The sequence below is a fragment of the Barbus barbus genome (assembly GCF_936440315.1).
Source record: "Barbus barbus genome assembly, chromosome: 24".
Classification (NCBI taxonomy): Eukaryota; Metazoa; Chordata; class Actinopteri; order Cypriniformes; family Cyprinidae; genus Barbus; species Barbus barbus.
The window spans coordinates 28,798,468-28,918,179 of NC_136752.1; the positions used below are offsets into that span (position 1 = coordinate 28,798,468).

The 119,712-nt window shown below is 38.0% G+C and overlaps 5 protein-coding genes across 11 annotated transcripts; all 5 read left to right on the forward strand.

Moving 5' to 3' along the window:
* Positions 1-27,289: 27,289 nt before the first annotated feature.
* Positions 27,290-40,178, forward strand: LOC306844095 (GDP-L-fucose synthase-like). 3 transcript variants are annotated; one of them, XM_079376006.1, is made up of 11 exons: positions 27,290-27,462; positions 27,687-27,722; positions 28,595-28,743; positions 30,592-30,706; positions 30,805-30,933; positions 31,483-31,556; positions 35,775-35,908; positions 35,993-36,124; positions 37,775-37,854; positions 37,978-38,077; positions 38,168-40,178. In XM_079376006.1, exons 2-11 carry the CDS (start codon positions 27,708-27,710, stop codon positions 38,221-38,223), a joined length of 984 nt encoding a protein of 327 aa, XP_079232132.1. In that variant the 5' UTR covers positions 27,290-27,462; positions 27,687-27,707; the 3' UTR covers positions 38,224-40,178. The 3 variants fall into 3 exon arrangements, with proteins under 3 accessions (XP_079232132.1, XP_079232133.1, XP_079232131.1); XM_079376005.1 differs by having other exon boundaries at positions 27,315-27,462; positions 27,687-27,799; XM_079376007.1 differs by lacking the exon at positions 27,687-27,722 and having other exon boundaries at positions 27,293-27,462.
* A 16,619-nt stretch (positions 40,179-56,797) lies between these two features.
* Positions 56,798-72,807, forward strand: LOC306844096 (GDP-L-fucose synthase-like). Of its 2 annotated transcripts, none has more exons than XM_079376009.1 (10): positions 56,798-56,954; positions 62,112-62,260; positions 62,744-62,858; positions 66,252-66,380; positions 68,047-68,120; positions 70,015-70,148; positions 70,228-70,359; positions 70,466-70,545; positions 71,970-72,069; positions 72,197-72,807. In XM_079376009.1, the coding sequence occupies exons 2-10, from the start codon at positions 62,112-62,114 to the stop codon at positions 72,250-72,252; spliced, it is 969 nt and encodes a 322-aa protein (XP_079232135.1). In that variant the 5' UTR covers positions 56,798-56,954; the 3' UTR covers positions 72,253-72,807. The 2 variants fall into 2 exon arrangements, with proteins under 2 accessions (XP_079232135.1, XP_079232134.1); XM_079376008.1 differs by lacking the exon at positions 56,798-56,954 and adding an exon at positions 59,937-60,058.
* A 3,743-nt stretch (positions 72,808-76,550) lies between these two features.
* On the forward strand, positions 76,551-83,972 carry pycr3 (pyrroline-5-carboxylate reductase 3). 2 transcript variants are annotated; one of them, XM_079376483.1, is made up of 7 exons: positions 76,551-76,656; positions 76,740-76,818; positions 77,317-77,381; positions 78,060-78,239; positions 80,069-80,281; positions 82,105-82,197; positions 83,003-83,972. In XM_079376483.1, the coding sequence occupies exons 1-7, from the start codon at positions 76,588-76,590 to the stop codon at positions 83,183-83,185; spliced, it is 882 nt and encodes a 293-aa protein (XP_079232609.1). In that variant the 5' UTR covers positions 76,551-76,587; the 3' UTR covers positions 83,186-83,972. The 2 variants fall into 2 exon arrangements, with proteins under 2 accessions (XP_079232609.1, XP_079232610.1); XM_079376484.1 differs by having other exon boundaries at positions 76,559-76,656; positions 76,735-76,818; positions 83,003-83,954.
* A 484-nt stretch (positions 83,973-84,456) lies between these two features.
* On the forward strand, positions 84,457-97,943 carry eef1db (eukaryotic translation elongation factor 1 delta b (guanine nucleotide exchange protein)). 3 transcript variants are annotated; one of them, XM_079376482.1, is made up of 8 exons: positions 84,500-84,564; positions 89,265-89,379; positions 89,689-89,760; positions 90,734-90,805; positions 93,278-93,362; positions 94,306-94,610; positions 96,699-96,893; positions 96,974-97,088. In XM_079376482.1, exons 2-8 carry the CDS (start codon positions 89,266-89,268, stop codon positions 97,010-97,012), a joined length of 882 nt encoding a protein of 293 aa, XP_079232608.1. In that variant the 5' UTR covers positions 84,500-84,564; position 89,265; the 3' UTR covers positions 97,013-97,088. The 3 variants fall into 3 exon arrangements, with proteins under 3 accessions (XP_079232607.1, XP_079232608.1, XP_079232606.1); XM_079376481.1 differs by lacking the exon at positions 90,734-90,805 and having other exon boundaries at positions 84,457-84,564; positions 96,974-97,943; XM_079376480.1 differs by lacking the exons at positions 84,500-84,564; positions 90,734-90,805 and adding an exon at positions 86,771-87,760.
* A 680-nt stretch (positions 97,944-98,623) lies between these two features.
* LOC306843808 (uncharacterized protein) lies at positions 98,624-111,123 on the forward strand. Its single transcript, XM_079375482.1, has 21 exons — positions 98,624-98,687; positions 99,091-99,205; positions 99,667-99,727; positions 99,895-100,020; positions 100,865-101,005; positions 101,687-101,812; positions 102,367-102,489; positions 103,057-103,179; positions 103,269-103,391; positions 105,330-105,452; positions 105,554-105,676; positions 106,131-106,256; positions 107,069-107,194; positions 107,280-107,372; positions 108,115-108,210; positions 108,295-108,390; positions 108,462-108,557; positions 109,536-109,637; positions 109,867-109,972; positions 110,045-110,161; positions 110,908-111,123. Exons 2-21 carry the CDS (start codon positions 99,092-99,094, stop codon positions 110,981-110,983), a joined length of 2,217 nt encoding a protein of 738 aa, XP_079231608.1. The 5' UTR covers positions 98,624-98,687; position 99,091; the 3' UTR covers positions 110,984-111,123.
* The last annotated feature ends 8,589 nt before the right edge of the window (positions 111,124-119,712 follow it).

Sequence of the window (119,712 nt, forward strand, 5' to 3'; positions counted from 1 at the left end):
CCTCTTGTGGCCGAGTATTCTATTACGGGGCTGACGAGACGTGAGACATGCGGATCCATATGCAAAGCTTTATTATAAACCATGGTCAGTAAACAGGCAGGGTCAGATAGTGGCAAACAGGTATGGCAAGAACAAGACAAAGCAGTCCGTGGAGCAAGCGTGGGTCGACGATCAGCGAACAGTAATCCAAAGGGGCAAGGCAGAGAGATAATCCAGAGTCGAGAGCAATAATCCAAACGGGGAGCGAACAGAGTCCAAACGGCAGAGGCGAAGGGTAAATCTAGGTAACATGAGCAGGGTCAAACACGGCAGGAAAACAAGGCAAGACTACAACTAGAACAATGGCTCTGTAAAGTTGCTATCGCTAGGTGAGTGATAAACGCTAACAATACTCGGCCGAGAGCAAGAGGAAATCCAAAGCTTAAATAGTGTGTGTGATAATGAGAATCAGATGTGTGTGATGTGTGAATGGTGACAGCTGTGATCTGTGCAATGGATTGTGGGAACTGTAGTCCAGTGTGCTGTAAGAGTCAATGTGGTGAACGGGTGACCTCTGGTGGTGACTGTCCAGAAGAGCATGGACCAGATTCGTGACATAATGTGTTATAAAATCTCATGAATAATCATAACAACATTTATAATACATTATAGGGTAACACTTTATAAATTGTAGATAAAGCAGTTCTGCAAAAAATACAGCAACTTCTTTTTACATTTTATGTTGTGTAGTATTGAAAGGTGCAAAATTTAGAGGTAAATATTTTTCAGTATCCTGAAATGCCCTTAAAACACAAAATTTGAAAGAGAAATAGCATTGAATTAAAATATAGTAGAGTCATTTAACAAAAGTAAACAAGACATGCTCAAAGTGTGGGAATTATACATAACATTCATATGCTATGATGTTTTAGTCGCATTTAGTTTTGTGTAAAATTTGATATTTTATTAGCAGTATAACTAATAATAACAAGCAAGTACACCGCAGGGACTTGAACCCCATCCAGGTGAGTAACCTGGAGTACCATTACCAGTGTATTTTTGCTTTTTCTTATTTAAATTATAGGAAAAGCAAAAAACTTGTATTAGCAACAGCATGTTTATTTATAAACACATTATTTAGCATTTATTGTGAATCAAAATGACGTCAAAAATGGCTGGCAAGCTATATATAAATTTGCATTAATATATATTAAAACACAACCTTTTAATTTAAGAATCACAGTAACCATATTGCTTAAAATTAAAATGCATTTATGCCTAATTGTAAAAGTAAATTTCATACAATATATTTAAAATTTTTTACCTGTAATTGCTGCTTTTGAGTGTTACTTTATTTATGTTTTACATGTTTATTTATTTTTAACACATGCTGTTGCAATGCAAGAAAAACAAAACCTTTTTTGTTGTTGTGTTAGTAATGTATTTAAGAAAATATGATATTTATTAAGAAGTTGTTTATTTTACATGATTGCAAAACAGTAGGTTTTTTGTGTATGTATAAATTATGGTTATTCATATTAAAATGAACAGAACAATGTTTTTCTTTTTTAAATTCTGATACTGGCTTAACAAGGATCCAGAAGATAAGAGATAAGCTCTTTCAACATGGTCCTTGTTTCTTTCACCAAGTAACCAGAACTGCATTTAATCAAAACATGAATTAATTAACTAATTAGATTAAATAACCAATCTAAATTGTCATTTAAGTTATAAGCCATTATCATTTAACAAGTTTTTCAACAAATTCAAATATGTATGTCTTCAAAAGTACAAAAAACAGCCTCATGTGTGCTAACGTAAACTGGCACAACATTTGCGTGCACTGAAAAATGTTCAATGTTTTTTACATACACATGATCAATTAAAGTGCCTTTCTCGGTTGTTGGTTCTTTAACGTGTTGAATATATCCCTTGTTTGCCATGAAAGAACAGAGGGATTGGGACTTTAATATGTCATTATTAAAATCACCAACAAGCACAACTTTATTGCAAATTGTTGATACCAAATGAATCAACTTGTCTAAGTTTTGTTTAAAAACAGACAATGGTATGTTGGAGGTCTGTAAATAACACCAAGCAATATGTCCTTTTCAATGAAGTGTGTTAACATGCATTCCAAATTAAGATTTGGGATTGTTATAGTATTATTTGCTACACCACATGCTGTATATAACCCAACTCCACCATGTTGTTGTGCTTTCAAATCCTTGAAAGGGGGAAATTGCTTGTGTAAGCAGCACAACGAGAAAGACCCACAAATGTGTAGTTTTCTAAGGGCACATTTTCAGACAGATACGATTCAGGCAGCCATGTTTCAGTTAAAGCAATACATGCTGGTTTGAACTGTTGAACACAAACATTCAAATCTTGTTTATGACAATGTAAACTCTGTACATTCAGCAAAAACAGTGAAAAAGAATTCTGTTGTGCTGTCAAATATAACTCATCATGTACCATAAAACATGGCATTTCTTGTACAGCCTCAAAAACTTTTTTATTACAATAAATACTTTTTTCTTTAAAATCTAACCAGACAAACTTCTTACTCGACTCAGTGCAACATAAGACTGGCCAGTGGCAAAAACTGTTTTTAAACTAACAACAGCACAATCCACAGTTAAACCCTGTACTTTATGGACTGTGCACGCCCAAGCCAATTTCAAAGGAAACTGTCGGCGAAAACCACCATTCCTGCATGCATTTTCCTCTTCTACGTGTATAGGAGTTGAGTTAAACCACTCACCACTCGCAAGCGGATTTCCTTCACTCGCACAAAATTGGACGTGTGCTTTTAAATCTACATTGTTCTTTTATGAATTGGCTCGGGTCTCACTCAGATATTGTGAGTATGCTCAAACGTTATCCTCGTATCACTGAAGACCAGAAAAGCTTTTTTTTTTTCTAATTCAAGTGAAGACTAGGCTTTTCTCACTAAATGGAAGCAAGCTGAATATAGTTAGCCTTCTCTAGTTATTAATTTTATTAATACTTATTTTAGTTAAGTGCTCAAATTGTAAATATGCATTTATTAAATTATTTTATGGAGTACATTTGTATTTTGTTGTTTTTGTATATAGTTATAGAAGCAAATCAACCAGGTTCCAGAAATAATCACTAAGGCTGCTTCTGAAATAAGTGGGGGTGCTCTCTTAATGCACATTTTCAAACAAAGTTCTACATTTCAAATGGATTGCTTAGAAAGCTCGCAAAGAGTGCTCATAACCAATAAAGCTGTCACTCTTTGTTCATCGCGATCCCACAAAGTTCTGAGAGGACCAATGAATCTCACACTGTGCAATTAATAGCCTATTAACATTGTGTATCCAACCCCCCCTGGCCACCCTCTTTTAAGGCAGTGCCCCAGACTGCCCCCCCCCCATTTAAAATGCTCTAGACACGCCCCTGTTTCTGTCTTTTAATGACCTGGAGAAAGTCATTCATGCTTTTATTACCTCCCGTCTCGATTATTGTAATTCATTATATTTGGGTATTCCTCAGTCATCCATTGCACGTTTACAGATGGTACAGAATGCTGCTGCAAGGCTGTTGACTAGGACTAAGAAAACTGATCATGTTACACCAATTTTAGCCTCTCTTCACTGGCTTCCTGTCCATTTTAGAATTCAGTTTAAAATTTTATTGTTTGTTTTTAAAGCACTTAATGGTCAAGCCCCATCTTATCTCACAGATCATCTTACTCTACATTCATCCTCCAGATCTCTAAGATCTTCTGTCAGGGCTCTTTTAGTTGTCCCGCGTTCACGTTTAAAAACACGTTAACCTTCGCCCCCATTGTGGGCCTCACAGGTGAAAATAACCTACCTAAATTAAAATGGTAACAGTTTGTGACAAAGTGTGCTTACACAAACAAATGAGGTATCTTTGGAAAGAAGACACTCTCGGCTTTACTATCCATCATCCAGAGTTGATAATGCTCAAAAAGATAAAAAGTTATACACACTCTCTCATGAGTTTATATTTCAAATTTGAAGAAGATATCATGAAAAATGAGATTCCTGCTATATTTTTTCTGAAACTATTTATAGTCCTCCCACCCCCCTGTTTGAGGAAAAATAACCACCACTATTGCAGAATTATACAAGCTATTTTAGTCATTATACATGTTCCTGCATAGTTTTTCAATTATAAAATAATAGACAGATTTATTTGAGCACTAAAAAATACAAAAATAATTATTTGAGTAATAAAAAAGGAAAAAAAATAGAAAAAAAATGCTTTGTATATAGTATGTATACTGAAGTATTCTGATTGCCAGACATGAAGTGATATTGCCAGACATGGTCATAGAGTCAGTAATCACACGCTGATGTGCTTCCATTCAGATGATAATCATACAGATGGGCCATATAATCAATAATAGCTGATCAATGAATCACAATGATAGCCGTCATAGAGTCGTAATAAACACGCTGATGTCCGTCCATACAGATTATAATCATGCAGATACGGACACATTCCCCACACAATACACACACACACATATAAAAAAATGTAGAAGAAAAAAAAAAGTTTTTTATGGATAAAGCAGATCGCTAAGTTACGCCCCGCTCAGATGACAGCGTGCGTCACAGAAGCGTCACTGCCGGCAGGAGGGAGCGCCAAATTCAAATAATCTATATTCCGCTTTTCTGAGACTTTTTTTTTTCCGTGGAAGGTCTCATTCTGTTTGTAAAACCGTATGCTGCAACACCGTGTTGTTTTTTACCACCAAGACGCTGTTTTTGTGCGTAATTTATTCCATAACGGACGCGAACAATAACTCTCCCGAAGAAATGAAACGTAAACAAAGGAATATTCATCCTTATTACAACGTTATTGTTTCGCTGGACTAAAAGTGTTCGCTGGGATGTTGTTCTGTGGACCCTTACCTCTCTAACTAAACTGGGATTTCAGCAGTGGACGCGTTTGTGGCTCGTTATTACAGTGTTAAAGGTACGTACTGCTTTTTTATTCTGCGTGTTTGGATGTGTACTGCTTACACAAATGTAGCAAATACATTCCTTATAAGCTTTCCATCGAAAAACAGCGATCTGTCGTCGATGCTTGAGGCTTAGACCTTCAGAAGGATATATAGTTTGTCAAGATTAACTTTGTCCCGTTTCATTTATTCTATTAGAAAACAATGACACATGCAAATAAAGATCGTTCAGTGCGACGTCGCTCTGGTGAACGTTAACAGAAGTTGAAAACATATCTTTATTCCCAGGCATTTTAATTTGATTTATCTATGTTGTATTGTTTTACTGTATCATCTGTTTTATTTTATGTTTATCTTTGACTTTGTTCAGCACTTTGGTCAGCTCTGCTGAGATAAATGTGCTATATAAATAAACTTTACTTACTTACGTGCATTTATGCCTAAAAGCAACTTTTCTGGCAAGCACGTGTTGCAAACCTTTACATGATGACCAGCAATTAACTCTACTTTTCCAGACTTTTTACTACGGGCAAAATCTTCTGCCTCTATGGTTTCAACCTCTGAGCAGATATTAATTAACTGCTTTAAGTTGTGCTCATCTACTTCATCATTAGTAGCAAAAATGTGTAAAGCATCATTATCACTCTCACCTGTGTCACATTTTGCTAACATGTTCTTTGCTCAGCGGAGATTTTTTACTTCGTTTCCTTAAACGGTTTAATAATTAAGCAAATTTGCTGTCTTTTTGTCTTACTACCTGTGTTAATTCCACAACAGTAAAACAATTAGTCCACAGTCCGAGTCCTGGTACTTCCGTAAATAATGGTTTCCCCTTCACAGGTGGCAACTGGTAAAAATCCCCAACTGCTATAACACAAACATTACCAAAAGGAGAAAAGTCTCCAGTTTGTTTAATTTAACGTAATCTTCCATGAATGTATGCCAACAGTTTATGATCTACCATTGAGATCTCATCTATGATTAAAATCTGAAGGCCATGGAATTTCGCACGCAAAGAATTTAACTGCTCTGTATGGGAACTTCAGATGTGTATGGGAACTTCACATCTGTGCCAATACAAAATGTATTATGACTTGTTGAAGCTTGCAAATTAAATGCTGCAATTCCTGTAGGACCAGTTAATACAACACACATCATCTGTGTGTAGAGCAATTTGCGACAATTATCTTGTTGCTTCATAATTTATTGCTTTAATTAAATGGGTTTTGCCAGTTCCTGCTCCACCAGTAACAAAAACATGAAAAGGTTTAGTGTTTTCACCTCGAATTTTACTTAAACACCATTGTCTAATTTTATAGAAAACAGAAATCTGTGTTTTTTTTAAAGAGCGAATTAAGCTTAACCCATCTGAGTGACTCAGACAATTGTCCTTTTTGTCTATTTGAGACATTGGTGCATCATCAGTTGCTAAATCTGGTATAGAACTTTCATATTCTTCGCTTTGCTGGCCAATCTCCTGTCTAATCTGTTTACATTCCATACGGTCTAATTGTTGTTCAGGACAAAGTGCACACCATGCATCTTCTAATATGCCCTCATTATCAACAGCCGTTTGTGCAGTATCTAAAACATCTGCATCCTTTTCAAAAAGTGCTCTATTCATATCCACTATATTTTTAACCAAGTGAACAGATCCATCACTAAAACAAACATTACCTTCCTTATAAAATTGTTGATAATTACTATACAGCTCTGGTTTTAACTGATTATCTAGACGATAAGGAAGAAACAATTGTAATACACTGAGATACAAATTTTCAGGATTCTTTGTTACTGAAAATCGAGCAAATCGTACAACAGCAGGCTGAGTACGAGTTCTTTTTACAATAAAACCAAAATTGTTTTCCAACCTAATTTTATTAGTGCAAGACTGACCTTTGTATACAATGCGATATTCAGACGCAAATGTAGCCAAACACATATCATCAAAAATGCTCTGATTTGGCCTGTTCTTATAGCGATCAACAAAACTTGTCATCCACATCTCTTCAATTTTCAGATTCTGAGATTCTAACTTGTTTTGTATAACACTCAGAGGCAAACTCATACGTACAGTATCTTCACCTGTAGGAATAAATTGAACATGTCTCGAACACTCTTTTAAATGCATATTTGTTAACCTATAAACTGCTTCTCGTGCACTAACCTCACGATTATGTAAGTACACACTGCCTAATTTCCTCAAAGCCTGTCTTGCATCTACATTACCCTGAGTTGCTGATTCTCGCTGTGCATTAGCTAACAATAAACCCATTTCCCGTTCAGACTTTGAAATATATGAAATGATGTAAACAATACAGGCATAAGCATCTGTTACATACTGAATGTCCATATTAGCATTCCAACACTTAAGGCTAAACTTGTTATATTGATTAACCCATACTTCATGCAATTGTCGTTTCAAGACAATGTGTGTGCTATTATTAATGCATCTATATGCCATTTCAAATAATTCCTGAAAATTTGTCAGAAAACACGATGTAAAACTGTGAAGGGAATATTGATACCTAAAACGATGTTGCCATGGCAACGTGTCAAAGTTGAAAATTCGTTTCTGGTGATTTTGAGGCAGATAACATGTTTAGAATGTCATGAAACTCAACACACATATCAGTATTAATGATAGTTAGACACTGGAAAAAGCTCATAAACGGGTGTGGAAGAGGCACTCTATAGCGCCACCTTTTGTCAAAAATGGGGGGGTTAGTTTTAGCTACAGACACCAAACTTAGTACATAAATTGTTCATATTAAGCCGGACAACTTTCTAATTTACAGTCATTAGCTACGACCAACAAGAAGTCGGCTATATTTTTTTTAATGTGGGTTTTGTTTTAAAACGGGCTGTAAACAAATTCATACTCCTACACGGAAACACGGAAATCACACCAAACATTTTTTCTCATGATGCCAAGATACTGAAGATGCTAAATTGCGGATGGATTTAGGATATCTTGAACAATGATTTAATCGCAATTGATTAAAGTTACAGTAAAAAAGAGTTTTTTTATCTTTTAAGAGCAGCTTCCAAACACTTCATAAAAAATTACATACACAGAACAAGACAGTCTGAGGATATGTGATTAATTTCATGAATTTACAATACACTATGGCAAGAAGAAAATTTAAAAACTTATCAGAGATCTCCTGTCACTGTGCTTCTAACGTGTGCGGTGGGTGACTGACTGTGTGAGTTCAGTGAGTGTGGAGGGGGAGAGAGAGAGAGAGAGAAAGAGAGAGACTTTTGACTTTTAAAACTCTTTTAATCAACCAACTGATTTAAAAACATTCTTTACAATTTACCAATTAAACAATAACTCTCCAGACTCATCTCTTATCACAAGAGCATTTCTCACACTCCACCTGACATCAAAAAAGTGCATATTATTAGTTAATTTACAGTATGCATATTCCATAACAACCCGACCCTCTACAAGAGATTTAAACATTCCAAGCAAATCAGCATCTTCTCCTTCATTCTTACATTTATGGGATTTTAAAATGGCCAACTTTGCCTGTCCCACTAGAAAATTACCAAGTGTACATTGCACATTCCATTCTTTCTTATACTTCACACCCAAAATGAACATGTTTTTTGTAAACATAAAACCAAGCTTAGTAAATATTTTATCCAACAATTCAAACAAAGGAATTAATCTTGAACAATCACAAAAGAAATTAAAAACAGTATCAAGAATATTGTAAAAAGGGCATGCAGATAAAACCATCTCATTAAATTTTGATACAAAGCTATTTGTTGCCACAGCACAATGAAGTACTCTCCATTGGAGGTCCCCAGACCTCTTAGGAATAGGGGGCTTATACAAACAACTCCATGATGGAGTTATTTCTGAAGAAATTGATAGATATTCTCTCCATTTAGTATCAACGCGTCTTTTCAATTGAGTATAAAACAGGGATTTCACACACATACAATACAGTATCTTTTTATCAACATTGTGAAACAATACATCTTCAAATCCTTTCAATAAAGTATCATTCAGATCTTCATCCAAATCAAAAATTACGTTAACTCGAAAACATGGAAAAATCAAAGGCCTTTCACCATTCTCAATAAAATTGTTTACATGGGTCAAGAAAGACTGAGGAAAAGATTTTTTAAGATCTCCAATTATCCCTTCAACATATCTTTCCGATCTAAGCCCAACTCTATTAGCTATTGATTTAGCCGCATACCACTGACCCTTTGAAAAATCAATTAAATCTTTTACAGTAGCTATTCCTGTGTTTAAAAACCTGTCGATTACTGAACTCAGAATGGAAGAATTAATTTTAAAGAGAGAATTAAAAAACAATGGTTCTAAAACACCATAATGTTCATCATCATCCCTCAATTTTTTAAACATTTGCCAAGCCTTTAATACAGTTACATAAAAGTTAGAAGAAACACTTACTTTTGAAACAAAATATTTTTCAATTAAGAACAACTGCATAGCTAATCCGACTCCCCCAAGACTTTGTAAAACAGACAAACCTAATGCAATCCAGGGTATCTTATCTGAACAATATAGTAGCCTTTGTAATGTTTGAAACCTCATTGTCTTAACTCTTGCCTCCAGATTTATAAGTCCTTGACCACCTTCTTCAACTGGGAGATACAAAACTCCAGGAGGAAGCCAATGATAACCATCCCAAAAGAATTTAACAAAGGCTTTTTGAATACCAATCATTAACTCTTCAGGGGGGTTCAACACTGTAAATCTGTGCCACAACATTGAGGCTGCCAAATTATTAACGATTAAACATCTCCCTCTAAAAGATAACTTTGGGAGAATCCGTCTCCACTTCTGTAGTTTCCCCACAATTTTGTCAACTAACCCTTCCCAATTATTTTTCATATAAGTATCAGATCCTAGATACACCCCAAGAACTTTAAAACCATATTTAATCCATTCACACTGTTGTGGGATTTGGGGAGGATCTATATTCTTCCACTCACCTAACAGAAGGGATGTACACTTATCCCAATTAATTCTAGCAGATGTAGCTTTTTGAAAAATTTTCAAACTAGAAGTCAAAGCAACCATATCATCAGTGTTCCTTATAAAAACAGTTATGTCATCAGCATAAGCTGTGAGTTTTACAGGTGGGATCTCTGGAAAACCAGGAATACAAAATCCATACAGTCGTTTCCTCAAATGTGACAACAAAGGCTCAATGGAAATTTAATATAAAAGTCCTGAAAGAGGGCATCCTTGTCGTATGCCTCTTGTTACTGCAAAAGGTCTAGTTAAACAACCATTAATCTTAAGCATACTAGATGTTTCACTGTAAAGCAGTTTAATGCAAGAGACAAATTGTGGTCCAAAGCCAAAGGCCTTCAGAGTCTTTAGTAAATAGAAATGATCCACTCTGTCAAAAGCTTTTTCTTGATCTAAAGATAAGAGTCCAATATCAATTTGATGTTTTTTGGCAACTGCAATAATGTCTCTTAGCAAGAATAAGTTGTCGAAAATTGTCCGTTTAGGGATACAGTATGACTGATCCTCTTGAATTATAGTTGCCATACATTTCTTCAACTTATTAGTTATAGCTTTTGACAGTATTTTAAAATCAGTACACAGCAACGACACAGGGCGCCAATTCTTTAAAAGTCCAAGATCTCCTTTCTTAGGGATTAATGTCAACATTGCTCTTCGACAGCTTAGGGGTAAACCACCTTGGTTAAAGGACTCCAAAACAACATCATACAAATCATGTCCAATCACATTCCAAAAGCTTTTAAAAAACTCAGCAGAGAGACCATCCACACCCGAAGATTTGCCACTGTTCAGCCCTTGCACAGCACTTGAAAGCTCAGAAAAAGTCAAGAAATCCTCCAATTCCATCTTTTCTTCTTTAGACAACTGTGGAAGATCTAGAAGTTGTTCTTCAACTGCTGCTTCATCACAAAGTTCGGACTGATAAAGTTTTTCATAAAAAGAAATAGCAGAAACTATAATCTCTCGTTGATTGGTTATTTCTTTGCCATTTGGAAGTTTCAGTTTGTGAAAATATTTCTGCTCTTTTAATTTTTTCTCCAGTCCGAAAAAAAAAGCAGTTGGAGCATCCATTTCATTGCACTTCACATATCTTGTTCTGACAAGTGTCTCCTTCTCCTGCTCCTCCAATAAATCCTTCAAAAGACCTTTGTTCTCTTTAATGATATCACCTCCTCCCTGATTACGGAGGCTTTGTTGAAGAATTTCTTGCTCTATCATCTTCATCTTCACTTTCAAGTTCTCAGTATGATTTGCTGTGTATTGTTGACAAAAGACCTTTATCTGCACCTTTCCCAGATCCCACCATTGACTTAGAGATGAATAACTACCTCTCTCTTCTCGCCAAAACTTCCAAAAAAAGACCAAAGGAGTGCACAAAGATGTGATCTTGAAGTAATATATTATTAAAGTGCCACTGTGACTTATCGGATTTAGGTGACAAGACAGACATAGACATAGAAATATAATGATGATCTGATATAGATGTAGGAGAGATACAATTATTAAAAAATCTTCCTTTATTGCATACGATTCAATCTCGCAGCAGAAACCCTATTTGAATTAATTTTCAGCCAAGTATACTGTTTAACTTGAGGATAAGCATCCCTCCACAAATCTACAAGACTATGTCTATTAATTAAAGATATAAAAATATCTGTTGAACCAAAATGAGGTTCTTCATGGTTCCTGTCCAATTTATGATCTACAGTACAATTAAAATCACCACCTATAACAACGATCTTATCATCGGAACACTTCAACAATTCTTCAGAAAGTTTCAGAAAAAAATCACAGCGCTCGCTTCCTATATTAGGAGCATAGATATTATAAAAATAAAAACTATTATTGCCTATCGTTATATCAGCTCGAAGAAGGCGTCCAGGTATTATTTCTAAGAAAACAGGATTATCTTTAACACGCTTTGAAAATAAAAACGCAACACCAAGACTAGACTAATACTGCCCTCCCATTCATTTATCCAATCTGTCTCATTACAGGCATCAGTATGAGTCTCTTGCAAAAAAATTACATCTGCTTTTTTAAATTGTAAATACTTAAATAAAGTCACTCTCTTTCGTACATCCCTACATCCATTTATATTTAAGGATCCAATATTAAAGGATACCATCAGGATGAAAAAAGAGAAAATAAATAAATGCCAATAAAGATGTAATTTCCAATACATAATACCTCTTTAAGGACTTTTCTTTACTCTTTTTCTGACAGCACTTACAAACTTTTTTAAACGATAACGCTTGGGCTGATCTAATTCCTCAAGTGTTGCTTTCTTCATAGCAGTTACAGAGGAATCAATAAAAAGCTTTAAATCAGAAAAGTACTTTTCAATCTGATTTTTTTGTAGCATTCAAGAAGTCATCCAGCTGTTCTAAACTATAATACCAAGGCCTCTTTAATCTCCCAACAGTACTTTCCTGAGAATTGAATTCATCCAATTCATCAGTGATTAAGTCTGAGCACTCGCTATCCAAATCACTGTCAACAACTTGCGATGTTGGCTTTTCAATGAACAGATCAGCATCATTTTGAGACATATTCCTGCTTGATGCCTGTCCCTCATCCAAGACATCACTCACTTCAGACCCATCTTGTTCTCCAGATTATTCTAACTCCTCAACAGTTTCTACAGGATCATTCGTTCCACTCTGTCTCAGGAATGGTCGCATCTGTCTCTGTAATCTCAATATTACCACCCTGAGACAACTGCTCTCTCAGTTCAGTAGACGCGTCAGTGTCCGCATTCAAATCAACTGCAGCGCTTTCTGTAGTCGGTTTAACCAAATCATTATTCTCCAAAACAATCTTGCACTGAATTAGATTCTGAATCATTCTTTGCGCTTTGAACCTCTTTAACCACAGGACAACCCGTTTTAATGTGGCCATATTTTCCACAAACAAAGCATTTCATGGTCTCAGTAGTGATAAAGATCGTATAGTCTCTACCAAACACTGTCAATTTAACAGACACTTCAAGCGTTTCAAATGCAGCACTTAATATCATCAGAGCCTGCCGTCTTCAAGACATGACATGTTTCAACTCTGGGGTTTTTAGTCCCAGAGGAATCATTTTAATCTGCCCAACCAATTTTCCATAACGAGCTAAAATGGACTCAAGCGCTTTATCAGAAATAAACGGAGGTACATTTGACAACATCACTTTTTTAGAAAGATTAGACAGCGGTAAAATTGGAACAAACACATCCTGAACAGTCAAACCACACTCCACCAACTGACTAACCATTTCGATTTCCTTCAGAAATATGACGATTGCTTTATTCATTCTTGAAGCGGAAATTATGTTTTGTGCACCTATTTCTCGACCAATAGCGACCAAAACACTCTCAATAGAAATGGACTCATCTGACGGCATGCACTTGCACGCGTGCCGAGCAGACAAACAGGAAAAACCATCAGAATTTAAGCCCATCTTTATCAGATAAGCTGACAAAAAAAAAAAAAACACTAACACCTTCTCCTCTAACCTACAGCAATATTCGAAAAAGTAAATAAACTCAGAAAGGAAACGTTAGAGACTCACTCAGTAACTCCACTCGCTCCTCACAACCACGCCGCACATGCGCAGAGAGAGCGAGAGAGAGAGAGAGAGAGAGAGAGAGAGAGAGAGAGAGAGAGTGAGAGAGAGAGAGAATTCTGAACAGACGCACTAGATATGAGCTCCTATTAAATCACATAAAGTACTGCTGTTAATTGAGGTAAAAGCTCATAAAAACCTGTGTTTAACACTTATGGAAATATAAGAGTATAAGAGTACAGAAAACAAAGTGATAACTTTCAGTTACTTCGCTGGAGGAGACGCGACTGCAGCAGAGAGAGAGATCAGAGCGACTACATCCAGCTGAACATTCATCAGTACGGTACAGCAGCGCAAACTCAAGAAGAGAACAGACAAATATAGCCTTCATCAACACAGGACGGCACTAAGAAGATTTATATATAATAGAAATATATTATATATAATATTTTTATTATGAACGATTACCAGCATCATATAAATCTCAACTGTCACTAACGAATGCATTCAGCGGTTGCCATGGAGATCGTTTATCCTGCAGACATTAAAGGAGACAAAAGAAAGGCATTTAAACAAACACTGTTACATGAACATCCTGAATCTCTTTATGTTGATATGACATCTCAAGAAAAGAGGGCAAACTTGATCTTCTATACAGAGAGGAACCTCATATGGAAAAGTGTTATTAATGAATATTTCCCCTACACTAAGAAGAAGGGAATCTGTAAAGGAAGTCAGATCTGCATTTTTGAATCAGCCGACCACTCTTCCCATTTCCAAACCATCAATCTTTACAACAGTGGAACGGTCTTAATTCAAGGCAATGAAGCTAGTCTCCAAGCTTTCGAAAAATCATTTCCTCTTTTAAAGCAGACAGTTGAAGAGGAAACACCTTGCAGTGTTAAAGAGGAATCTGAAGATGAGAATGAACTGCTGCTCTTCTCTCCAGTCAGCACATCTCCGGTCCCATCTGATGAACCCATGACTGAGCAGGCCACACATGCGTCCAGTTATCTCCGGTGTCTTCCTGAGAAAATGGCTCTTCTAGAGATGGAGGTGTCAGAATTAAAGCAGCTAATCCTGAGCCGCCCAGATCAATTTACCATCAATAATCTTAAAACTGAAATTAAGGATTTGCACAACGTCAACATGAAACTGAAGGCTGAAATGTCAAAAATAAAAGAGGACTCAATACAGAGAGAAAGAAAGTTCATGGAAAAAAGCTGAAAGAACAGACTGCAATGTGTTTACAGCCGAAAAACAAGGAAAGTGAATCTCCCAACAACAACTGCACTGAGAGTAGTTCCCAACTCCATCATGAAGTGACGTCCCACAGCTCCAGAGCTCCAGACACAGTGAATGGCCATGAGAAGAAGCGCACTCACACACCGCCACCGTCCCACAGCTCCACAGCTCCAGACACAGTGAATGGCCATGAGAAGAAGCGCACTCACACACCGCCACCGTCCCACAGCTCCAGAGCTCCAGACACAGTGAATGGCCATGTGAAGAAGCGCACTCACACACCGCCACCGTCCCACAGCTCCACAGCTCCAGACACAGTGAATGGCCATGTGAAGAAGCGCACTCACACACCGCCACCATCCCACAGCTCCAGACACAGTGAATGGCCATGAGAAGAAGCGCACTCACACACCGCCACCATCCCACAGCTCCAGACACAGTGAATGGCCATGAGAAGAAGCGCACTCACACACCGCCACCATCCCACAGAACACCAGCGACTCAGGCCTCAGTAGTTCTTCTGATGGACTCAATAGGAAAGAACATCGAACCCAAGAAACTCTTCCCCAGACAGCGGGTTCTAGCGCTCCACTGCAGAAACACAAAACGTGTTCATGAACTGCTCACTAGTGATCATCTCGGCAGCCCGCAATGTATTATCATTCATACAGGTACGAATGACCTCCATAGTTTAAATGAAGGTACAGCCAAGGCAATGCATGAGATGGCAGAGAAAGCCTCACAGACATTCCCCAGTTCACGTGTACTGATCTCCAGCTTGCTCCCACGGCTCGACGTCCCACCCTCTGTGATTGATAAGATCAACGAAGAGGTCCGTCTCTCCTGTTCCAGTCTGCCCAACGTGCACCTAGTCCATCACAGCTCTATAAGACCGTGGCACCTGTATGACGGGCTCCACCTGAATCAGGATGGAGTCAGGATTTTTGCCAAAGCTATCAAAGATGTTGCCCTTGGACGCTTCCCAACAACCGGCTATAAAGGAGCAAAAAGAAATATGAGCCATCTGGACCTTCATCTCGCTCAGGACCACCACAAGACCTTCACAGACAATCCATGACTTCAGGCTGGTCTCACAGAGAGCAAGAGAGGCAGCCGTCCCAGCAGAGAGCAAGCTACGCCCAGGTACTATCACAGCAGACCCCCTCAGCAGCAGCGGCTCAGGAACTCTCCATTAGTGATGTGGGAGAAATCAAACGACTGCTAAGCCTTCTCTGCAACAAAATGCTCAATTGAAATCTACAATGATTGATCACAACACATTGATTATTATCATTGTGATTATTTTTATTATCGATAGTTGTTATTGTTATTTTTACTATATTATTATTATTATTACTAATTTTATGTATTGTATTCACAATGATTTATTTTAATCGGTTTGACTACCTTTTTACTTGTTCTGTTATTACTATTACTTTGTTATTTTGTTTTGTTTAAATATTTATTTTATTTATGTATATATGTATGTATATGTATATATATGTATATTTATTTATTTATTTATTTATTTATTTTTATTATTTCTTTTGGGGGGGTTGGGTTTTGCCTCCAGATAAACAGCAGTACTACTCCATCGCGATCATATAAAAATGTTAAATATTCAGGGTTTGTGCTCTAAAACATTTGGATTAAAAAGCACAAACACAGATTTTTTAAATAGCATCACAAATGTTGACATCCTAATTCTAACAGAAGCATGGTGTAGATCAGATGTGTCCACTCAGTGTCCTGCAAGTTACTCTGAAATCATAGTGCCCTCCTGGAAACTCAACTCAATACATCGTGGTAGAGATTCTGGAGGTTTAGTCATATGGATAAAAAATTACATTGCCCCTTTTACATCACCAGTACAGCAAGGCAAAAATCATATTTGGTTAAAATTGGATAAAAGCTTTGTAATTCTAGATAAAGACCTTTTTATCTGTGGAATTTATATTCCTCCATTAGATTCCCCATACTACGACAATGAAGTGTTTTACACCTTACAGGAAGAAATTAATCAGTATCAATCTCTGGGGAAAATTTTACTATGTGGAGATCTAAATGCTCGAACCGGTTCAGAATTAGACTATATTGATAACTCGGGAGATAAACATCTGTTCACACATTTACCCCGAGATCTCTTCAGTACTCTACCTGGAAGAAATAACCAGGATACTGGAGTCAATAGGCACGGCAAAGAGGTAGCCCACCTTTGTCAAACTTTAGGACTTTATATCCTCAATGGTAGAATCAAAGGAGATTCCTGTGGACTATAGCTCAAACCTCGGCAACAGTGTTGTAGATTATGCCATATCAAATATAAGACCCTCCCATTTCAGTGCACTTACCGTCAAAGCTCAGTCCCCCCTGTCTGATCACAGCCAGATCAATCTCTTCAGGTGAAAACATCCAATCAAGAGAGATCCAGAAAAAGCCAATTCATCTACATAAGCTCAAAACACCATATAGATGGACTCTTAATGCTGCTGAAACATATATTAAAGTATTGAAGTCAAATGAAATAGTCAATTCCATAACACTGTTTAACAATTCAACATATGATAATAACTGGAAAGGAATACATTTAGCAATTAAACATATTAATGATATTTTTGAACATATAGCAAAAAAGGCTAATTTAAATAAAACTACCACATATAAACACAAAAACAGAGCTAAACAAAAACCTTCTGAAAAGTGGTTTGACCGTGATTGTAAAACAATAAGACAAGCGCTACGATTAATCTCAAATCAAAAACACAAAGATCCAGTCAACTCAGAATTACGCTTAAAGCACTCAGAACTTCTGAAACAATACAAAAACACACTGAGACAGAAGAAATTAGATTATTATAACAACACACTTCAGAAGATGGAAAACACAATTGATCAGGGTCAGTTCTGGAGCACTTGGAACAGTCTAAACAATACAAAGCCACAAGAACTAGCCATACAAGATGGTCAAATTTGGAAAGATTATTTTGAGAAGCTCTATACACATCAAACTGACCCTCTGAATAATCCCAACCAGTTAAAAGTCCTTGAAAAACTGAACGCTCTTGAATCATGTATCAAAAACAACCAAAATCCTCTTGATTATCCAATAACCCAACAAGAACTTAGTGGAAAACTGAAATCCCTCAAATGTAAGAAATCCTGTGGCCCTGACAACATAAACAATGAGATGCTTAAACACATCTCTCCTGAACTTCAGATTGCATTACTCAAACTCTTCAATCTGACTCTGAGTTCAGGCGTTTTTCCTGAGTTCTGGAACACAGGACTCATCTCTCCTATCTTTAAAAGTGGAGACAAAACCGATCCTAATAACTACAGAGGGATATGTGTAACCAGTAATTTGGCAAAAGTATTTTGCTCTATAATCAACTCTCGGATTTCATCTTTCTTAAAGCAGCACAATGTCATCAGCAAATCTCAAATTGGCTTCCTCCCTAAACATCGAACCACTGACCATATTCACACACTACACACATGAATAAATCAACATGTTCACCTAAAGAAAGAGGGAAAAATATTTGCATGCTTCATAGATTTTAAGAAGGCTTTTGACTCCATTTGGCATAATGGATTGTTTTATAAAATCATTCAAAGTGGCATAGGGGGTAAAATTTATGACTTAATTAAAAACATGTATAACCAAAATAAATGTGCAGTAAAAATTGGACAGCAAAGGACAGACTATTTTTCTCAACAGCGAGGAGTGAGACAGGGCTGCTGCCTCAGCCCCACTTTATTCAACATATATATCAATGAACTGGCCGATCTACTGGACCAATCAGACAGTCCAGGACTACAATTATTCGACACAGAAGTCAAATATTTACTGTATGCAGACGACTTGCTAATTCTATCTAAAACACCAGAAGGTCTCCAGAACAACCTTGACATTTTAACTAAATACTGCCTTGATTGGAACTTAGAAGTCAACATCCAAAAAACTAAGATAATGATATTTCAGAAAAAACCCAGAAATCTAGAACATAAACATATATTTACTTTAAACAACACCACACTTCAGCATGCTTCACAATATAATTATCTTGGTCTGGTTTTAACTCCCACTGGAAATTTCAATTTGGCAATAAAAGCATTACTTGTAAAAGCCCGCAGGGCACTGCATGCCATACGAACAAAATTATTCAAAACAGACATCCCCATCAGAATCTGGACAAAGATTTTCGATAGTGTCATACTGCCTATTGCCCTGTATGGAAGCGAGATCTGGGGCCCAACGAGTAACTACAGCCATAAAGATTGGCACAAACACCCTTTAGAAGCTCTGCATGTAGAGTTCTGCAGAAGCATCCTTCATGTGCACAGAAACACACCTAATAACGCCTGCAGAGCGGAGTTAGGCCGTCTCCCCCTAAATCTAATCATTAAAAAAATTGTTTTAAAGTTCTGGATCCACTTAAACTCTAGTTCTGAAGATTCTCTTCATTTTAAAGCACTACAAACACAAAAAATGAGTGCCCAAAAAAGTCATCTTTGTGTACTGGTGTCAGATCTGACTAACAAAGCACTCAATATCACCAACCCTGAAAAACCTGGAAGAATCAAAGAAGTGATGAATGAAGAGAAGGAGACATACATACAGCACTGGAAAGATGCTATCTGAAACTCAACAGAGAGTACAGTCTGGCTGATTATCTGATCTCAGTCAGGAATGTAACTCACAGACATTTACTGACGAAGTACAGACTGAGTGACCACCAGCTGGCCATAGAAAGAGGACGACATAAAAAGACGTGGTTACCTAAAGAAGAGCGAATCTGTAACGAATGTAGATCTGGATCAGTTGAGACGGAGGAACCCTTTCTCCTCCACTGTGACAAATACACGTCCTTAAGAGACGCACTGTACAGTCAAATACAGCAGATTATTCCTGAGTTCCAGTCACTTCATGAAAATGACAAATTAAGAATATTACTCGCTGAAGGACCTGCTTCCTCTTTGGTAGCACAACATATTTATAAATGCCACAAACTAAGAAGTAAAGAGTGAACACATCTGCATTAGTAGAACCATTAATGTTTATATAAATATATATATATATGGATGTATTTTACATTTGTTTTGCTTTGTTTATTTATGGATTTATATTATATATTTTTGTTTTTATTCTGCTATGTACAATGCTTTGGCAATATGTATCTAAGTATGTCATGCCAATAAAGCAAATGAATTGAATTGAATTTAATTGAATTGAGAGAGAGAGAGAGAGAGCGAGAGAGAGAGAGAGGGTCTGTTTAAACTTCTCAATAAAAATCCTTAAAAAATGCTTATAAAGCATTAAAGGTTTTGATAACACTTTATAATGAAGTCTCATTTGTTAACAGTAGGGAATGCATTCATATTTTTTTACAGCATGTTAATTCTTCATTGATAGTATGAGCTTACAATGAACTAACAATGAACAAAATATTTTTAATATTAGAAAAATAGTCATGTTCAAAAGATAAAACTTTAAAATTTAATAATATATTAACACATTTTGGAATTAATTTTGATCAACATTAAATGGTATATAATTATTGTTGATGTTAACTAACAACAGTTAAATAATATAGGTTTTTAAGATTGGTTAATTCACAAATAACATTAAGTATGAAAAATATATTTTTTACTTTATTCATTTGTGTTATTAAAAATTATTCATGTTAGTTAATGGAAAAATAAATCATTAAAAAATGCTTATAAATCATTAAAAGCTTTGGTAACTATAATAATTTCTCATTTGTTAGAATTGCTAAATGCATTAACTAACATCAACTACCAATGAAAAATATACTTTCACAGAATTTAAAGTTTTATATGTTGTTCTGTGTGTGTGTGTGTTTCACAGAGTTGATGGTTTGGATTAACCCTTTAATTGCCGTATCCCTTAAAACCAAACTGCCAGAGGGTTACTGTGATGCTTGTGCTCGCTGGGCACCGTTTTATCGATGCCACCGGGGTGGCGTATGCTGACGGCTTGGGCCCGTCATTGCTGCTTGCAGCTATATTCAGTTTTGATTTTTATTAAATCATTCAACTGTTCTCTTATTTCAGTTCCAATTACATTTAGAAGTCTTCTGTTCATTCAGATTTGAGTCACTCTTATCCACAGCAAAAATTGGAGAGTTGAAGTTTCGGTGTTAAACATTTCCGAGTTGATTTCAACACCCAAAGAGTAATTTTAACACATTCAGAGTAAAATGGTGTTTGGTGTTGGAGTTATTTCACAGAGTTGATTATCAGTGTTAAACCAACTCCATAGAGATGTAATTAGAATCATACTTAAACATTTATGATTGGTGGTAATAGCAGAATGTACAATATTACGTGCTGTGGAGCACTGAACATAAGCCTTAAGAACTTAACTGGAGAAAACGTACGGTGCAGTTTACTGTCACGTCTGCAACGGAAACGATGTGACGTGCATCCATCCATACAGTATTCTGCATTTACCCCGATTTACAATGCCAAACGCTTTTGCTTGTTCCAGGTAAAATGTTGGTCCAGATCAAGTACAACGAGCAGCAGAAGTATGTGAAACTGGATTGCATTGAAGGGAGGTTTGACTTTATGCAATTTCACCTAAAAGGTTGTCCCCCCCCCCCCCCCACTCAGTTAAAATAACTAAGAATTTGATTACCATCTGATAAATTCTGTGTATTGTCCTAGCTCTCATGTTGTTGACTCATTTCTGTACATGACTTTATCATAGAATGTTTTATAGAAGGGGATACATTGGGAAAAAAAATCCATATTTACATTCTGCTTGCATCATAAAGATATATGTATTTAAATCAATAATTTGTTGTGAAGCAAGAAAGGGTGTCAACTTAAATAAAAAAATAGTTTTTTATCTTTTTATTTTTTCAGTCATTGAGAGATTTTGCTTGCCACCAGATGCAAAAGTTACATACAAGGATGCAACAGGGACAGAAGTCGATGCAGAAATATTCAGCGACCTCATTGGACAAGGCAATGTGGTGCTGACTGTTTTCTCAGATAATGGTCAGTTTTATTGAATTTGAAAGAAGTCTAGTGTTATCTAGCAACTCAGGATAAATTAGCTATTTCTTATTTCTGATTCTTGTGCTGGTCATCACAATATTTGTAATATTGTAATACTTTGTCATTCTTTAGAATTTTCAGACTCTTTGTCTTCCATATCTGAGAAGTCTGACACTAGCAACAGCTCAAGTGCATCGACTGTAATCTTAGATGAGGTCCCTAACAAGAGACAAAGAAAAGAGGACACATCTGCACTGTCTGCAAAACCGGTTACAACAAAGCTTTTTACTTGAGTCTCCTTAAGGTTCTGTTCACCCAGAAATGAAAATGATGCAAATGCTGACACACTATTTTTTTATTTTTTTACCCCTCTGAGTCTGTAGTAATTTGTGAATTACCAAGGTCATTTTTTTTTTTTTTTTTTTAGTTGGTCGAAGATGTTCTGAAATTGAAGTCTGGCGGTGAAGCAGTACTACAGGAGTATCAAGAAACAGAAACCCTTACAGATGCCACAAGAAGACAAATGATTAACACACTAGTGGCTCACATGATTGATACACATGGGTAGTTTTTTTTTTTTTTTTTTTTTTTTTTTTTTTTTTTTACGAATAACTGCATGACCACTGTGTAAATTAAGATGACCAATTTTATATCTTCCCTTAGGCAACTCCCTACTAAAGCTATCAGAGAACAGTATGCTCTTGTTCCCTTCCCTCAGAGATCCATATTCCAAGAAAGGCTACGTAAGTCATTGTCTGCATGACCCTTTCATGTTATACTTGCAATGTTATAATATCTGACATAGAAATTTGATTCTTTTAAGGAACACTTTTATGATGCTGCAAGCAACACAGGATACATTGCTTGGCGTATGAAAACTGTCCACAGGAAGATACGACGAGGATCTTTGCTACTAGACAGCCCTCATGATATTTCTCAAGGAGGCCCAAAATGCCAAAGGGCTACTAATTGTGAAGGGCAACTTGATGGGGATGCTTGCAGAGAGGCCATGTCTTTGCTCAGCCATACCACAGACAAGTCCCTAATATTCCAAAAGATGAGAGAGACCTTTCAGCATCGCCAGAAGCTTGTTAAAGATCCAGGCTCTAGTGCTGATATCCTCTCCACCTTCCCAAGATTCCTAGATGCAAAAGGGCTGGTAAGTTTGGAATAATATGTTTTCAAAGGCATGCAATTTGAGAATATTATTTATAGTTTAATATCTTCTTAAAGGTGGATCAAGACTTCACTCTCCTGTTTGACGCTGAGACATCCTCCAGGCTGCTTCAGAAGTGGGACACGTTCTTCAGGCCAAATGTCATTAAAGAGGCCAAGCAACTTACTTCAACAGCAGAGCTGAGTCAGTTGTTGCTCTCAGCAGAATGTCCTGAAGGAAGTGACCTTCATGAAACAAGTATGTTGTATTTCATTCACTTGTTTTTACGCATTTGCTATGTTTGCAGTTACTGTATGTTTTGTTTTGATGACAGAAACATTAAAATGAGCAAACTTAACCTATTTAGATTGGATGCTTTCCGTATTAATAAAAAAAAAAATTAGACCACACAAAAGTCTTAAGACTATATAAACACATCAGGTGAATGTTTAAAATGCTCTCTATTCTTAAACTTGAAGTTTTACATTAATGCAAATTTTTCATATGAATTTCGTCTCCAGTCTACGACCAGGAAATGGCATCCCTTCTTCTACTGATACATCTCCTTCCACCACCACCAGGAGGACTGAAGTCTCCAAAAATCAGTGCATGTGATGCTGCTGAAAGACTTGTAGTCTTTCATAAGGTATTGACATTTTAATATTGTTTTGGGTTGCTCAAACATGGGGATTAAAATCAAGTCTTCATATGCATTGACATATTTTGCTAGCCATTGAGCTGTTTGTACAATCACTTTTATAATGTTGTTTTCACTGTGACTGGACATCATGTTTGTCTAATATTCAATGTTACTTTCAACTTTAGTCATGCTGCAGTTTGGAGGAACACCTCAAGAACAACCAGCGTCAGCATCCGTACCTCCTTACTGTTGGACGCCAGAAAAGCAAGATTGACCACTTCTACATCACCTTGGATAAGCATCTCATCCCATGCCAGGCAAACCGCTCCCTTGGAGCATTCGATGAACTTTTCAAGGCTCATTTTGTGTTCAATTTGTGCTATGATAGTGCACTTGTGAACTTTTACACATTCCTGCAGACAACAGTGTATAACATTGATGTAGGGAAAATGAAGGAATCTCCCAGGGTTAGAGATTTGAGAGCCAGAGTGCTCAACCAGACAGTAACCTTAACTTAATGTCGGGCAGTATGATGTTGACAGAATGCTGATCTGTTTTATTTGTCAAAAACAGCACCCAGACAGTCAACAGTTGATTTCACATTTAAGAGGTGAACATAGTTACTATCCTGGATCTAAGTTCAAATTAATTTGTTCTCAGCAAGGTTGTAGGCATCAGTTCCAAACATATGCAGGTTTTCGTAAGCACCTTAACAGTGTTCATAGCAATGTTCAGCTGATTGCTCAAACTTCAACTGTTGGATGTTCCTCAAGTGAGCCAGTTGCAAGCTCATCTCAAGTAGATGCTTTGGAGGAACTTATGAATCCCCAGCATCAATCTCCTTGTTCCAGTGCTTCATCTAATAACCATGATTCAGGGCTTACTAAAAATTCAACTAAAGAATTGTGTGAATCCATTGTGGCCAAAATACAAGCAAGTGGGATTCCAAACAGTTTGGTGTCCTCAATTGTGGGAGATTTAGAGGAGCTAACGGATGAGCTTCACTCGCAAGCAAAGCAAAACGTACTTTCTGCTTTGCCTACAAATGACCCCTACAAAACTGTAATAAATGAATCTTTTGAAAAATTAGAAAACCCATTCACAAATCTTAATACAGAATGGAAAAGGACTAAATACTTTAAAGAAAAATGGGGAGTTGTAGAGCCCGTTGAGATAACACTAGGTGTGCGGTATAACAACAGATTAAATCAGAAATCTGGTACTTATGACCAATGATACTTTTATATATGTGCCAATTTTAGAAACATTGAAATTCATGTGCAGAAATCCAGACATTTGTGAACTCCTAAGGAAAGATTGTAGATCAGAGCCTGACACTTTTACAGATTTTAGCGATGGAAGTTATTTTAAATCCCACCCTTTATATACAACAAAGAGACATGCATTACAAATCCAAATATACTACGATGACTTTGAAACGGCTAACCCCCTTGGCTCCAAACGTAGTATCCACAAAATTGGCTGTCTTTATTTTATTGTAAGAAACTTGCCCCCAAAATTTAACTCTGTTCTGATGAACATTCATTTATTGGCACTTTTTCACACACAAGATGTAAGCAAGTACAGTTTTGATGTTATACTGGAACCATTGATAAACGATATAAAGATACTTGAAAGCCAAGGATTAAGTCTTCCATTCTCAGATGAGCACATATATGGCACCATCGCACAAATCACTGGTGATAATCTAGGGATGCACTCAATTCTTGGTTTTAATGAGTCATTTAGTAGCCGTCATTTCTGTCGCCTTTGTTTAATTGAAAAGAATGATTCTCAAACCGTATACAGTAGAGATGATCCTAAGGTGGTCCTTCGTGGAAAAGAAATCTTTGAAATACATTGCAAATCTCTCCAGGAAAACCCACAATTGAGGTCACTGTATGGTTTGAAAAAAAATTCCACAATTAACACACTGAAGTACTTTCATGTTAGCAATAACTACTCATTCGATATAATGCATGACCTTCTTGAGGGCGTGGCTCAATATGAAATCAAATTGCTTTTTGGACATCTCACACAACATTTGAATTTACTTTCAAGGATTTATTCTTTTGATTATGGATTTTTAGAAAGTAAAAATCGTCCCACAAAGGTTATTTTGGATAGTGCTGGTAATAGCATTGGTTTAAATTCCATTCAGACATTATGTCTTGTAAAAAATCTCCCACTTTTGTTAGGAGACATTGTTCCTCCAGGACACAAGCACTGGAGTTTGTTGCTTATGTTACTGCAAATAATGAACATTGTGTTTTCACCTTGTCTCACTTCAGGCTTGACCGTGTATTTGAAGCACTTGATTGCTGACCACCACAAACTATTTAAGTATTTGTATCCACATAAAAATTTGATTCCCAAACATCATTACATGATACATTACCCCTCTTCTATAAGGAAAATTGGCCCCTTATTATATATGTGGTCAATGAGGTTTGAAGCCAAACATAAGATGTTCAAAGGCTTTTTTAAAAATTTCAAAAACATAATCTTTAGCTAAAAAGCATCAGATGGCCATTGCATACCATTGGGAAAAATTCACCCTCAAACATAATGAGTTTGGGCCAATTAAATCATTTTCCATAGGGGATGAGAATGTGGTCAGCAGTCAAATGCTTGAAATTGTCCTATCAAAAGAGGTTTTCTCAACCAGCTGGGTTAAAGTTGATGGTGTAGAATATAGAGCTGGACTTGTGGTGTGCAGTGCAATAGAAAAGGAAATGCCAGTGTTCTGTCAAATAAGCGATGTACTTTTGGTTGACAGTCACATTTATCTGTTGGTAAACAAACTATTCACAGAGAATTTTGATGAGCATCTTCATGCATTCAGAGTACTACGAAGTGAGGAAAGGTATATTATAAAAATGTCAGAGATTCAATTTTATAAGCCATTTGATATTCAAAGCAGATGAAAGTTTGTATATCATACCTTCTTTTGTAATGTTTTAATTTGAATTCAAATTGCACTGCAAGTGAGAATTAAAAATAAACAAGTTAATGGAAATTATTTTGTGTGCTGTAGTTTATTTAACATTCTTTTGAGACTAATTCTAACCACCTAAAGCATGCAACTATGAACAGTGTTGTTTTTCTGTATCCCTTTTAGTGTTATTTTAACATTTTTTTTGGAGTCAAATTAGGAACTCTGGCATAGTGTTAAATATTTAACTATTCCGAAAGTGTTCATTTCACTCCAGAGAGTGTGGAGCATATATAAACTCTGAAAAAGTGTTGAAATCAACTCTGTGAGAGTTAATTTAACACTGGACTTTTTGCTGTACTCTTTATCGTGTATATTTAGGTCACTTTGCCATCGCAATCACTTAAATAAAATGACTGAATGAATAAAGCTGCACATTTAAATCTTGCCCTTTATAAAACCCCGTCGCTCAAGATTCATCACATCTCACCAACATAAAAGATGGTAAATTGTTTGACAAGTCTCTGTTAAACTGAACCAATTAGAGTTGCGTTAGGCTATGGAAAAATGAGTTGATGACATTATTTTACTGTGATGCTTTGAGTTTGAACATATTAAAATAATATGATTAAAGATAAAAGCGAAGAAAAAAGCATCTTGGGTGGGTTTTAATTTTTTAAAAGCAGCCCAAATTTTGTCAACCCGCCCATTGCGTAATTCTCCGGTCCAATCCGATCAAAACAAACCCAATTGGGCGTCAACCCGATCTGGCAACACTGTTCAGAGCCCGCTCACTACACAGTGACATCACGAATACAGAGAGAGCGCGCGGAAGACGGAGTTAGATTAAGGATTAAGGACACTTTCAAGTGAATTTAGTCACTGTTTGTTTTGCAGTATTTTGTTTTTGACTTTGTTGTTTGGCACCTGGTTGGAAAGGAGAACAAGGTAGTCAAGAACATTTATGCACTTATATACACGTATATATATTTAGTGCATCGTGTCTCTATACCTGTTTCATGTGTTTGTTTTATTTATAAGTAATTTGTTGTTTAGGGGAATGTTAGTATTAATTTCATAATTTTGATGCTATAAGGTCGATTGCTTGTTTTATTTTTTATGAATGTGTGAATTCATTACAATTTCCAATATTGTTTATTCATCTGTTCTAGCTCTGAAATCAGACTCATCAGATGACAATATTAATGGTAATAACATGTTTTTAGGACACTACATGTGTGAATACAGTAAGAGTGTATAGATGGATGAATGGTTGCATACAGTCGTGGTCAAAATGATTAAACACTAGTATTCTCAGCAGCTAAAATTGGTTTTAAGTCAGTTATTTGTATCTTTTGCTGTAGTGTGTCAGTAGGAAATATCAGTTTACATTTCCAAACATTAATTTTGCCATTAATTGTAATAATCCAGTGAGAGTTTTGTGCTCCACACAGAGATCTGATCATCATCCAGTCTATTTATCACATTATTTTTGACAGCATCCTCATTTTACAGCGTTTTTACACAAGTGCCTAAAACTTTTAACAGCACTGTAGCTTTGCAGGTAGCTTTCTTGAAGCATCTTGGAGACACAGTTCTTCTGGATTGAGTCTGTTTCTTCATGTCATTCCAGACAGACTGGATGATGATCAGATCAGATCTCAAAACTCTCACTGGATTATTACAATTAATGGCAAAATTAATGTTTGGAAATGTAAATTGATATTTCCTACTGACACACTACAGCAAAATAACTGACTTAAAACCATTTTTATCTGCTGAGAATACTAGTGTTTAATCATGTGGTGATGGCGCAGTGGATAAGACACATGCCTTTGGTGTGAGAGACCCGGGTTCGAATCCACTGTGAGACACCAATGTGACCCTGAGCAAGACACTTAACCCCTAGTTGCTCCAGAGGCGTGCGACCTCTGACATATATAGCAATTGTAAGTCGCTTTGGATAAAAGCGTCAGATAAATGTAATCATTTTGGCCACCACTGTAGATAGATTCACATATGCACATGTGTTAACCCCTGAAATGCTCATCAGACATTTCTCTCTCTCTCTCTCTGTCAGATGAACAGGTCAGTCGGGCCGATGCGTGTGTTGGTGACGGGCGGCAGTGGGCTGGTGGGGCGAGCCATAGAGCGGGTGGTGAAAGAGGAGAGTGAAGGGAGAGAAGGAGAAACATGGATATTCCTGTCATCCAAAGATGCCAATCTTATGTAAGAGCTGCTGGTCAAACACTCATCAGACGTCACACAGTTATACAACACAATCATTAAACTATTATCACATATTATAAAGCATGTAGTTTACATTTTACAAGTGCATGTTATGTAAGTAATAACAATAATGACTTGTTGATACCAAGAATGATAACTGTAACTTTACACCAACTTCCTGTATATCTCTGTATATCTCTAAACTGCCCCAATAGTATAAAACTGTCCTGATTATTACAAAGTAATAATATAAAGCATATTTTGTTACCTGTTGGAAGCGTTTTGATCAACTGCTTCACCATCTCTCTCACTCATATTGGGGATCTGATACTGTCGATACGTTAATCTCATTTTCATCATCTTCAAAATCAATATTTTGATTACCAACAGCTTTAGATCCACCATTAAATGACACTAACATTTGTGACCCTGGACCACAATACCAGTCTTAAGTGTCAATTTTCCGAAATAGTTGAATAAATAAGCTTTCCATTGATGTATGGTTTGTTAGAACAATATTTAGCTGAGATACAACTATTTGAAAATCTGGAATCTGAGGGAGCAAAAAAATCAAAATATTGAGAAAATCACCTTTAAAGTTGTCCAAATGAAGTTCTTAGCAATGCATATGTCACGGGTGGGGAGAGACGAAGACTCAAATGCTGGCAAATGGTGTTTCTTTTATTTATAAATCACAAAATAAACAAAAACACAAATGAAATGGAATTTAGTCCAGAAGCAAGGGAGACGGCGACCTCTGGTGGCGAGAGGGAGAAACACAGGGCCCGGACCCCTGACAGCATATTACTAATCAAAAATGAAGTTTTGATATATTTATGGTAAGAAATTTACTAAATATCTTCATGGAACATGATCTTTACTTAATATCCTAATGAATTTTGGCATAAAAGAAAAATGGATAATTTTGACCCATATTTTTGGCTATTGCTACAAATATACCCCAGCGACTTAAGACTGCTTTTGTGCTCCAGGGTCACATTTGATTACGAACTTGGTGCTGGTGACCCTATAGGCTATAGCCTTTTTACAAAAAAAAAAAAAAAAGAAGAAAATGGACATTCTTTTACAATTTTACTTCTTTTTTTTTTTTGACATATTGTTGATAATATTATTACTAAGAAGATGGAAGTCTGTGGGATAGTATCCCGGGTCACTAAAAACCCAAGATATGCATTTAAGGGTTAAAGCAGGATAGATTCTGATTGGCTGTTAATGTTTTTATCATTAATCAGATTGAAAAAAAAAAAGGCTCTCAAAGTGATTGCACCAATATCATTGTGATATATCATTCAAATAGAAGTAGAAACTTCAGTTAGTTATCCTCCTTGGTATGAATAGGCCGTAACAGTAGCATTCAAGCAGGAAATATTACATAATCAATTGCATAGTCTTTTCTGTATGAAATATATATACACTGTTTCTTATTAAAGCTATTCAGTCAAGAACAGTGATTTTATCCTTTTCTTTGGTTAAGTAAGTTGCAAAAATGACCCCTTTCGGTTCCCTTGCGCGGACTAGCTTTTAAAATCGACCACATCCCACGCTTTATTTATTTAAATAAATCACTTTAACGTGCCAAAATGTTAAAAAGTCCTGCGCTGCATGGAGATAGATAGATAGATATTGACGAAATAGAAAAGTCCCTTATTTTATACAATTGTAACGACATATATCACCATACTGTCATGTAAATATAGCCATTACTCCAAAGATTGGACACACTTGACTGAATTTCTGTTTCTTAGGATTACAGAAATCTTTTATTTTATTGCTTGTTGTCCATTTGTGTCACATGCATGGTAAATATATCAAGATGTGCTGCTTTAGGAGCGCTGAAGAGACGAGAGCAGCCTTCGAGAGACATCGTCCAACACACGTCATTCATTTGGCCGCCATGGTGGGAGGACTCTTCAGAAACATGAGACAGAACCTGGACTTCTGGGTAATTATTAGCATTAAAAAAACAATGGAGCTATAAAATTAATATCATATTAGTGTTGAAAAATTAAACTGTATATTAACCATATTTGTTGTTTTCAGAGGAATAATGTGTTTATTAATGACAACGTGATGCAGGCAGCTCATGAGTTCGGCGTGGTGAAGGTTGTTTCTTGCCTTTCCACATGCATCTTTCCAGATAAAACCACCTACCCTATTGATGAGACCATGGTAAATTCACACACACACACACACACACACACACACACACATGTTGGTTTTTGTGGTTTATGGGGACTCTCCATAGGCGTAATGGTTTTTATACTGAACAAACTGTGTGTGCTATTGCCCTACACCAACCCTACACCTAAACTTAGCCCTCACAGGAGACTTTGTGCATTTTTAGATTTTCAAAAAAACACCATTTAGTATGTTTTTTAAGCCTTTTGAATTACTGGGACATAGACAGTGTCCTCATAAACCACCTTCATATTGTAATACCTCTGTCATACCCATGTCATTATACACATTTGTGTCCTCATAAACCACATAAACACACACACACACTTTAATAGGCAGATATTGGGATGGTTTTGTATGTAGCATTCTTTAAAGGCAAATTTTCCTTGATCATGTACGATTCATTCTCTTGTGAAAAGATACTGTAACATTCAAAAAACATTAGAAACCAGTATATCAAGTTTATTTTAACTAGATCATCAATTTCAATTGTTTTATGATTTGAGAGATGAGTCGTGTTTTTCTCTCACTCTGTTTTAGATCCACAACGGTCCGCCTCATGAGTCTAATTTCGGCTATGCTTACGCCAAACGCATGATTGACGTCCAGAACAGGTCAGTGTCAAAGTTCATTGGTCATGAGCTTTATTTGGGTGTATCCCATTAAAGCTGTCAGGAATATTGGACTTCCTGTGTGTGTTTGTTTCCCCATGTGTGATTGATCATTTGTTTCACCTGCTTCCTGTTGATTATCCCCTCGTTTATTTAAAGTGTTGTCTGCTCCTCGTTTGCTGTCTGGTGTTAAACATCTATTCCCTGTGCTACGTGTGTGTTCCTGCCTACCCTATGTCTTTGTTTAGATCAGGGGTGTCAAACTCAGTTCCTGGAGAGCCGCAGCCCAGCAGAGTTTAGTTCCAACCCTGCTGCAACACACAAACAATGTAGTTTTCAAATTAGCCTGCCGGACGTGATTAATTGGATCAGATATATTTAATTAGGGTTGGAACTAAACTCTGCAGGGGTGTGGCCGTCCAGTAGAGTTTGACACCCTTGGTTTAGATTAAAGTCTCCTACGTCTCCGCGCTCCTTCGCTCCTACACAGTAGGCACTTGTGACAAAAGCATGTCTGGATCACATTTCAAAAGAGAAAAAATTACTTAGTTTTATGGGATTGAAACAAATTTTCAATTCATAATTGAATTACCGCAGTGCATCCAGGCTATTTATTTATTTATTTGTGAGATTCTCATTATTCTCAATGGTGAATTTCTTTAAAGGTGGTTATGAAATGCATTTTTTTTTTTATTATTTTGTTTCCTGAAGTGCGTTTATAATTGCGCTTAATAATATTGTTTTTTTTTATCAAAAACGGTTATAATATAGATATAAACATTAATTTTCTCTGATTTGTAAGCTCTGTTGGAATGGGGCGTGTCTTCTGTGAGACTCAATGTAACGCCCACTGCTGTGATTGGCCAACATCTTTGCATATGAAATTGTCACGAATCCTGGCCATGCTCTTCCGTTAACTCGCCACCAGATGTCACTCACTCACCACATGGACTCGTACACCACACAGCACACTGGACTACAGTTCCCACAATCCATTGCACTGACGACACGCAGCTGATTACACGGATCACACAGCTGAATTCACTGATCACCCCATCACACACACTATTTAACCTGGGACTTCCTCTTGCTCTCGGCCGAGTATTGTTTAGCGTTTATCACTCACCCAGCGATAGCTACTTTTCAGAGCCATTGTTATAGTCTTAGCCAGGGCTCCAAACTGCGACTAAAATGGTCGCATTTACGACCAAAAATATTAATTTGCGAGTGAAGTTCTTGCTGAGGTCGCCACTGGCGACTATATATAATTTGCATGAAAGGACTTTTTTCCCGATTGTTTTGCGCTCACATCTTTTGATATGTTCACGTATTAAACTTACATAAGACGATGCGCATCAAAGTTTTACTGAAAAGAGTTTCAAACAGTCCTCGTCTCTGCCGCACACAGTCTGCTGAACGCAGTGAGAGAGACCTGAAAGGGCCTGTTTAGGCTACACCTGGTCACTTCATGCATTTTCTCTGATCGGATATCTATATGATTTGTTAAAACGTTTCCCCATTTGGCCACATAAATGTGTCTTCGCAAAACGGATATAAATCCGTTCTTCAATTCCCGCTTCATATGCAAATATAACGGAGTTCACGTCAATGAAAGCAATGGATAATTTTATTAATTATCAGCTAATTTCAATATCACAGATCTTCTTATCGAGATCTTAGTCTATATGCTGTGTTCTGTTAATGCATGGACTTCCTGTTATTTGAAGCGCACTTGCCATCCAGTAATCGCAAAAAGCTTTGTGCTGTCTTACTTTTTAATAAAAAAAGTATCAGCTTTAAAATGCTAGGAAATTCAAATGATGCGGTTTGGGTGCTCTTTAATGCGGACCACAAGCGCACACTTTGGGTAATATAAACACCAGTACCCCGCGTCCACACGGTCCGTGTATGCGTCCGGATCGCGCGAGCGGAGAGTATCGCACTTAATGCTCAGGCGCGATCTCTTTAGCACCTCAGTTAAAGCAGCAAGTGAACCCATTATATATTTCCATTTACTACTATAGTATGAAATGAACATGATCAAAAGGTAGGCAATAAGAAAGCCTATAGTACAACTTACTGTTGTACTCATTCAGTGTTTCAAACTGAGGAAATGTATAAAGCTTGTAAACATTGCATTGTAATACATTTACCTCAGAATAACCACTCAGTGTCCATAAACTCATCAGTCAGCTAGAAAAATAACTATAAAGAGGAGCGTTTTGCTATATTCATGCGCTGTTGCATATTAATATTTTTACTTATTCTGTTGTACATGATTCAACTCCTCCTATAAAATTGCATTTTACTAATGAAGAAAAACAGACTGAATGTGTGAAAGACGTGACAACATTTATAGGATGCACTGCACTCAGTTGCCAAGTGATGCTTATGGTCCATGATATTGGTACAGATTCTGTGTAACGAACAATTCTTTGTGACAGTATATTTCAAGTTGTAAAAGACATTTAATTCACACTTTAAGTGAACCTTAGTCCCCCGGTCGACCTGATCATCTACAAGATGGATTAAAATGCTGATAAAGCCTAGAAAAGATAAGACATAAACACATGACAAAATGATTGAAATGTTAAAATAGAGGGGAAAAATAAAAAGATAATAATAACATAAACCACTTTTATTCTGTGGCACCTAAAAAAATAATTTGGCGCCTAAGTTTTTCTTTTATAGGAGCCAATGGCTCCTTACTCGATTTTTTTGTCTGGAGCCCTGGTCTTAGCCTTAGTCTTGCCTTGTTTTCCTGCCGTGTCTGACCCTGCCCGTGTTTCCTGGATTTACCCTTCGCCTCTGCCGTTTGGACTCTGTTTGCTCCCCGTTTGGATTATTGCTCTCGACTCTGGATTATCTCTCTGCCTTGCCCCTTTGGATACTGTTCGCTGATCGTCGACCCACGCTCGCTCCACGGATTGCTCTGTCTTGCCTCCACCATACCTGTTTGCCGATCTCTGACCCTGCCTGTCTTGACCATGTTGTTTAATAAAGCTTTGCAAATGGATCCGCACGTCTCACGTCTCGTCAGCCCCGTAACAGAAATAAGCATTACTTGTGGAGCTCTCTTCAAAACTTTTAGTGCATTTTTAATATAACAGCTGCCAAGATGAACTAATGGTGAAAAGTGTTGATTATATAATTACGAGTTTCGAACTGCTCTCATTGCATCAAAGGTTGCAGCATTGCACAGGAGCTGAACACAGCACACAATGCATGATCTCTTTATTGCAACATGATTTCTGCATTTTCTTTAACACAGGAAAAACAGTGCAAATAAGAGACTTGTTGAGCATTGTCAACTTTGACATTGATTATAATGGAAGCTTTGGCCAAAAAACAGAAATCATATCAGAATCAGAATAAGAATGAGCTTTATTGGCCAGGTATGTTTACACATACAAGGAATTTGTTATAGTGACAGAAGCTCCACAGTGCAACAGAGAGACAGTAACAGGACACAGATAATAAAAGAACAACAACAAATAACCAAATAGGCAATGTACAAAGCAGCAAAAACACAATATATAATATAAACAACTAGATAATATAACTGATTGACTCGTGCTGCTCCAGTGAAGATGAATAGAACGATCTTTGATCGCTTTCAGTATATAATATGTAGTAACAGATTTTTACACTAATAACAGGAACAGTGCCAAGTTGATCGTTTAGTCTCTTGCTTGATTCACTCATTCATAAACGGTAGTAAACTACAAAGAGCGTCTGTACACGAGCCCTTACATATTACACTCATCACAGGGAATGATGCTCATAAAATGCAGTTTCATATTTTTATGTTTCTCAAGGTTAGTTTAGAAAGGTTGCAAAGAGAAAACGGTAATTCATATTTTAAAATTGGGAGTTAGTTGTAGTAAGTTAGTACGTTCTAAAACTTGCAGTATTTTTATTTTCATTTTCATGAGCCCTATAAATTCTCATGGCTGTGATACAGAAAAAATACTGAAATAACTGCTATATTTAAATCATCATAAACCACATGCAGCACAACAAACACCACGATAAATAATATTTAGCCATTTAAATAATGCTTCATTTTTAATGTAATTATTATTTTACTAACATAATGAGAATTTTTGATGATTTGTGCGTAATTGTCATGAAAATAATATATTCATTATTATTCGAAATGTTTGTTTACATCTTTCATAAGTTTAAAAACCAGTCTCTGTGTGTGTGTTTGTCCATTAGGGCGTATTTTCAGCAGTACGGTCGGCGATACACAGCCGTCATCCCTACAAATGTGTTTGGGCCCCATGACAACTTTAACATTGAGGACGGTCACGTCCTGCCAGGGTTGATCCACAAGACGTACCTGGCGAAGAGTGAGACACGTTTAACGTTCTGGGGGATCTAAAGCCTCATTTAAGTTCTGTTCACGGGGTAAATGATGGGTGTTTGTGTTGTAGAGGAAGGTAAACCTCTGCAGGTCTGGGGTTCAGGTCGCGCTCTGCGGCAGTTCATCTATTCTCTGGATCTGGCTCGTCTGTTTCTGTGGGTTTTGAGGGAGTACGACGAGGTGGAGCCCATCATTCTGTCAGGTACTCCAGCTGTGTTTGACACCGTGTTCCCACAGGTCCTTAAATATTCCGTTTGATTTAAGGTCATAAAAAGATCTTAAATGACATCGCTAACGCTTAAATATCATTTTTAAAGGTCTTAAATTTGAGTACAGAAAACAGGAATCATTATGGCCTAATGTAAATATGAAAGCTTGTTTCTGCCAAGGAATGAAAAAAAAAAACTTTTTATCTCACTATTCTGACATTTTTCCTGCCCCCCCCCCCCCCCCCCAAGAATTGCTAGATATAAATATAAAGAAGAAAATAATTGACATATAAAGTCGCAAATGCGATGAAAAAGATGAAATTTAGTTAAAAAGTCACAACTACCTTTATATTTAATTTCATAATAAAAAACAATTGCAAGATGTAAACTCAGAATTTGAGGAAACAAAGTCAAAATTGTGAGAGTTGTAAACTCTAATAATATTTTTTATTATCGGTATTTTTTGCTTTACTTTACCAAAGAGTGTTGTTTAGATGGTTTGAATGCTTCATCAGTATGCATGAGTTATTTTGATGTGCTAAAAGACCAACTGTGTGTGTGTGTGTGTGTGTGTGTGTGTGTGTGTGGTGAGACAAGAAGTGCTTACTTCTAAGAAAATGAGTTGCATTAAATACAATGCATGAAATTCATCCAGGAGACATAGTTAGATTCCTGAAATGGACACATACAGTATGTTGAATATGTCTTATGATTGGATGAGATGGAAGTATCCTGGTTTTATTAGGGTATAAATACGGAGTTAAAGTGTTCTCTTATTTGTCACACCCTGCAGCCGACTTGAATGACTGTTATGACTGAAGACATTTTCTAGCGAGAAAATAAATCTTCAAAAGCCTTTCGTCTCATATCTTCACTGAAATAGAAAACATAAACTCAGAATTCTGAGGGAAAAAAATAGTCAAAATTGTGAGATGTAAGCTCAGAATTCAGAGAATAAAAATAGTTGCAAGATGTAAACTTAGAATTCTAAGAAAAAAAGTCAAATTATTTAAATTGATTTTATTCAGTCGTGGAACCGAGTCTGTGGTAGATTATTACATTTCAAAAGGCAATGATTTAATGTCAGGCATTTATGCCAAGCGATTGCTTCTGATTTACTGTTGATGAATAATGACTGTTTAATTGATGCTGTTTCTATTGTAATATGTTGTAGATGATGGTAAGAGTGCTTGTTTTAGTTCCTTCGTCTTTTTAAATGAATAGCTGGATGTAGAAAGCATATACATTTCAAAATAAAAGTCCTGGTGTATTCCAGTCTTTTTTAATAATTAAAAGTCCTGCATTATGCATACAATCTTTTTTCTGGATACTATTAATATTTAGCCTAGGTTAGACAATTAACCGTATCTAGCATTTAAACTTGTGTAAGAGAAGACAAAGAACATTTAATAAATTTGACACATCAATATATAGATTTTACTAGTATTGGCAGAGTAATGTTTATTGAACACATTATTGTCATATCAGTAGATTTTTTTCCCCTATATTGATATAAACCAATTTCAATACATATGCATAATATATCGAATAAAATGTCTTTAAATGTGCTGTTACTTAAATGTGTGCTCCTGAGAATCCGAGATACCTCATTTGTTTCTCTCTGTCTGTTTGTTTCTCTCTAGTGGGAGAGGAAGATGAATTATCCATCAAGTTTGCTGCGGATGCTGTGGTTGAAGCGTTGGGCTTTGAAGGTGATGTGATTGTATCCTTTCACACATAAACAAACAAAAAAATAAGCATCATAACAGCAGACCTTGAATGACAGAATTTTAATTTTGGGGTGACAAACTCTCTAAACAGATGAACCTTAACTAAGCTCTCTCAGTATGACTCTAGTAAATCAGACGGACAGATCAAGAAAACCGCCAGTAATGCCAAACTACTCAAATACCTGCCAGACTTCAAGTTCACGCCGTTCAGAGCTGGTGATCATTCTCACACATGCAATTACTAAATGCTTTTCCAATAGTAGTAAAAAAAAAAGAATCTTTATAGAAGCTTTGCTTTTTTTTCAGCCATCAAGGAGACGTGTGATTGGTTTGTGGCCAATTATGACTCCGCCCGTAAATGAAGATTTTCACATCTGATTGGCTGTGGAGAGTTTGAACACTGTTCAATGCTGGAAACCAAACAATAACTGTTCAAACAACACTTAATCATTTTTATGAAGACAAACTCATGGAACACTGCCGTCTAACCCCTCTTTTCATGCTTATTTAAAGTTTTTCTTAAAATATGTTCCAGGGATGCAGTTACTAAAACTGCACAATGCTGGGTTTTCAAATGCATTTATTAATGCATAAACTGCTTCAGACAGAAGTGCACGAGCTAGCGGCTATGTGCGGGACACCCTTAGTATCTCAACCAAGTTTTAAAGGTGCTGTATGTAGGATTTTGACTCTACTAAAGCATAAAAATACCACAATATGTTAGCAGATATATCAGGAGGGGCTGGGTGAAAAAACCCTCTCCAATATTTTGAATTTGGACTGCAATACCTAGTGTCAATCCTACATCTTTAAGATTAATACTAGCTAAACGAAAGTAAAAACCCACATTGGTGAGTATTTGAAAATGTGTCAAATTTTATTTTATGGTTGTTTTATGGTTAATGCATGGTTGTAAGAAAGTAGTGCAGTTATCCAATCGCAAAAGCTGCAGTTTAAATATATAATAGTCTGATGCGATACATGTTTGTAGCGAGAGTATATAAATTTGTTTTCAGCAAAACTGCTTCGTGAGGCTTGAATCAAACTCACCAAGTGGCTTGGTTTCAGCAAACGAGGCTTCGTTACATCATACTGTTTCAAGCCTTTGTTTCGAAATATTACAAAATTCCCTGCTAGATGGTGATCTCGTGAACCAATAAAGGTGTTTCTAATAGTTGACCATGGGTCAATTTTATGATGTAGGTTAATTTCTATTTAATCAATTGTCGTGGCCTAATGGAAATTAAGGAGAATTAAAGGTAATTATAAGGTAGGGTAGGTGATTTCAGGAAGGCTAGCAATAGCAAGCTAGCTTTGAAAGCATAATATCCCACCCTCCCTGCATAATCACTCTCCAAAGCCACGCCTTTAAGAGGCTAACCAGCGACAGGATGAGAGACGGCGTTGGTGGAGGGTTGAATACATTCTCGCTCGCTCTGCAATAGCGTAGTGTAAGCCACTGAAGACGTCTCATGTCTGCGCATAACAAAAAATATTTTTGCACCAAATCACCTAACCAGCCTTTAAATAGTTTTTAATTGACCAAGCTGTAACGGCCACTAGAGCATTTACGGTAGTTTTTGTGGCAGATTGACAACTGCGCATGTGCATACAATATGACATACTATATGATACTGTCTGTACTATATGAAAAGGTGAAGAGATTATCTTGCTCTACCGACATCTTTATTTTCTGTCTATCTTTATTTCATTTCATTCATTTCTGTTTGTGACCTGAGTTGGATGCTTATGTACATTTTTCCTCACTCATTCCTCATGTATGTGGATGAGTGTGTTGGTGCTTGAGGTGCTTTATTAAACTCGGGGAAAACACGCCATCTTCTCGTCTCCCGTGCATTATTAGCACCACACAGTTTTCCCATCCGGGCTGTTTAACATTTCAATTCGGTGTTACAAAGTGGCGCCCGAAGAGTGTGGATCTACCAAGGTTATCTCTTTTATGCGTCTCTCCTGGCGGCTACTGATTATCGACGGACGTCTTCGTGGTATGGCGGGGAATTTTGTGTTTCATCTAGTTTGGACAGATTTTTTGTTTTTCTTTCGACGAGGGAGACGGTTCGTTCTTCTATAGTTACGGACCTTTGATTGAAAAGACATAAAGAAGGAAGGGACACTTGGAAGATTTTCCATTTTTTTTATCTTTGGATGATAAACAGATATTTATTTAGTTTTTTTCCAGATGGACAAGTTTGAAGTAACCATATAATATTTTGCTGGTTTCAGTCACGTTTTTTTTTTTCACTCACTTCACGTGGCCTGACACGTGGAACAAGGAACGCTGATTCTGAAGGACTGGAAAAAAAAAAAAAAAAAGGTTGCATTTCAGGTTGCATTTGTTTTGGTGCACATTCTCTGAGGTAAATTGTTTATTGTGCTTTAGCATACAGGCTAGATATTTCTACTAGGGAACAAGTAGGTTCATTGTACTGTTTATTCTTATTTTGTAGTTAACTCATTGTGAATTGTGTGCATCTGCATGTAATATTTTGTTTTACTTTTCTTTTGATATTTCTAAAATTTGCTGTTATACTACGGGGTGTATAAAATGGCCACAAACCGTGAACTATTCGACTTGCTGACATGCTCTGACTATTTGCCAGGACAGGGTACATCTCCGAGTGGGGATGGAGACATACGGTCTCAGGTGCAGCTCCTGCGGGACGAGGTTGCTGTCTCCATGACTCGCTGGACCTGCAAAAGAGTATGATTGATTGTATGAGTCCTGATGATGGTACGGTTCCTGTTGAGCCACGTCCACAGTCTAACCCCTTGGCCGCTTCTACACCGTTTGTTCGAGGGTATCCTCCACTAGGCGTTTCAAGGTCAGTTTCTGCTAATGTGCCTCATGTATGTGTGCCTGTGGTGGCTCATATGAGCTAATATGTAAGCACGCTGTCGAAAAATACAGGGTAGCACTCTATGGCACATCGTTGACATCTGTGATGGACCTTCTCTTGCGTGCGCATGAGCTGCATGCAGTCTTGGGTCCATGTGGTCAATATGTGCCCGAGGTTCCACAGTCGGTTCCGGTCGCAAGAGAACTTCATTGTTTTAAGTGTCTGACACCGGGGTTTACTTCCCGTAACTGCCCAAACTGTAGGCCGCAAAACAGCCAAAATGTGCACTCGGGAGGTTCACCCAATTGTCAGACTGGACAGACTATAGAGACATCGGGTTCTGAAGTCCCAAGTAACATGTCTCAAACAACGGTTGCAGGTCTGGATCCTTCAGTTAGGCCCAGGTCGGGAAACTTCAGGGGGGGGGGGGGACTTTTCGGAGAGGCAATCCTTCCCCCCCGAGACAGTAATTGAGCCTCACTCACCTGACTCATCCCAGGCCACTCAGCTTGGTCTTGGTCACGTGGAAGACATTGCATCCTCATCTTACTGGAACACACCTTTTCGTGTTCAGGTCAATTTTCATGGCCAGGCACTTGAAGCTACTCTGGATACGGGGGCTTCTGTTTCAGCCGTGCGTGCAGATGTTTCTAGATTTGTTCCAGGTGGGACTTTTAAAACAAGAGCATGGTCTGCATCTCCTTTGCAGCTTGCTGATGGGGGAATGTGTTGTCCATCAGGTTTAGCTTGGTTACAGTTTGGGTTTATGGGTCAACGTTTTTACCATCACTTTGCAGTTATCCAAACTCTTTCAAACCCACTTGTTTCAGGTATTGATTTTATGATGAGAGCTTCTGTTGTGATCCAGGTTCCTTCTAGAACTGTTATTCTGCGTGATGTGCCAGAGGCTGAGGCTGAACTGGAGGGCGTTGATGTCATGTTGCCGAATCACAGTCTGCTTGGCTTACAAGATGGTTCTTCTTGTCTGGACATGAAAGTTGATGGGGCTGCTTTAAATGAGGGTGAAAAAGTCAAGCTGGCTGAGTTGTTGAGATCTTTTGCTGAATTGTTTGATGGACATCTAGGCCATACATCCATAGTTGAGCATACAGTTGACACTGGACAGGCCCGACCTATCCATCTTGCTCCATACCGTACTTCACCTGCAAAGAAAGAATTGATTGAGCGGCAGATTGACATGATGTTGTCAGAAGGCATTATTGAACCGGCATCGGGGCCGTGGGCCGCGCCGATCGTTATCGTTCAAAAACCTTCTGGTGAACCAAGGTTTTGCGTTGACTATCGAGGATTGAATAGACTTACTGTAAAAGACTCGTACCCACTTCCAAGGATAGACGAGTCCCTCGATTTTCTAGCAAGAGGTAATTTTGTGTCCACAGTTGACTTGGCTAGGGGTTATTGGCAGGTTGCCATGGAAGAATCTTCTAGGCCAAAGACCGCTTTCATTTCTCACCGTGGGCTGTACCAGTTCCGTGTTCTACCCTTTGGCCTGTGCAATGCCCCAGCCACTTTTCAGAGTCCGGTTGATTGCGTTGATCAAGGGTATAACCTGCGACCTAGATTTGCACCCAGGATTACCTCAGGTTAGGCGACCAATAAGTGGACCAATCCATTCCACACAGACCGGTTGGATTTAAAATGAATCTGTTAATGGAGTGTGGGGTCTGCATATTTCTCTTAGTCACCATAATATTATAACAATATACCGTACTGTTATTGGTTTTTGTAGACTGTTTTTAGGTTTACCAACACTGTTGTGTTTTGTTCTTATAAAAGTAAAACCTACCCTGTAAAATGTGTTTTGCCATGGGTTTTTGAAATGCCTATGTATTTTCTTTTCTGTTTGCTTGTCACATTTTCTTGATGTATTCTAGGACAAAGTGGTTTGGTGAGTTTAAAAACTGTCATGTATGGTGGTATTTCTCATCATGTACCATTGTTTTTCTTTTTGAGGGGAGTATTTACAACTATTCATGTTTGGAGTTGTTTATGTCCTGTATTTTCACAGTGCTGTTGGCTGAGAGCAGCCAATTTGTTCCAGGGGGGACTCTGTAACGGCCACTAGAGCATTTACGGTAGTTTTTGTGGCAGATTGACAACTGCGCATGTGCATAGTAGGGGTGTGCGATACTGCAAATTTTGGTATCGATCCGATACCAAGTAAATACAGGGCTAGTATTGCTGATACCAATACCGTTTCCGATACTTGTCATTTAAAAAAACAAATAAAAAAAAAACAACAATAAAAAAAAAACAATACTAATGTTGATATGACTAATATTATGTTCACCTTAAAGCAACGTGGATATTATTTGGGGTGGTGATGGCGCAGTGGATAAGACACATGCCTTTGGTGTGAGAGACCCGGGTTCGAATCCACTGTGAGACACCAATGTGTCCCTGAGCAAGACACTTAACCCCTAGTTGCTCCAGAGGCATGCAACCTCTGACATATATAGCAATTGTAAGTCGCTTTGGATAAAAGCGTCAGCTAAATGAATAAATGTAATGTAAATGTAAATTTGCCTTTCTAAAAGGACTTTGCAGACAGAGGAGCCCAGAACATGAAAGCAATAAACAGTTTCATGTTAAGTATTTTCCTCCCATAGAAAAGAGTTATAAAAAATAATTAACATGGCTTAATAAATTAAAAACTTAATATTAAAAGACAAAACTCAGTATACACCTTATTAAAAAAAAATAAGAAAAAAAAAGTGGTGTGTGGCCAAGTATGGTGATCCATACTCGTCGAATTTGTGCTCTGCATTTAACCCATCCAAGTGTACACACAGTAGTGAACATGCACCTGGAGAAGTGGGCAGCCATTGCTGCAGTGCCCGGGGAGCAGTTGGGGGTTCGGTGCCTTGCTCAAGGGCACCTCAGTCGTGGTACTAAAAGGCCAAATTTGGTGTAGTTTATAAAAATATATAGGCCTACTATGTATGTAAAGGTAATCAGATGAACCCAGAACATGAATGCAACATGCTGAATTTCATTTTCTCTAATTGCAATATAAAAACAATTAATATGGTGCAATTAATGGAGGAAGACAGTGATAAAGACCACATAAATAAATAAAGACTAAATTCGGTATACAGCTTGTTAATAAAATATGTTGCAAGCAGCTGAGCCCAGAATATACAGTCAGGTCCATAAATATTGGGACATCGACACAATTCTAACATTTTTGGCTCTATACACCACCACAATGGATTTCAAATTAAACGAACAAGATGTGCTTTAACTGCAGACTGTCAGCTTTAATTTGAGGGTATTTACAAATCAGGTGAACGGTGTAGGAAATACAACAGTTTGCATACGTGCCTGCCACTTGTTAAGGGACCAAAAGTAATGGGACAATTGGCTTCTCAGCTGTTCCATGGCCAGGTGTGTGTTATTCCCTCATTATCCCAATTACAATGAGCAGATAAAAGGTCCAGAGTTAATTTCAAGTGTGCTATTTGCATTTGGAATCTGTTGCTGTCAACTGTCAAGATGAGATCCAAAGAGCTGTCACTATCAGTGAAGCAAGCCATCATTAGGCTGAAAAAACAAAACAAACCCATCAGAGAGAGATAGCAAAAACATTAGGTGTGGCCAAAACAACTGTTTGGAACATTCTTAAAAAGAAGGAACGCACCGGTGAGCTCAGCAACACCAAAAGACCCGGAAGACCACGGAAAACAACTGTGGTGGATGACCGAAGAATTCTTTCCCTGGTGAAGAAAACAACCTTCACAACAGTTGGCCAGATCAAGAACACTCTCCAGGAGGTAGGTGTATGTGTGTCAAAGTCAACAATCAAGAGAAGACTTCACCAGAGTGAATACAGAGGGTTCACCACAAGATGTAAACCATTGGTGAGCCTCAAAAACAGGAAGGCCAGATTAGAGTTTGCCAAACGACATCTAAAAAAGCCTTCACAGTTCTGGAACAACATCCTATGGACAGATGAGACCAAGATCAACTTGTACCAGAGTGATGGGAAGAGAAGAGTATGGAGAAGGAAAGGAACTGCTCATGATCCTAAGCATACCACCTCATCAGTGAAGCATGGTGGTGGTAGTGTCATGGCGTGGGCATGTATGGCTGCCAGTGGAACTGGTTCTCTTGTATTTATTGATGATGTGACTGCTGACAAAAGCAGCAGGATGAATTCTGAAGTGTTTCGGGCAATATTATCTGCTCATATTCAGCCAAATGCTTCAGAACTCATTGGACGGCGCTTCACAGTGCAGATGGACAATGACCCAAAGCATACTGCAAAAGCAACCAAAGAGTTTTTGAAGGGAAAGAAGTGGACTGTTATGCAATGGCCAAGTCAATCACCTGACCTGAATCCGATTGAGCATGCATTTCACTTGCTGAAGACAAAACTGAAGGGAAAATGCCCCAAGAACAAGCAGGAACTGAAGACGGTTGCAGTAGAGGCCTGGCAGAGCATCACCAGGGATGAAACTCAGCGTCTGGTGATGTCTATGCGTTCCAGACTTCAGGCTGTAATTGACTGCAAAGGATTTGCAACCAAGTATTAAAAAGTGAAAGTTTGATTTATGATTATTATTCTGTCCCATTACTTTTGGTCCCTTAACAAGTGGGAGGCACATATGCAAACTGTTGTAATTCCTACACCGTTCACCTGATTTGGATGTAAATACCCTCAAATTAAAGCTGACAATCTGCAGTTAAAGCAAATCGTGTTCGTTTCATTTGAAATCCATTGTGGTGGTGTATAGAGCCAAAAATGTTCGAATTGTGACGATGTCCCAATATTTATGGACCTGACTGTGTATGCAAACATGCTAAACAACATAAGCATTTTACTCCCATAGAAAACCGTTATAATGAACATTTTAAGTGTCAATGCATTAAGAAATCATTTTAAAAAGCTAAACTCAGTACACACCTTACAGTGATACTGTATAAAAAGGACAAATTCGGTATACAGGTATATACAATATGCACTATGTGAAAGATTTCCTTCCTCCCCTTTTCATTTCTTTTGTAGCTCGGAGTTCCGTTCCACTCTCACTGTAGACAAAAATATCCGTTTGCCGCTTGTCATGTGATGGCATGACAACCAAACACAGCAAAGCATGGTGACTGTATGAAATACTGATTATAGGCTACAGGATGGGAGGAAAAAAAAAAAATTGCTAATTTTTTATCACTAAACTACTGTCATAAAAAGTTATAGTTTTGTATATATGTAGGGCAGTGTTTTGGGTTGACCACAAGATGTCGCTATGACACTGTTGTGTTAGGGCAATTTCAAGTACTTTTAGCACTGTTTGAGCCTTTTGATGTACCGTAGTGTTGATAGGCGTGATCTTTTCTTCAGTTCATGTTATCAACACTATAGGTAAGATGTGTTAGTAGTGGAAATTTCAATTTAAAGTATCTTTGTTGTTATCGCTCTAAAGTTCTATCTATTGAGATATTTTGTGTTCTAAACTGCTAAAGACCTAAATGCAGAGTAATATGGAGAGTTAAAATGTTTTTTTTTGTTCTCTCTTTGGAGTGTGATTAATACAGGGTGGCTGATGCAAAGCTATGCATGATTATATAAGCAGCGAGAGATTGTTATTGAATTAAATGTGCATTGAAATGTGCTTTACTAGATAAACCTTAAGTGAGTTCATGTTATCAACACTATAGATGCCGTGCTGTGGAATAAACGGTCAAGCCACGATCCCGAACCCCTCTGTGACCGCTTCTCCTCTCTACCACCACCCACGAACACACACAACACAACGCAGAGAAGCAGCGGCGGTGCTAGAGGCCAGCAAGCACGCAGAGAGCGAGAGGGCTACATATACATAATTGGTTTGTCGATAGTGCGCGCAAATGCAGGTGATAAGCGGTTTCATTAAGCGAGTCATTGAGTCGTTCATTCAAACGATTCGTTCAAACGGTCGATTCATCAAGAATGAGACAATTTTTTTTTAAAGCGATTTTGAATTTTTTGAGATAGGAATTTTGGGTTTTCATGAGCTGTATGCCAAAATCATCAATATTAAAACAATAAAAGGCTTGAACTACTTCAGTTGTGTTGTAATGAATCTAAAATATATGAAAGTCTAATATTTATCAGTACATTACAGAAAATAATGAACTTTATCACAATATGCTAATTTTTTGAGAAGGACCTGTATATAAGTGAAGTGACATTCAGCCAAGTAGGGTGACCCATACTCGGAATTCGTGCTCTGCATTTAACCCATCCAACGTGCACACACACACACACACACACACACCGTGAACACACACCCGGAGCAGTGGGCAGCATTTATGCTGCAGCACCCGGGGAGCAGTTGGGGGTTCGGTGCCTTGCTCAAGGGCACCTCAGTCGTGGTATTGAGGGTGGAGAGAGCGCTGGACATTCACTCCCCCCACCTACAATCCCTGCCGGCCCGAGACTCGAACCCACAACCTTTGGATTACGAGTCCAACTCTCTAACCATTAGGCCACGACTTCCCCTATATATATATAAAACGAATAAACTAGTCAGAATATAGGCTACAGTTAAAGCTTTCCTTTAGTTTTTGTGAAATACACGCACGCACGCAGCCACGCACACACAAACATGTTTAAATACATTTATGTTGTTAATAAATAAATAACAATAAATTGTTGTAACAGCAATATCTCCAAGTTTTGTTTTTCACTGTAAAAATGTAATGATTTGCCAATGCAAAGAGAGTACCGCCACCTTTTTCCCCCACTTCAAATTTTGCCTTTACTACAAAACCCCAACAGTCTTTTTAAAGACTAAACCCACAAACATTCTTGTTAAAGTTTAGATCAAATCTCAGCCCTAGCCAGTAATTTTTTTTAACTGCTAGGCAGTAGCTACACTTCGCTAAAACTACCCACGCGACTAAGACACACACACACACACACACACACTACAATCGTTAAGTATTAAAATAAAATCTGAATTGTCTGCAAAATAATTATTTTGTTGGTTTAATTAAAGATCATGCCTAAGTCCCTACTGATTAGCCCCTGATACGTCTCTCAACATAGCCACACACACAGTTACATATTGCCTAAACTTTATTGAAAACACATAACAAAAATGGAGAAATTTCTTGTGAGGACCAACAAGCCAACCGACGCACCACCAGCTGCAAAAAAGCTTCGAAGGTACGATGAAGCATACCTGCAGTTTGGGTTTACAGTCACGGCTGATCTGAGACCTCAGTGTGTCGTGTGTGCTGAGGTGCTGGCAAACGACAGTATGAAGCCCTGCAAATTAAAAAGGCACCTCGAAACAAAGCATGCTGGCATTAAAAATAAACCGGCTGAATATTTTAAAAGAAAGCTTGATGGCCTCCATCAGCAACAGGCAACCATTTCAGTGCACAGCACTGTGTCTAAACAGTGTTTGGAGGCATCGTATGTAGTGGCCAAAAGAATCGGTAAACTGGGTAAACCGCATACAATCGCCGAGACTCTCATTTTGCCGGCAGCGCAAGACATGTGCAGAACAATGATAGGTGATAGTGCAGCAGCCAAACTCGGTGCAGTACCGCTGTCCAATGACACAGTCTCTAGGAGAATTATAGACATGTCCAATGATATCAGAGAGCAACTGATAGAGTTCGTAAAAGAGTCCTTACTACGCGCTGCAGCTGGACGAATCCACTGATATTGCTGGGCAGGCACAGCTCCTCACCTATGTCAGGTATCTGCGTGACAAGGCGATTGAGGAGGATGACCTGTTTTTCCGGCCTCTTCAGTCGCACACTACAGGAGAAGCCATTTTCAATGTCCTTGATATTTTTATCCGTGAAAATGGTTTGGCTTGGGACCAATGCGTTGGCCTATGCACGGATGGTGCGCAGGCAATGACGGGGCGTGAGCTTGGCCTAGCTGCTCGCGTTCAGCAAGTAGCTCCACCTGTGAAATGGACACATTGCATGGTTCATCGCGAAGCACTAGGTGCTAAAAAAAAATGCCGGTTCTTTTTGACTCCGTGCTGAACCAATCCGTGAAAATGATAAATCTCATCAAATCACGGCCGCTAAACACTCGCTTGTTTGGGGTCCTCTGCCAGGAGATGGGGTCAGGGCACGAACAGCTGCTTCTGCACACTGAAGTTCGCTGGCTCTCCAGGGGGCGGGTGTTACAGTGGTCGTATGAGCTGCGAGAGGAGGTGAAGTGGTTTTTGACAGAAATCAAATCAGATCTGGCGAAGCATCTGGATGACACTATGTGCCTTGCGTCTCTGTCCTATTTGGTCGATATATTTGACCGCTTGAACGGCCTCAACCTGTCTTTGCAAGGCCGCAAAACTCATATTTTGCTCCTTGCAGACAAAGTGCACGCCTTCACACAAAAACTAGACCTCTGGCATGGCCGCATCAGTCGAGGGAACTGCGACATGTTCCCCAGCCTTGCAGACTTTATCACTGATGCAGGCACGTCACACGATTTCTCCTCCCTATTTCAATCAGCGTCTGAGCACCTGTCAGCAATGAGAAAACAATTTGCGACGTACTTTAAAGAGGATTATCGCTCTTTTGCGTGGGTTCGAGATCCGTTTGTGTGCACAGCAAACGAGCTATCAATTGATATGCAGGAACAGCTTATTGAGCTGAAGAATGACAGTAGACTGAAGGAACTCTTTAGCACCTGCCCTCTTTCGTCATTCTGGGCAGCATTGATGCAGGAATATCCTGAACTCTGTGACGTCGCCTTTAAGATTCTCCTTCCTTTCGCGTCGACATATTTGTGTGAGGCAGGATTCTCAAAAATGACTGCACTCAAAACAAAATACCGCAATCGTGCACAAATCGAGGATGATTTGAGGCTATGTTTATCAAACATTGAGCCAAGAATTGAGGATTTTTGCAAGGCAAAGCAGGCTCAGGTCTCACATTAACATCACCTACCTGCAAGCTTCTGTAAAAAATGCAGATGATGCCTACTATTAGGCATAGTAATAATAACAATAATAAAGCATAAATTAATATCAGAGGTCTGGTGCCAATTCCCAATTATAGCAATAGCCTAGTAATGATAATAGGCCTATACTGATGATGATAATAATAATAATAATAACAACAACTACAACAATAAAGCATGTAACCTCATATAATTATATAGCAATAGCCTAGTAATGATGATAGGCCTACTACTACTCATAATAATAATTATGTCTGCAAGCTCACATTATGTTACGAATCCTGGCCATGCACTTCAGTTTACTCACCACCAGAGGTCACCCGTTCACCACAGTGACTATTTTCACTCACAAGCACATTGGACTCCATTTCCCACCATCCATTGCACTCCCTAATCACGCACAGCTGTTCTCAATTATCACACCCACACCTGATCACCACTTCACAATCACCACCACTCTCTACTTAAGCCTGGGACTTGCTCTTGCTCACCGCTGAGTATTGTTAGCCTGCTACCTTACAAAGCGTTCCTAGTTTTCATAGCCTTGCCTTGTTTTCCTTTCCGTGTCTGACCCTGCCCGTGTTTTCTGGATTTACCCCTTTGCCTTGCCGTTTGGACTGTGTTCGCTCCCCGTTTGGATTATTGCTTTTGTTTCTGGATTATCTCTCTGCCTTGCCCCTTTGGATACTGTTCGCCGATCGTTGACCCACGCTTGCTCCACGGATTGCTGTGTCTTGCCCTTGCCATACCTGTTTGCCACTGTCTGACCCTGCCTGTTTCTGACCATGTTTAATAATAAAGCTTTGCATATGGATCCGCATGTCTCACGTCTCGTCAGCCCCGTAACAGAATACTCGGCCAGACAAGGATCCAGCAGCTTCTCAAATGGACATTGGCCAGGTATGGACACAACTAAAATGTTATTTGCCCTTAAACAAGGTCCACGATCTCTGGAGAATCATATTCAAGCGTTTTTAGCCATTTCTCAGTATTCAGAGTTACCGGACATTGTTTTGATGGACATTTTCTGCGATGGCATAAACCCACCTCTCAAATCTAATTTTAGACGCGAGGGTCCGCGTTCATCCCTCTGTCACTTTATGGACTATGCTTTGTTGTGTGTTGGCTCACCATTCACTGTGGGTGTCGCAGAGGAGGAGCGCGACACCGTGTTTTTGACTGAAATGGTGACGGCACCTGACTACGCTCACAAAATGGCAGCAACACCAGAACCTGATCGCAAAATGGCGGACACAACAACACCCCGTCATGTCATTGCTGCCAAGCCAGAGTCTGCTCACGTCATGCCTGCCAAGCCAGAGTCTGCTCACGTCATGCCTGCCAAGCCAGAGTCTGCTCACGTCATGCCTGCCAAGCCAGAGTCTGCTCACGACATGCCTGCCAAGCCAGAGTCTGCTCACGACATGCCTGCCAAGCCAGAGTCTGCTCACGTCATGCCTGCCAAGCCAGAGTCTGCTCACGTCATGCCTGCCAAGCCAGAGTCTGTCACACCCAGAGATTTAAGGTCAGTCCTTCGAGGTCCCTGTCTGGTTTCCAGCATAAGGGACCCACTACTGATATCGGTGCGAGCAGCTGGCATTCCCAGGGCCTCAACCCTGGCAGTTACAGAGACTGTTCCCCTGACCTCAGTGCTTCCCGTTATGGCGGTTGCCATTTTGAGTGTGTGGGCTGCACACTGTGCTCCTGAGGCCTCTCCTGTCCACGAGTCTGCTCCAGTGCCTCCAGAGGTGGCGGCTTCCGCTGCAGAACCTCCCGAAGTGGTGGCGCCCACTCTTGAACTCCCTGTCACGGCCATGGAGGCAGTTCCTGAACTCACTGTTTGCCCTGTCACGGCCACGGAGGCCGTTCCTGAACTCACTGTCTGCCCTGTCACGGTCATGGAGGCCGCTTCTATTCAAGAGCCTGCTCCAGTGCCTCCAGAGGTGGCGGCTTCGGCTGCAGAACCTCCCAAAATGGTGGCACCTACACCCGAATCCAGTTCTCCAGTCACGACCAGGAGTGCCGTTCCCGATCCTTCAGAGTCCGTGCTGCCTGAGCACCCCACAGAGATCACTCCAGAACTTCCTGGAGCTCGAGTCACGGCCAAAGAGGCCATCTGTGAACTCACGCCCTGTCCCGTCACGGCTAAAGAGGCCGTCTGTGAACTCAAGCCCTGTCCTGTCACGGTTAAAGAGGCCGTCTGTAAATCCTCGCCCTGCCCTGTCACGGCTAAAGAGGCCGTCTGCAAATCCTTGTCCTGCCCAGTCACGGCTATGAAGGCCGTCTGTAAATCCTTGTCCTGCCCAGTCACGGCTATGGAAATCGTCTGTGAATCCTCGTCTTGCCCAGTCTCGGCCATAGAGACCGTCTACGAACTCTCGACCTGCCCTGTCACCGCCCCTGGGACCATGGGGACTCTCTCTGTGTTGTCTGTCTCTGTTCTCCCTGTGGTGTCTGTCTCTGCTCTCCCCAGATCCCTGATCCTGCCATGGCTTCTTGAACAGCCTGCTCTACCGTGGAGATCCTCTGCCCTGTCTACGCCACACTGGTGGGCTCCAGCGGCTTTGTCTGTTCAGCGGTGGTGGTCAGCTGTCTGGTTCTGGGGGTCTCCTGCTTCGCCCAGGTGCACTCTGGTCCCGTCCTGCCCTGCAACAAGGACTCTCTCGGTGTTGTCTGTCCCTGCTCTCTCTGTGTTGTCTGTCCTTGTTCTCCCCAGATCCCAGTCTCTGTCATGGGTTCCTGCCCTGTCTGCCTCCCTGTGGTGGTCCTCTGCCCTGCCATGGTGGTCTTCTGCTCGGGTCTGGTGGTTGTCTGCCCCGCCGTGGTGGTCTTATGCTCGGGTCTGGTGGTCATCTGCTCCGCCGTGGCGGTCCTCTGCTCCGGTCTGGTGGGCTCTGGTCTCGCCTGTTCCGCCCTGGTGGGCTCTGGTCTCGCCTGCTCCGCCCTGGTGGGCTCCTGTTTCGCCTGCTCCGCCCTGGTGGGCTCCTGTTTCGCCTGCTCCGCCCTGGTGGGCTCCTGTTTCGCCTGCTCCGCCCTGGTGGGCTCCTGTTTCGCCTGCTCCGCCCTGGTGGGCTCCTGTTTCGCCTGCTCCGCCCTGGTGGGCTCCCGTGCCGCCTGCTCCGCCCTGGTTTCCTGCCGGCTCTGCCTCGATCCCCGGCCTCTGCACTTCCGCAGGGATCTGGCCCTCCATCCCTCCCCCTGTTCCGCCTCCGCTCCACCGCCCTCCTTGATTGTATCGGAGCGTCTAGAAGCCGCTCCTTGGGGGGGGGGGGGGCTATGTTACGAATCCTGGCCATGCACTTCAGTTTACTCACCACCAGAGGTCACCCGTTCACCACAGTGACTATTTTCACTCACAAGCACATTGGACTCCATTTCCCACCATCCATTGCACTCCCTAATCACGCACAGCTGTTCTCAATTATCACACCCACACCTGATCACCACTTCACAATCACCACCACTCTCTACTTAAGCCTGGGACTTGCTCTTGCTCACCGCCGAGTATTGTTAGCCTGCTACCTTACAAAGCGTTCCTAGTTTTCATAGCCTTGCCTTGCCTTGTTTTCCTTTCCGTGTCTGACCCTGCCCGTGTTTTCTGGATTTACCCCTTTGCCTTGCCGTTTGGACTGTGTTCGCTCCCCGTTTGGATTATTGCTTTTGTTTCTGGATTATCTCTCTGCCTTGCCCCTTTGGATACTGTTCGCCGATCGTTGACCCACGCTTGCTCCACGGATTGCTGTGTCTTGCCCTTGCCATACCTGTTTGCCACTGTCTGACCCTGCCTGTTTCTGACCATGTTTAATAATAAAGCTTTGCATATGGATCCGCATGTCTCACGTCTCGTCAGCCCCGTAACACATTAGAAGTCTGGTGCTACTGCCAATTATAACAATAGCCTAGTAATGATAATAGGCCTACCTACCGCTACTGATGATAATAATAATAATAATGTGGGCCTAAAAGTAATAGCCTAGGGCTATCCATCTATCTATGCAAGGTGGTGTTAGGGATGTGGGGGGGGGGGGCACTGGGAACCCAACTGCAATGAACCAGCTTTGGGGGGGGGGCAGCTTGCAAAAGGTTGAAAACCCCTGCTTTAGATGATGATCCTGACTTGCCGTCTCCTCATGGATGCGCCTTTAGAGTTTTTCAGAAGCGCTCCTGCTCAAAACCGAAACTGATTTTTTCCCCTTTATTTAATGTCTTTATTGCATGCTTTGTTGATATTTTCAGTGCACACAAATAAAAGTAGGCCCTTTAAAGTTCCGAACAATGAAGCCTATTACTCTTACCTTTATGAGCAAAAATATAAAATGAAATGACAGAGTATTTGAAATGTTTCCAATGCAAGTGATCGCTCTGGCGCGTCCATGTCCTGTAAAGCGCGCTTCAGCTTCCACTCTCCACACAAACCACTGGATATGCATCAGTGCACATTAACCTAGGTTAAGCCTTTAAACTAACATTGTGGACTTAGGCTAAATATATGAAACATAGACTATGATCAACTCACTGTCTGCCGCTGGCCGATTGGTCGTTACCTTAAAAAACTAAAAACGTACATTTAACAAATAAAATAATGCTCTAAACGTTTTTCTAAAATAATGTAATAAAATAACGAAACGACATACAATTACTTTGCCATTTCACACAAAACTAAAGTATTTTAATAGCTGAAACAGTATAAGCTGTTTTGGGAGAAGGGGAAAAAAGACGGGGTCGGGTCAGACTGGGGCCGGTAATTCTGATAAGCTGTTGGACACGGGCCGGGCTAGGGCCTGAGTGTCTCGGACACGGGCCGGGCTAGGGTATGGCCTGAGCGTCTCGGACACGGGCCGGGCTAGGGTAGGGCCTGAGCGTCTCGGACACGGGCTGGGCTAGGGCCTGAGCGTCTCGGACACGGGCTGGGCTAGGGCCTGAGCGTCTCGAACACGGGCTGGGCTAGGGCCTGAGCGTCTCGGACATGGGCTGGGCTAGGGACTGAGCGTCTCGGACACGGGCTGGGCTAGGGACTGAGCGTCTTGGACACGGGCTGGGCTAGGGCCTGAGCGTCTCGGACACGGGCTGGGCTAGGGCCTGAGTGTCTCGGACACGGGCCGGGCTAGGGTAGGGCCTGAGCGTCTCGGACACGGGCTGGGCTAGGGCCTGAGCGTCTCGGACACGGGCTGGGCTAGGGCCTGAGCGTCTCGAACACGGGCTGGGCTAGGGACTGAGCGTCTCGGACACGGGCTGGGCTAGGGACTGAGCGTCTCAGACACGGGCTGGGCTAGGGCCTTAGCGTCTCGGACACAGGCTGGGCTAGGGCCTGAGCGTCTCGGACACGGGCCGGGCTAGGGTAGGGCCTGAGCGTCTCGGACACGGGCCGGGCTAGGGCCTGAGCGTCTCGGACACGGGCTAGGGACTGAGCGTCTCGGACACGGGCCGGGCTAGGGTAGGGCCTGAGCGTCTCAGACACGGGCCGGGCTAGGGCCTGAGCGTCTCGGACACGGGCTAGGGCCTGAGCGTCTCGGACACGGGCTGGGCTAGGGTAGGGCCTGAGCGTCTCGGACACGGGCCGGGCTAGGGCCTGAGCGTCTCGGACACGGGCTGGGCTAGGGTAGGGCCTGAGCGTCTCGGACACGGGCCGGGCTAGGGCCTGAGCGTCTCGGACACGGGCCGGGCTAGAGCCTGAGCGTCTCGGACACGGGCTGGGCTAGGGTAGGGCCTGAGCGTCTCGGACACGGGCCGGGCTAGGGCCTGAGCGTCTCGAACACGGGCCGGGCTAGGGCCTGAGCGTCTCGGACACGGGCTGGGCTAGGGTAGGGCCTCAGCGTCTCGGACACGTGCCGGGATAGGGCCTGAGCGTCTCGGACACGGGCTGGGCTAGGGTAGGGCCTGAGCGTCTCGGACACGGGCCGGGCTAGGGTAGGGCCTGAGCATCTCGGACACGGGCCGGGATAGGGCCTGAGCGTCTCGGACACGGGCTGGGCTAGGGTAGGGCCTGAGCGTCTCGGACACGGGCCGGGCTAGGGTAGGGCCTGAGCGTCTCGGACACGGGCCGGGCTAGGGTAGGGCCTGAGCGTCTCGGACACGGGCCGGGCTAGGGCCTGAGCGTCTCGGACACGGGCCGGGCTAGGGCCTGAGCGTCTCGGACACGGGCCGGGCTAGGGCCTGAGCTAGGGCCTGAGCGTCTCGGACACGGGCCGGGCTAGGGCCTGAGCGTCTCGAACACGGGCTGGGCTAGGGCCTATATTTTAAGCTTTGTTTCTTAACCAGAACTTTAGAACCGCTTACTTAGCAAGAGACGACTGCTGAGAGAAGTGAAATTTCGCTTTTCATGTGGATCAAGTGATTCATGTTATGTGCTTGGTGATACATTGGATTTCATTGAAATTATGTTTTTATATGAAAATAAATCTGGCAAGATCCAACGTACCGTTTATCCCCTAAATTCTCCCCTAAGACTTTTTTATGTTATTATAGAGGCGTGTTTTAATAAAATAAGATCACTCCGTTATCATTTTATATATTGGTAGTTGGCCACGCTTTGAAAATGACAACAACATTAGAGAGAATTGCGTTCATAAAACATTATGATAGAATAGTCACAACATATTATGGATTATCTGAATGAACACATACCTGATTTTATTTGAACTCTGTTGGTGTTGAACATTTTCTGTTTTACTGATCTGTCAGTCAGAGTTTGTTCTTGGTTTATTTTCTAAAGATATGTATAATAATAAGTATTAATAATAATAATAATAATAAGTTTAATAATGCGCTTGTATTCGAAACAATGCTTTTCTATATGAAGGAGTTTGGGAATATTTATGGTTTCTCGAATCACACAGAAATGTTTTATGGTCAAGAAGACTGTTCGCTCATCATATTCAGCTTCATAACGAAGGCAAATTTCCAAAATCTACAGGAAAAAACATGTATTCTCTTTCCAGAGAGCAAAAATGAAGAATAAACGAAATAATAATGGTAATATTTGTTGTACTGAACTTAATTTTGATTCAAATATGTGCTAAATTTAATTTTAATTTTAATTACTGTGGTACTTTTTTTTTCTAATTTAGTGGTGAAATATTGCCCGGATGTTCCTTCCTTTTTCCCCTTCAGGTAAATGTATGCAAATATACCCGAAATGTAGGTGTGTGTGTGTGTGTGTGTGTGTGTGTCTGTCCATAAGCTGGTCAACTGAGAGCATTGTAATCCTGAAAGAAAAGTAGGCCACTCCCTATTTCCAGAAGAACTCGCAGAGCGAGAAGAAGCAATAGGTAGGAGCCAGAGTCCACGCACAGGAGAGCAGGTAACTTACTGGGTTTTTTTTCAAATAATAACAGATCTAAAACTATTCATCTGTGACACTTTAGGACCCTACCGGTTTCCGTTGTTTGCATAAAATCTTTTATCTTGTTCTTTAAGATTTATAACAAGTTAATTGGTTGATTTTTATAACAAGTTAATTGGTTGTACTGGATTTCTAGGCGTTGTATATTTCACGTGTTTTTATTAATCTTTACCTGGACGGCTCGGACTGAACTTTGGCTCGAATAGAGTCTCAATAAAGCGAAGGTCAGGATTTTCTTTAGATTATACACTAAATTTTCACCAAACCCTATCATGTACCCCCAGACGGCACGTGTCGCATTCTGTGATCAATTTGAGATTTTAAAAATAATAATTAAAAAAAAGCTTGAAAATCTCCTTTTGTGGTGAAAAAAAGAAGAAATTTCTTAATTTGAATTTTTGGGTAAGGCAATATCCCTTTATAATCTGCGCTACTTGTGCGTTAATTGATATGCAAATAAATAGCCTAATTATAAGGAATATATAGGCTATAAATCACGCACGGTATTACTTGTTTTTTGTTTTGCATAAATGCTGAAGTTGAGACCTCATCAGGGATGTTCTCGTGTTGACTTCTAGGGTCAGCTGTTAAACTTGCTTTACCTGTTCAGCGGTCTGTTTTCACTGTGAGCCAGAGAGAGGAAGAGAAAGAGCTGCTTTTACTCGGATCACAAACCTTTAGAAAAATGGTACTATTTTACAATAATGCAAATATAAGCAGTACTGTGGAACTACAGGATCACCATGATACGTTTCCAAAACAAATATGGTATTTCCATGGTTTTGTTTTGAATGGAAAATCACCAGGGGGTTTCAGAGGGAGTTGCGCGTGTCCCCAGGGGGCGCTAGAGCGCGTCAGGAGCATGTTGTTATATCCTGGTAATGACTGTTATTAACATGTAAGGGAGATAAAGAAACATAGATGAGCGAGGGTGACATGCTGGATGATCATGAAAAGTGCATAGTAAAATGGATATTCCGGGTCGGTGCCGGTGTTAAAACACACACCTGTGCCCTCGTTAAATCAGTATTACTGCACCAAGTATGCTTTCAACATGTGTTGCACAATGTTGAGTGACTCTGCTTATTGCTCTTGTTGAATAATTAGCCAGTTTGGATGTTCATTATATGGATAAAAAACATGCATTTATTTTCAGTGTATTTTTTTGTAACTCTTTTGTAACATCTTTTATTTTAACACGTATGTATGTTATCAGAACCCTTCAAGACGATCTGATACAGGACCGATCTTCATTTAGGGCTGCTCTGTCATTATCGCACTAATTTGACGTGTTTATGTGTCGTCAAGAATGAACAAGAAAGAGTCAGCCTAGGTTTGTTAGGACAGAATCAGGACGAGACACAAGAAAAACACACTTCACAGGTGAGAAGAACTGATAGAGTGGCTTTTAACACCTGGCTGGTTTTATATTGTATAAAATCTATTAATACACAATCGTTTGTAGGATTATATATGGACCAATCATAGAAAACATAATTAGTCAAATGAAAAATAACATTAGTATCAGTTCAAAAGAAAAATAACATTAGTATCATTTTACAACTTCATTTTTAACTACAGTAGGTAATTATTAGTTTGCATATTGGATGTTTATTAGCACTTAAGCAGATATTAATTCTGTATTCTTCATGATCATATTCTGCATCCCATAATCCTAATAACGACTACCTTACAAGCTATTAATAAGCAGTGAATGAAGAGTTTATTGAGGCAAAAGTCATAGTTAATAGTGAATATGTGTTCCCCATTCTAAAGTGTTAAAAAATAATTTAGGATACAAATGATTGGTTATTGTCCAGCAGTGCACTTAATTAGTTATTTTCTTCTGTATGTCACTATTCCCTGTTTGTACATGTTTCAAACACTGCTTTATTTGCTGTAGAGAGTGAATGAGGCAGAAAGTTTCAGTGAGGCTTCATTATTTACAGCATTGTCTATGATAAGATATTTATTTTAACAGACTAATCAGACTAATGTATAATAGAACAGAACAGAATAAAGGAGTATGTGAATAGCTCAGTTTGGCCGGACGGCCAGCTCTAAGAAGGGTTCTGGTCGTCCCAAACGTCATCCATTTAAGGATTATGGAGGCCACTGTGCTCTTAGGAACCTTAAGTGCAGCAGAATTTTTTTTGTAACCTTGGCCAGATCTGTGCCTTGCCACAATTCTGTCTCTGAGCTCTTCAGGCAGTTCCTTTGACCTCATGATTCTCATTTGCTCTGACATGCACTGTGAGCTGTAAGGTCTTATATAGACAGGTGTGTAGCTTTCCTAATCAAGTCCAGTCAGTATAATCAAACACAGCTGGACTCAAATGAAGGTGTAGAACCATCTCAAGGATGATCCGAAGAAATGGACAGCACCTGAGTTAAATATATGAGTGTCACAGCAAAGGGTCTGAATACTTAGGACCATGTGATATTTCAGTTTTTCTTTTTTAATAAATCTGCAAAAATGTCAACAATTCTGTGTTTTTCTGTCAATATGGGGTGCTGTGTGCACATTAATGAGGAAAAAAATGAACTTAAATGATTTTAGCAAATGGCTGCAATATAACAAATAGTGAAATATTTAAGGGGGTCTGAATACTTTGCATACCCACTATACCGTAATGTACAACTATGAAACTTTTTGGGGTAAATAAGGTACAAAGATGTCCTTTTAAGGGTACTGTCCCAGTGACAAGCTGTTGTATTTCTTTCTTTTTCTTTTTTCTCTCTTTCCTTCTGTTTTATAATCATAAAGCATATTAAGCAAAAAGGTATGATTAAAAATAAAACCTGTCAAATAGACAAGGGTTAACTGAAAAACAAACAGGTATAACACTAGCCATTCCCCACACACACACACACACACACTTTTGAAATGATGGCTACGCCCCTGCATTCACATTCATTCCCCCACTCTCTGGATAATTCACCTGATGCAGTTTCTCAGTCAGTAAAACAGACGGTATCGAGAGACTCAAGAACACAGAGAAGCAGGACGAAGTGGATATTTCACCTATAAGCAACTGAAACAAAAGGCTACTTTTTGAGAGGTAACAGATAAGATTGAGCATGTCATGTGAATAAGAGTCCATTCACACTTGAAGCCGCGGTTTCACAGACAAGGCTTATAGTCCCAGACTAAGAAACTTGCACTGACTGATCTTAAATATATCAGTTCCTTTGTTTTGTCTCAGGATGCACACCAGTAATGGGGTTTTTTCTCAGGTGTGTTTATAAAAATGACTAAATGTCGACGTGTTTTTTTTTGCTTAAAGAAAACAATTTTTTTTTTTTTTTAAGAAACAAGTAGATAGAATAGAAAAAAGAAAGCTAGTGTTGGTTTTTCAAGAAAAACTAGAAGTGAGAAAATAAATATGTAATTGATAGAGGGTCAAGTGTGTGTGATTATTATTTTTTTTTTAATAAAAAGATAAATAAAATATTCTAATTCTAGAATAGAGAGTGCTAGAGTTGTTTGTGTTTCCATGAATTCCTACTCACATGCAATACATTTGAACTTATTCGAACATTATGAAATGTCATATTTATTATCTTTGCCTTACAGTAATATTATGAATTTCAGTTATATTTCTGTATGTTCATATAGGCTATAGAGGATTATAAGTACAAACTTTGTTACTCTTAAAAAAGTATTCAAATAAGATCTTACAGGACAAAGTACATTTCCATTAAAATCAATCGGAATGTCCAATTAGATAATCAATAAAAGATCCTACAGGAAACATTTTAATCCCATTAAATAAAACAACAAAGTCTAAGAATCCAATAAGATCCTAAAGGATAAACTGAAATTCCAATAGGATTTTTTGACAAGGGATATCCTAATTTTACGACCTAATCCTTGTTTAGTCAAATCCTTTTTGTCATTTTCCTACGTGGATGGGTTTGTTGTACAGTTTAGTTGCTTTTTGCAATTCTGTGCTGTTTTTAAAATGTTAAAACATGTAGAGAGAGACAACTGAGCTGTTTTTATCATCTGGTCTGACGAGTCTCAAGTCTCAGGAGTTACATGCAGTCCTTCAAGAAAATGAGAACCTTTCTCGGACCTTTTTTGTTAAAAAAAGCATGAACAATCAAACTTGTTTTTAGTGTTGTTTTTGAAAAACAAGAATTTCAATAGGAATCTGTCCAGTGTATTTTTCACTCATGTTCATCACGACCGTTTACCTTTTTATCGATAATGGACCTTTTTTTTTATTGATTTTTTTAGCTGTCAATAAATTTGACATTTTGTTGCTCTGTTTATTTCCCTGTCCATGTAGTAACCGTTTTATAAAAGCAATAATCCACATGAAACAGTTATTTTTAGAACAGCAACATTTTGTTCTTTAACAACCCATTAGCTGTTGTAAAATAACTTCTTACTTTAATAAGCTGCTTAGTTAATCATTTGTATCTGAATACTGGATCCGTGATTGGGACTTGAAGTGACAGCTGTCTCTATCAATTTATGTTTTTCTAAAGTCGGCTTTTATGTGATCGAAGTCGCTGATAACGCCAATAATGAACAGATAGGAATGAACCTGGAGCTGAGACTCAAACACCTTGTGTACAGCCATGGCATTTGACACAGCGCGGCCCACATGGCTATTGCTTCTATAACAGCTCATTTTTATCAGTTAATTTGTCTTTGGGTAAAGATTACACTCATATGAATGAATGCATTAGTGAGAGCGATTCCGTGTGTGAATTAATTCTACCTGTCAGCGTCTCTGTCCTAGTGTTGACACTGTGGGATTTGCAAAGCCTTTGCAAGTTGACGCTGAGGAATGTTGTTTTTAAAGTATTCCACAATCGTTGTATGCACTCTTTCACCGATTGGAGAGCCTCTCCCATTTATTTGGCACCATTTCGTGTAATTTGCTTATTTGATTGCTTGTATAGTTTTGACATATTAGACTGTTAGTTTTTGCTTTGATTTTGAAATTTGAGGAGGTTGGCACTATCGATCATATACGTCGTGTCAGAAAGGAGGCCCTGTTTCGACAAATACTTGGTTATTATAGTAGTTCCTGTTTTCACATGTATTTTAACCCCTGAAGTGTTCATCAAACCCCATCTCTCTCTCTCTCTGTCTGTCAGATGGACAGGTCAGTCGGGCGGATGCGTGTGTTGGTGACGGGCGGCAGTGGGCTGGTGGGGCGAGCCATAGAGCGGGTGGTGAAAGAGGAGGGCGGAGGGAGAGAAGGAGAAACATGGATATTCCTGTCATCCAAAGATGCCAATCTCGTGTAAGAAACATTTATCATGTCACACACATAACACAATCATTATAATATTCCATAACACATATTGTATAACATGCACTTTATATATAATGTAAGCAATCAATAAGAACTTTCCACCAATGAGAGAATCGCAAGCAAATCACGCCAAAAGAGCTCCGCCCACTGTAGAGTCAGTCACCCTATGCTCTCAATTTTAAATGTGTAAATATTAATATTTTGCAATGAATGTAAAATATGTTGTTTCTATATACAAAACCAACATCTTTATATAACTAGTTTTATATTCATCCATCATTTGATTATTTGCAGTGCTTCACAAGATTTTTTCACTCATCATAAATGTTCTTACTTGACTAGTAGTATTCAAACACTTCACCTCATGAAGTGGTTAATGAATGTCCAGAAGGGGCAGAGCTGGAATTTAGCTCCAACTTAAGTGTTTTCATTTGTGTGCATGATAAATATATTTTCACATGCTTGCTTTAGGAGCGCTGAAGAGACGAGAGCAGCCTTCGAGAGACATCGTCCGACACACGTCATTCATTTGGCCGCCATGGTGGGAGGACTCTATAGAAACATGAGACAGAACCTGGACTTCTGGGTAATTATTAACATTTTTTTTTTTTTTATTGACAAAGCAAATACAAACAAATCAGGTACAATGTAAAAGTCTTACTTCAACCTGTGCACATCTTAGAAAACAAATACTAAAAGAACAGGGAGCATATTACAAATGGCAAAAATGGCATTTACACATTCAAAAGAAAATGAATCAAAAGGGCAATTATTCAATAAGATTGTTTATAAAAGAACCCAGTTTCACTGCATTCTTGTTATTAATCAATAATAAAGAGTTATAGAAAAGTTTCAACTCATTCCTCCACTGCGTAAAGTTAGGATTTATCTTGAAAAATCGACATTTATGTATGAAATATTTACTTAACAAAATGACATTGTTAATACCAAAATCATTGTGATCATTGCGAAAAATACCAAATTTTATATCATTAATTGTTAGATTCATCATCTGAATTCCTTTGGAGATGAACAATTGTTGAAGGTCCTGCCAAAACCTTTACACAAACAAAAAAGGTGATCCAAATCTTCGGGTTCATCTTCACAGAAGCTACAGTTTCCTACATCCATTTTAAATCTCTGTTCTAAGAAATCATTAGTTGGATAAATCCTGTTTATAATTTTAAATTGCATTTCTTTCATTTTTGGTGGGACTGGGAATTTTAAGTATTTACATCTAATCTTTTTTATCATCTCCTTTCCAAAGTCTTTGAGAATATAATCTCTTTTGTGAGAGCTTGTCTGGCAGTTAAGTAGACTGTTTCTTATAAATTTGTTGTTACATTTGTAATTCAAAAAATTAATACCATTAATGTAAAGTTGTCTTAAGGTAGGAGTGACTTTTGAATACATTATATCTTGCTTAATCATAGCTACAAGTGATACTGGGAGAGCTTTAACAATCTACTTCTTTTGGGAACAACTAATTTGGAATTTTTCACAGAATTCCCCATGTTGTAAAACATTTCCTTCCCCATTCATGAAGTGGGAAATAGCCCAGACACCTTTAGAGAACCATTCTGAAATAAAAAGAGATTTTCTATTTACCAATATATACCTATTATTCCAAATTGGCGTATTGTGTGGTGTGAAGTTATGCTTGAATATTAGTTTCCAATACAGAAGGACCTGTTGGTGGAAATCTGATAGTTTTATAGGAAGCTTCTTAAACTCAAAATCACATTTTAGAAGAAAATTAATGCCACCTACTTTCTCAAAAATCCAATTGGGATTGGGAACGTTTTTTTTTTTTTTTTTTTTTTTTTCCTCTCTCTCTCTATCCCCCATTCTCTCTTTTTTCCTCTCTCTCTCTCCCCCTTCTCTGTTGACTTTATCCACAATTTTTTTTGTTGTTGTTTTTTTTTTGTTTTGTTTTCTAATTCCTTTTTTTTTTTTTTTTTTTTTATTATTATTATTTTTATTATTATCATTATAATTATAATTATAATTTTTTATTATTATTATTATTATTTTTTATTTTTTTTTTTCTCTCTCTTGTTTTCTCTGTCCCCTGGTCTTGTCGGTCATAGTATGATTAAATAAAAGGGTATATAAAATTTAATTAATTAATAAAAAAAATAAAAAATAAAAATAAAAATCCAATTGGGAATATAAGACCACAATGAATTTTGATTTTGAATATAGTTTTTTAACCATCTAATTTTCAACATACCATTCATACAGTCAAAATCTATTGCATTCCCACCTCCATTCTCGTAAGATCTAATTAAATCCTGCTTGGCTATATAATGGCATTTATTCCGCCATATGAAATCAAAATTTATTTTGTTGATAGTTTTAACTGTTTGGGGTGTTATTGGAAGGGAGTAAGCTGGATATATTAATCTAGACAAACTGTCCATTTTAGTTAACAATATTCTTCCAAAAATGGAAAGATCTCTTTGAAGCCATCTATTTAAAAAGGATTTGCAGTTATCAACATTATCTTTTATGTTTCGTTTTTCAGAGAGCGTTTTGTCTTTAGTCACCACAATACCCAAGTATTTAACTTCTTTTTTAACCTTTATGTTATATAATGATTGCCTAAATTGGTCTTTTAAAGGCAATAATTCACATTTATTTAAATTTAACTGAAGACCGGAGGCTTTTGAGAAAATATTGACAGCTTGTAATGCTATGGGAATTTGGAACTCATTTTTAAGGAACAAAGTTGTATCGTCAGCCAACTGACTTATAATTATTTGTTTGCCCATCAAATTCAGACCTTCTATCATACTATTCTTAATTAAGATTAAGCCACCATTATAAACAACAGGGGAGAGCATCCACATCCTTGCCTAATTCCTCTACCAATATTAAATCTTTTACAGGTCCCATGTCCCAAAGACACAGAACTATTTATATCAGAATAGAGCATGTGTATAATATCTTTGAATTTGTCCCCAAAACCAAAATAGTGAAGTGTTTTTAGAATAAACTCATGCTCAACAGAATCAAAGGCCTTATAAAAATCAAGGAAGAGTATAAAACCATCATCATCAATTAAATCTGTATAGTCTAATAAATCCATAACAAGTCTGATGTTATTATGAATGACTCTTCCTTTTATAAAGCCTGACTGTGTCTCACTTATTATGTCTGCAATCCCTTTTTTAAGTCTAGATGCAATGGATCCTGAGAATACTTTATAATCTGTATTTAATAGCGTAATCGGTCTTAAATTGTCGTTTATCTTTCCCCGTCTTTGGAATCAGAGTAATTACACCCTGTTTCATGCTAGTCATCAATTCTTTCTTAACCATACATTCTTTTAGCGCTTCAAATAATATAATTCTCAAATCATCCCAAAAATATTTGTAAAAATGAACTGTGAGACCATCTGATCCCGGGGATTTATTTGAAGCCATATTCTTAAGAACTGCATCTAGTTCATCAATTCTAAGTTCAGAGTCACAGATCTTTTTAAAAGATAAATCAATCTGGGGGATTAGTGGACAAAGATTTTGAAAGAGATCATTACATTCTACTTCCGAGAACTGAGAAGAATATAATTTAGAATAAAACATGTAGATTTCATTTTCTATGATTTTAGAATCTTTCCTTACCTCACCATTTACAAAGAGACTAGAGATACAATTTTTTTGTTGTCGGCTTTTTTCTAGATTGAAAAAATAAGAGGAATTCTTTTCGCCTGACTCAATCCACCTTGCTCGCGATCTCACGAAGGCTCCCTGTGTTTTGTCAAGATAATGTTGATCTAACTTGTTCTGCAATTCGGCTAGTCTGCTTTTTTCTTCCGAGGTTAAATTGGTGTTGCTACAACATGTCTGTATTTCTTGAAATAAATTGCTTTCCAACTCTTTATTTTTGGTAATTATTAACATTAAGTAACAAGGTTGTAAATATCAGTGTTAAATGATTGCACTGTATATTGATTGTATGGACTTCTTGTTTTCAGAGGAATAATGTGCACATCAATGATAATGTGCTGAACATGTCTCAGGAGTTCGGGGTGGTGAAGGTTGTTTCCTGTCTGTCTACGTGTGTTTTTCCAGATAAAACCACCTACCCTATAGATGAGACCATGGTAAAGCACACACACACACACACACTAAATGGCAGATGTTCGAGGCAGTATGTGTTTACTGTCCCCTTAAATTTCTCAGACCATGAGTCGTGTTCCTTGATCTTTTGAAATCCATTCATTCATCTCAGATTTCTTTAATTTAATGGAAACTCAGCTGTAAAAATGTCAGAAACTTTGACATATATTTAGAAACATTAGGATGCATTAACACCTACATTAACATGAAAATAATACTTGTTTGCTGTTCACAAACTTGTCCTGTCCTGCCCCATTACCAGTGTTGTGCAAGTTACTTCCAAACTGTAATACATTACAGATTACGTGTTACTGTTATTTAAAAGTAATGCCTTACCTTACAATATTACTGTGTCAGAATTATAATGTGTTACATGACTCCTGTATTACTTTTGAGTTACTTTCACCTAAATATCTACAGAAGTAGAACTAAACATACTAAAATGACAAAATGTACTGTAGTGTTTATATTTCATTCAGACTTTTTATTAAGCTCATTTAGAAAAAACGTTTGGAGCATTTTTTGTTCATTAAGTGACCGGCAGGCTGATCATAGCTTATGCTTTATCAATTTAGCCTTCTCAAATCATCATGACTTGCCTAAAATAAAATCTATAGATATAATAAAACAGTTCAAGCATATAACAATGTTTAAACCTAGATAAATGTGCGCTGCATCAGTAGTTTGTGCAGAGATTGGAAGCTAAAGCGCAGGACATGGAGGCACCAGCGCAATCAATTACAATTTTTTTTCAATGGAAACAACTTAAGCCATCATTTTTGCTCATAAAGGTAAGAGTAATACATAATTCGTAACTGTAAAGGGTCTACTTTTATTTGTGTGCACTCACAATATCAACAAAACATCGTGCTTTTATCTTGAACAGGAGCGTTAGTTACTTAATACAAAATAAATAAAAACAAAAACTATCTAATACAATCGTTATCCGTGAAGATGCACTTCTCTCTAAAGGCGCGTCTAACGAGGAGATGGCGTATCCTTACTATTCCCCCCCCCCCCCGGACACATTCATGGTAATTACTTTTGCTGGGGCTGCAAGCTTTATTGCATGTATTTGAAGCAGAACTCTTCAGCTGTTGTTTCCACCAGCGCGACAATTTTTTTTCATCAATAACTGATGGATGTCTAAAATATAAAGATAAGGAGAAGCCTAAAACAGGCCCGAAGACCGGCCCGCGTCTGAACTATGATGTGAATATTTGCACGAAGCCCAGGCCTAGGGACATAAAAACGTCTGAGCCCGACTTTAAATAAAAAAAAAATAATAATACAAAAAATTGGGGGTAAAAGTGTGTTGTAACGCAAGTGTTACTGAACATGTACGGAGTAAAATATTACTTGCCTTACACTACTGCGTTACAGCAAAAAGTAATACGTTACTGTAATGCATTACGTTTGTAACGCGTTACTCCCAACGCTGCCCATTACAGTGAGGTTATGTGGAAGTCAGATAGATACAGTCATCCCTAAACAGCAGAGAGAGTGAAGAATTGTCATTTACAAAACTGGACCTAATAGCGTTTTAAAAAGCATGATGTGAGAAATTGAATCAAGTGGATGTATAATTTGGGTTCTGTTTGTATGAATTGTGTAAAAATACCTTTGTGTTTTTCTCTTTCTGTGTGTCAGATGCAGAACGGTGCCCCCCATGACTCTAATTACGGTTATGCCTACGCCAAACGCATGATTGACATCCACAACAGGTCAGTTCTGCTCTCTTAGGGTCATAGTTCACTGGTTATGAGCTGTTTTTGGGCTGATTCTCATGAAAACATGTGCGGATTACATTTCAAAAGAACATCCTGTCATCATGTTTTTGTCTGCATGGGTGTAGTTTGATATCTGGGCTGTTGGTGCCAGACCGTACACTGGTTATTCATGTTTCTAGGTTTCACATTAGAAATAGCCTGTTTAAATAGCCTTGTAACTATGTAAATATTGATTTGCACTACTTAGAAAGCCTAACTGCCATTATGTTGGATGGTAATGTTTTAAATGGTCAATAAGCTTTGTTAATGGTTACCTGCTCGGTGACTAAGAGTCAAGTTGCCAAGTTTCGAGTGATACAATGTAATTTACTCTATTCAGTCTTCAGTTCAGTACTAAATATAATGAACTTGCTAGTCAATACAAAATCACATTTTATACTAAAATAAATGTCCCTCAGTAGCAAGTTTATTGACTTTTATTAGACTATGCAAACATTAAACACATTTAACTGGAATCAGTGTATCTTGAACTTGTTTTTTTGTAGTTGGGTCTGGCAGGTTTAATCAGGATATTATCTAGTAAGTGTCTAGAAGTTCTGCCTGATGTAGCTGTATATTAACACATTGTATTTAATAGTGTTTAAGAGTATTGTCCTGGTGGATGAGTGCTGATCTTCCAGTTGTACGCTTCATTTGTATGGCGTATGGTAAATGCAAGAGCTGTCAATCTGAGAGATCAATCCAATCCAAGTGTGCTCACGCTGTAAAACAGTCACTGATTTGGTCTTTACTCATCGTCCCTTATTTTGTTAAATACCTGAAATACAGTTTCTATTGGTTGAACTTCTCAAATTGTATTGGAAAACATTGCAACATCATGCAATCGGATCCTGGATGTCCTGTTTAGCAATAGCAAAAAATGCAACTCTATGAGGATTATCTCAGGATTTACACAAGGTGTTATGTTTGGGCTCGTTTGAATAAAGTACACTTGCTCTAAATAAATCTATGTGATCTACTATGGTTTACTAATGTTTGATGAAGCTACAAACCAAAACGCAGCTTACATGTACTTGTATCGTTTAGTCTCCAGAAATAATAATTCTAGTTTTAGCAATATGACGCAAGGCTGTCTGTTACGTACGATGCTTAACAAGTCACATTTCCAAGTAAAGTCACATTTTTATTTTGAATTTAGGCATATATTTTTGGCTCACATTTTTGGCCTTTTTCCTCTTTCAGCCAAAATAATGGGGTTTTTAGTATTCAGTTTTTGAGCACAGCACATACAGTTTCTGTTATTTATAAAAAGCATGTAAATATTTAATAAGACAAGTGGCGTTAAGTTTATTGTTTGTTTAACAATTCATAGTTTCACATTCATAATAACTTCCCTGGAGGGCATAACATCCATAGAACTGCAGTACAGGCCTGTCATTTTTCATCCGTTTCATACAATGAATATAAACCACGCTCATTACATCGATTACATTCTGCGGTACTCTCCAAAATGCCTGAAGAAGAATTTATTTGTTGAATAAATTGTTATTATTGTTTTCTTTGCACACAAAAAGTATTCTTGTTGCTTCGTAAATATCTTAATTTGTGTTCAGAAGATGAATGAAGGTCTTACGGGTTTGGAACGACATGAGGGCGAGTAATTAATGACAGAATTTTCATTTTTGGCTGAACTAACACTTTAACATACCATATTGATATATGATGTTATCAACATCATAAAATGCATTAAAAATGATTACACAAGGGTTTCCTGGGCTTAATGTAAGAACTGCAGTGGGTTTGTGAGTTGATAAAAAGCTAATAATTAAACCATAAAAATATACGATATAAATTTGTTTACCTTGTCTTGTGTGTGTTTGTCTATTAGGGCGTTATTTCAGCAATACGGTTTGAAATACACAGCCGTCATCCCCACCAACATGTTTGGACCCCATGACAACTACAACATTGAGGACGGTCACGTGATGCCAGGGTTGATCCACAAGACGTACCTGGCGAAGAGTGAGACACGTTTAACTCTCAATCACATTCAGAGCGTCTCACATGTTCACGGGGTAAATGATGGGTGTTTGTGTTGTAGAGGAAGGTAAACCTCTGCAGGTCTGGGGTTCAGGTCGCGCTCTGCGCCAGTTCATCTATTCTCTGGATCTGGCTCGTCTGTTTCTGTGGGTTCTGAGGGAGTACGACGAGGTGGAGCCCATCATTCTGTCAGGTACTCCAGCTGTGTTTGAGTCTGTTTCATCAGAGCTTGTGGAGACTCGGAGCTCATTGGTTGATTAAATATTATATTCTCATTTTCTTTGTTTCTTTCTGTCTAGTCGGGGAGGAGGATGAGTTGACTATAAAGGATGCTGTGGACGCAGTGGTTGAAGCGTTTGGGTTCGAAGGAGAAGTGATTGTATCCTTACACACACAAACAGTGTCTGCACTTATTTTTATGATAAGATGATAAGAGTCTTCTGTGCAAGAAAGTAGAATTTCTTTCTTGAGACATTCTAAAACTTGAGAAAATTGTAGCGCTCCAAACTGAATTTTTTAGGATACTTGAAAATAGACAGGAGGGTGGCTACCGCACACTAATCCACTCAAGACCGAAAAAGTCTACAAAAACATGTTTTTTTTTAATTTTATAAATTGCATAGTGCAAAAAGTGCATGTGAACACGTGCATTACGCACAATTATGATTGAACACACAAGTGCCATTAGGAGACAGGATGATACATCTTCAATTTCTCATCACGTAAAAGCCCTATTCGGATGGGATTAGTTTTACATGGAGAGGTGGGGTAAAGTAATTATTAACAGAGCTTCTCAGTTATTTTAGTCCCATCCGAATGCACCATCTCAGTTATCATTACAGACAATATCAGTAAAGATTACGGCGACTTTTACCTTCTGTAAAAGGTCTGGAGAAATGACCTCAGGTAATACTAATCCCGTGCGAACAGACCAGCTGTAAAAATATACGTAAATATTCCCTCATTTTCTGTGGTTTTTAAAATATGGAGGCGCTTGAAGAAGCTTTCAGTTGCGTTCTAGGCAGAGGTATAAATCAGTGGCAAACCTCAATTCTTTTCAACATAAAACGATACAGGATTAGTAAAACAATTCCAGCTACACTACGCTTCCTCTCTCTCTGACAGTGAGTTCATATCACACACAGCAGTTCTACATAGTCACGCCTTCTGTCAATCACTCACTTTTCTGAGAATATTTCTAGTCCCTCCACCAGCTTGAGGAAAAAAAATAACCACCAAATGTATTGAAGAATTCCACAAACTATTTTAGTCATTATACATACTCCTGCATAGTTTTTCAATTGTAAAATAATAGACAGAATTTTAGACATCATATAAGTGATTTATTTGAGCACTAAAAAATACAATAAGAATTATTTGAGTAATAAAATGAAAAAAAAAAGAATTTGCTTTGTATGTAGTACATACTCAAGTACATACCTTGACTGGCAGACATTCACACTGATTGCAGTCAGTAATCACACGCTGATGTGCGTCCATACAGATGAAAAATCATACAGATGGGCCATATTGTCAATAATAGCCGATCATCTGTGAATGTTGTTTAAGTGAGCACTGAAGATAGAAATGTGCTGAAAAACATCTGTTTTTAATTCACATGCACTTTGCACTTTTTGCACAATGCAATTTATAAAATAAAAAAATGAAAGACTTTTTCAGTCTTGAGTGGATCAGTTAGCTGTTGAGCTTCAAAAAGCACCATAATAGTCCACGAATGAACTAAACCTCAAAGCATTTGTTCACACAGACTTACAGATGAACCTTAACTAAGCTCTCTCTCAGTATGACTCTAGTAAATCAGACGGACAGATCAAGAAAACTGCCAGTAATGCCAAACTACGCAAATACCTGCCAGACTTCAAGTTCACGCCGTTCAAAAAAGGTTATCAACACAAACTATTCAGCATTTATGCCATGTTTTAAATAGTAGTAAATGTTTTCAATGTTTCAATAGTAAAAAGTAGGGACCCAAAACAAGAATTTTATTTTGAGACTTTTCTTTTTTTCAGCCATCAAGGAGACGTGTGATTGGTTTGCGGCCAATTATGACACCGCCCGTAAATGAAGATCTTCACATCTGATTGGCTGTGGAGAGTTTGAACACTGTTCAATGCTGGGGAAAAAAAAACATGACTGATCAGACACTTCCAATAACCCTTGATAATTATTAGGAAGATAAAATCCTTGGACACTGCCACTAAAGATCAACTTTTTCTTAATGTGTAGTCACTAATTCCATCATTCTGACCATCTTAAACACCAGAGAAATTCAAGAAATCAACAGATATATCTATGACTGGCTACATTACGCAACACCGCAAAAGCGTTGACGAGGTTGGTTACATGTTTGTGACATAGGAAACATTGTTTTGAAATCACGTTTTTGAGATCATTTTTGGTACACCTCAGTTTTCTTTAAGCGTAATAAAAGCATCACACAGATGTGAACAGGGTTGAAAACTATATTTTTTTTCCTTTAAGCATTTTATTTGTGCTCTGTACTGTGACTGGTGGTGTACATTTTCTGCTGTTTTTGCTGGAGTATCAATCAGGGTAATTTCTGGGTTTATTTTCTAATGATGTAGCTACTGTACGTTTTTTTACAATACACTCCTATTTCAAATAATGATGTTTAATGTGCTTTTTCTATTTGTGACCCTGGATACAAAACCAGTCTTAAGTCTCTGGGGTATATTTGTAGCAATAGCCAAAAATACATTGTATGGTTCAAATCTATAGATTTTTCTTTGATGCCAAAAATCATTAGGATATTAAGTGAAGATCATGTCCCATGAAGATATAAATTTCTTACCATAAATATATAAAAACATAATTTTTGATTAGTAATATGCATTGCTAAGAACTTCATTTGAACAACTTTAAAGGAGATTTTCTCAATATTTAGATTTTTTTGCTCCCTCAGATTCCAGATTTTCAAATAGTTGCATCTCAGACAAATATAGTCCTCTCATAACAAACCATACATCAATGGAAAGATTATTTATTCAGCTTTCAGATTTAGAAAATTTGATTTTTGTTTCATTTCCAGCATAAGTTTATATTGTAGTTTACTCAAAACAAAGTCATGAAGATAAGTGTGATATACAAATATAAATCAAGAAAAAGCAGGACGGTCTAAAATAAACTTTACAAATAATTTTCAACTCAAAGGATTTTTAAGGTGTGTTTTGAACCTTCATGAGAATAAATAATTGAATTTATCATACAATGTAATCATTTATTGTAAAGTAGTCATTTCCCATTGCTTCTGTTTTGGGTATAATAACATTTTGTTGAATCTGTGCTGAACATTTATTGAAAGTAAGACGTTTTGAAGTAATTGAAGTTTTTTAAAGGGTAAAAATTCAGTATTTTCTATATTCTGTATTCTTAAAGGGATGGTTCACCCAAAAAGTTGTGCATGACTTTCTTCTTTCAGATGAATACAATCAGAGTTATATTTAAAAATGTCCTGGAGATCGAGGTTTTTGAAACTGCAATTAAGTGCATAAATCCATCATAAAAAGTGCTCCACACGGCACCGGGGGGTTAATGAGGGCCTTATGAAGTGAATCTATATGTTTGTGTAAGAAACATATCCATATTTAAAACTTTATAAACCGTAATAACTGTCTACATGCGTTCACGAGAGCGTGGCGTTCCAGTGGATGCCGTAGGCATAGCGTAAGCTTGGGTGAGAACAGAGCCGTTGAGAAACAAGTAATGTTTTTGAAGATTTTATGGAGCGTTTTGAAACTTCCTCATAGGAACATCTGTGTGGCGCGCCTCTCCCCATCTGCGGCGCGCGTGGTGTCCGGTTGCGTTCCAAGGCGCGCTCTCTATATCACCTATATCACCACTGCAAGACGAAGTGTATTAACTTGTCTGACACTATTTTGGATTTTGGCTTTCGCTTGTACGGTGGCTCTGAATTGTCAAAACACCTTCTCAAAGCATCTCAAAATGCTTTATACGGATGCGAAAAACGCAAAAAATCGAACCCGATCCGCATTTTTTTTTTGACGGACGAAAATTTCGGAGGCAGTGTGCAATGGCCTTTACTCTCCTCTTTTAAATGTTCATTTGGTTTGTGGGGACACTTCATAGACAATGATTTTTTATTCTTTTTACTGTACAAACTGTACTCCCATTACACAAGAATGTCTGCCTATACATCCATTTTTAATTTTTATAAAATATTGATTGTAAGCTATCTTAATTATGAAAACTCAAGAAATTTCATCATAAATCACAAGCATGTATATCCATTATGCTAACATATTATTATAACTCCGTTTGTACCGAATACACTATAATCAGACTTTAACCATTAATATAAATTTAAGATACCGAAAAACACAAATGTCAAAACTTCTTCAGTGCTTCAGCGATTATATATGTAACATACTGTATAAAATAAACATTTCAAGCTAAAAAGAGACTTATTTTTATATTATTAAGGAACAAACATGTTACTAAAGCAAAGCAAAACATTGATCATTCATTTTAAACAAGTATTCAACATTTAACACATTATTCTCTTCATTTAAAAAATATCATAATAAACAAAATATATAATTATATATGTCAAACATCTTACTAAAAGCAAATCATTTATCAGAAAATATGAGGGACTTTATGTCAAAATTGAGGATTTATGACCCCAGGTGTTAAACTGGTAGCTCTGACCTCCTGTTTATGGCAGAGACCCTTTTGTGATCAGGATATGATTCTTTTTTGTTTTACCATGTGTTATGAAGTGTCACAACGCTCTCGGGTGGGTTTCTCCGCCAAACGCTCGGGTTGTTTCACACCTTTGAATAAGAACAAGAATGAATGAGCTGAGAGCCATTGAGTTCTTTTGTTTTGTGATGAAAAACTTACCCTCTGGCTCAATACCCTCTGGCCCTCTTCGGTCATTTTTGACCAAAGAATTTTATATTTTGAAATTTTAAAAATCTTAGCTTCATCAGAATGAGATGACACTTGGTGACTTTTGTCACATTAGCAACATGAACACACAAAAAAATCATGGACATGATCTGGATATGTTAAAGGGTAAAAAAAAAAAATTGTCACACTTGACTTCTTCGCGGTCAAAAATGACCGACATAGGAAATGAATGGGAAATACGAAAAAATGTGAAAAGTCAGTGAATCTTTTGGTGGTACAAACTACAAATCAGTCACTGGTCAGAAAAAAAGTGTGCAGCAATCAAGGGGTGACTGTTTAGAATATCAGGAGTGCAAAATAGACACCCACACATGCGCACACACACACACACACACACACACACACACACACACACACACACACACAGAGAAATTAGCTGGTAAGACAATTTTAGGGTTGGTGACTGCAGAGCTGGTCCCTCCGTGGCTTGTGCCTCACCTCATCTAATCTTTTAGAATGTCTAGATATATATCTAAATGCAAAACCTAAAAAAAATTAAACAATGTCTAATAAACAACAGGAATCCAAAAGCCTCTGTATATATCTATATAGGTGCTAATACAAGAAGGTTACGCAACATTACAGTTGCGTACAACATTACAACATTACATAAGTTTTTATTTTTTAATGCCTTCAGATGGCCCAATTCTCACTTCAAATTTTTTTTTTAAATGCCTTCACTCTATTTTAATGTGAAATATTGCATTTATTAAAAAAAATAGTAAAAAAAATAAAGAAATTTGAAAATGTAAAAAATACATATGAATTCTAATGGAGAAAATAGCTCTTTAAAATTGTATAAATATTGCACAGTATCATAAAATTCCCTCAAAATCATAAATAATAATAACAAAATATTATTGAACAAAAATATATTACATTGATTTTCCTGAAAAAAAAAAAAAAGTAAAATTTCAAGGCTTCGGTCACTTTTGACCGCGAAGAAGGCAAGTGTGACTCCTAAACGAAGAGGGCCAGTTAAAATGGCAAACAATTATCCAAGTCAGCAACTAATCTAATCCATCCATGCTTCTGAAAAAAAGTGATATGCCCCGTGTTCTTGTTTAGACCCTAAGAGATACAGTACATTTTCCATTCATGGAGGCAAATGAAGAAACAAAATAGTTTAAGAAATAAAACAAAGTACTAAGAGAACTTGCATGAGTTAAAGTGAGATCCATGCAGTCCAGATGCCAGTGAATGAACTTGTTCCCAGACATGCATGCTTAGTCCTCCTATCTGTGGGGTGTTGTTGGATTGCAATGTGTTACCCTGACTGGTAATGTCTAGAAAACGAATTTTAGTTTTTAGAGCAAACAAGTGTGTCCAAATGTTGTTTTGCTACTGATTTCTGTATGATGTTAGGAATCCATGGATCCAGTCCAGCAGGTGTCAGTGTATTTATATTATATTTTGGTATATATGAGTAAAGAAGAAGGTGTTCTCCATGCGACACGACGCTGCTGAAGCTGCAATGAGTTCAGTCAAATCCAGCATCTCTCCGGCGCTTCAGGCTGTGAGTAACTCTGTGACTGTATGCTGTCAGCAGCAGCACATAACATCTTTATTAAAGTGGAGTAATGTGTGCTTTGAGTTCAGGATGTGTCTCAGCTGAAGATCGGGTTCATCGGAGCTGGAAACATGGCGTTTGGAATAGCTCAGGGCATCATCTCCTCGGGTGCGTTTGTGAGATACACTATATTGCCAAAAGTATTGGCACCCCCTTCTAATGAACATGTTTGACTACTTTAGTCATTTCTATCTTAATGTTTAAGCATATAATGATATTCTAGGGAATTGTGTGCTTCTAATGTTACAGCAACAGTTTGGACAGAACCCTTTTCTATTCTAACATGACAGTGTCTCTGTGTATAAGACACGGTTCAAAAAGACATGATTGATTGAGTCAGTGTGGAAGAACTTGACTGGTCTGCAGAAAGACAAGTCCTGATCCCAGCTGAACACTGAACACTGACTTTATATGCAGACCTTGAGCCAAAAACTCATCAACAAACTCTGATATATATATATATATTCACACACACACACACACACACACACACACACATATATATATATATATATATATATATATATATATATATATATATATATATATATATGCATGAAAATTACAGTTTCTGTGCTTCTTACTGACACTTTTTTTGTGTTATAGGGAAGGTTCCACCCAGTAATATAATTATTAGCGCTCCATCCACAAACAACCTTCCTCGCTTTCAGGTACGACATGTGACTTTATTAACAATTGAACTATGCAGTTCCATAAAAAGGATATTTAGCATAAGGCCTATTTTCATAGAATTTTCAGGATACTTGAAAATTCACATTATTTTACAGTTAAGATAATAATAAAATATAACAGAAAGTAACAGAGTACATTTACATTTAGTCATTCTGCAGACGCTTTTATCCAAAGCGACTTACAAGGAATAAATAAAGAGAAAGATAAAATAAGTTTAGGATGAAGTCAAGTAGTGTCTAAAGAGATGAGTTTTCAGTTGTTGCTTGAAGATTGACAGGGTAATGAGCTCTTTTTCTCTTGATTTTGGGGTGAAATATGGCCATAATGTTTCTTATTGAAATTCACTTGCTTTTTAAGTAGATACACACCTGAATTAATTTAGTTGTAGTGATAGAGTTTCTCCTTTATTCCCAGCGTGAGATCTGGACTAGATGGCGACAGCTTAACCCATTGGTCTGGAAGGCCACAGCTCTGCACAGTTTAGCTCCAACCCTAATCAAACACACCTGATCCAGCGAATCAAGCTCTCTCTTCAGGGTCACTGGAAACTTCCAAGCAGGTGTGATTTGGAGCTAAACTCTGCAGAGCTGTGGCCCTCCAGGAATTGAGTTTGAGACCACTGGCCTTAACTCAGGTTTGTGTGAATGTTCTGACAGGAGAGAGGGGTTTGTGTCACTCACTCGAATGATGAGGTTGTCGATCGCTCTCGGTTGGTCTTCCTGGCCGTCAAACCTCACCTCATCCCAAATGTGCTGAATGGAATCTCCGGGAATGTCACTCAGGAACATGTCATCGTTTCCATGGCAGCCGGAATCACTCTAGAAACACTGGAGGAGGTGAGGATTTATCCGGATTGACCCAGCTAACAATGTATGATTTCCCAGAACATTCCCAGAAAGTTAGCTTTTGCCAGGTTTTTTGTTGTTGTTGTTGTTTGGTTTATGGAATATTATTCTAATATCTCCCCTAATGTTATTCTAACGTTCCCCTAACATGACTAAAGCTGCCGTATCCTTTATCGTTAGTTCATCTCGTTTCTTAGATATTTGTACTTTTATCATAAACAATCATAAAACTGTATTACATAGACTTGTAACAACCCGGTTTTGTTTTTATTTATTGTTTAAGTAATATATAATAATGAACACAGCAACCATCAGATTAAATAAGATAAATTTGTTCATTAATTTAAGGGGTAAGTTTAAATTTTTTCAGCATCAAATAACAATGACTGGTTTATAAATATGAAATTTATTCATATACATTTATTTTTTAATCATTATTTGACTTAAAGTAACGTTATGTTATCAGTGCATTTATTTCTAACCTCTAAGTTAATAGTTTCGGTCGGTAAACAAAACCTTCTCGATTAGCAACATGGGCGCGATCTCTCCGAGATCATATTTGCTCTCAGATCTATATGAATTATAAGCGATTATTTAATAAAGAGATCGATAAACGAGATGACTGTTATTTTTTAAATTGGACAAGAGAAAGCTCGTGCAGATCAGAAAAGAGGTGCGCAGTTTATGATTTCTGTGCTTTTCAAGCTATTCTTAACCCAGGCTTAATATTAAAGCCGTAAAGTTTTATTTATCTGATCATTATAACGCGTTTTGGTCTAATTTAAATAAATAAATACTGTATTAAACTACATTCAAAGTGGCGTTAACTACTATGTACTTGCATTTAAATTAATCATTTGATACAATGCAGTTATTGTGTACATAAATGTTTTTACATTGTACTTATTTAAAAAAAATACCTATATGTAGTTACATCTGTAATTACATTTATAATTACTCTGTTGACCCATCCCTTACACCAGGGATAGGAAACTTCGGTCCTGGAGGGCCGGTGTCCTGCAGAATTTAGCTCCAACCCTAAACAAACACAGCTGCTTGTAACTTTCTAGTGATCTTGAAGACCTTGATTAGCTTCTTCAGGTGTTTGATTAGGGTTGGAGCTAAACTCTGCAGGACACCGGCCCTCCAGGACCGAAGTTTCCCATCCCTGCCTTACACCTTAACCCACCCTTACATCTACCCATACCACCAAACCTGTCCCTAACCTTACCCGTATCCCACCTCAACAGCAGCAAAAGTGTTTTGCAATACAATAAATACATTGTACTTATTTTTTGATTCAAGTACATAGTAGTTAATGCCACTTAATATAAAGTGTGACCAAGAAAAATCCATACTTTTCACCCATTTAATATATTGTGGGCTATTGCTACAGATATACCTGTGCTACTTATACTTTTGTGCTCCAGGGTCACATGTAACAATTTGGGTGTGTTTGAAGTTCATTTTAGGTTATTTAAAAATAATCACCCTGCAGCATTCTGAGAACTTTTATTTTATGTTTGCAAAAAAAATAAAACCTTAAAAGAGCTTATTATTTGATTCCCCCCTAAAAAGGACCCATATATGTTAGGGGAACGTTCTGTGTTTGCTGGGTACCTGTATATCATTACACCAATCTTAGTCCAAAACTATATCTCAATGATCAAAATTATGGCTGAATTTTTTTTCGGGCACCGATAGCCGCGTGGTTAGTTTGCTGACATATAGCGCAACTGTGCTCGCTGTCACCTGAGTTCGATTGTCAATTTTTTTTGTTCATGTCAAATATCAGTTTCCATTGCTGTCTGTTTTCATAGCTGTTGCCTGCTGGGACACGTGTGATTCGTATAATGCCGAATCTCCCCTGCATGCTCCTGGAAGGGGCTCTGCTCCTCGCCTGCGGCTCGTGTGCGGGACAGGAGGAGGAGTCTCTCCTGAAGACCCTCCTTGGTCCTTGTGGGTTGGTGGAGGCGGGGCCTGAACCCTGGATCGACGCTCACGTGGGCTTGAGTGGCAGCGGCGTTGCATTCGTGAGTCATAGTTTCTATAAATTACACACATTACATAAATGAAGTATGCAAAATTACACAAACTGAAGGCTGGAAAAATTTAGATGAACTGTAAATAAATTATTAAAGTAAATAAATCTGAATGAATGCATTTAAATCTAATGGTGTAGAACTATTGAGTAATAATGTAACAATGCAAATAAAATATTAAATACTTTACACTTAGTTTTTATCAGTGTTGGGGTAACGCATTGCAAGTAATGCAAGTCAGATTACTTTGAAGTAACTAGTAAAGTAACACATTACTTTTTAATTGAGATGGAAATATGAGTTACTTTTTCAAATAAGAAATGCCAGTTACCCATGTATTGACTGACAGCTCTTGTGTTGAGAGAAATCAGGAGTAAGGGCAGAGCGTTGTGTGAACATGATCTTACTGTAGTCCTAGACTAAATATGAACATGCATTTAGTCATCTCACCTGCACTAAAACACATTCAGTATTCCTCAAAATGAAAAAAAACGTCTAATGCAAACTCTGAATATTATACAAACTTGCAATAATTAAATGTTTTTTTTTTTATTTATCATAGAATTTTTATTGTTGCAAATTGCATTTTATATCACCCCCACCCGCCGTACATAATCTTACCCAGCCCTAACAAACAATCCCCAATTAGTACACAATAACAACTGGAGAAAAAAAAAACATATATGCATATACACTTATACGTACACACACATGGCATAATTAAGAAAAACATAATGATACAATAAGGGGTATACATATATCTCCACTCAATCCACGTCTAAGATTTGTAAATCATTAAAGAATGTGATAAATTGTTGCCATTTTTCAAAAAAAAGATTCCCCCTACCTCTGATATTGTACTTAATTATTTCAAGTTTTAGAAAGAATACCAAATCTTTGAGCCAAACTGTGCAATAATTAAATGTTAAATAAGACGAATATCATTTATGCCTTTACTCCCATTTTATTAACCAATAGCTTTGCTACTGACCTTCGATGATCCAATTCAACCAAACTAAGCAAAAACGACACATTTGTGTTTCTTTTTTGTTATTGCTGCTGAATAGTGTTGAACTTTCTTCTCCTGCGTCATATTCTTCATGCAGTTTGTTTTAGCTGCGCCCTCTGCTGTACAAATGGGAATTTACATTTCCTTTAGCCTGATTCAGACACCTGACTCCTGTATTCATTTCACTTTTGTTGTGAAAAGGGCTTTTTTGTAAAATAACTTTTTTTATATATCAAGGGAAAGGGAAGTGGTGTGTGGCCAAGTATGGTGACCCATACTCTGAATTTGTGCTCTGCATTTAACCCATCCAAGTGTTCACTCAGTAGTGAACACACACCCGGAGCAGTGGGGTTCGGTGCCTTGCTCAAGGGTCTCACCTCAGTCGTAGTATTGAGGGTGGAGAGAGTGCTGGTTATTCACTCCCCCCACCTACAATCCCTGCCAGACCCGAGACTCAAACCCATGACCTTCAGGTTACAAGTCCAACTCTCTATCCATTAGGCCACGACTGCCCCATAAAACAAGCAAGCCCTGCCCAGATTTGAAAAAAGTAACGTAATGCATTACTTTCCATAAAAAGCAACTAACTTTATTAGTTACTTTTTTTGGGGGGGGAGTAACGCAATATTGTAATGCACTATTCTTAAAAGTAACTTTCCCCAACACTGGTTTTTATTTAAAAATGATAAAATTATACATTTTCAGAAAAACTCCAAAACTATATCTATAGTCTGGGACTGAGAGCAGCTCGTAGATGAACAGGTACCAGTGTTTGTTTAGTGGTAACATGTCTCGTCTCGTATAGGTGTATGTGTTTGCGGAGGCTCTGGCGGACGGCGCTGTTAAAATGGGGATGCCCAGCGCTCTGGCTCGACGTATCGCAGCACAGACGATACTGGTAAGTGCTTGCTCATTAAACGCTTCTCAAAACTACAAGACATGAAGAATTACTCTTTAATCTTCATGAAGGTGCTTAACCTCCAGAAAATGCTGATCTGCCACCCTAGCATCTCAAATGAAATATTTAACAATGAGATTTTTTTTTTGTCACCACGTCTACAGTTTAAAACTCCCATCATTTGTGATTGTTTTTTGCAACTGAAACTATTACCCTGCAGTTTAAAACCAGATTTGTTTGCAGTTTTTTTGCAAATTAATCAAATATTGATTGTCAGCCATAGCATGTCAAACCAAACACATCATGATGAGATTTTATTTTATATGAAGTTTATATAGTTTTTATCTCCATTTTTGCAACCAAAATTTTATTTGTTTAAAACCTAGATTTGTTTTTTTGCAAATTGATCAAATATTATATAAGCTTGGCATGTCACATGAACTAAATATGACATGATGAGTGTTTTTTTATTGTGTGCAACCAAATGATTACCATTTCTACAGATTTTTGTGTTTTTGTCATTTTGTTGTAATTAAGATTAATAGAATTTTAACAATGTGTCATATTGGCATAAAATAAAGCTGTCACTATTAGGAACTATTTTCTTTCATTCCAAATATTGGTTTGGAGTTATTAATAAACTTACATGTCCCATAAATTAAAGAGAAAATAAAGAAATGTTTGTTTGATCGCTTTTTACAAAACTTTTGCAGTAGCTGTGTTGAATACCAATGCTTACCATTATAACTCATAATAAGCTATAACTGCAGATTGACAGAATATGCTGAAATCTGGTGTGTTTTAGGGCGCTGGTGTGTTACTGCGTGATTCTGGGAAGTTCCCGGCGGAGCTGAAGGCCGAGGTTTGCACACCGGGAGGGACCACGATTCACGGGATCCACGCGCTGGAGAAGGGAGGATTCAGAGCGGCTACGATGGGAGCCGTAGAGGCGGCGACCGAAAGAGCCAGAGAACTTGGAAAGAAGTAGAGTGGGAATCTCATGTAGAGACGTTATGATACCTGAATTTAAATCAGGTTACAGGAGGGACGATTAACACCTTAAAGTCTTACTTTATGCTCCAAGCATATCCAGTAGTCTGTGTTTCTGAATGTTGATTACCAAGGCCTTGATAACTGATTGAAAGGTGCTTCTTAAAGTACAAATGAATGAACTCATCTAAAGATGAGAATTTCTTGTGTATTCTAAGGGAATAATATGCATACAGGCAATGAAACCCATGTTAGCTGTTAATAAGATACAAGTCTGTATGGTTTTTACAGTACTTGACAAACCACTGGGATTCAGAAACCAATGCAACTCTGAAATGGGGACCTTTTTACACAGTAAGAATGTGCTAGATGTATTCAGTTTATTTTCTGCACATGATTTATGGTTTATTTTGTCCAGACACAGATTTAAAGAATGTGAATAAATTAATAATAAATTGCTTATTTTTTAAAAGCCTCATTTAATGTCACTGCGCACACTGCAAGTAGTAAAAACATTTTTGAGAAACAAAAATAAAAATAACTACAAATTAATTTTCACAACAATACAATAAGTGCATTGTTGTTCCTTAAACCTTTAGATGTTTCAATACTGTGTTTCTCAAGCTTCTGATTTGAGCTGTACTACAATAAAAAAATGAAGGATACATGAAAGATATAAAGTTTGCATTTGAAGAATTTATTATAGAATAATAAGCTATTTCTATCTTCCAAAGTATTTTCAGCACCAGTAGTTTCCATAAAAGGTCAAAATAAATAAAACGGACAAAAGAATAAAAAGTGTGTGTATTTATTATATAATGTAATATGCATGGCTATAAAACATCAGATCTAAGTATGTTTTAAAGTATGGATATTAAAATGTAGCCACAAAATAATTTCACATCAGTGATCCACACGTAGTTTTGTTTGTATAAAACGTCTTTAAGAATACAATTACAGTTTAATTTAATATTAAAACAGCAATATCTCAATTCACACCATATGCTACATCTATAGTAATTTCACTCTCGTTTCCACAAAAGAATAGACAGGCCTTTCCCATCATTTGATGACGTCACATGCGCAGTCGCGCTGGGAAACAGTGACAGAATGTACCATGTTGAAAAAAATGTGATGACAAAATATCACTTAACGCACTCTTCTATGGCACAGTTGTGTGTTATGTCTATATGTATGTCTAAAACAAAAATGTAAGCCGCATCAGGGTAATGTTTGGTGGCTTTGTGGCGGTTTTGAGGAAGTGGTCTCCCCCGCGCGTGAGCCGGAATGGTTCGCGCGGCTCTCGCTCGCTCCTTCTGTTCCGTGAACGCGCGGCGAGCAGCAGCGATTCATTCAACGCGAGCTAAAACACTTAAAGTGAGTATTTGTGTGGAAAAATGAGCTGTTTTACAGTCGCTCATGCTTATTTATTGTTTTTCCTGGTTTAAATGAATACATAACACTATGTTGTAAATCTACGGGGTGTTTATCGTGCTCAAAAACCGGTTAGACGTCTTTCGTATGTTTATTTATTAATATATGAATAATAAATACATGACAGAAAGCTCATGCTTTTATTACAGTCACTGTCATAATGAAAATACGATTCATTTGTATAAATATCCAGTGATGGGCCTGACACCTCCATGTGCAGGAAGTCCAGATTATCATCAATAATAGCGCATTCTGGATGATTTTGTGATAAACTGGAGATTTATATTGATTTATGATCTCTATATAACGCCTGTTTCTTTTCTGAATCAACACAATGAGGCTTTAAATACACCTTTTACTCATAATTTCACATCTGCTTGACAGTCATGGTCACTAGAAACTATCCTCTTAAAGTGATAATAAAAGTAATATTCATAATAATGAGTTATTTTCAGTCACATTGGCCTGATTGGTGAATGATCATGTAAGTTAAGTGACATTAATCATGTTAGACTAACAAAATAGTACTATTGTGCACATGACAATACCATATTTTTGGACATATACTATGGTAATCAATAGTATTACTATCAGATACCATCACTTTACCATGTTTTCACCACAGTACTTCATATGGGATGAGTGAAGTCCTCTTAATTGCACTTTATGGTTTATTGCTTGCCTTCGTTTGGATGAGAAGAACGTGTTTATTTGATCGCTTTTCGTGTTTTCTGAAGGTGTTCATGTCTTTTGTTTATTCTGAATTTGATTGTCCTTTCTTTTCTCCATCACACTTTCAGTTTGTGCTTTTTTATTGGTCATTGTAAAGTGCAATGTATTTCATGCTTAAATCTAATGCAACCATAGAATGTTTTGTGTGTGTCTTTAAAGCTGAAGTGTGTTCATTTTTACTGAACTGAGGGTACTTTTACATGGCAACGATGCACTAAAAACGTGAAAGTTTTTCCTTTTGCATTTTTGAAAAGTTTTGCTTACAGACAACAACACTGTCAAAATGACCCCTGTTCCCATGGATCCACCTAAATGATTAAAAACATTGTATTACGTATACCAGGCCAGTAGTTAGACATGTCACTTTGTAAAGAAACATTGTCGTTTTCACAAATTTGCGTTTACATGGAAACAAAAACGATGTAGTTTTCGAAAGCTCCCATATTGCAAAGGTTTGTGATTTCAGCTCCACAAAATGCCATTGGCATGTAAATGAACAGCTAAAATGCACAATTAAGTCGAATAATGATTGTCTCCAAACAGGTTTCTCAATGTCCACCACAGAATAAAAATATAAGAAAGTAATTGCAACTTTTTATCTCATAGTTCAGACTTCTTAGAAGTTATTAATTGCGAGATGTAAAATTAATTCTGAAGAAAAAATTCTTTAAAAATTTTGAGTTTATAACTTGCGCATGTGAGGAGAAAGTCTGGATTGTGAAAAAAAAGCTTCAATTACATTAAATTTATGCATTTAGCAGACGCTTTTATCCAAAGCGACTTACATTGCATTCAAGTTACAGGTTTTTTACATTTTTATCAGCTCTAAAAACATTTTTAATATTTTTATTAGATGACGGAAATAATACAAATACCCGTTTTATTAAGCTATTTCGATTTTTGTTAAATGCTAACAGTATGCTTTGGACTATGAAAATAGTACGCTAAAAAGCTCTCTGAAAAGTCTAAATTCATCGTCTATATCCATAAAAGCAGCAATCATTTTTATTTTGTTTGTAATGAATCCATCTTCAGTACTGCATCTTAAAATATACTTTGTTTTTCAACACCTTGCCCCACTTTTAAAGGGACAGTTCATCCAAAAATGAAACTTCTGTCATCATCTACTCACCCTCAAATAGATCCAAACCTGTATGAATGTGTTTGTTCTGATGAACACAAAGGAAGATATTCTGAAGAATGTGGGAAACAGAGCAGTTCTGGGGCACCATTGACTTCCATAGTATTTTTTTTACAGACTTTTTCAAAATATCTTCCTTTGTGTTTGGCAGAACAAAGAAATTCATACAGGTTTTGATCTACTTGAGGGTGAGTAAATGATAGATTTTTAATTTTTGGGTGAACTGTCCCTTTAAGTTGCCGCGTCAATGTAAATCGCTAACTTGCCGTAATTTGCGCTTAAACGAATAATTGTTTAAACAGTTTACACACTTCATGTTTAATGTTATCCTACTGCTGTGTGACTAATTCTCCAGTTCCCTGTCATTCTCCCTTTCCTCTTTTTCGTTTATTTATCAATCCTCTTCTACCTCTGTATTTCTGGACACAAGAAAATGCGCAACAGAAGCCATAGGAATTCTTCTTCGAATCAGTCCAGTTCTTCTGAACGGCAGCCGGACCGATCCACCGCAGGCGGCGAGGGATGTTTGTCCAGCGCGACGCTGGAGGGTTTGAGGTCAGAGTGTTCGATGGTGTGGTTCGACCGTGTCGCGTACGAAAGAGCCGAGAGTCTTTACTACGTACGACTATTGCAGCAGCAAAACGGCACGACTGCTCCTGCGAGTTCCTCCGCAAGAAACAAGCAAGAAACCTGCCAGCATGGAGAGCAAGAGGCTTGTCATCATGTCGTTCAAACAGTGTGGGTGAATAAACCCAACTTTGACCAAGCTGAGAGCAAGTTTGTGGGCCGTGTTCCCAACCAACCGAGATCTCTCCAACTGCAGCCCGCCAGCTGCGACGAGGGCTACCAATCACAAACCCCGACTCCGCCCACACCGGCTTCCAGACCAATCAACGGCCTCCCTTCCTTGCCACCGCCTCCAATGGGGGTGTGGCTACAGAAGCCTCTTTTTGATAAAGCCGAGACGACTTTCTATCAGAACCTGTATGGCCGAAGCTCTCCACCGAGAAACTCTGAAACCAGCAGCGACGAGTCCAACTCCAAACGGCGAAATAACGCGCAAAAAAAGCCTGTGGTTTACAATCAGCGGGAATCCGACGACATCACCACCAATCAGGGAGCGGCACACTGCTATTTCCTGCATGCCGACAGCGAGAGGGTGTGGCTAGATCGCGGTCGCTATGCGGAGGCGGAGACTCGTTTCTATGAAGAAGCTGCGACGAGATCCGTCAAAACATCTATAAACCATTCTAGCCAGAAGCAGAAGTATGGCTCGATACTTGAGAAAATACACTTTCCTCACACACTGTAGTCAATTAGTTAGTTCACCATCAAATTAACGTCATTTTAACAGTCCTGTTGCTCCAAACCTGCATTACTTTTGTTTCTTGAACCTCCTACGAATCGCAGTTTTAAGCGTTTCATGGCGAAAAGTCATGCGAGTTTGGAACGACATAAAGTTAATGACAGAATTGGTGAAATATCACTTTAAAATGGCATTTTACTCTCAGGTAACCGTCAGTCTCATTCATTGCATTCACATGTAAACTATTAACAAACTTTTCTATTTCTTTTGTGCGCCATCTTCATGTCATCGCGCATCATGCCGTTCTTTTTAGTTTTTCTTTGGTTTCTTTTTACAGTTCATTCTTGCTGTGTTTATCCGTTGTGTTGGCTTGGAAGAGTCATTTTGTATCATTTGGGTTTCTTCATTTGTTTGGTCGATGTCATTTTTGTTGTTTGTTATTTTTGCATGGTTGCATTAACATGCGTATTATTTGTAGTATTATGTCCATGCACCAGTTTTGGGGAGTAACTTAGCAGTGTTATTTTAGTATCACTGAGATACTACTATAGCTTTTATTAATTTTCAATTTATTTATTTTCATTTTCAAATGTTAAACCATTGAGCTTTTATTTTGATGTATTTTTCATTTTTAGTAATTTTGTTGTGTTTTTTTAATTGGTTTTATTGAAGAAAAATAAAACCAATTAAAAAGACAAAAAAACAACAACAAAATGACTAAAAATTAAAAATACATCAAAATAAAAGCTCAATGGTTTAACATTTGAAACTAAAATTAAATGAGCAATGTTGTTTTAGCAAGTATCTGAAATAAAAATGAATGATTAAAATTAACAATGCAAATAATTACTAATGTTTTTGGTAAATACAAATATTAAAAGTATTATTTCATTGTAAAATAATATAATAATGATAATTAATTTTAATGATGAACAATTAATTTTAAATTATAAACCATTATTTTGGCCAAAAAAAAAAAAAAAAAAAATTTGAAATTATTAGTAATTTTTATTAATTTTTTGGAGGGGTTTTTATATGTCTATATATATATATATATATATATATATATATATATATATATATATATATATATATCTTTTTTTTTTTTTTGTTATTTGTTTAAAAAAATATATATTTTAGTACACCAATTTAAACGTAATGAAAGAAATGTTGCCTTGGCAAATAACTAAAATAAAATTACTAAAAGTACTAAAATAAAAAAAAAAAGTACATTTTGTTTCAACTAACCATTTGTTTGTTGTTTGTTTTAGCTTTATTTAAATATAATAATAACCATTAGCATGCAAATTCACTCCCCAACACCGCTGTGCACCGTAGTTTATTCTGAAACATCCTTTAATTTTCATCAAAGCCAACAGATAGCAAATCACATCCAGTCCTTTATCAGTTCACTGAAGGTGTTTGTTTAGTGAGGTTGTTACAGGTCTCGTGTGTGTTTTGCAGGATGACTGCAGCAGAGTGTTTGGCGCAGGAGAGGATCTGGTTCGATAAGCCACGTTACGATGAAGCGGAACGGCAATTTTATGAGCGGAGGAACGGACCCGCGCAGCCCAAACAAGTAATAAATATATCACTTGAATTATTGCATTAGTATTTACAGCATGTGTGCTAATACTACTGTTCCACGTGGTATTTTTGAAAGATCAATAGGTTCATTCTAAATGTACATTTACTTAATTTCATGCATTTGGTAGATGCTTTTATCCAAAGAGACTTACGTATGCATTCAGTGTATACATTCCCAAAGTCCCAGGGATCTGAACCCATGCCCTCACCATTACTAGCGATATTTCATTGTTTAAAGCTGCAGAAACACAGGTTTTTTACCAGCACACACACTGAGGTTAGTCTCTGTCTCTCGTCTCAGGACACTGGAGCTAACAGCATCCTTCAGGACATCGCAAGAGCTCGAGAAAACATCCAGAAATCTCTGGCTGGGGTGAGTCCAGCAAAAACCCTACCACTGCTCTTTGAACGGTGCAATCTAGCTCTCTTCTAGGCCTGCACGATTCCTGGGACAAAATCGGATTGCGGTGTTATTTATTTATCTATTATGATTTTATTTTTATTTTTTGAAAAGCTGCAGGTTTGAAGGGTTTGTACAATATGAGCATTTTATTTTATTATATATCAGTATGACTGTATAGTAGTAATGTTGTGGTTGTTACAAAATTAAAAATATGTTTAAAAAATATTATTTCACTCTAAAATAAAAATGAATAGTTAAGAAAAATGATATAGTGATGATAATTTTATTTTACAGTACAACTGTAAAATTGCAATGGAAAAAATGGGTCTAGAAATATAGTAATAAATGTTGTTATCGGTCGTTATTAAATAAAAATATTAAAATATAAATATGCACAATTTTCCCAAAACATTTCTGATTACATATCCGTAAGTATTATTCTTATTGTTATTATTGGTGTTTTTGTTATTACTAAATAAAAATATTAAAATAAGAAATACAACTATTGTAATTCACTAAAAATTGAGCATTTAAGAAAACATAATAAAAATAATAATTAGATTAATAATAATTTTATTTTACTGTACAGCAGCTGTTGCCTGTCTTAAATTTTTTATTTATTTTTTTATTTTCATATGTTTTCAAGCTTTTATTTTGGCAGAAAAACACAGGAAGCACATAATGCTTTTATTTTCTTAACTCCAGCCAGTTTATTAGTGTTTTTATTTTAATTAATCGTGCAGCCCTACTCTTGTTCTTAAAACCTAGCGAGTTGTCTTGCTGTCTGCTGCCTACATAGGCAGAGAGTGTTGTGAGTGTGTCTCTGATATGCTGTCAATATAGGCAGCTCCCTAGGTTTTAGAACAGAGCCCAGCTTCTATCTCCTAAATCATCTGTTCTCTTCCTTTATCTGCACTTTCCTCATAAATGATCTCTCCTGTAGCTGAAGACAACCTTGCAGCCAAGTAGAGGCTCCGCCCCTAAAATATCAAACCCCTCCCACCGCTCGTCTCCTGTAAGTGTGTGTGTGACACACACTAAAGCAGCTCACGCCTGAGTCGGCCAGCGCGTGATGCGTGTGCATGCATGCATGTTGTTGTAGAAAATTTCAGAAGCTGTGATGCATGCAATTGTTATTTTTTCTGCTGTGAAACGAGACCATAAACGAGAGCAAACACTTGCATCTTTGTTGTCAGGTTTGTATCAGTGTCTTTCCAATACTATAATAGTTTTTTAAAATATTTTTAATTCTTAAAAAATATATATATTTTAGTTTATTATTATTTTTATTAGGTTTTTTATTTATTTTTATTTCATACAACATTTTAGTACACGGTAAACTGATAAATGTTTGCTGAAAAACAAATATATATAAGTATTTTATTTCAGTAACTGTTTAACAGCTAATGAGTAACACATTTTTATGGTTTCATTTCAATATGAAGGTAATTTGATGCCATAAAGATTTGCTTACACTTTTGGCACGGCATTTTCAGCAAAATACGGTCAAAAGCACTGCAAGCCTGCGAACAGTGATTTGCAAGCGAGAACAACAGTTTAAAGAACTGCAAAACGGATTGACTGCGTAGAACCAATCTGTATCAAGAATGTTCCCGAACTAAATGAAGATAAATGTCTTGCTGTATGATGTGTTTATTTCAACCAATCAGATAAGCGTAAATGGAGAGCCAGCGAGAGCCTCATTTGATTGGTTACAAAGAGAAGGTGGCCCCGCCCTCCCCCTCACGCTGGCAAAACTCAGTTAGTGAGAGAATCGGGCCAAAACTGTGAGCGCAGATAAAAGAAAGACGGAGCACATCGGATTATTTCGGGAACTTTTTGCCCTACATACACAACAAGTCATTTAGACATTTGAGAGTCAGTCTTTTTACACATACAGATTGGTTCTACGCAGTCAATCCGTTTTGACTCATGCTTACAGTCTTATGTACACTCCCACAAATCTTACCCTGTGCATGCAAATCTTTATGGCATCAAATTACCTTCATATTTTAACTCTAATAACCCTGGTTTGTATGATATTACAGACTGTACTATATTTATGTATTCCCACTGAATTTATTTTCTGTTTTTTAAATGTACAAATTAAAAATTTATTTTTATTTATTTATTTTTACTTTTTAATGTATACACACACCAATACAAAGTTCTAAACTGGAGATTGTAAGTTAATGAAAAACTAATAATTTAATCCTAAATAAAAAATCGAAATAAATTGTTTTTATTTTAATATTATCAAAATAAAACATATATATATATATATATATATATATATATATATATATATATATATATATATATATATATAATAAAAAAAATCGAAATAAATTGTTTTTATTTTAATATTATCAAAATAAAACATATATATATATATATATATATATATATATATATATATATATAATAAAAAAAATCGAAATAAATTGTTTTTATTTTAATATTATCAAAATAAAACATATATATATATATATATATATATATATATATAATAAAAAAAATCAAAATAAATTGTTTTTATTTTAATATTATCAAAATAAAACATATATATATATATATATATATATATATATATATATATATATATATATATATATATATATAATAAAAAAAATCGAAATAAATTGTTTTTATTTTAATATTATCAAAATAAAACATATATATATATATATATATATATATATATATATATATATATATATATATAATAAAAAAATCAAAATAAATTTTTTATTTTAATATTATCAAAATAAAACATATATATATATATATATATATATATATATAAGAAATATTTTTTTTACCTAATAATTACTTAAATCATAAAAAATGTCAAATCAAAATAAATACAATTTAAAATTAATCAAAATAAAACACCAAAAAATTGCTAAAATGTTGAATTAGTTTAACTGCATGTCATGTGACCAATAAACAACATCAGAGAACCACGAACATGCGAAAGTGTTGAAAAATGATTGAAACTTTTAGGGATTTATTGGAAAATGTGAGAGAGTACATTTTTGAGCTCAAATGACCTGGGCTGACAAAACGATTTGGGAATTCATGCATCAATATACCAGTACATAGTTCTAAACAAATATTTTGATTCTAAACATTTGATTTAGGGTGCAAATTAATTACTGAATTTTTTGAAGCAGTTTTGAATCATGGAGGCATTTTAAAGTGATTCACAGAAACAAATTAAACTTACTGAACCAACTTCAAATATAAAACCAAAACATGTCTAAACATTGCATGTTCTGACAAAATAGTGAAATCTATGCTGTGTCGTGTGGTACATTAAAATAGTGTAGCAGTTCGTGTAGTAACAGACTGTAGTTGTGTGTTTGGTTAGTGTGTGTAGTATGTAGCTGTAAGTAGACTTGATTCTCTCACTGGGCGGTTCTGTATCAGAGCAGGGGCTGATGGGAACTCTGGTGTGTGTGTGTGTGTGTGTGTGTGTGTTTAGAGCGGCGGAGGCAGCGCTGCTGATTACGGGGAGCTCGCGGCACGCATGAAGGACCTGGAGCTGGAGAACCAGGGTCTACACAAAGGTGTGTTTAACAGATTCTCATAGCTTTGCGTTTGCATTTGCGTCAGGATGGAAAATCAGAAGGAATTTAACACTCGTAATTCGCATTCTGATTCCATTTATGATTCTTTTGGTCATTTTGAGAAAGAATGAATGAACAACGTTAATAAAAGAAGCATTCATTAGCCTCAAAAGACTAGAAAACTATTCACTTTACCTGGACAGTACTAATCCAATTTGTAAATAAAAATAAATTATGCATATTTTTAAAATTAAATAACATCTTAAATGTTTGCATGCAGTGTAATGTTTATGTACTATTGTAGGTTTTGTTAGTATTTTGAATTGGCTTTTATTATTTTTTTTTTTCATTTTAATTTGTTTAATATTTAGTCATTTTACTGTGCTATTATATACTATTTTACATTTTTATTATTACTATTATTGTTTTTATGTATATTGTATATGTTGTTTTTATTCATGTTTTAAATTAGCTTTTATTTTCATTTCAATTAGTTTATTTTTTAGTAATTTTACTGTGCTTTTATATGCTTTTTATTATTGTTTTTTACTATTACCATTATAGTTTATTTCTATACTTTTATAGTTTGTATTGTTTTTAATAATTTTATTTTCAATTTCCAATTTAATTTTAGTTTTACTAATGTTTTCCTGTATTTTTCATATACTGTTGTAGGTTTTTTTGTTATTACTACTGTAGTTTTTTTTAATATCTATTCTGTCTTTATCTCTCTTAATCCCATGCTTTGGATTTAGTTGTAGCAAACCTCATATAAAATAAAACATAATATTGGACATCTGGAGGTGGACAACTAATATAGCATATTCATTATTCAAACTGAACAGCAGCGAAGTCATAATATTTGCATATGAGCTGTCATTTATTTACATCTTCCCTAATCTTCTGCAATCGCTTCCTTAATTGCTCTGGTTGTGTTTCTCAGTGGTGCAGGAGCTGCGTTCTGCTCTTAGTAAGATGGAGAGTCGCGTGTCAGCGCTGGAGAAGCGGGCGACAGCGCCGGCCGTTAACGGCACCGGTCCCGCCGCTCCTCAGAAAGCCCCGCCCGCTCCGGCGAAACAGGAGGAGGAAGACGAGGATGAGGACGACATCGATCTGTTCGGCAGCGATGAAGAGGTGGATGAGGAGGCCGAGAGACTGAAAGAACAGCGACTGCAGGAATACGCCACCAAAAAGGCCAAAAAACCCACCCTCATCGCTAAATCATCCATCCTGTTAGACGTCAAACCGGTAAGTGTCTGCAGCGGGGATTTCACGTTTTATTTGTTTTGTTTGTTGAATTGGCTTTTTCCCCAAACAAACAGGCAACCATCCTGAATACGCTAGTAACTGCATAGCAACCACATGGAAACAACCTAACAGTTACCTGGAACACCCTAGCAACCGCTTAGCCACCCCTTAGAAACAAACTAACAGCTACCTGGAACACCTTAGCAACCACATAGAAAGAACCTAACAGCTACCTGGAACACCCTAGCAACCACATAGAAACAACCTAAAAGCTTCCTGGAACACCCTAGCAACCGCTTAGCAACCGCATAGGAACAACCTAACAGCTACCTGGAATACCTTAGTAACTGCATAGCGACCACATAGAAACAACCTACCAACTACCTGGAACACCTTAGCAACCACATAAAAACAACCTAACAGTTACCAGGAATGCCCTAGCAACTGCTTAGCAACCACATAGAAACAACCTAACAGCTACCTGGAACACCCTAGCAACCGCTTAGCAACCACATAGAAACAACTTAACCGCTACCTTGAACACCCTAGCAACCGCATAGCAACCACATAGAAACAACCTAACAGCTACCTGGAACACCTTAGTAACCACATAGAAACAACCTAACAGCTACCTGGAACACCTTAGTAACCACATAGAAACAACCTAACAGCTACCTGGAACACCCTAGCAACCACATAGAAACAACCTAACAGCTACCTGGAACACCCTAGCAACCACATAGAAACAACCTAACAGCTACCTGGAACACCTTAGTAACCACATAGAAACAACCTAACAGATAACTGTAACACCCTAGCAACCACATAGAAACAACCTAACAGCTACCTGGAACACCCTAGCAACCACATAGAAACAACCTAACAGCTACCTGGAACACCTTAGTAACCACATAGAAACAACCTAACAGATAACACTAACACCTAGCAACTAAAGCAATCAGTGTTATTTCAGCACCAATAGTTTGGTATTTCTTAATATTATTTAGCATTTATTAATATTTTCAATTCACTTTTTTATTTTTGTATTTTAAATTTAAATTTTTAGTTTTAGTTTTATCTTTTTTCAGATTTAGTTCTTAGTAATTTTTAAAGACTTTATTTTTACTTAAATTTTAGCTTATTTCTAAAATAAGCTAAATTTGGGGGGGAAGTCGTGGCCTAATGGTTAGAGAGTCGTACTCGTAATCCAAAGGTTGTGGGTTCGAGTCTCCGGCCGGCAGGGATTGTAGGTGGGGGGAGTGAATGTACAGCGCTCTCTCCACCCTCAATACCACGACTGAGGTGCCCTTGAGCAAGGCACCGAACCCCCAACTGCTCCCCGGGCGCCGCAGCATGGCTGCCCACTGCTCCGGGTGTGTGTTCACGGTGTGTGTGTGTGTGTTCACTGCTGTGTGTGTGCACGTTGGATGGGTTAAATGCAGAGCATGAATTCCGAGTATGGGTCACCCTACTTGGCTGAATGTCACTTCACTATTTCTAAAATGCTTTAAATGTAGTTTTTTATTTAATATTTGTCTTCAGCTTTATTTCAATTACTTTACTTCAACTAACCTAGCAACCACCTAGAAACTGCCTAACATTCATCTAGAGCACCATAGCAACCATCAGAACCCCCCTAGCAACTACCCAGAACAACCCAATAACACATAGCAACCACATAAAACACCTTCCCGAATACCCTAGCAACCAACCAAGACCCCTAGCAGTGCCCTAACAACCACCCAGAACACCCTAGCAATTCCCTAGCGACATCCATAATATCCTGGCGACCATCTAGCAACCACCCAAAACTCCTAGCAATGCCCTAACACTCAGAACACCTTAGCAGTTGCCTAGCAACCATTTAGAACAACCTAGCAACCACCCAGAACATCCTAACAGCACCTTTGGAATCGCAAAGAACACTCTAGCAACCGCTTGGCATCCATTTGTAATACCCTAGCAACCACATGACAGTCTATCCATTTGTCAAATAGACTGAATTACCTTAAAATCTTTTAAAATGCCCTCGATCTTTCTGGGCAGGCTTCTAAAGGTCATTAATCTGTTTTTTCCTGGTGTTTACAGTGGGACGACGAGACGGACATGGCGAAGCTGGAGGAGTGTGTGCGGTCGGTGCAGGTGGATGGGCTGCTGTGGGGAGCCTCCAAACTGGTTCCTGTGGGTTACGGCATCAAGAAACTGCAGATCAACTGTGTGGTGGAGGACGACAAGGTGGGAACAGACTTCCTGGAGGAGGAGATCACCAAGTTTGAGGACTACGTGAGTAACGTCTCTATAAACTGTGTGCTTTAGTCTTCAAGTGAACATGTAAAGCTTGACGTGTTTGTTCTGTGTTGCAGGTTCAGAGTGTGGATGTTGCGGCGTTCAACAAGATCTAACACACACACACACACATAAACACTCACATACTACTGCTGCTGGATGAATATCAGTTAATAAAAGAGCTCAAATGTGTTTTTCTTGGTCTCTGTCTTTAATATTCACCACATCTCTTTAAACATATACAGTATGTGACCCTGGAGCACAAAAGCAGTCATGAGCAGCACAGGTATATTTGTAGCAATAGCCAACAATACATTGTTTGGGTAAAATTTATCGATTTTTCTTTTATGCCAAAAATCATTAGGATATTAAGTAAAGATCATGTTCCATAAAGATATTTTATAAACTTCCTACAGTAAATATATAAAAACTTAATTTTTGATTAGTAATATGCATTGCTAAGAACTTCATTTGAACAACTTTAAAGGAGATTTTCACAATATTTAGATTTTTTTGCTCCCTCAGATTCCAGATTTATAAATAGTTGTATCTCAGCCAAATATTGTCCTATCATAACAAACCATACATCAATGGAAAGCTTATTTATTCAGCTCCCGTATGAGGTATACATTTAAAAAAGAATTAGAAAATGGACCATTATGACTGGTTTTGTGGTCCAGGGTCACATGCATGATGCACTGTTTAAAAAGAGCACTTTTGTGTGTTTGTGATCCATTGCTGGTGTTTTTGGCGAGCCGCACCGGTGGCAGAACCGCTGTGGATATGTAGTTTAGATATTTGCATGCTCCTTGTCAAATTTTAATACAGAATTTGTTATAGCTGCTTGGAAATGAATCTGTTTCCTTCCGACAGAAGCTCTTCATGTAGATGGATATTAAGAAGTAGATATTTGACAGATAAATACTCAGATGGATAAATAATCAAATATTTGATGGATAGATATTCAGATATATATTTAATGGTTAGATGTTTAGTAGTGCCGTCAAATGATTAATCGCATCCAAAATAAAAGTATTTGTTTACATAATATATGTGTGTGTATACTGTGTATATTTATTACGTATATATAAATAGACACCTGCATGTATATATTTAAGAAAAATATGTTGTTTATAATATGAAATATATCAATTTAATTATATGAATATAAATATATACATGTAGATATTTTCTAAATATATACTGTATGTGTGTGTATTTATATATACGTAATAAATATACACAGTACAGTAAACAAAAACTTATTTTAGATGTGATTAATCGTTTGACAGCGGTATATGTTTAGATACAGTATATACTCAAATACGTAGATAGCAATTTAAATAACATTTCTTTCATTGTATTTACATATAAGTGGTAGAAAGAATTTTTGGATTTGGGATTATTTTTCTTTCTTTCTTTTTATGTTGTACCAATTTTGTCCATGAATAGCCAGGAAAGAGTTAACCCGCAGGATGTGGAATCAATTTCACTCGTCAAGAGTCTCGATTCTCGTCTATTCGATTCAAATGAACGAATCAATAAAATCTTTTAACTACGTCATTAAAAAAAATTGCATTGCGTTTTTGTGCCTTAAGACAGCGGTGTTAATGTTTAAAAAGAACAGAGTATCGTTTAAACGGAACACTGCGCGGGACTCACTTCTGAAGAACTGCTTCAGGATTCATTCGGGAGTCGCGATTCCCGAGTCACTTAAAGACTCGTTCAGAGATCCAGCATCTGCTCGCTGTGATCGTGCTGTTGTGCCGCGCGAGATCTCTGCTGGTTCAGGTGTGTTTTTAAGTGAAATCATTTATAAATTAAATACACACAGATGATTTTGAGTCTTTCTGTTGTGGCATGTTTTGCTCTATTACGTTTCTTTATGCAACTCTAATGCATTTACTGCAGCTTTGTAATTACAATGTAACAAAAAGTATAAGCTGTGTTTTTGATTGCTCGACTACTTGTGTTTGCACGACTTCCATAGAGTCAGAACTGTGTTTGCATGACAAATATACATGTATAATGTCTAGAGTGTATGGGAATGTGTGTGTTGTTAGAGAAGGATGATGTCTGTCTGCTTCATGTCTGGGCTTCACAGCAGCTCTTTGTCTGAACTCTGTTGTTCCCTTTGAAGTGTGTTTTATGGGTTCTTCAGATGTTTGATGGAATGCATGATGTTCCTCTACAGGATGTCAGTCAGGAGGTCTCTGTCAGTGTTTCTCATGTTGTTTGTGACTCTCAGCGCTGATCAAGAAGAGAATGAGGTTCTGAGATACAGCGACACACAGCAGACCACAGACCAGGTTAGATTCAGGGCTTCTGCATGCATATATTCTTATATATATATATATTGTAACTTTTACCTCCCAAATAGTGTATTAATAATCTTTTTATGCACTATTTTATGACAATGAAGCACAATTACATTCATAATTCTCATTTATTACAGTAACGAAAAGGTCCTGACACAAAGATATTGTTTTTAATATTTAAATCAGAATAAATTAAATTCAGTACAATAAATAGCACTCTTCTGTAGACTTAAAGTATTCTTTGCAATTTGCATACTTTATTATTTCAATTACTTTAATATTTTATTTATTAATCATTAAATACTTATTAATATGTATTTATTTAATATTTATTTTCTCTGCATTATAGTAATGATGGTTTGGGTCATTTGAGATACTATAGTTTTTAATTATTATTGTGAATGTTTATTTTTATATTTTTCAGTTTTTATTTGAATTTTTTTTGCTTTTAGATTGAAGTTACATTCGCCGCTGGCAACTTGAGTGAAACGACACACAAACCTTCATTATCAGGTCAAACACACACACTTGAGAATGTTTGACCCTCACAAATACGTATAGACAAATGTGTAAATTAAGTGTATAATTAGAGCCTGAGCTCTTCAACATCACTGAAAGTGTTGTAATATTATGAATACTAATTGATAAATAATGTTAAATGTACTTTTCTAATTTTTCAGATGTTGATGAGTGTCGCCAGGGCGACTCAGGGCCTTGCGGTTACCATGCCAACTGCACAAACACACCTGGATCCTACCTGTGCAGCTGTTTCCGTGGTTACCTGATGAGTGAGAAGGGATGTCAAGGTGTGCATGAGTACATGATATAACCACACAATCCTGTGAAACATACTGAAACATCACTAATCTTAACTTTATCAGCAAGATTCTTAAATTGAGCGAGAAAATGATCCATGAACACAATACAGTTCTCTCAAAAATGAACATTTGCTGAAAATTTGCTCCAAGATTAGGATGACTTTGTTTCTTCATCAGATTTTGTGAAATCTCAGCAATGGATGCTCTGCAGTGAATGGGTGCCGTCAGAATGAGAGTCTGATAAAAACATCACAATAATCCACACCACTCCAGTCCATCAATTAACATCTGGAGAAGACAAAAACTGAAACACATCCAGCATTAAAATGTTTTTAACTAAAATATGAGTCCTCTATCCATAATAACACTTCCTCCTGTGAAAAAGTGCATCACATCAAAATCCAGCCACATATTTGTTGAGAGCTGTTTTGTCTTGTAAACGCTGCTTGATCTGTGCAGATTTCTCTCCTGATTCAGACCAGAACACTTTTTCACTGGAGGAAGCTTCATTATGGATTATAGACTCATGCTGGGTTTGTTTCAGCTTTTGTCTTCTCCAGATGTTAATTGATGGACTGGAGTGGTGTGGATTATTGTGATGTTTTTATCAGCTCTCATTCTGACGGCACCCATTCACTGCAGAGCATCCATTGCTGAGACACTGATGCAGAGACACATTTCTACAAACCTGATGAAGAAACACACTCATCTACATCTTGGATGGCTTAAGGCAGAGCACATTTTCAGCAAACTACTCCTTTAACATGAGCTATTTTCATCTGGGTTTATACGTTTAAACGCTGTGTTGTGTGTGTGTGTGTGTGTGTTGTAGATGTGGATGAGTGTGTGTTAGCTGCAGTAACAGGCCTGCAGGCGTGTGGAAGTGGAGCCGTGTGTTCAAACACACCGGGGTCTTTCACCTGCTCGTGTCCGGTGGGATTCGTGCTGGCGCTCGACGGACACAACTGTGTCGGTGCGTTCGGTGTCTGTGTTTCATTCAGGGACGGTCAGACAAACTGATTAGGCATCAAACAAGTTTTAGTTATTTTAGGTAATCCATGAAAATGAGATGTTTCCTTGGCAATTAGCTGAAATACCAAATAATTTAACGTTTTTTTGTATTTTTTTATATTTTCTGTTAATTTTGGCATGAAATGAACTTCACCCTATTTTCAAAATGCATACTATGGATCTTATTGTGATCTATTATTATGTTTCAGTATTTGCATGCATTTTAATTTTTTTTAATTGGACCTTGTAATGATTTATCAAAATATGCAAAAGAAAATAGGAAAGAAATAGTCTGTCACGATTTCTGTTGTGACTTTACAGTTTTTGTGTCTCTTTCAATTATTAAATATTTTAGATTATTTCAGGTAATGTTTAATTTTTTATTTCAAGTAGTGAAACCGTTTTTCATGATTTTAGTTGATATAATAACCCTGCATCTAACCGCAAACTAATTAGTTAATGAGTACATTTAGAAATGCATGCAATTCTCAAATAACTGACTGGTTCTAGTTATTTTGCCTGTTTGTTTGTTGAACATCTGTCTGTTCCTCTGTGCGTAACGAATGAGTCGATTATGGAACAGTGCAGGGTTTAATTGTGTAATATCAGGTGACTGTTTAAAGCCGGTTATGTGTCTCTGCAGACGTGGACGAGTGTAATTTCGAGGAGAGCTGCCGGAGGGAGCTGGGTAACGTGTGTGTGAATACAGACGGTAGTTACACGTGTGTGTGTCAGGCCGGATTCAGAGAGGACAGAGCCGCGTGTGTCGGTACGAGTCTGTCTGTGATCATGGCTTTAACCTGGTTATCTTACGCTGCTTTATCACTGATCTGTGTCTGAATCTAGAATCACACCAGCACGAGCGACAGAGACTATCAGAAAGAGAAATCTTTGAAATATTCTAGTTTACATGCATGTGCCAAGCTGGGCTACTTTGGTATCATAATTTAAATAATATAAATTAAAAATAATTATGTTGAATTAGTTTGTATTTTTATATTTTCTGTTTTCATTTTAGTTAAAGTTTTGGTCAATTTTTAGTGTGTTATATGTCTGTATAGTTTTTATTTTATTTATACAAAAATTAGATGTTTTCTTGGCAGCTAGATGAAATAAAATGATATATTTATATTTTATTTCAGTTAAAGTTTTTTATTTTAAGTAACAAATTGTTTTATGGTTTTAGTTTTGATTAGTATAATTTACTGTAATAACCGTTGTGCTTAGTTATTAGAAATGAAATATTTTCCTGTTGGTTCATGTGTTTTTAAAAACATTTTTAAGTTGATATGAATAATGAACAGATGCCGATGTTGTTCTCAGATGTGGACGAGTGTGTGGAGGAGCAGCATGTGTGTGTCGGTCGAGGCGAGTGTGAAAACACTCTGGGCAGTTACAGGTGTGTGTGTCAGCGCGGTTACCGTGGCAACGGCACACACTGCACAGGTGAGTGACACACACACACACTTCCATCTAATGCACGGTTTCCAAACTTTTATGAGGGGGAAAAGTGAATAATTAAAAAATTAAATGTAAAATTAAAATTCATGAACAATTTATATAGAGTAAAAAAAAATTCAAATAAATAAAAAACTTTAAAAGATAAATGATTGTATTTGTTTACCTGCATATCTAGTGGCCATTAACCAACATCAAAGAACCAGGAAAATGCGAATGAGTTGAATTATTGAGATGTATTAAATTTAACATATAATATAATAATATTATAAAGCATCAGTATTTAAATTAATAATAATGATAATTTAATAAATATTTATAGCTAACTACAACTAAAAATGTTACTTGAAATAAAATGTTGAATAAAAAACTAAAACTGAAATAAAAATTAATAAAACTTTTAAAAAGCTGCTAAAAACAGCAAAATTAAAAACAATTTTTTAATGAAAATGGAACATAAAATAAAAACTTAATCCAAACTATTAATAAAAACTGTAATAGTATCTGAAGGATACTAAACTAACTCTGAATCTGATTATTGATGTATGCATCCAGATATAAACGAGTGTTTGACCGGGGATCACGGCTGTGACGTTAACGCTCGCTGTGGGAATATCATCGGCTCGTACTTCTGCCAGTGTCTGCAGGGATACAGCGGAGACGGACACTCCTGCTACGGTCAGTCTGAGATCCGCATCCATGCAGTCTGAGTCTTGTTCTGATGATGATGATGATGATGATGAAGCTTGTGACTGTGCTTTGCTCAGATGTGGATGAATGCACTCAGGATAACAGACTCTGTGAACACGACTGCATGAATCAGCTGGGGACATACAGCTGCGTCTGCAGCCCTGGATACACCATCACTGCAGATCTGCACAACTGCACAGGTGTGAGGCTTCAGTTTGATTCACTTCAGTTTGATTCACTTCCGTTTGATTCACTTCAGTTTGATTCAGTTCAGTGTGATTTGACTTCAGTTTGATTCACTTCAGTGTGATTTGACTTCAGTTTGATTCACTTCAGTGTGATTTGACTTCAGTTTGATTCCCTTCAGTGTGGTTCACTTCATTTCAGTGTGATTCACTTCAGTTGGATTCAGTTCAGTGTGATTTGACTTCAGTTGGATTCACTTCAGTGTGATTTGACTTCAGTTTGATTCACTTCAGTGTGATTTGACTTCAGTTTAATTCACTTCAGTGTGATTTGACTTCAGTTTGATTCACTTCAGTGTGATTCCCTTCAGTGTGGTTCACTTCATTTCAGTGTGATTCACTTCAGTTTGATTCAGTTCAGTGTGATTCACTTCAGTTTGATTCAGTTCAGTTTGATTCACTTCAGTGTGATTCACTTCAGTTCAATGTGATTCCCTTCAGTTTGATTCAATTCACCCCCACTGAGTTCAGTCAGACCAGCATTTAAATCCATTCAGTTCACTTTAGTACAGCTTGGGTGTAAATAATTTTTTTACAGGTTTTTCAGTTTTGTTTTTTACACCTCAGATACATGTAAATCAAGCTATGAAAATGTATTTATATGATGCGATTTCAGGTTTTCCTTTGTCTTTTACAAGCTGTTTGTGCATCTAAGATCTGTAAAGTAGCAAAGACTAAAGTCTCAAACCCAAAGAGATATTCTTTCTAAAAGTTAAGACTCGTCCATGCCTTCCTAACACGCCCCCACACATCCACATCACTGTGTTGGACGATTTGCATAACACCGCTCAAATGTTTACGCAAAGAAAGAAGGCGCAACTTTTATTCTCGCTGTGTGTTTCCAAATATGGTAAGGGGCGTAACATTTCCGTCACACGCTTGAGGTATTCGGCCAATCACAACGTACTGGATAGCTGGCCAATCAGAGCACGCCTCGCTTCTCAGAACGATGAGCTTTGTAAAAATCGACGCGTTTCAGAAGGGTGGGGCAGAAAGGAGCAATAATAATGTACGGTATGTGGAAAATAATGTGTTTTTTTAACCTTAAACCATGTAAACACATTGCATCACACCAAATACACAAAATAATGTTCTTTTTAACATCGTCATATGACCCCTTTAATTATTTTTTGTTTATTTTTTATTTATTATTGTATTTTTTGATAATTAATATTTTTACAACGTTTTTTTTCTTCAGAATTTCAGCCTTCAAATTTTTATTTGATTTAATGCAATTTAGTTCTGTTCCTGTATAATTCAGGTCAGTTGACATTATTTCAGTTCAGCTACAGTTAGTGTTATTTTAGTATCATTGATATACTATAATAATTTTTGTTCATATTTAGAATTTTATTTTGTTTTTAAATATTTTGTTATCAAAAATTAGTGCAGAGTTAAATTCAGTTAGATTGTGTCAGTGTGATTCAGTTTAATTCAGTTCAGTTAATTCATTTCAGCGCACTTCAGTTAATTAAGTTGAATTTAATTCAGTTTGACTCATTCAGTTTTGGACTTTCAATGCATTACAGTTCAATTCAGCTGAATTCAGTCAATTCAGTTCAATTCAGCTGAAATTTAATTCACTTTGGTTCCAGTAGGTTGAATTCAGTTCAGTTTATTCTGGATTAAAGTTCATCTTAATTCAGTTTAGTTCCATTCAGTTCAGTTTAGTACAAATCAGTTCACTTCAGTCATTTAAATTCATTTGAACTGAATTCTGCACTTCCGTTGGATTTAATTGGTTTTATTTTGATTTCAGCTCATGTACTTTATTAGCATGACATTTACCTGTATATTTTGTTACCAAAACATTTGCAACATATTTGTGGAGAGTTAACCAGTGCATAATGAAATTAATAATCATTGCACATGTTTGTGTGTGTATGTGTGTAGATGTGGATGAGTGTGTGAGCAGTAATGACACTTGTGAACAGACCTGCACAAACACAGCGGGTTCGTTTCTCTGTTCGTGTCAGCGCGGGTATCAGCTGCACATCGATGGACGCAGCTGTGTGGGTCAGTGCGCTGTCACCTCAAATTATAGCCAGTTAAAGAGTCTGTTTTCTGTTTTAGAGTGGGTTTTCTCTCATTCACAGCTCTGTGTGTGTGTTTTATAGACATAGACGAATGTAAACTACAGAACGGAGGCTGTTCTCACGATTGCACAAACACACCAGGCGGTCATCAATGTCATTGTCCCTTCCCTCTGCTGCTAGACCACCGCAACATCACCTGCGTCAGTACGTAATGCGTGTATTTGTGTGTGTGTGTTGTAAAGTATGTTTTTATTGTTTTGCATGAGAAATTTTAATAAGCAGCTCTTGTATTTAAAAAAATATAAGAAAATCCTTATTTCTGTCCTTTTTATGCATTTTCTTTTCCTGTCTTTTGCCTGCATGCATTTTCTATTCCTTGTATGCATACGTTTTTGGAATTTTGTATGCAAGCATTTTCTATCTTTTGTATGCATGCATTTTTTATTCTTTGCGTGCATGCATTTTCCAAGTTTTGCATGCATGCATTTTCTATCCTTTGCATGGATGTATTTTTTTCTATCTTTTGCATGCATGCATTTTCTAAATTTTGTATGCATGCACTTTTTATCCTTTGCATGTATGCATTTTTCACCTGTAAAATTTTTTCACCTGCATCCATTTAATGCATCCATGCATATGTGTGCCTCTGTTTTGGCAGATGTGACCTCATGTGCCTTGAGGAATGGCGGATGTGATCATATCTGTTCGTTGGGTGCTGAGGGTCACATCCACTGCAGCTGCAGAGCAGGATGGGAGCTCAGTGCAGACCAAAGAACCTGCATTGGTAAACCATACAAAAAAACTATTAACTGGCTTATATTGTCATGAATCAGGTCCATGGACTTCCATTTGCTCACCACCAGAGGCCACCTGCTCACCACATGGACTCTTGCACTACATTACTGTTGCACTTCACCATCAGACTACACTTCCCATCATTCATTGCACTGACGACACACACAGCTGATTCCAATCACACACTCACACCTGAGAACTATTACACAATCACACACCCTACTTAAACCATGGACTTCCTTGCACCGATCGCAGAGTTTTGTCTAGAACTTATCACTGTCATTGCTGATAGCTACTTTACGAAGCCTTTCATAGTTTCTTAGTCTTGCCTAGCCTGTTTACCCATGTTTGGATTATTGCTTTCGTGTTTCCTGGATTAACCCTTGCCTTGCCCTTCGGATGCTGTTTGCTCCTCTCTTGGACTGTTGCTTGTGTACCTGGATTATCTCTCTGCTTAGCCCCTTTGGATATTGTTCACCAATCGCATGCTTTTGGTATACTCTTGTGTCTTGCCCTCCACATGTCTGTCTACTGATGTTTGACCCTGCTTGCGTTTTACCACGTTTCTAATAAAGTTTGCAAATGGATCCTCACGTCTTGTCCGCCCCGTTACACATATCCAATACCACACATGGGCAATTCTTTTTATTTATGTGATCCACATGAATTTACTAAATCTTAGAGAAATAGTTTTGTGTGACTATTTCAACTGATTATCCACACAAGAAGTTTTCATTTGATAAAGTAGAAACAATATATTGAATTGTTTTATATAACTTCTTTCTGCGTCTCTGTCTGCAGATGTGGATGAGTGTGTGAGTTTTAACGGCGGCTGTGAGCAGGTGTGTATGAATCACCCAGGCGGTTTTAATTGCAGCTGTCGTTTGGGCTTTGAGTTGCGTAAAGACGACCTGACAAAATGCCAACGTGAGTCACTGCCGTTCACACACACAGACACAATGACACTGGATCGTGCAGAATATCCTCCTCATGACCGTACATCATTTTCCAGCGCTGTGTGAACCTGCTTGTCTGAACTCTGGAGTGTGTGTCGCTCCGAACACCTGCGACTGTCCGGCGGGATATCCTGGACCAGGATGCTCGGGTAATGTGTCATGTGATTGAGAATAAAGCAAAATTTTTAACTTATCATTACTATTCATTTTATGCTAATATCATATAATAATAATAATTATTATATTATTCTAAGCTAATATGTTGACACTTTACACATCTGACAGACTGTTTTATCTGAAGTGGCCTGCATTGCATTAAGCGTATTCATTTTTAAAATACACTGTACATACTATCTAAAATGGATGAATGCAAAAAATGTTATTGAAAGAAATCTCTTATTTTTACAAGGCTGCATTTATTTGATCAAAGATGCTGTGAAAATTATGAAATATTATTGTGATTTTAAACCAGCTATTTTCTATGTGAATATCTGTTAAACTGTCATTTATTGCTGTGATTAAAAGCTGAATATTCAGCATCATTCCTCCAGTCTTCAGTGTCACATGATCCTTCAGAAATCATAATAATATACTGATTTACTGCTCAAGAAACATTTCTTCTAATTAATGCTGTAATCCGTTGTACTGCTGAATGTGTGTGGAAACCTTTTTTTCCAGGATCCTTTGAATAGAAAGTTCAAAAGAACAGCATTTATTTGAATTAGAAATGTTGTGTAACATTGGAAATGTCTTTTACTGGCACTTTTGATCAATTTAAAACATATTTTTTTAATAAAAGCATTTTTTTTTTTTAATATAGTAGTTTAAGTGCCTTAAAATTAATTTCCATTCACGTATGTGTATGTTTTATGTATTTATTGTGTGTTTCAGCCATGTGTTCTCCACCCTGCGCTCATGGAGGATCCTGTATGAGGTGGAACGTCTGTCTGTGTCGTCCGGGCTGGATGGGTGACGGCTGCCACACAGGTAACACTGACTGCATCTGACACACTCTCTCACTCACTCACACTCACACACACACACACTGATGCTGATGTGTGTGTGTTTCAGCCATGTGTGAGCTGCCCTGTGCGAACGGTGGACGGTGTGTCGCTCCAAACACCTGCCAGTGTCCCTCTGACTACAGCGGCCCGCAGTGTCTCACCCGTGAGTTTGTGTGAGTGTGATCTGAAGCATTGTTTTCTGTAGATGTGTCCTGAATGTGTGTGTGTTTGCAGCGCTGTGTTCTCCTCCGTGCGTGAATGGAGGGAGGTGTGTGGACATCAACACGTGCAGCTGCTCAGACGGATGGACAGGAGCTCGCTGTCAGATAGGTGAACAAATACACACTTTTTTTCTCTTTAACTTTGATATCCATATGGGAACACTCCATACATCTCTATTGTTTTTATTTAAAGCTAATTATAAATCCTAACCTAACCCAGACACTAACTCTAAGAGAAAACGATCTGCTTTTTTTTTATACTGTTTTTACAAATGGATTCCCCAAAAAGGAGGTTTCCGGGTAGAAAATTGTCCTCAAAATATGGTAGACACACACACACACACACACACATTTACAAGTTTGCTGTTTAAAAAGGACCAAATTAGACTGCTTTTGTTTTTAAATTAAGCTAATCTTAACCAAACTGACCTGGAAACATTTATACATTAAAATTAGATTTTTATTAGATTTAAAATATTATTTTCTTTGCTTATGTAAATAATATATACACTACTGTTTTAAAGTTTCCGGTCAGTGAGATTTTAATTTTTTATTGTATTTTTATTTATTTATTTTTTGAAAGAAATTAATACTTTATCAAAGACTGATTAAATTGATCAAAAGTGCCAGCAAAGACATTTATGTGACAAAAGATTTCTATTTTAAATAAATGCTGTTCTTCTGAACTTTCTATTCATCTGTGAATCCTGAAAAATAAAATGTATCTCAGTTTCCACAAAAATATTGTGCAGCACAACTGTGTTCAACATTGATAATAATCAGAAATGTTTGTTGAGCAGTAAATCAGTATATTATTATGATTTCTGAAGATCATGTGACACTGAAGACTGGAGAAATGATGCTGAAAATACAGCTGCAGATCACAGAAATAAATTACAGTTTAACACATATTCACAGAGAAAACAGCTGTTTTAAATTGTAATTTTATTGTATTTTTGATCAAATAAATGCTGCCTTGGTGAGCAGAGACAAACTTCTTTCAAAAGCATTTAATGTGTGTTGTTGTCTCTCTCTCTGTGTGTGTGTGTGTGCGTGTGTGTGCGCGCGTGCGTATTTTCCTCCTCAGAACCCGTCAGGTGTGTGTCAGCTTGTAGAAACGGTGGTGTGTGTGTGGGACTCAACAGATGCCAGTGTGCGGATGGATTTACTGGAAGCCTCTGTGAGACAGGCACGTGACATCATCATCCATGATCACGACATCATTCACTCAATCATCATATCAATAAGTCACTCACAAAATTATTCAATATAATTTATTCATTTTTATGGTTTCAAAGCAGCCTAACAGTAATTCACAACATAAACATTAGCTTCTGTAGATTCCTTTGTTCAGTTTGCAGGGCTTCTGTTCATCCTGTGATGTGTGTGTGTGTGTGTGTGTGTGTGTGTGTGTGTAGCCATCACTATGCCGTGTGTTCCTCCCTGTCAGCATGGTGGCGTCTGCGGGCCTCTAAACACCTGTGTGTGTGTGACGGGGACGAGCGGCATCCGCTGTGAGAAACTGTGAGAACACACACACACACACTTGTCATGTTAGTGAAGTACAGAACGCAGTCTCATGCTCCTCTCTCTCAGTGTGTGTCCCGTTGTGACGACGGTGGTCAGTATGGCCCGCGCCGTGAGGAAGGGCTTTCGGGAGAGTTACGTGGACCGCTGCGGACCGCTGGGGGTCCAGCTCTGCACTAAATACAGGTCAAATACACACACACACACACACACACAATCTGTCACACTATGAGTCAGAAATTAACTTATGTAAAGAAGTTATACTTGCATAAGCATTTTTGAACCGTGTGTTTGGTCGTGCTAGAAATGCAAAAAATAAATCTTGGATGCAAAACAAGTAGATCAAAATGTAATGCTGTAATTGATGCTTTTTATGCATTTTTATTTTAACTTAACCCGTATTTTAAAATTTCTTGTTAATTTTGTTAGCACTTTTGCATCAAGCTTCTATTAATTTCCAGCCCTTTATCACGGTAATAGTGCATTTCACAATATATAGTGATTTCAACTCCAAATATGTTCGTCTGAACTCTACACTACCATTTAAAAGTTTGGGGATGGTAATGTTTTTAAAAGAGGTCTTTTCTTCTCACCGGGTCAAAAATATAGTAAAAACTAAAATTCTGAAATTACAATTTAAAATGTTTTCTATGTGAATATCTTTTAAAATGTAATTTATTTCTGTGAATTTTCAGCATCATTACTCCAGTCTTCAGTGTCCCATGATCCTTCAGAAATCATAATCATATACTGATTTGCACATTATTATCAATGTTGAAAACAGTTGAGCTGCACGATATTTGTTTTATTTTTCAGGATTCACGGATGAATAGAAAGTTCAGAAGAACAGCATTTGTTTGAAATAGAAATCTTTTGTCACATAAGTGTGTTTACTGCCACTTTTGATGAACTTGTGTTCTCTGTGGTTGTAGGATAAATCAGGCGCGTGTGTATCTGCAGGCGTATAGAGTGGGCTACAAAATCCAGTGTCCCGACAAAACAAGATGAACACCAAGTCTACAGTAAACCTCCCACTTAATAGGGTGCCAAACACACTCGCTCAGATAGAAGATTGTGTATATTGGCTTTTGTACATTGTGCATGTGCATTTTTACAGACTAATAAAGGTATTTTTATGTGACTTCTTTACATGATTGTGTGCTCCTCTTTGAACTGCTAAAGAGTAAATCCATGTAATCTGAAACTACCAAAGGAAGGTGAAAATGGTGCATCACTTCTGCTCACAGTGCCGTGTGAATGTGCTGAATAAACGTGTGCTGCTGTATGAAACATGACTGAGAGTTACTGGACTGTTAGCACTGCCATATATTGCATGAGAGGAGAGACACTGAGCTGTTTGCCGACCGGAAGACGTCTAAAGACATGTCTGATCTGAAGAAAACCAGACGACCGTCAGCAGAGGAAGAGCAGGTAAAATAATACACCCTAAATAGTCATATAAACACATTATTGTGATTTAAACAGAAAAAGAATGCAAAAAGATACAGTAAAAATCTCGTACTATACAATGAAATTGTAATGTGAAATATTGTAAAAATGTTTTTGAAAAAAGTTATTTTTTTAGGGAAATCTTTAATACAACAATTTAACTAGCTGCTTATAAGCATGCATATTAGGTGTTTACTAGTACTTCTAAAGTACTTATTAATGCCTTATTCTGCATGAGCATATTTTAGATTCCTTTAATACTACTCTATACCTAAATTTAACAACTACCTTACTAATTATTAAGAAGCAGTAATTACGAGATTGAGGCAAAAGTCAGAGTTAATAGTGAGAACTGGAGATATATATATATTATAAAATGTGACTCCATTTTAATTGTTTCTATCATGCATTTACAGTAAAACATTTTAAATGTCTTAAAATTGTCTTTTTTTATCTCTGTGTAATCTAATTATTTTATATTTAAATATTGATGTTTCTTCATTTAATATTAGTTATGTACATATGGGTGTTACATACTGTATGGATTGATATATCAAGGCTGAAATACACACATATATTATTTTATACTTCTGATTACAGATTTCATTTCAGTATCAACTTTTAGATGTTCATCCTAAAATACAATTAAGTTAATAGCCTAACAATGATGATGATTTTAACATTTATATATATTTATAATAATAATGTTTGTTTATTTAGTAAAATTGCACACACATGAATCAATAGTTGTCATCCACACTGTAAAAATGTAAAAAAAAAAATCAAAGTTGTGAATGTGTATATTCAATGTGTTACTGTCTGAATCAAATGATTTGTGATACCGGCTCCGTAGTCCCGATGTGAATCAAATGATTCGCTATACACGATCCGATTGGAGCGCTTCGAAAAGTCCCTGTTTTCACAGACTAGTTTCAATTCAGATTAATAGTCCACTACCCCAGGGTGTCTCTCAACCAGTTTCAAAAGGATCTGTTGCATTACAGAATAAAAGCCCTCCAAATCTCATATGCTACCTGTTCTGCCTGTGATTTTGCATGGCTCTAAAAAGGAAAGTCCCTGTTTTCACAGACCAGTTTCAATTCAGATTAATAGTCCACTACCCCAGGGTGTCTCTCAACCAGTTTCAAAAGGAAGTTTGGGGGCACAAGTTTCTCATCTGTGTTAGACATCATTCTTAAATATCTCTGTTGTGCAATACTAATGTAAATTATGAAATTTGTATGTGTTGAATGCATCTACATTTACATTTATTCATTTAGCTGACGCTTTTATCCAAAGCGACTTACAATTGCTATATATGTCAGAGGTCGCACGCCTCTGGAGCAACTAGGGGTTAAGTGTCTTGCTCAGGGACACATTGGTGTCTCACAGTGGATTCGAACCCGGGTCTCTCACACCAAAGGCATGTGTCTTATCCACTGCGCCATCACCACCACACCACCATCTACATCTGTTGTATCACTGATTGTGACGACCCATGTGTTATGCGTGTCATCCCTGGGCGACTTGTGTGACCGCTCCGCCTCTCAGCTAATTGTTCTCTGATGGGTTCATCGAGGACACCTGCTGTTGGTTTCCTGTCTCGTCCTTTTAAAAGCTGCATGATCACTGGCCTGGGTGTCTGCACTCTGGACCTGGTCTTGTTTGGTTTTGGTTTAATGTTATTTTACTTTATGCATCCAACATTACTTCAGCTCATTACATTTCATGCATTCACTTAACTTTACACCACTGATTTCTGACTGCTTCATGTTACATTGTTTTTTTTATGTAAAGTTCTGTTTTGTTAATAAATCTTATATAATATCCGCACTTTCCTGTGTGTCCCCGTTTTTGTTACGTCCTTTTCGAGCCATGGGGCGTAACACTGATCAATAAAAATGTTTGTAAATTCAACTTTAAAAAGTATTTGATCTTTGCCCATGTTGCTTTACAGAATGCCTGCCATGCCGCCTTCTCTTCATCATTGTTTTTCTTCTCATTGACTAATCCCATCTTCACCGTCACCTACCAGCTCCAGCTTCCACCCAATTCATCCCACGCTCCACGTATCTCTCTTTAAACCTTACCACTCTCCTGTTTCTCTCTCCACAGAGCCTGGCCCGATGGAGGAGCCCCCTCTCCCATTAATCCTGGAGGACGGCGCCATCTATCAGATCAAGGAGATCTTGGACTCCCGATGCCGTGGTGGTCGTCTGGAGTACCTCGTGGACTGGGAGGGATACGGCCCTGAGGAGAGATCTTGGGTGCCCAGAGATGATGTACTAGACCCAGCCTTACTCGAGGAGTTCCATGACAGTCATCCTGATCGTCCTGCACCCAGAGGAAGAGGTAGACCACCACGACGCCGGGGTCCTCGGCCCTCAGGACTGGGCCGTGGAGAGGGGGGTAATGTCACAGATCGGCCAGGGAAGTCAACTTTATTTCTAAAGTGCTTTATACAATATAGATTGTTTAACAGTCGTTTCACAATAGTATCAAATTCACATTCTGCTGTAAAGCAGCTCTAACAAGTCAATGTTGTCATTCTACAGCTCAAGTCAGCTGAGTATTGATTCAGTTCAGTTGCGTAACTGTGTAAAATCCATCAGTCATACATACTGTATGTACAGTGTATATGTTTATATGCATGTACAGTATGTGCGAGTGCTATGACAAACTCCTGTGCTCCACTGCTCTCTGAACAAGCAAAAGACACACGAGAGGAGTGTTTTACATTTTTCATATCTGTGTGTAGTTTGGCATGTATGTGGCTAATTATTTTATGTTTGTGTGTAGAGTTACTATGCAAAAATACAATTTTTAGAAAAGTAAAAATAAATAAAAATTCAAAGAAGTGTTTGCTTTTGCAAGATGTGTGTGATGTTATATGTTGTGTGTGTGTTTTGTTGTTTTGTGAGAAATGGAGCCAAAAACTAAGCATTTTGAATAAACTGTAATTCCTGTTAGATTTGTGTGTGTTACAGAGAGAATTGTGTGTTGTGTTTTGCAAAAAGTCAAAGGCTGAGAATTAGTGTATGGTTTTGCAGATTTGGTGTGTGCTTCTGCTGTTTGACTGTCAGCTTTCAGAAATTGTGTGGCAAGTAAAGTTTTTGGGTGCAAGCAGATGAAAAAAACTGTAAACAGTATCACGATTCTTGCAACTCCAAGGTCATGGGTTCGATTTCCAGTGAATGCTGATGAAAAACAGTGTACAGTATATTTAGAATGCAATTCAAAATGAGTTCATGAATGTAAATAACCCCTATTACATTATGATGATTTTCCAAAGGCAATAACTCGTGTGTGTGTGTGTGTAGTCAGTGGGGTTGTTGTACAGCAGGAGGTTGTTGGAGGATCAGGGTGTGTGTGTTGGGTTCAGTGAAGATCACACACATTCACAGAACTGCTGACACTTGAGGTACTGTGACCTTTTCAGACATGCATTCTACACACACACACACACACACACTCTCTCAACACCCTGTCGCTGTGTGTTTGTTTTAGGCTGTGTGTGCTGATGCCATCAGAAGAACTGGAGGAATCTCTCCATCGCCTTCGATTTTTTCACTTTTAGTTCCTTGAAGAATACTGTGATACTGGAGAAACAGTCAGTGAGCCTTTAAATACGATTAATTAATGCACCGATTCATATACAGATGAAACTCTTGGGCTGTTCACACTATGCTGCACATTTTCATGTAAATCGTATTAGTATGTTACACATTACACATTATGTAATCATTTTTGGTGCTAGTTTGATCAAATTATACAAATGAACATTTAATATAGTAATATTAACAACTCATATAACCACCTTAATTAACAAGGTATTTAATACCTTATTTATGTTTTATTATTATGGAATTATTTTTCCAAATTACTTAAAACAATACAATTCGTAGGCATATAAAAACACACTGAAATAAAATGAATAACCATTCAAACTAAGAATACTGCAGAAATGTGTGTATATATTTATACAAATCGTAATGTTGAAGCATATAATGATATTCTAGGGAGTTGTGTGCTTCTAATTTTATAGCAGCAGTTTGGAACGCTTTTCTATTCTATCCTGACAATGCCTCTGTGTTTAAAAAGAAATGATTGATTGAGTCAGGGTGGAAGAACTTGACTGGTCTGCAGAAACCTCTGCTGTGACTGTAAGAGCCAAAAACTCATCACCAAACACCAGTGACTTGTTCATACACTATATGGACAAAAGTATTGAAAACGTTCTAACATTCTTTAGAACAGAAAAAGGCACTTCCAAAACTGGCAAAAAAGATGGAAGCATTATTCATGTATTCAGAAATTGTGGATCCATCTCTGTTGTAATAGTTTTGGAAGTGTATATAATGACTGTATCCATATGTACAAGTCACTGGTGTTTGGTGATGAGTTTTTGGCTCTTAAAGTCACACCAGAGGTTTCTGCAGACCAGTCTGCACCAGTTCTTCCACACTGACTCAATCAATCATTTCTTTTTAAACACAGAGGCATTGTTATGTTAGAATAGAAAAGGGTCCTGTCCAAACAAAAATTAGAGGCACACAACTCCCTAGAATATCAACACCATTGCGGAGTATTTTCTCCTTAAAGTCGGCATGAAATCAAAATGGACTTTATCAGGGAACCGTGGTTACATACGTAACAGAGATGTTCCCTCTCATAGGTCACTTCAATGCTGGGGCCAGAACTGCGCCAATACTTTTCGTGAAGGTTCGTGGAGCCAGGGCTAACCCGAAAGGAAGAACACTGTATTGGTACGCTTTGCCCTCTAAAGTTAATCTGAGGAACTTCCTGTGTCTCTTGATGATCTGAATATGAAAGTATGCATCCTTCAGATCGATCGTGACAAACCAGTCGTTTGGTTGAATCTGACACAGAATAGATTTTACCATCAACATCTTGAATTTGCTCGTTCTGAGTGCAAGATTCAAACGGCGTAAATCCAATATTGGTCATAAGCTGCTATCTCAACTCCGTCTGAGAGGTCGAGCCTAGGTTTAGTCTTTTCAGCTGGCGTTGGCAAGCCGGTGGATAAGCCCTAGGACCCCAATCCTTACGAGGGGGTGCCATAGGTGATGGCTCTTCTCGCGGGGTGCCCCGTTGGCGGTGTGAAGACGATGAGTGCGAGCACGCTGTCAGCGTCTGACGTCGCTCTATTTCTCTGGGCCTGCGCGGAATCAGCTGGTGGAAAGCGGCTGATTGCTGCCCTGAATTTCTCCACCACCGCGGTGACTGAATCTCCAAAAAGTTCATCCTTGGAGATCGGCCCATCCATAAGAAAAGCTTTGTCCTTTTCCTATATGTCGGTGAGGTTGAGCCACAGGTGGCGCTCAACCGTCGCCATCCCCGCCATTGAACGGCCGACTGCTCGAGCGGTGTGCTTGGTGGCACCCAGTGCCAAGTCCGTAGCCCGCCGCAGTTCCTTCACAGCCTCCGGTGTGATGCCTTCTCCCTCATCGAGCTCTTTCAATAGCTCCACCTGGTAGACCTGAAGCACCGCCATCGAGTGGAGTGTGGCCGCCGCCTGACCTGCAGCCGAATAAGATTTCCAGACGAGGCTAGACGTGACTCGACGCGGCTTCGACGGGAGGAGGGTGCGAGACTTCCAAGCCGCGGCCGTGTTCGGCGCGAGATGTTCGGCCAAAGTCGCTTCCACCGGCAGCATCGTAGCATAACCATGGCCCGCCATGTCAGTAGTCTGCGGCTGCGGCGTATGTGATGCACGCTGAAAACAGCTGCTTCCAGGACCTCGAAACCTCCTGGTGGAGGTCCGGGAAGAAGGGGAGCGGTTTACGGAGCTGAGCAGGTGCACGACTAGTTAAAAAACAGTCGTCCAACTTAGATTGGGACTGGGCCTGGGCCGTGTCCGCCTCCCAATCCAGCCCCAGCTTATCCACTGCGTGAGTGACCAGCTCGCTGTAGGACGGGGAGCTGCGTCTCTCCTGTCCACCAGGAGGGAGAGAGCCGCATGTGTCGGCCAGTAAGTCCTCCGACTCCGAGGCCGCGGTGGACAAAACGGCGTCGTCATACAGCCCGCAGCCGAAGGAGATTGCACCGTAGGCCTCCGGGTCGGGCCGTAGATTCTCGTCGGCGAAAACAACGGGCTCCACAAAGTTTTCGCTGACCTCTTGCACTTGATTGGGGGAGAGCGAGCGAGATACTCCAGGGCATCACTGTCCTCACAGTCTGGGTCGCATACGTTGCCCTAAGCCATCGTCTTGTGTGGCGCCTCGGCAACCGCAGAGGCGACACGGCGGGGGTTGGACGCGGGGGCGACCTTGGAGAAAACTTCTACCCTCGAGCGTAGAACTTTCAGTCGCAGGCCGTCACAGTGGGAACATGTCAACAGGCCGCTAAGCGCCACCTGCACATGATGCAGGCCCAGACACACAACGCACCTGTCATGAGTGTCCCCCGCCGTAATAAACCTGCTACACGGATCCTTACATCTCCGATGACTCATCGCGTCCGTGAAGAGGAGTTAAACACTGCTCGAGAAGAAAAAATATATATATCGCTGAGAACGCGGGATGCTTTCTAGGGCACAGAAAAATTTGCTTTCGCTTTCCTGAAGGAAATGAAATCTGAGTGAAATGGCACGCAGGTATACTATGCTTACGCATACATAAGCGCTATTTGGCCAATAGGATTGGCGGGATGGTACAGGGCTTCAGACATTCGTCACACCAAAGGGTGTTCCCACCGCAGCATTGAAGTGACCTATCAGAGGGAACTGTAGTTTCTCAATGGCACGCCCAGAAATGCGGCTTGAAACAGCCCTTGGTTTGCTACGTCACAAACCAATAACCAATCACATCAAGGGATCAATTTCTATCACTAGCGTGCAAAATATACCAATACCAGCACAAAACCAAACATAAATAATAGCAAAAAACCCATGAAGGCGTGGTTTAATGTGAATTTAGAACCGCTAACTTGCATTATAACCCGCGGCAACAGTGTACAAGTAGCCCGGAGTCAGACCCACCTCTCCCGCATCGCGTGAATCACAAACGGCTGCATTCAGTCTTAACGGCATTTTGAGCACACAACATCAAGTAAGTAACTTTAACGAATGTTACAGTATTCACTGTAGTTGTCCGCTAGTAAACAGTTTTATCAGTCATTATTCGTGTATGCCATTGGGAGGCGCTGGCTGGTGCCAGAGTGGAGGCGGGGCTAATTTGCATATTCATAGATCAGCGTATAGTATGAGGCAAGGGTGTTGAGTTACAATCAAGCAATTTTAAGGCATGAGAAAATTATTTTCACAAGAAAAAAACTTTAAATATGTAATTTTAATGATTAAAGATAAACTCTTCAGAATTTTTAATTTCAGCTTGCATTTAAGTTTGCTCTTCTTGTTTTTTTTTTTTACCACAGTTTTGTTACTTTTATATGTTTAAATTTCTGATTGTGTATTCCGGTTTTTGCGATGGTAACCCATGTGAATTTGAGTCAGCTTCTACTGTAGGGTTGAGTGTGAGTCAGCTCGGAACCGTAGACAGGTGAAGCGCGTTCAGCGCCGGTGATGTCACAGCTGCACGGACATCGGTGCCGTTTTCCCCGGTGTTTACTACATCTACATGCGAGTGTCATGCGATCTGGCGTGTATAGCGCGTGAGGTTCGCTCTCTGCCGCATCGGTGCAGACTCTCCGTGCCGAACACGTCATCCCGGTTAGTAACGGTAGTAGGATTCCACGCGCTCTGGATGTTTCCGTTCATGCGTGTGCTGCTGCTGCATCAGGGCGGGATGCGATTGACGGTCTGCGCGCTTCTGCTTCGCGTGTGTCGTGTCGGTTGATCGGTTAACCGAGTGTGGAGGAGTCTCCATCCCTCCCCCCTCTTCCCCGTCTCTACCGTGACTCTCTCTCGCCGTTAACGGGGGCTGCACCGGGGGTCCCGCGGCTCTGATGGCGGCGGCGGCGCCAGAGCAGGAGGATGTGGACCGGCGGCCCATCAGAAGAGCTCGATCCAAGAGCGACACACCGTACCTGACCGAAACCAGGCTGTCCTACACACTACAGACAGGTGAGTGTGTGCGTTCACTGCTGTACTGTGAAAATACCATGCTACTGTCATATATACCATGGTACTGAATGATCATTGGATGGTAGCAGCATGGCACTCTAAGTAAGGAATACCATGATATTACACTGGTACCAAATGTCTAAAACACGTGCTTTACCATATTAGTGTCCAAAATATTAATATTGAGTGACTAACACAGACAAGACGGTACGTAATGAATATCATGTATATGCATTTTGATATG

Excerpts from the sequence above, each read along its gene's own strand:
- LOC306844095 (XM_079376005.1), top strand. The coding sequence starts at position 27,776 with ATGGATGAATGGTTGCATACAGTC. Across the intron at positions 30,934-31,482 it reads ACCCTATTGATGAGACCATG|ATCCACAACGGTCCGCCTCA; the intron begins GTAAATTCACAC and ends ACTCTGTTTTAG. Across the intron at positions 35,909-35,992 it reads CAAGACGTACCTGGCGAAGA|AGGAAGGTAAACCTCTGCAG; the intron begins GTGAGACACGTT and ends TTTGTGTTGTAG.
- LOC306844096 (XM_079376009.1), top strand. The coding sequence starts at position 62,112 with ATGGACAGGTCAGTCGGGCGGATGCGTGTGTTGGTGACGGGCGGCAGT. Across the intron at positions 62,859-66,251 it reads GACAGAACCTGGACTTCTGG|AGGAATAATGTGCACATCAA; the intron begins GTAATTATTAAC and ends TCTTGTTTTCAG. Across the intron at positions 68,121-70,014 it reads ATGATTGACATCCACAACAG|GGCGTTATTTCAGCAATACG; the intron begins GTCAGTTCTGCT and ends TTTGTCTATTAG.
- pycr3 (XM_079376483.1), top strand. The coding sequence starts at position 76,588 with ATGCGACACGACGCTGCTGAAGCTGCAATGAGTTCAGTCAAATCCAGC. Across the intron at positions 77,382-78,059 it reads ACAACCTTCCTCGCTTTCAG|GAGAGAGGGGTTTGTGTCAC; the intron begins GTACGACATGTG and ends ATGTTCTGACAG. Across the intron at positions 82,198-83,002 it reads TCGCAGCACAGACGATACTG|GGCGCTGGTGTGTTACTGCG; the intron begins GTAAGTGCTTGC and ends GGTGTGTTTTAG.
- eef1db (XM_079376480.1), top strand. The coding sequence starts at position 86,928 with ATGCGCAACAGAAGCCATAGGAATTCTTCTTCGAATCAGTCCAGTTCT. Across the intron at positions 89,380-89,688 it reads GACCCGCGCAGCCCAAACAA|GACACTGGAGCTAACAGCAT; the intron begins GTAATAAATATA and ends CTCTCGTCTCAG. Across the intron at positions 93,363-94,305 it reads GAACCAGGGTCTACACAAAG|TGGTGCAGGAGCTGCGTTCT; the intron begins GTGTGTTTAACA and ends TGTGTTTCTCAG.
- LOC306843808 (XM_079375482.1), top strand. The coding sequence starts at position 99,092 with ATGTCAGTCAGGAGGTCTCTGTCAGTGTTTCTCATGTTGTTTGTGACT. Across the intron at positions 100,021-100,864 it reads GAGTGAGAAGGGATGTCAAG|ATGTGGATGAGTGTGTGTTA; the intron begins GTGTGCATGAGT and ends TGTGTGTTGTAG. Across the intron at positions 101,006-101,686 it reads CGACGGACACAACTGTGTCG|ACGTGGACGAGTGTAATTTC; the intron begins GTGCGTTCGGTG and ends GTGTCTCTGCAG.